The sequence below is a fragment of the Ambystoma mexicanum genome, chromosome 4p, assembly GCF_040938575.1.
Source record: "Ambystoma mexicanum isolate Mex_15411 chromosome 4p, UKY_AmexF1_1, whole genome shotgun sequence".
In the NCBI taxonomy this organism is placed as follows: Eukaryota; Metazoa; Chordata; class Amphibia; order Caudata; family Ambystomatidae; genus Ambystoma; species Ambystoma mexicanum.
In genome coordinates, this window is record NC_090927.1 from 361952672 (window position 1) to 362096850 (window position 144179).

The following is a 144179-nucleotide window of genomic DNA, read 5'->3' on the forward strand; positions in this document are numbered from 1 at the left end:
GCCTTCCGAAATGTAGGCCAGGCATCCTGAGTTTTCTCGGCATCAGCAGTTCTCGTCCTCAGTTGGCATTAGCTTGCACCGATTGCATGTGCACCAGGTGGAGACGCCGTCCATTCGACTAGGCCCAGGCTCTTCATCTGTTGATTCGTCCTGCCAACTGCCGTCCGAATCCCCATCGTTTTCGCGTGCTTCCCTTTCCAGTAGTTCCTCCTCGGTATACTCGGGCTCATACATGTAGGGCATTATTGTAGCCATTGTGTGTTAAACAAACTAAAATAATTTATAGCAGTGGTACTGGTATCTGTTCACACGGGCTACAAGCGGTGAAGGTAGCTGACCAGAGCACTGAAACGAGTCACAGAATACTCAAAGTAGCACAGAGAGAGGAATGGAATCGAAAATCTGCTGCTGTGTGTTGTGAAACGGTCTGTTTATACATATCGAGGACAGAGGCCTCCTGCCATTTCCATGGCGACACGTCATTAGCTGAAGCGCAGAGAATGTTGACACGAGACGTGCTTTGGCATTGGGAAAAAGGCGGTACTAGTCTGCTGATGACAGGATCAGGGGCGGGGGAATTGATTTAGTGCCGCAAAAGCAGGTCAGCCAGGGCGATCGGGGAAAAGATAGGATTATCAGGAAATGGCGGCTCCCTGGTGCTTGTTTTCACGTGCGTTTAGTGGACGAAAACTCAGGTAAGGTCCATAGGAAAGTTTTCTAAAATCGAGCCACTTAGGCTTAAAAAAACATGGCCGACCCGTAGGGACAATAAAAAATGTTACTAGACCATGCCTTTAATTGCTACTTTTTAAATCTGGCATAGCTAAGGGCGCAGCACAGCAGTTTTGTGTGAGAAAGGGTGAGAGTGAATTCCGTATGTGTGCACCTTTAACTGAGAGGTGGTACCACCAGCAGAATGAAATCGTCATGGGATGACAGTGCTCAGAAAAGATGAGCAAAGCAACCGAACTGGTCTGTGAAAATGAATCCTGGAGATCAGAAAGTTTGGTGCCGTTTGGCGCAAAATTAACTTCTATTCTTATGTGGCTTCGACCTAGGGTGACCAGACGTCCCGGTGTTGTTGGGACTGTCCCGGAATTTGGAGCTCTGTCCCACTTGGTCAAGATTATGTTTCCATTGGAAACTGCAGTTGTGCCGGTTTTGGGTAGTTGGTTTTCATAGTTGCAGGCACAGCTCGCACAGAATAAATGCTGAATTGTAATGCCTTAAGCTAGTGTTAGTTTGTGATAAATTAAATATAAATGTGTTTATTTGACCACTTTCTCCCCCGACTGCTATTGACGAGCACTGCCTTGACAGCTACTTTCTTGAGTTAGTCCTAATTTTATGTTAATTTCCTGTCCCGGTTTCTTTCTTTTTAAATCTGGTCACCCTATTTCGACCGAAAACCAGTGTAGCTGGCAATGTATTGGGCAGGGGTCTGCAACCTTTGGCTCTCCAGACGTTTTTGACTACAACTCCCATCATCCCTAAGCAGCATAGTCAATAGCCAGATATCATGGGAATTGTAGTCTGAGGCATCTGGAGAGCAAAAGGTTGCAGATCCCAGGTATTGGGGATACATAATCTCTTTAACTATTTTTGCAACACAATTTTGGAGTTGTAATTTCTGAATGAGCATCTTTGGGGCACCCACATTCGGGCATTTGCATAGGCAAGCTTGGCTCCAACGATTGTTCTAGATGCAATGCCAAGATGATCTTCATTACGTAAGGTTTGACTCATCTCAACAGTCTGATGTAATAAGTCCTACTTCTAACTATTGGATGCAACTGCGAAGGCATGTTTAAATGAGAAACAAACAATACTCCCAAGGCCTGCGAATCAAAGATCATAAAGGAGTTATCAGCATGTTAATCCCTTTCAGGAACGCATGGCTTGTATCAAGGTAAGTTCCACTTAATTGCTGTCCAAACTCGGCCAATTGGGCTGCATTCAGCCTGCAGATGCTCATTGTCATGCTGAATATCACCGGTTAGCTTGAAGAAAAGCCGGGACTCATCGGCCAAACAGGGAAAGCCTGACTTCAGTGTGGCCAGAAGATCGAATAAAGTCTTAGTATAGATATTGCTTAATAAGTGACATACAGCCGAGCCCGGGCGAACCCCAAAATGTGGTGTGGTAGGATCTGTAGTATACCTCTCTCCAGTAACAATTGTTCTGTAAGGAAGAATGTGAAGGATCATAATTATTGCTCACAGGCCCCTGCCACAGAACGCAGTCTAGGCATGAGTGCATTGCCCTCTTGACCCTCTGCACTGTTTGTCAGTGGGAGCTGCCCAGGGAATAGGCAGGGTCATAGTGGTGAATAATAGTAGCTGGATAGTTGTTAGCATCTTTATGGAAATCTCTTTGGTGGGTGGAGGGGGTTATGGGTAATAGTCCCACCGGACATCTGTGCACCCCGGGTGGCAAGGAGTCGATTGGGATTGAAACACATTTTGCGAGTTCTTGAGAGACATGTGCATGCTCACCAGGAAATAGAATGCTAAGAAGGCTGCCAACCCACCCTCACCTCGTCCGGGCCATTTTACCGCATTTGGTGAAACTGCTTTTTTGCTGCATTTTTTAGGGGTGGTCTGGGTAGGGGATAAATACAAAAGATTTGTTACGGTAGGATTGTGGAACGGCGTGGGGTCCTTTCCACGCCTAACACAAGCCACAACAAACACTTGGACACGGCTGTTGTGAGTAGGTGGGGTCATTCTCTTATCAGGGTCCTTTTCTCCTGTTTCCCGCTAGTTCTTTCATATGATGTTCCTAGTGTCAGCTGGTGGAGATGGTCCTGCATTTGCATTGATGAAACCTTCTCTGCCATTCACTCACAGTGACAGGTGACCCACTCCGCTGGCAGTGTTTGCCCTCATAGGAAGCCACCAGAGGTTGCTTCTGTTCTTTCTGTGATGGGTGACATTATTACCCGGTGCTAGCCTCACCTACCACCACTTGTAGGGAATGCCTTTTGCAAAACATGTTTTTTGAGGCGCTTTAAAGCATGAGTGCAGCAACGGCAAAACTCAATTGCTTGCATTGTATTGACCTAGTGATGGTAAAGGCAAAATTGAGTATGTTGCAACAAAGACCACCACACTCAATACCACTATATGGCAGCACTGTGCACCACTATTTGTGGCCAGCCGATGTGCGAGGCCCCTTTTCGTTGTCTCTTCGAGTGACCTCTGATAAATATTTTTCTTCTCATTTCGGATATCCCTCAAGAGAAACCCTCTGAACCTCTCCACTCTCTACGCAGGGTGGGGATGGATGCAAACTGCACTGCCCATGTGCAAGGGTTAGGGTTTGGCTTAGCCGAGGGCCATCTTCGTTTCTATGGTCTTCACGTGTATCAAACAAATGAGGAGCAGCACATGAGGACCGGGTTGTGTTACATTGTTACAACCTCTACTAACAGCTTTCTGAAGTGCTGTTTTTATATAGCATTCATCTCTTGGCTTGAGTTTACATCTTGAAAAATGAAACTGAAACAAGACTGCAGGCAATGTGACCTGTGAGAATGTGATCAATGCCTCTGGCCCCAAATGGGTTTGTGCAGCCCCTCCACCAGTGATTACAAATAAAAGCAACGCCCAAAATTGAGGAAATGAATGTGTTAAAAATCCACATTATGATGCTGCTATAGCTTCTAGCAAACGTCACATGTGCAGATTAATGCGGCATTGCAAAAAACAGTATCATACACATGACTGCCCTCTTCGCCAGCATCATATCCAACACGTCAAGCTACACATCAGCACTGATTGAGAACTCATGAACTTTCATTTAAAATGGCACGCTGACAGCTTATGATAAACATCTTGAAACATCAGGGGCCAGATTACAGAAACTTTGCACTGGTGCAAGTGCAGAGTTTTCACGGTATTAGCACTAGGGCAAAGTTTGCCCTATTTTCAAAAACACTGGCACACATTAAAAAACCACTGCACCTCGACAAGGAACTTGTCATTACTATTAATAGTAGAGGGCATTATGTAGAGGAAGGTCCGAGGCCTGCCTAGATCAACCCTGGTTGTAGCCGTTAGACTTGGGTTAGGCCTGATATCGTTTTCCACTATGATAAAGATTAATCGAGTGAATATATACATTAAAATAATAGGTGCAAAATATGGCCCATTGTTGGGTATCACGAGGACCGCCCTGGTGGACCACAAAAGTGATACACTGTAAACCATCAAAAAGCTAAATGAAGACTTTTTTTCACTGATAGGTTGGAAACCCAAGTGGGACTTTGGTGAAGGTGCACTGTTGAAACTTTTTAGAAAAAGTGCCCAAAAAAGGGACTGGGTATACAGCCATGATCAAGTAGCAAAAATGAAATCACTCACTAATGTTGCTCAAATGTTTTTCCCATTCAAAAAACCTGAGCAGCATATACGTCTTCCACCAACCACAGTCATGGGAAAAGTATTCATGCTGCTTAGTTTCAATATATTAGAGGTTTTGGAAGTCAGTGCGTCATGGCTTGACATCCCAAAAGAGAAAAGTATTTCCCGGCAATGCCTTGATGTTGAATAAATAGAATCAATCTGACATGCGACAACATCCTGCACGGCTATGAATAAAACCTGTATGCAAAATTATAGTGAATAGGAGCAGCTAGAAGTCATTAGAAATGAACAATTCTGGTTGAGATGTTGATCTGGCTGTAGTAAAGGCCTCCTAGATGCCATTGTCTAGGTCAAGAACGTGGTTGCGGGAACATTAGCTGTATTAGACTCAATCATTTGATGTGATCTTGAATGTAGTATATGAACTTATATTTAATAGCTGATGATGGATCTTTTTTAAAGGGGATAGTGTTGGTAAATAAAGCGATTGTTTGAGTATTGTGTAATGAATTGTTTTTTATTATGTTACTGTGATATATGTGTTGTTGAAACTGAATGTTTGTGTAATGTTTGTATAACCAAAATATACACCTTAACCAATGAAAACTTAGACCTATTAGTCATAACCGAAACTTGGCTCCATGATGCAGCTGGCCCCGCCATCATGCTAGCTATACCTGATGGCTACCAACTACTAAGAGTCGATAGACCCAACACTAAAGGAGGCGGCCTAGCCATCATTCACAAAGCTACCTTACCCATCAAACTTGCGTCTACCCTGACATTCTCATCTTGTGAACTCCTTACTGCCAAATTGCACCTCTCTTGTAACCGGACTCTCACCCTGCATGTTATCTACAGACCACCTGGACCACTGGGAACCTTTGAAGACGACATAACCAGCATTATAACCAACAATACTAAAGACCACGCCCAAATACTACTATTGGGAGACTTTAACCTGGGCTTTAATGACAGCAACGACAAACATGCCCTATCTGTCGCCTCACTCCTGAACGACTACGCCCTATCTCAAAAAGTCTCCTCCCCTACCCATATCAAAGGTAGAAACCTAGACTGGGTTGCTGATCGGAACTGTAACATTAATATTACCAACATAATACCACAATCCTGGACTGACCACTACTTAATTGTATTCAATGCCACACTAGACCTTATCCGACCTAAACCTATACTCATGGCCCCGCCACTTCCCACCAGAAGTAAAAAAGATATCACATCAGAACAAATCCTACCCCACCTTCTCCCTACTCTTAATAACTTAGACAACATTACAGACCCTACGTCGCTTGTAGAAGCTTACAACAGCTCCATGATCAAGGTACTAGACTCGATCGCCCCTATCAAGTTGCGCAAAAGCAAACAACTCTGTCACCTTAACAATTGGTTTACGCCACACTTGAAAGACCTTAGAATCCAAAAAAGAAAGTTGCAGTCTATCTGGCAACACTCACCCACCGAGGAGAACAAAACCAAATTAGCCACCCTTGCCAAGCAGTACAAAAAGGAAATTATACACACTAAAAGAAATACCTTCAATGACAGAATCTCTAAAGCTAAATCAGACACCAAGGAGCTATTTTCCATCCTCCGTGAAATGGAATCACCCATAACCTCACCTGATAACACTCCTAAAAACAAGTCCTGGTGCACTAATATACAAAATGCCCTGGCGGACAAAATTAGCTCGCTCCAATCTAAAATTGCTAACAAAAAAGCTTCCTTGCTCCTGCCAACTGAACCCATTTTGCAACCTCAGCTCCTCCCAAACCTATCTAACACCCCCCACCTATTTAGCTTCAGAAAGATATCCATATTGGAGACAGAAAAAATCATACTATCTCTAAAACCCTCCAACTCTAAAGGTGACAACTGCCCGGCCCAAATTATAAAAGATGCAGCTCGAGACCTTGCACCCTTCATTTCAAAAATCATTAATGCATCCTTTAAGTCTAACCTAGTACCGAACAACCTCAAACAATCCTGGGTGCTTCCCTTGCTAAAAAAACAAACACTTGACCCTGCTATACCAACTAACTACAGACCCATCACTACTGTCCCTTTCTTACTTAAAATCATAGACAGAGCAGCATACCTGCAAATCCAGGCCCACTTAGAAACTAACAATTTACTAGGATCACGGCAATCTGGCTTCCGCCCCCTTCACGGCACTGAAACAGCCTTGATTGACCTCAAGACCCAAATTGACGAGCTGAAGGACAATGGTAAAACTGCAATGCTACTCCTCCTTGACCTATCCGCGGCCTTCGACTTGGTAGATCATGCAGTCTTATGCAATCACCTAAATTCGGCCGCTCATTTCTCAAGTGATGCCATAATGTGGATACAATCCTTCCTTGCAAACCGGACAATGAGAGTCTTCTCACCCTTAGCAGCCGCTGACCCCATACAAGTTTCATGCGGTGTTCCCCAAGGATCATGTGTTTCTCCGACGATGTATAACATCTTTACTAAGCCCCTGTTTGACAAGTTGGACAGACTGGGTATTGTCTACACTAATTACGCAGATGACACTCAGATTCTAATCCCCCTTTCGGGTAACTTCTTGGAAGACACGGACTTAGTAAATAAGATATATCTCCTCATTCAGGCTTGGATGGCATCCCATGGCCTCTGCCTGAACGACGACAAGACGGAGCTACTGATCATTGGCTCAGCGTTGGCTATCAAAAAACTTGACCCTAACTATGCCTCATTCAACATTGACAATAACGTCATTAAAGTGATGCCTGCAGTCAAAACCCTCGGGGTCTATCTTGACTCAGCGCTCACCTTCAAAAAGCAAACAAACTCGCTAGCATCCTCCACGGCATATACTTGCAAATTGATCCGAGCATGCAGACCTTTTCTAACTGAGACCAGCTGCATCACATTAGCCAATGCTCTCATCATATCCAAGTTGGATTACTGTAATGCCCTTTATGCAGGTTCCAACAAGTATATCCTTGACAAACTACAAACTCTCCAAAATAACGCTATCAGAGCAGCTTTAAATATTCCTAACAGAGCCCACATCTCCACCTTTAGGAAAAATATCCATTGGCTAAAAATCAAAGACAGGATCACCCTCAAAATACTCTCCCTCACATCCAAATGCCTCAACAACATTGCCCCCCCCTATCTGGCCAACAGAATCCACAAGAGAACCTCTAACCGCCCTACAGCAGGCGGCTCTAGTGTCCCTATCATAGCTGCGCAAACCTGGAACAAACTCCCCTTGGATCTCAGAATGGACCAACCCTACTCTAGCTTTAGACGTAAAGTCCTCACTTGGATCCGTGCCAATGACACTTAACTCGACCTCCCCACATAGACACTAGATGCCTGCAACCAGATGAATGACATCCGACCAACTTGACTGAACCGTAGTTCCGCACCTCTTTATTTTTCTTATTTCCTTTTTCCTCTCTTTCCCTTGCTCTCTCACTTTACCTACCGTTGACCCAACGTGAACTGTATAAACTATACTTTTCTTGATTTAACTGTGAACTGTATAATGTGTTTTCCTCCTGTAACCAAGTTCTTAAGCAATCTTGTACTGTTTGCGCCCAGCTACCCATTCGGGTTTGGTTTCTGCGCTATACCAAATAAACAAACAAACATATATATATATATATATATATTATGGCACATGTTATGTGTGACTGCAAACATGTATGTGGAGCATGGTCAAAGTGTGTCCATATATACACCCCAAAGCTTCCTTGAGGTTTCTTTTCAGGGATCCATTTTTAATTTATTTTTAGATATTACATTGGCAGGCATTGCCAATCCTGATCATTCCATGTCAAGTGGGGAAACTGCAGCAAGCTCATGTTTTGTGATGTTGGTCCTTGGAGGGACATGCTTGTTTTGGGATGTGGCTTTAAACCATACCCTATTGGACCAATGCTGAACCTTGTCCGCCCTCACTGACTAGCTTGTCATTTGGTGGCCATACGTTCTGGCCTTATCCTCATTCCCCGTCTCAACAAGAACCTGAAGCACTTCATCCTTGAATTTAGTTCAGTGCAGTTCAGTGCCCATTCCAGAGCGATGCCTGCCATCTTTAGTGGCAAATGCAAGGTTTGATGGCTGTCAATGGTATTGGATGGCAGTGGATCGGCTGGATCCAAATGGATGTTTTAATGTTGCCAGTCACTCTGGACCAGAAATCCCATAACTCTGCCCTCACCATATCCAGAAATGACATTTAAGGGATTTAATGCACACAGTCTGCAGCACAGGCAATGCTCATTACTTTGTGCTGGTGCCAAGTGGCTCATCCTTTGCATTATACAATCTAAATACCCACAATCACACAAAATGTCTGTGCCACACTTTCGTGGACATATATATCAACTTTGCATATGAATTTGCAAGATCCACAGCAGAATTCTATAGCATAGTCTAGCACGTCCTACAGGTCTGTTTGAGGAATAGTGATAAAGGTCAAGGTCAGAAAATAAGTGGACAAGACATGAGTGAGGGGACCGTGGGCTCAGTGATAAAAGTTACCATCAGTCCTGGAACTCTGTTTGGAGCTCAGTTCACTAAAGCAGATGGAGGAATTTTCTCGCGTCTGTGTTTAAGCCCCAAATTACCAGCCTTGATCCGAGCAAGCTTGTGGTACAGCTTTGACATAGCTAGGAGCTCTAGCCTCACTGTTTGTTGTGTGTAAATACCCTGTTAATAGCAGAACCCAAAACTCAGTAGAACTAAGGTTGAATGCCTGTCACACAGCTCTGGCTGGCAGTTGTAAATGAGCCAAAATGAGGTTTTAAGAAACCCAAACCCTTGAGGGCAACGCAATAAGATGTGATTACTTAGGTTAAGCTTAGACTTTCATGTGCCCCCTGGCCTCATTACAAGTTGGGTGGTATCCTGGCGGTAAATCTGCCGGGATACTGCCCAATGTAAATACTGTTACCGAATCTTGGTCTGGCGCTATTAACGTTGGATCCTGAGTTGCAATAAGGCTGTAAATCCCCATTTTTTTAAATAGTCCATAGGAATCTAGGAGCGCCGCGGTAATAGCACCGCAAATGGGTAGAAAGTGGCAAGATTTACCTCCAGGTCAAAGCAGGAGGTAAATCTGCAACTTTCCGCTCAATCCCAAGTTTGGGTGGAAAATTGCAAATTTAACCTTTAGCCTTGAGCTGGAGCTCCATCTTGCCACTTTCCACCCATTTGCGGTTCTATTACCACGGTGCTTAGTGGTAATGCAGCAGTAATAGCGTTACCAATGCTTTTTTACTGCTCCACCCAACCTGTGATGAAATCTTGTGCATCTATTAATTGACATTTTTTCTTTCGAAATGGATGTTCGGAGTTGAAATCATGCTGCTCTTCGGTAACTTTTGAACACTAGTGCAGAAGCGCTGTCCCTGATGTTGTCAGATACAGCTCAAGCATGCGCACTATGTATCCATTTCACCTATTGCAAGAAGGTCATTTGGAATAAGTGATGTGCTCCTCTGTGTTTGCCAACAGCACCCCACTAATCGGTCGAGTTTGAAAATCCGATGTTTATTTCTTCCCATTGGGTGGATACAAAGGTACATTAACATGTATGCTGAATGCACTTGTCAGTGCAGGTCCAATTCGCAATTAAAAGTGCAAATGCAGTTATCACGACACAGCAAGTGGCACAGCGAGTAGCGCGCTGGCTTTGACATCCGCGGATGCAGGCTCGAATCCCGGCACCTAATCCACTGCCCTCCAATACCAATACCATTGACAGCCAGTGGACCTTGCAAACTCAGCCTTTCATCCTTCGAGGTCGATAAATGAGCACCAGACACAGTGGGTAATATTAAGCAGTGCTCAGATTCCTGAGGGTTCGTAGTGCTATATAAATGCGAAATTATTATTATCACAAAAGGCTCAGAGTAGGGGCAACAATGAAACCAAACAAGTGCAAGGGCACCCTGAGATGCTCAACCAGTAAGGATAACGCTTGATAACTCATTGCACAAAATAACAGGTCTTGTGTTTATCCAGGATCAGTAGCTGCATGTTTTTAATTCTCAAAGTGATAATTCCCTGTCCGTGCCCAATCGCACAGCCCACATTCAAGGGTAGAAATATATGAAGTCCAATCCTTCAAAATGTCTATTTCTAAGTGGTGATAGCAGAAGATATCCGTCTCTACACCACATTCTGTACAAGAAACAATGGCTACTACGCAGGAGCCAGGCCCTTGACCCATTCCTGCACTCTACATGGGCCAACGATCGACACGTGCTGCAAGGTTTCTGGGCTAGAAATATGCAATTGCCTTTAGGTGTTTCTGAAACATTCTGTACCGCTCTATAACACAGTAACGTTTTCAAAGGTTCGAAAAGCCAAAACGAATGTTACTGAAACTGTCCACATTATTTCCTGAATATAAAAAATTCCATCTGATGAAAAATCAAACCTTAATTCACACTACACCACAACTTCAGAAACCTCTCGTTAACTATAGTACTGGTGAAAGGTACCAAGCACTAAGTATTTGAAGGGAGAAATAGGTGATTTGCCATGTGTGTAATAACTTTAACTATGGCATTTCCAACATTTGTAGACTTTACAATGCTTTAGGTAAAAACATTATTTTTTCAACTACTTCCTCTTGTTTTTTTGTTTTTTGTTTTGGTTAAGTGTCTGAATTCTGTGGCTGTTTCCCATGTCTGTAATTTTCCATTAGGTATTTACAAATAACTGGTTTCTGTGTATGTTTGTGGCATGTGTATTTCACACACAGGTCTGAAAGTCAGTTTCCATATTTGTGTTGTGAGAGGGCCCTAATAACATGAAGTGTAAGTTAACTTGTGTGTGTGTGTTCGTGTGCGATTATGGCGTCAAATAGCGTTTGCCTGTCAAAGTGTTTTTGTGTGCGTTTTGCATGCATGGGCATGTCTGAAGCAAGCATGAGGGTGGTGGTAGATGCGTGTTTGCATAAGCATAATACATATCCGTGGACATGTACAAAGAAAACTGCTCAGTGTTCATATGTGTGTGTATTGTCATGGTGCGTGTTTGTGTGTGAGTGGGGAAGAACATGTCTGTGTGTGTCTGTGTCATGTCATGGCTTGCATGGTTTTCACTTATTTTTGATGTGTGTTTTTCATATGTTGTGCGCATGTCCAAATAATAGTAATTGCTGTTATTGTTACTAGTTTTTTATTTGGACGTTTTATTTTTCCAGTACATATTGTATACATGAAGTACATACTACAGACACAGAAATAATGTACTATACAGTACACTTGCCGATAAAAGCCAAATCCACCACTTTGTGAAGCTGCCCCTCCCTTTGCTCACCTACCCACCCTCAGCTGTTCACACTTGACAGGCAGTGTGTCCCATGGAACCTGCAGGGAACAGATGCATGCATAACCAAAAATCTACCGGCCCTTCAAGAACTGCTCAAATTGCTGGGAAAGTTAAGTGGGCCCCGGGCACAGTATTCCAGAACACCACGAAGCCACTCCCATGTGCGGAGAAAGCGCCCCACAAACAATCAACATTCATATAGAAGCAGATGTGTTACTACTTCAGTAGCGGAACACTTGTGTGCAAGATGACAGACCTAGCTTTTAACACCATGGTATTCATACTGATAAAGGAAAACTCTGAGAAAGAAGGCACACGTGAACGAGTTCCATAATTAAAGAAAACCAATCTAAATCCCAACTCATTCAGGGAACACTATTGCAGCCACTTAGTAGAAGCCCAACCTATGGATAGGAACTGAGGGTATTTAAGTTCTGGCCCAGTAAAGGGGATTGTGGGTGTTTGGAGAAGATATTAGTCAGAGTTTGAGGCAAGATGGTGATTCATGAAGGAAGTGGGAGAAGGAGGTTGGACGGTGAGGTCAGGAGGGGGTAGATGGAGAATATCAGGAGGTGGCAGCAGAATGCCAGGAAGTGGCAGGGGGAGAATATCTGGGCAAGAATATCAGGAGATGGCAGGAGGACAAAAACAAAAGTGTGCAGGAGGAGAACAGCAAAAGGTGGTAGGAGGCTGAAAAGCAGGAGGCAATCTAGAGATTTTTTTTTCAGAAAGAACCAAGAAGAATTTGAGTTTGTGGGAGGAACCCAAAATCCTGTGAACGGAGACCCTTTAACTTGTGGAACTATTGTCCATGCTCTGCCCTAATACTTATAAACCCTCGACAGAGAAGCCCCTTTAAGGACAACTTCTTCTTTTCAGTTGGTGGGACAAATCAACTCATAAGCCCCCTGGATACCATGCTTGTGTGCTTGATGACAGCTACACAAACCGAAGATCTTCTATTTTGCCAACTTGTTTGACCCGTCCCCGTGCAGTGCAGGAGTCCCCCGACGTCCTCCCTTTTGTGCCCACACTTGAGGCTCAGGAACAGTGAGATCTGCAGGAACTGCCAGGAACCAACGTCTTCAGCTGCATCTTTTTTTTCATACTGAGGTATTGTGACAAACTGATTGAGAGAACTTACCTCTTGAGTGAAAGTTCGTGAAACTTTCCCAACTTGGAGGCCTAATCAGCTTGTGACCCAAAATATGAATCTTTTTCGTACAAATTACTTCTGAGAACATTGGCAAAGACTTTACCGTTTACTACAAGAACTGCTCTTTCCTATCCAAGACACTAGCCCATTGACTTTGGCCTAGGCCTATTGAACTGAATCGAGTCCTCTAGTGAACTGAAACTAATTGCACTGCCTAAGAAAGTATTTGTGATCTATTCTGTTAACTTGTGCCTTTTTACTCCCATTCAAAGTATCTGAAATGCCATAATTTACTCGGAAACGTATTGGTTTGGTATTGAAGTGTATTTGTGTATGATATTAAGTTGCCTCCTTCTAGTGAATGTTTTCTAAATGACTGTGTAATAAATTAATAAGTGTTTTACCAAGAAACCCTGAATGTAAGTGTGTACTTGAACCATTGTGATTGTAAGACCTCTGTGTAACATCCTTTTACTGCTCACATTCCTTCTTGAGATGAGCCTGGCTGCGCAGCTCGCTACCACAAACCGTGTAGTACAGACTTATACTAAAGGTTGGGTTTGCTTAGATGTGTAGTTCTAATTGTATGTGGTTGTCCCAGAGGGTACTGAATGCAATTCTGCCTTACACTGGTGGCAAGCGGTGAGGATAAAGTATAGCTGTTACATTGAGAGTGCTGCTCTTACTTTTTTCAAATAACCTTCACAAGGCTTAGCACCACTTGAAAAGCAATTGTTTTATAGATGCAAACTATGGATAATTTCAAACAGGAAGTCCTGATCATTCTAACAGTAGATCAACTGAAAGATATGTGTAAGGTCAGGTCCCTCTCTGCTCAAGGCAAGCAAAATGAATTGATTGAGAAATTTTTGAATCATCAAAGACTTGGAGGTAGAGCTATAACCCCTACCCCCTCAGCAAATGTGGATAGTGTTGATGAGGTTGATAATGATTCAACAGTAATGTTATTGATGAGCTAGAAGAGTCAGAGGAGTCTCAGGATATGAGCCCCACTGCAGCTCTACCTGCTTTAGGCCCTCAATCTATAACCACAGGGACCCTACCTGATCCAGTACTGAGTCCAGAATGTGTCTCCTTTGTAAAAATGAGACTTGAGTTAGAGTTCAAAAGGCTCCAAATGCAAACTGAAAGTAAACATCAAGAAATCAAACTCAGAGAAATGGAAATGCATCAGGCTCTTGAAATGAATAAATGGTCTCTTGAAAATGGTTCTATCCCAGATTCTTCTAGGTCTTCCAGTCCTAAGAGGCCTTGCATGCCTAAAGAAGCTGTGATTATGTATGAGGTGAGACTTGATATGTTGGATTGGTTGGCTGCTTTTGAATATAACTTTGGGATTCAGGGTTTCACAGGGAATCGGTTGATTCCTTGGCTTTTGTCTAGGCTCCCCCAGGTGCAACTGATGCTGTAATGGAGGTGGGGGAACTTGAATGATTGGATTATGAAAATGTTAAGCTAGCTTTGATAGCTAGATTTTGGAAAACTCCTTCCCAGTACCTTAAGAGGTTTAGGACCCTCAAAAAGCATGATGGTACCACTTGGGCTACCTGGCTGTGTGCATGTTTGAAGATGGTTGAGTAAAGGGTCACAGAGTTAACACTTTTGAAGGAATGAGGACTCTATTTTTGTTAGAATCTGTTTTTGATGCCTGCTCTCCTGAGCTGAGACAGCACTTGTTTGACTCGAAGGAAATGGTTCCAAAGAAGTTAGCAAAGGCTGCTGACTTGGGTGTTGCCAACAGGGCTACTCACAAGGATTCCGGGGCAACTAAGAAGAAGGATGATGGGAAGCAGCAAAAGAAAGATGGTAAAGAGAATTCTAATACCTCCAATCCAAAAGAGGGCCCCAAACAGAAAAATGATACGTCACAAGGGGAACCGAATCAGGCTAGTGAAACCTCTGGGGCCAAACCAGAGGGAGGTCAGCAGAAACCCCCATTTGTCAAAACATTTGGAAAATGTTATGCTTGTGGGTCTACTGATCATGTGAAAGGGGATCCCAGATGCAAGGGTAAACCTTCAGGGGTCCACACTGTCTCCTGAGCCTTTTCCCCAGAGGGAGAAGTACAAATGGCAAGTGGAAACTTTCAATTACTGGCTGAAGACCCCTTTGGAGTCTCTGCCAGTGTTTCTTTAGTGTCCCTGGGTCTGTGGGAACAGCAGAATTTAGATGCCAATAATTAAATTCCAGATAACACAAAAGAATATTAAAAGGACAGTGTACTCATGAATGGTCTGAAGACCCCTGCCATTATAGACACTGGGGCCAGCATTACAGTGGTGGATGAATCGGTTTTCAAACCTGGGGATGTTGATAAGGCCCCCAAAGGCCTCACTAAGCTTGCTGGAGGCCCTGCCCAAATGCTGCCTAGACTACCAGCTCTCATCCAGTGCAACGGCTTGACTGTCAAGATACCTGTTTGTGTACAAAGTGAGGTGCCTGGGAGAGTCCTGTTGGGGAATCACTTAAAAACTCTTGGAGTTGTATCAAGCACCCACAGGCCTCCCAGTAAAAGGAAATGTGGGCAGACAAGGAAGGCCAGAGAGAGTACCATAAATGACTCTCTGGTGGATCTTACAGAGGAATCTGTAACACCCAGTCCACAGGAATTACTAACTGCTATTTCTAAGACGAATGAGACAAAGGGGAAACCTAAGGTCTCAAAGAAAAAGCACTCCTGTGCTACCAACAAGGGCATCCCCGAGAGGACTGTCCAAAGTCATACCTGTGACTGCTCCACCAGCTGAGGCTGAGTGTGAGGAACAATCAGGCAAGGTTGAATCAGCTGCTGAAGATTCAGAGCTGGAAGAACATCTTACCCCTGTTGGAGATCTGGATCCTAAAGGCCACCCTGAGCAGCAGTCTTTACTGGCAGAAGGTGGACCCTGTAGGGCAGACTTTAGCAGACATCAAAGAGAGTGCCCTACTCTTGAAGGTCTTCGCCAGCAGGCAGCTTCCTAGCTGGATGGACAAGAGCCAGGGAAGCATAGGTTGTACTGGAAAGATGGCCTCTTCTACAGTGAACCAACTGAATCTATCCCAGGGGAGTACAGAAGACGTGTAGTGCCTCTAGAGACAAGACACCAGTTCCTACAGTTAGCCCCCAGATTCCTTTGGCTGGTCACTTGAGCTTCAAGAAGACCAAGGAAAGGCTTTCTCTATATTTCTACTGGCCTTAGTTGGGGTCCGATGTAGATAAATTCTGTAGGAGCTGTCACACTTGTCAAACATCTGACAAGAGTGGAGCCAAGAGTGTGGCACTTTTAGTGCCTCTCCCAGTGGAGTGAAGCCCCTTCAAGGAAAACTTCTTCCTTTGAGTTGGTAGGACCAATCAACTCATAAGCCACATGGATACCATTATCGGAGCTGGTTAGGATTAACCAGGGGGAAGGACACCAGATTGTGTGCTTGATGACAGCTTCTCGAACCGAAGATCTTCCATTTTGCAAGCTTGTTTGACCCATCCCCGTGCAAGTGCAGGAGTCTCCCAATGTTCTCCCTCTTGTCCCCACGACTGAGGCTCAGGAACAGTGAAATCTGCAGGAACTGCCAGGAACCAACATCTTCAGCGCATCTTTTTCTTCATACTAAGGTACTATGCCAACCCGATTGAGAGAACTTACCTCTCGCGGTGAAAGTTCGTGAAACTTTCCCAACTTGCAGGCCTAATCAGCTTGTGACCCAACATATGATTCTTTTTCGTACAAACTACTTCTGAGAACATTAGCAAAGACTTTACCGTTTACTACAAGAACTGCTCTTTCCTATCCAAGACACTAGCCCATTGACTCTGGCCTAGGCCTATTGAACTGAATCGAGTCCTCTAGTGAACTGAAACTATTTGCACTGCCTAAGAAAGTATTTGTGATCTATTCTGTTAACTTGTGCCTTTTTACTCCCATTCAAAGTATCTGAAATGCCATAATTTACTCGGAAACGTATTGGTTTGGTATTGAAGTGTATTTGTGTATAATATTAAGTTGCCTCCTTCTAGTGAATGTTTTCTAAATGACTGTGTAATAAATTAATAAGTGTTTTACCAAGAAACCTTGAGTGTAAGTGTCGACTTGAACCATTGTGATTGTAAGACCTCTGTGTAACATCTTTATACTGCTCACATTGCCTCTTGAGATAAGCCTGGCTGCTCAGCTCGCTATCACAAATTGTGTAGTACAGACTTATACCAAAGATTGGTTTTGCTGACACCTTTAGTCCTAATTGTATGTGTTGGTCCCAGAGGGTACTGCATGCAATTCTGCCTAACAATGGTATAGTATCCCTACACATCCTGGTTTCCTAGCTGTATGATTGTTGTGTGTAAATAGAGTAGCACATGGTACACAAAATCACATGTTGGTAGAGCGTGACATCAGATTGTTGTGAAACATTAACACTCGTATCGTTGCAGATGGATTCAGGTGACCTACTGTGTTCGCATAACAACTAAACTGTTCTCCAGGAAGAGGAGAGACTAAGATATATTTCAAGAAAGCCCACTTGTGTCCTTAAAATTCCCTACCAACCTGAAACAAATGATTGTCAAACCTGTGCACACACATTAGGCTAAAGTGCCATGTTAAGCACACCTGTATCACTGATGTGGCATCCTGGCACTGAAGAGCTGGCTCCAACAATTACATAATTATTTTTTGATAACACATTTTATTGGTTTTTGCAACAAACAAACAACATAAGCACACTGTCGATACAGGTCAATGACTGTTTCCCACCCTCGTTTCTTACAACATTTTGAATCTTAGTTCACTGCCTCTTTGCAGGAGCTACATTCGATTCCCCCGCTTTGAGGGCTCCATGGACATCGGCGGGCACCACATTCTCTCTTCCTGTCCACTTGTGCAAAGTCACCTTTCAATGGGCGTCTTCCCACTTTTGTCATACTTTCTGCGCCTTGGCCGGACATCCTCTGGCCGTGTATACCCTGTGCTCCATTGCAACACAGATGTCTACGTCTGTCAACCATTGTTCATAACTCGGAGTCATCTCCGACCCCCATTTTTGAGCGATGTTTCTTTTGATAAGTGCGGTAGTGGTGAACACAAACAACTTTTCATATCTTGTCAGGTCAACTTCATCATCTATTCCCAGCAGTAGTAACTTAGGTTCTCTAGGAATCTCTTTGCCTATGACTCTAGATAATTTGGTACAACATGCGCCCCAGAATTGTTTAATGTGTGTGCATGTCCACAGTATGTGGAAGAAGGTACCTTCCTCAGTTTTGCATCGCAGATAAGTTGGGTCGTTTATCCTTCCCCATTTATAGAGGGCTACTCTAGGATAGTATACTCTGTGCAGTATCATTAACTGAATCAGCCTAAGCCTTGACGATATGGCTACCTCCCTAGGGAACATCAATGCCATGATCCATTCTTCCGGTAATATTTTACCCACATCAGTCTCCCATTTGGTCTGTAGTGCTAGCAATTCTGTTGTGCCAAAGGAGGTTATGGCAGTATATAGGACCGACGTCACTTCTTGGGTGATTCGCTCTGGGAAAAGGTTCCTTTCTATTGAGGTAAATTGGGGTAAATTGGGGTAAATTGGGGTAAATTCCGGCAATGTGGTCATATCTGGGAGGTTGCCCTGTAGTGCGTGTTGCAATTGAGTGTAATGGAAGCGCTCGGTTTGGGGAAGTGCAAGACGGAGAGCCAGCTCCGTGAATGGGATTACGGTGCCTTCTCTCACGACGTTACCCAATGTAAGTGTTCCATGTTGAGACCAATGCGGCCATTTGGGAAGATTATATACACCCTGGAGGTTTCTGTTATTCCACAATGGCTGGGCTTGTGACAGCTTATTGCCCCATCCCACGAATTTGTGTGTGTCTGTCCAAATTTGGGTTATATGTGTCCGCATATTGGAATTATTTAGTCGGGCCCTTTTCTTATAGAGATATTGCATGACAGGGTTTTCAGGAGTGCCAGCTTCTAATGAACGGTTATGAGGCGCGGGTTTGTCCCCGTGCAACTGGTCATTCACTATTGTCAATTGGCTGGCCCAGTAGTATGTCTGCATTCGGGGAAGCCCTATTCCGCCCACCCATATGGACCTTTGGAGCGTGGCAAGTGCTATGCTGGGGGGGCCATCATTCCACAGCAACTTCCGGAGTGATTGATCTATTTTCTGGAATACGTTTGGGGGGATGTGAAGTGGGGCATTCTGTAATATATATAGGAGTCGGGGCAGGGACATCATTTTAAAGAGCGCTGCTCTGCCTAGCAGCATCAGGGGGAGGGATGACCAGTGTCGGGAGTCTTCCGCGAGTCTTGTCATCACTGGGTGTACATTTCTGGGGACGTAATCATTAAGGTTATTTGTGACAAGTATGCCCAAGTACTTGAAATGCTCCCTCTCCAGCTGGTAAGGGCATTGTGGTGGTATCGCTTGTTCTACCTGCTCCAGCGGAAACAGAATGGACTTAGCCCAGTTAACCTGCAGGCCGCTGAAGGCGCCGTATTTTTGCAGTAATTCAGTCAAAATGGCACAGGATCTTACTGGATCATACAGGTATAGAAGCAAGTCATCCGCATATAAGGACACTTTGTCTTCCCAGTTTTCTGACCAGCGGAAGCCCTTCCATGTCTCATTACTTCTCAGTATTATCGCGAGTGGCTCGATTGCTATCGCAAATATCATGACTGACAGTGGGCATCCTTGTCTGGTCCCTTTCCCTATTTCAAAGGGGTTTGATATGTAACCGTTTACTTTTGTGACTGTTATTGGTGATTTATACCGTAGTTTGACCTAGCTCATGAATTGGGGCCCGAATCCCAGTCTTTGCATTATCTCCCAGATCGCTTCCCAGTTAACCGAATCAAACACTTTTTCAAAGTCTACCGCCAACAGGGCTAATGGGCCCTGAATAGTGGGCACATTCTCTGTCGCTGTATGTAATCGATGTATGCTCATGCGCGTGAATCTTTGTAGCATAAATCCACATTGATCCGGGTGAATTAAGAAGGGTATAATTGGTTGGAGTCGGTTAGTTAGTGTTTTCGCAACAATTACATAATTGACAGGATTATTTTAGGTAAAAACCTGGTTTGAGAGCATTCCTGAATTCTTTTTTTAAAAACTTATTTTATTAAGAGTGTACAAAAACCGATGCGTATACATCTTAGTTAATACAGAAAACAGAAGATGAGACATTGCGCAAACATTGGAAAAACTTAAATAACTTAGGATATTGTATGAATAATTAAAGCATTGGATTAAACATGGCAGTAATTAGGTGCTAGAAGAAATTTTCTAAATATAGAATGGCGAGGGGGAACATATAACAAACAATACAGACAAGAGTATAAGGATATGGGGAGGATAAGAGAGGAGGGATAAAGATAGGACTAGTGTAATATTCAGAACTAAAATAATATCATATTAAAACAGAGAACTCATTTGAGGAGAGGAAATCTAAAAATATGCTCCATTTCAATTCATACTAATGAAATATTATTGTGGTTGAGACTATACATCCCTCCAGTCTATGTATTTGCATATGGAATTCCACCAGATAGCATGGTTAATGGAATCATATGTTTCCAATTGGTTGTATTGACCTGAACTGCAATTAAAATAAACAAATACATAAGAGGTATGGGAGTCTAAATGATGTTGAAAGAGGGCACTTCTCATATATAGGATTTTAAAATGGAAACGTTATTTTAGCTTAAAATATATTTAATGATATGCCACGCATGACTCCAAAATGTACCTATGAGTTTGCATTTAATAAACATATGTTTGAACGATCCTTCTCTGTCATGACAGTTCCATCATGTATTATCCATAGCAAATTTAGACTAAGAAAGCATAACAGGGGTAAACAAAACCTGTGCCTTAAAAAGAAGAGAGTATGCGTTAGGTTAGCTGAGACAGTTACGGTAGAGGTTTTTTTTCTCCAAAAGGACGACCAAGTATAATCTTCCAGGATTAATAAACAGTCATGTTGCCATTCTTGCTGTGTTTTCCGTTCAGAATCTTCCATCAAGTGATTAGTAAGATCTTTGTACAAAAGGGAAGCTGAAAACTGATTGTTGTAGATATGGTTTTGTCTAGCAGTATTAATTTGTCCAGAGCATTCCATTAGAAGCTGCAAGTTATCAACGATTGCATTAATCGATAGCAAATATTGAAGGAAGAAAGACCCTGCAGTAGCACATTTCACTTTAAATTCATTAAAAGTTAGTGATATGCCCTGATTAAAAAGTTGGTGTACATATTGGATTCTCTTTAGTATGCCTTCCTGAATTCTAAATGATTCTCCTTGACTCTTGGTTTGTATGGATAGAGTTCCATAGGGTGGGGGTCTCCTGTTCCCCTCAGTCTGTTTTGCAGGATGACAAGCTAAATGGAGGATCGTGATCACAGCGTGAGGTAGCTGGGGGTGTATTCATCAGTTTTTATTGCAAAAACCAGTGGCCCACTCCATACCAGGCACTCTGAGCCATGCACAAGAAATTGAACGCCACTCTAATTCCTACAGGCAGCCAGTGCAGGGCTTTCAAGGCTGGGGTAATATGTTCATGGTGCCTCACTCTCCTAAGTAGTCTGGTCACTGTTTTCTGTACTCTCTGTGGACACTTGACAAGACATTTACATACCCAAGGCAGATACTGTTTGAGAATTCCGAATGGGACATGACAAAGGTGATCGTTGCAATTAATTTCATTTGGAACATTGGGGAATGTAACATTACAATTCTGGGGATTTGAGGTGACCAAGCTTTTCTTCACAAAGCCCCATTTTATTTCCATAGTGAGAAAATATACATGAAGCAATAAAGAGCTATGGGATGAGAGATATTGTTGCTGACGGAGAGCATGTGTCCAATAGACTTGGATGGCGAGACTGACAGAGTAGGGAAAATGGACTAAGATTTAGAAGATGGACTAGGACAAGCATTGGGTCTAGTATGGGGAACAGAGATCAACACAAGGGATAAGAAGGAAAGTAAGATGGACAAAAATACAGAAGAGGTTACTAAACCATGATGAAGGTCTAGAACCAGGAAAAGGGGCGAGGCTGCGTAATGGGGACTGTGACATAGATGAAGATGAGGGAAGTGGATGGGGGACTAGGATGAGGGACAAGTACTAGGAAGATGAACTAGGACAAGGGAGTATGAGAAGAGTGGGGTAGAGACTTAGATGAATAGGATAAAGTAGGATGCGGAAGAAGGACTTGGTGGGGGATTAGGAAGAGAGACAAGAATTTAGAAGAGAAAGAAGTACTAGGATGAAGAAGAGAACATGGATAACAGATTAGGTTGAGCAAAAAGGACTAAGACAAGGAAGAGGGCCTAATGCGAGGACACATACGATAGACTAAGACGAGGAAGAGGAAGCAAGTCTAGGACAAAGGAGAATCAGAGGGATGACCTGAAGAAGTATAAGGAAGAGGGACTAGGAAGAGAAAGAGGCAGAGTGGCGAAGAAGAGGAAGAGTGACAAGCAGGAAGACGTGGGATTAGCAACAGGAAGGGGAAAGGACTTTAATTAGCAACAGGAAGGGGAAAGGTTTTTGACTCGTACTCCATGAATTTCAAGGCTCTTCAGTTTTCATTTGTCTATTTGTGCCTGCTCTGAGATATTCTGGCAGAAGAAAACATGATGAGTGGCAGGACACAATAACAGTTTCCATGCCAATTAAATGTTCTGCTTTGTAGCACCCTTCACTAAAGCACCACCATATGTGAAAACAGCAAAAATGAAGGTTCCTCTCGTTTCACATCTTTCCTGGACCTGCAGCTCCATTTTAGTCAAAACAAAATGTGAGCAAAATAAATGCAGAACACATTCATACAGCAAAATATGTCTTCATCCACTGCTTTCACACATTATAGTATGCAACTAGACGGGCCTTCCCTAGAAATGATGGCTCTATTTCAGCTATACCCTAACTGCCTGAGGGAGCGATCCATGTGGTTTTGAAAGCTGAGAATGCAAACAAGTAAGCTTCCCACATCAAAGGTTTCATACATATGAGATCACATGTGTCCTTGCTATCTAAAAAAATTTATTATCACTTATTCCACTAGTTATGAATGTCCGCAATTAACAGTAAATGGACCTATTTGGCCCACCAGCAGTGACATTACACTAATGTCATTAGCACTTCTAGTGTTCTGACTTGTTTCTTTTTAGGGCAGCAAGTCTTTCATCAACATTATGTGACCTCTTCAGGTTATAGTTAGGGGGCGTAGCAGGTAAGCATGGATGTATAGAAAATGCATACATGCAAGTCAAGAAAATTACTCAGATTGCGTGATATATTGTCCATAATGCAGCTAATGAATTAAATGTATTTGTGAAAAGGTTCATAATGTCTGCAATGAGTGTCACGATGTATGCAAATCTCTTCTATACATTGGACCATCTTTTGGCACTGACAATACATTCTTGTGGAGGAAGTCAGGAAGTAATATAACGCACTGTAAAGTCGTCATGTATCCAGCACGCATGCCATGTCAGAAGTCTCGTGGTGCATGGCTTTGATCAAAACAGCGGGGGTCCGATAGTTGGATAGCGGGAGAGGAGGTTCCATTTATTGTGGCGTTGATCAGTGCAGGCCGGAAGTACCAAAGCTCTGGGTATCAGTGAGATTCTACTTTAGTGGTGACTCTTGGGTATATGTTTGATCCAAATGTGAAAACCCCAGACATAATAGCTGCCAGTGCTGACGCTTTGAGAGAGCCACTGGTCTGTGGAGAGGGGATACGGGGGAGCGGGGTTGTGATAGGGCTACAGATTTTACATGTCCGATGATGTGGTGGAGGTGGCACTAGCAGGTATAAAGTCTGGAGGTTCGTGTATGCAGTGTGATGGTGCTAGCTGTTTGACAGGTGAGTTGGTTAGCCGAGGGAGTGGTAGTTTGAGGGGTTTTGAAGAGTCCTGTTACTATGATATGATATATTTTATTTATATCACGCTCCTAGCCAAGTGTTTCAGAGCGCGACCAAGCAAAGGGAGGTGAACAGGGGAGAACACACAAAAAGAAAACGATCTTACTAGGCACAGTGACATTAAGAACGCGCAAGTGCATGGAAAAGGGAAAAGGGGGAAAGTGTGTAGAAGGAGGAAAGGTGGAAAGTGCGGAACAGAGGAGAGAAAGGAATAAATAATCAGTCAAAATAAATAAGTGCAGTGAAAAAAAAGGTAGTGCAGTCAGCAAGTGGCAATTGCATGATAGTCAGATAGGGTATATCTGATAAGTGCAGAAGAAGAGTGGGGGAGTTTATGGGTACAGATACAGATCCCAATACCAGGGGTGAGCCGGAGGCAGTGCAGGAGGGAGGCAGTGCAAGCAGGTACCTGGGCCCGAGGGACAGAGGTGGCCAGGTGCGCGGTGCCGCTTGAGAGCAGCAGATCATCAGGGGAGAAGAGGTGCAAAGGCAGAAGCGAAGAGGAAGGTCTTGAGGTGCTTCCGGAACTGGAGATGGCTCTCCTCAATTTCAAGGTGATTGGGAGGCTGTTCCAATGGAAGGCCCCAGTCGAAGACAGAGATCTGCCCCCAGATTGTTTCTTTGAGAAACCACCGACCCTGAGGGAGTTAGAAGTAGAAGAGCAAAGTGCTCGAGAGGGGAGATATTTACAGAGGGATAGTTGAAGGTATTTTGGACCCAGGCGCCAGAAAGTATAGCTGAACAAGCGCAGTTCCAGTTGGCCATCTGACTGCAAGCAGAGGCCCTGTTGTGTTATCCGTCAGCATAAGATGTCCTTGCTAGGTTGGGTTCGATTTTTATAACGATTGTGGAATTGGTGTTGAAGTCGCATGTCTAGAGGGGATAACATGTGGCTTGACTGAGTCACATCTTTTGTGGAGAAAACATGAATATTATTATGTTGCTATATATCGCTTCACGTAGGATTCGTACTGATTCTAAGTGCTGTAAAAATAACTGTTATTACACACTTTATCGGTTTCAAGTGAGGAATGGACGTGTCAGCACTGTCCAAATTTGAACGTGCAAATTGCAGCTTTGGTCCTATGATATAGGTGAGCACTTAACTCACCCGCTATCCTCCAGATGAGGAAATGACCTTGCCGGTCTTGAAAGCTAGAAATTTAAACATACGAGTTAAAGTAGCTTATTAAAAGTTTCAAAGATTCTTTTTTTATTGGCCTCATTATGTGTATGGCAGTATTTTCAGAATCATTTCTGCTAAACGCGAAAACAGTTACCACCAGTAAATCTGCCAAATTGCGAGTGTTAGAGTGGATGTGTTATTCCCCATTATGAGTACCATTAGACTCTATTGAGTGTTTGTAGAAATTACCACCAGTGCTAATTCTGCTGGTGACATTTCCTCCATTTATTGACCGTAAAGTATGATATGATATGGCATTTATAACGCGCCTATACACAAGTCTTTCAAGGCGCGTTGAGGCAAGGGAGGGGAAACAAAAAAGGGACAAAGACAGCGGTGTTACTAGGCCAAGTGACATTGAGATCACGCAAGTGCAGGGGAGAGGGGAGGGGAGAAGGGCTGGGGAAGGGGAGGAAGAGAAAACCCTCTACATCACTTGCAACCAGGGAATATGGCGGGGCGGTAAACGTTGCAATAAATAGATCACCGACACTTTTTCCCCACACCACCATACACATAACGAGGGCCATTATCACTCGTGGCACTCTAGCCCATGCATTGCCTGGGTTTTAGATTTTCTAATATAAATGAAAACATAAATAGTCAATACTGATAATACAATGTTTTCCTTTTTTATTTTCCTTAATGATCTGTCTCAAAATAAGGTACGCAGGTGCTGATTTGGGATATATAGATATTACTGAGTGGGTTATTGTTCAGGATTCTCCTAGCACGTGCACAGTGGTGTAGTTATTTAGGGATTTGAGTCCATTCGTTAGAGCCTGGCGCATTATGTCAGTTCCTATTCAGGAAAGTTGATTAGATGGCCACACCTTTCCACTGCCAGATTCACAAACACTCTCCTTCTAGCATTCTTCAACAGAAGTAATCGTCCATCAGGCATCCAGATTTGAATGAAGTGTATTTGTATTCAAAGATCTCAGCACAGATACCATTGTGTTTATTAGGAAGCGTCTCCCACGTGCAGTGCCTATGTTTAAAGCGCTCGGAAAATATGGTAGGAGCAGAAACCTTCAGATCAAAAACACTTTCACAGGCTGTCCTGATGATGCACACATGTCCACAGTGTCTCGACAGACTCCACCAGAAAGGGGCGCATCCCCAAGGAATTCCGAAATACCTTCTCTTGCACCAACTGCCACAAATTGCGCGGGATGATTAATTTCCCGCCTTTGTGATAGATGGGTAGATCACACGGCATTGCACTGCACCGCTTCACTTGGTGTTTGGTTTCGGCGCTTCGGATAATAAGTCACTCTGTCATGCAGAGGTGGTGACACAAATTCCGTGCATGGGGCACAACGCACCCACAGATTCAGACAGCTCTGCCATAGGGTTTTGCTAAAATACTGGGTAGGTTTCAAATACAGTAACTGCAAAGCCCTAGGGGGAATCTGTAAGCTTATTAACTTTCATCTACCAACTTAAGTACCATTTCCACAGCTAAGACTTTTGGAATGCACCTTTCCACGGGCCCCTCCATACCTCCTGCAATGATGTACTGTGTAACAAGTAGAACATGATAAATACCTACAGGGGTCTCTACGGACAATGGAAAAATGCACGAATGCCCCATATACATTCACCTGAGCCCTCACCCCGAACATTTGTTTCCAGGGGATATGTAACTCTACTGAGAGCAATGAGATGCTGATGGTTCAGGAATGTGAAATACATAAGTACCATGCACGTTGGTAGCGTCTAATGTAGTGCCTGATATTTATGGCCATGAGTTAGGGGATTGGCATTACACGCATGGACCCACCCTCTGGAACTCGATCCCGGTGTTGGCTCAGAATGCCCCCCCAATTCTCCAATTTCTCGAATCTCTCAAAACATGGCTCATTCAACAACATCTGAACAAGGACTAATTCCAACGGATGCACTTACCGAGGCGCGGACCTCACAGTACTGCGCTACTTTTAAAAGATGCCAGCCCAAATGCCGGCTCCCCACACGCTGTTCATCGCTCCACTGCTCTCAAGCTAGGTCTACGCTTTAAACAATAACATTAAAATACAATTAAAATAATGGGAGGGAAGGTTTAGAGCCGGGAAGGGTTTTTTCAGGACACTGATACACTTTTCTCTTTAGTGCAGATAACCAAGGGAATAGAGTGTACATTTTTGGGGGATTTAGATTATTGGTGGTGTTCGTTTACAGAATATGGCTATGATCGCCCCTTAAAAAGTACTGTTTTATTGAAAGGTTTCTATGTAATTGTTGGGCAATAACTTTTTTTAAACTAACAAACACACATTACTTTACATTGTAGCCCCAATAAAAACCGCAATAGAAATATGCCTGTTTTATGTTAAGGTTTGGCGGGCGTGTGTGGCTGGTGCATTTATGTAGTATACAGATATGCTTTTCCCTTTCTCCACTCTATTTACACTCATCATGACATTCATGGGGTTCCCTTATCGTAAGTGTAGGTAAAGGTGCCCCTCACGCTATCTTCCTATTGTTGAGAGGCAGTTGAATACGTCAATCATAGCTACTGCCCCTCCCCTGACCCTGTATCGCATAGGTGAGAACCGTTACTCACTAAGACAGCCGTACCGCCCTTTATCCCAGGCAGGTACAGCAGAATAGAAACACAGTGATGTAAACTAAAGGTGGTGAGAATAAACAAGCTTACAGGGAAACCGCACATATGCATACATTAGACACAAAGCAAATACGCCCTCACCATGAAGAACAAACACTAGGTCAAATATGCACTTATACACAAAGAATATTGATTGCATCCCTTTAGACATGATGATGTAATGTACTTTATTTCGGTTTTCACCATTAACGATAAATAGAATTTCACGCAAAATCGTCATATTTTAGACATGAAGAATACTAACATAAGAAATATATAAGCTGAATGCAACACAAATAATATGCCTATATAGAATACTAACTTAGAAATGCGACAGTACTGAGCATGCATTTAAGTAAATGAAAGGCCTCAAGGTTTCACTAGAACTCCAAATGCTGAATCTACTGAAATACATATTCGTAGTGAGCCCAGACAAGTAGCCATGCAGACCAAGCCAACGTTACTGAGAAAATAGGGAGGGTCCAGACGGTTCAGAGAGAACACGTGGTAATAATTCCTAAGGCATACACTATGTATTCCTAGATTAATAAAAGAACAAACAATCTTTGAAAGCCAGGTGCAGAATCATGATAAGTTAAAGACGTCATAGGGAATGGATCAAGCAAGTCCCCAGTGGTAGTGAAAACCATGGAACTCACATTAAAATGAGCTAAAATCCCCACAAATGCAGGATGAAATAATTCCACACACGGTCTCATCACCCGTGACCCAACTTGAAGGACAATACCTATTAATTAGCAATAGACTCCGACAGGGCACCTGCCTAACTTTTTATGCATACTCCGAGACACGAGGCGCCAAGCAAGGTCAACTACAAAGGAATCACTCTGGCTCATGACCTAGAAATAAGGGATGGTATCTTTTTTAATTGAAAGGAAGACAGTCCATGCAACTCTCTCTCCCCTACTCCCGTTTTGGATCATGTTTTGATGACCTGTCAGTTGTCTGAGGATGGTCAGTAGAATCCCAACCAATCAGGACCCTCAGTGCTAGGCTGCCCAGTACGTGTTGTGCCAACCAATTATATATTTTGGAGATGACAGGTTTCTACTATTTTCAAATTAGAGGAGGTTCCAGGTGGAGCTATTAGATATGCATAACCCAATCAATTGTTTAACAAATATAGAGTCTATGGACCTCATTCATGGAATGTTTTGCATGCAGCAAAGGCACTTTGTGCAGGAAAAGTGCACTTTGCGTTGTGTGCAAAACTAATCTTGCTGATTTATGGATCAGACTTTGCATTACTTTGGGCTGGTACTCACATACTTTGTGGTGCGTCACCTGTTTTGCATGACACACTGCGCAAAGTTTGGGAAGGGCCAGCACAAAGAAACAAATAGGATGTGGAACATGCATATTCCCCATTCCCTGCTCAAAATGAGGAAGAACGAGGAATAACGTGGGTGTGTGCAGGGACACGCCACGTAAATACATTTCATGCCCAGTCAAGCGCAAAAATACCCCAATGCATGGATTACAATGAGCAACTTCACGTTGTGAAAAGGCACGCACAAACCTCGTGATCTTACTGCCACATGATATGAGACGCAACGTACAAAGCGCAAGGGAAGTGTATATAAGCACCAATGAACGGAATTCAAAAGTCCCACTACCAGGATGAATCCAGGAGGATGGTGACGGACATGATTTTCCAACCACACACAATGCTCTTTGGAATGACAAGGTGTATACAAGGTACAGATTCTGTCCCCATGTCGTCCTAGACCTGGTCAGGGAGTGGGAGGAAGACAGTGCATCACCTACCATCTTCTTCCATGCACTCACACACCTGGAGAAGGGGCTGGCTATGGGTTCATATCAGCACGCCTGTGCTTTTTATGGGTTTTATCACAGCCCACGTAATCCCGGTGGCTACACCCAGGCATTGTGCTGCATTGAATCAGATCTGCTTAGGCACATATACATGCCACACACTATAGGCAAGGCAAAGAGTGTGGCAGGAGTTTTATGCCAAGGGTACTGGGAGCCATTGATTGCACGCATGTTGCGCTTTAGCCCCCCGAGCAACAGAGCACATGTACTGCAACCGCTAGCATTGGCATTTAATCAAAGTACAGGTCATCTGGGATGCAAAGGGAGTCATCATGCATGTGAATGCCAATTTCCCCGGAAGCACACATGATAGCTTAATTTACTGCCGGTCACCACTATACCAGGCCCTGGCATCCGAAACCTTTGGCGACACCTGGCACATCTGTGAGTATCCACTATCATGCACATGAAAGCAGTCACATGACACACAGAATAACAGACCATGACAATCACTGCTAAGAACAACCATTTACACCTTTGCAGGCGACAATGCCTACCCGCTCTCACCATTACTGCTCAAGCCAAACCGGAATCCTGCCACCCCAGTGGTTGTAAGGTATAACGCATCACAAATAGCCACTAGGGGCATAGTGGAGCACACATTCATGGTTCTCAAGTCATTCTTCCTCTGCCTTTACCACTCTGGTGGTGTATTGCTATATGCCTCCACCAGTGGTATGCAAGATCATCATGGCATCTTGTGTCCTGCACAATGTTGCCACACTGCTTGGCATATGGCATACCAGTAGAGGTGCAGGAGGGACAGCACCCTCAGCCACAGGCACTACCCATCCCCTTGGCAGGTCAAATGGCACTGGGACAGAATGCATGCAACCAGCTTGTGCAAACATACTTCACATGAATAGCTGTCCCTGTGGATCACACACAGTGAAGCCACATCCCCGGTGCCCTTGGATGATGAATCAGTGCGAATCCACCTTGCCTATGACAACACTTTAAAAATTCGTGTCAGGGAGAGGCAGCTTTGTGTGCGTGCATAGTCATCAAATCCCTGCAAGTGGAAACAGCAGAATCCTTGTCGCTCACACAAAAGCATACAACACAATCAATGAAAACTGCAATCTCTTCCACATGCTCGCCTCCAACAATTGTGCACTCAGACACCCAACAACACACAGGAGAAAACAAGTAGAAATGCACAGCATATAATATAAGCAGGAACATACACTAGTGGGGACTGCACTGGCCGCCCGAGGCGAGTCTCACCCCAATATACAGGTGGAGCGGCTATTCTATTCGATACCAACAATCCAGCCCATAAACTGACACTATACCTAGGGTCCCCCTGAGTGCCATGCAATAACTGCAAGCAATATGCACCAGTGCCCACGAGCAAAGAAAGAAGGCTTATCTCCAGGAGTGCCTGTGTGACCCATCCTAATGCCCAGATGTCACAAGATGGGACATAAGAAGAGCCCTCTGATTGTATGCTCCCCAACCACTGTGTTCCCTCATATTATTAACATTGTCCTAATGCAGTGACTGTCCTACTACCTAGTACTTGGACTCAAGGTTCCTGGACGTGGATCAGATCACAATATACACAGGGTCCAAGCAAATGTCAAAGGGGAACAAAAAAAGGAAAGAATATACAAATGGAATGATGGGTCCCACTAGGGGTACTGGAGTGTCACTTAAGTGCCTGCCTTGCTCATGGTGGCAAGGGTCACCCGTTGTGCATCGAAAATAATGGATAGCTAGGAAATTACACACTTGCAACCTGTGCAATTGCACCACTGGGAAACATTGCGTCTATGATTGTTTTGTACTCTGCTGTCTCTATTTCTGCCCCATCCTAGGACTGCGACAAGTAAGAATGGCTCTACCTACATTGTGCACTTGAACAAATAGCAATGATTGTATCCCTTATTAGTGACGTGAAGAAATTAAGTATCTCCAGTAGATCGTCATTGTTGACCAATTTGGCCCACACATTAGTGCTGTCTGGTACCAGCATGTGCCCCATGTGGGGAGAAAGGCTCCATGGGAGTGCTTCCAGGGGTGCTCTCCTGCTTCCCAGGCAATGAGCAACTACACGACCTCTATGGCGGTTCCAGAGAAAGCAGGCTACACTACGATGAATGACACAGAAGATATTGCCCCACAAGGACAGTTACATGAAAACATGGACAATGATAGAGGATTGCTCGAAGGCAGATGACCTGATACAATACGTCCTGAAAGGCCCAGATGAAAAGATTGTAACACAAAGGGAGTTGTAGTGCCTCAAGAGTGGAAGAAGAGAGGTGGGAGGACTTCCTGAATGATGCAAGAAACATCAGCTACCTGTATGTGGACAAGAGCTTGCAAGAGAAGAATGGGTCGAAGGCTGCAGGGATGCATAGCACAAATGCTTCTGGCACTTCCAGTGGAGATGGTGCAGAGTAAGAAGGATAAATACATCAAGCGTAAGCGGTTAAAGCTGCTTACATGGGTAGAAAACAAGGCAGGCCTCTTTCCAGAATGCCCTCAAGAACAATGCCACCACATTGCCGGGATGAAGGTTCAGTAAAGATTGGTGAGATAGAAGGTTGCAGACACATCTCAAGGGTACATGGCATGAGAGGAGGCAACAATATTCGCAGACCAAACAGGGCCTGAAGCTCACATGCAGGTGCCACCCAAATGGAGGAGAAAATGTACCATGGTGCCAGTGAGCACACCAGACTTGATGGTGCCCCAGAAAGATACAGAAGTGGATCGATTCTCCAAACTGGACGCACAGTGGGAGAAAAAGAGTTTGGAGGGAGAAGAGGTTGCTGAAGCTGAACAGGGTGAAGAGGAGAAGATGACCCGGAATGTGAACCAACCCAGAAGGAACTCAAGCAACCTGAGGAGATTGGCGAAGGTGTGGAACCACACGACACACATCAGTGGGGAGGGGTTTTGAGGGGCTTTGAGTATTTGTGGTCCAGACTGTCTGGACCAGAGGGGGACTGTTGAGGGGTCCTTAAACCCCCTCCTCCCAGCATGCCCCCAAGATGAGAGATGCCACTCACTGAAACAGTCCCACAGACCACAACTGTATGACATAGCCACACACATAGAGGCATTAGCCAGGTGCAAAAGAACACACATGAACTGCTTGCAGAAACTTAAAAGCAACTATCATGAACAGCCATGAAAATAAAATGGAAGCCACAGCTGCATTGAAATGAATGGAAGACATTGGGAAGGCTTAAAACACACAGAGAGGCCTGACACACTGATTTCCCTGAGAAACACAGTGCAGTCACTGTGACCAATGTTGCCAAGGATGCTGGGAGAGAGTGTTCGAGTTAGCAGAAGAGATAAAACACCAGCGAGGGCTGGGAGCTGAAACTCTTCATCAATGCAAGCAGAGAATATCCATTTTACACTCCTCAGGCATGTAATCTGAACCTGGGAAACAAGGCCCTTTCATTTGAGGCAGGCAGAAACTGGTGTGTCCATCAGACTGAAGACAGAAGATGCAGAAATGTAGCACAGCATGAAGTTGTCATGGGCCTGAGGAGACAGAGGAGACAGAGAAGTGGTAACAATAGTGGGAAACAGGCAGTGTTCTGAGGTCACTCCCCCCACCCATCATTTTGATGGCATGCTGGTCAATTGCGCAAGTTGAGAAGGCTCACACTGGCCTCCTGTGAGTGGTGTTAGGCGGAGTTATCCAATATGGCCAGATCATCTGTCCCCTATAGGATGTAAATGTGTATATATTGCTCACCCAATACCATCTTGCCTAGAGTCCAGGAATTTAACTTTTGGTTGTGATGCCACAGCAACATAAAACTTCACTACCAGCCTGTAATGAGTTCAGAATGCATTGAAACTGCAGTATTCCGTGTGCCTATCCCTGCTTTTGGATATGGCACACAGAATATCAGTAAAAGCAGTAATTTGTCACATTTCTAGATTCCTGCGGTTATTGGAACAGGGATTTCCCTCAAGCCAGACTCTGGTTTCTAAATTCCACTTTAACAGCATCACCACCCACAACACCGCTGTGTGCCCCCCTGAGCGCAATGGAACAACTGGGAGCAAAGACTCACCAGCCCTATATCTACATTTCTCCCCCGCACCCAATGCAGCTGGACCTGCTCACCTCATGCCAATGCACATAAATACTCCTCACAGAGTAAACACATCCCTGCCAACAATGTCACCATCCCCTGTGCTCCCCTGAGTGCCATGAACAAACCAACACAAAGTACACACCTGGCTCCCATCCACAGAATTTCACACTAAACACCTCAGCTTGCAGACATGCAGTGTGTGAAAGTAAACTTACGTGATAGCCTTGAGGTGTATAATATGGAACAAGGTAACCTGACAGCTATGGAATACCAAGTGGCAACAAAGGGTGGGTTATCACCTACATCATTCCAGGGTCCTGCCCTTGATGCATTTGAGCTTTGACCTCAAGAGTGGGCTGTGTCCCCTGTGAGGAAGTCTGCAGAGTAACTTTGATGGCACACTGCATTAGAGGCAGGTGCAAAATGTCTGGGTTAGCAACCCTGGATGGCCAGGACACTGACTGGGATACCTCTGAGCCATGCCATATGGATAAGCTTGGCATTGCCTGTCAAACCTCCTTGCCTACTTGCCTAGGCATGCATTACAGAATAACATTTTGACTTTGTAAATTATCCTTCGTGGAACTGTGAAACCTGACAACCCTGGTGTACCAAGCACTTCCCGCTGCGTACTTGGGGTGTACCCCTGGCCCTGCAAATCTCTAATGTGGTTAGCAGCTGCCGGCCCTGTCAAGGTACCAGCAGACACACCCCTGCACCATACAACCATCTGGAATGTGGGATGTTTTTACCCATGCATCCAAGCCCTACAATAAAACTGTGCAGTACTGGCATGGAAAACATCATGATGGCCAGAACTCCCCAGAGAGTGCACAGGGAAAACATGAAGAATAGGCTGCCACCCATGTTTGCCTATGTTGTGAGCACAGGAGGGCACTGCCTAAAACCACCATTGGGCTACACACACAGTAGCCTGAAACCATTGGGAATGGCAATGCTGATTGCCAAAAGCAACCCAGAACTGTGGGGAATTAATTTTCTTAATCCCAAAAATGGTTGCATTACCAGTACTCACCACTATCAGAAAGCTGGTGTTTTAAAACCACCAGACCTTTGTGTAAAACTGAACAAATGAAACAAAACCAGACCAAGGAAAGACTTGCTAAGAGGTGGAAGAATGTAAAACTATATTCTGAAATGACTTGAAGGAAGTAATTATTTAATGTATAGGTACAAATTGTCAGTTTGATTTGAATGTAGAAAACTGGGAACAAAAAGTGACATTTAGCTGAAACCTGGCTTAGTGAAACTGGATTCTGCCTGACAACTACCACCGACAGGAGAAACCTGTTCAGCCACTCTTCCCAGGCCTAGCTGCATCCTGCTGCCCCTGGCCAAAAGGAGTTGTCACCTCTCTGATTAGATTAGGGGTGGAGCAGCTGGGGACTACAGGGAGTTGAACAATGGCCTGTCCTGGACTCAGGCAAATGTTATATTGGGGGCGTCGTAAAAGTGGCTTCCTCTTAGGGGAAACTGGGAGGGGCAGTGCCTCTGCTAGCAGCTGAGCTTGGGGGAAGTGGATAAACCAGTTATTCCACCCTGTGATGTGGGAAGCCACACCCCTTTTTTGACCAGAGCATAATTTTAAAAAGATAGATAACTCATAGTGCGGACTCGTCAGAATTATATAAGTAATATCATTATTTTTGTGATTTTTCTGTGAACATTTTAAGAGGCGTCTAGGACCCTGTGGTGTATTCTGGGGGGTTGCTAGCGGAAAATAGGCTCTCACTCCAAATGTATGCATGTTAAAAATCTGACACTTTATCATCTGTAACCCATATCCCTGGTGCACATTTGTGTAAAATCTGGAAAGGTTTAGAGGTCGTTATCTGGATGAAAAGGGGAGAATTCTGTCATCAGTGGACACGACATCGTACAAAGACAGGGATCGGATGGTTTGGTGCTACAGAAAATATGTTAATTGGACCTATAATATTAGAAAAATGGTGCATAGATAAATATGTATTTGGGTCAGAAATAGATTTGTGTGCAATCTGACAAGGGGAGGTTCCTTTGACCATAAAACCTACAGCATCACTCTGAATCACATTTCCTTCCCCCAATCATGGGAGAGGGGAGAATTGGGCCAATGACAAGTGAGAGGGGCAGGTTTAGTTATGACCAACGCACACACCCACTTTCCAAAACACATAAAAAGAGACTGCTGGGACAAGTAGAGACATTCAATTCCATTTGCTGTGGAGCATGCTGACCGACGACTTCACATCCAGAGATCCAGACTTCAAATCCATCAATCTCCAAAGACCAGAACTTTACTTCAGAACTTAGAGCAAGGGCCTAAACCCACAAACTGAGAACTCTTCTCAGCAGGCCTCAGCAACCTTAAAATCATTTGCAACTATTCCACAGCCGGGCGAGCTGTCTGAACTCTTTTGCCAAGAACTCTTGCCAGTACCCAGAAAGCAGTGTTACATCCAGAATCCACTTGATCCGGACCGGAAAGCAGAGCAGTATCCAGAACCAGAGGCCGCTGAATCCAGAAAGGCTAGAACAGCAGAGCAGAGCTGACCCAGACCGCTGTGAGCAGAACCACTGACCCAGATCGCTGTGAAGTGCCGAGGCCAGAACCAGAGTCCAGTCCAAATCCTGACCAGATCCGTGGCACGGCCCATTCCTGCGCAAAATATCTTGTGAGTACCTAGCAGAACTGTGCAGAACCAATCTCTTAGTTAAAATAATCTAATCCAAACTATTTTAACCTAAGTAGAACTGCCTCCTAGAAATCGTGTCATCTGTCATTTTTAGAACCGACTCCTTATACTTTTGCCGTAATCATGATTCACACACTCGTGAATTTTGCCGCGATTTGCGATTTGGCCTGATTTCTTTACCTGTAAAAAGATAGCAGCTTTTTGCTTTCCTCTGCTAAAAATGTGTTTGCCTCTTAATAACCATCCCTGAATCATTGCTAAAGTGAGCCTGAGCTCATCCCAAGTATCTCTCACTCACCCTGAACCTCCTAAAGGGAATTAAAAGCATTTTCAGCATATTTCTCACTTCATTGCCACCACATTCAAAGCACTTGGGCCTGTGTTTTAAAACTCATACCGGTTTTCTCTAAGCTTGCTGGGGTGGGAATTGAATTTCGTATTGTATTTGATTGCATTCCTGAGAACTGTGTGCTCCTCTTTCCATCTACTTCCATGTCTTACATTGCATAGGGGAGGGGGGTGAATTGCCAGAGAAAAAGTGATTATATTATCTTTTGCTAAAATCATATCAAGTATTTCTGAACTGCATTTTATTCCTCATTGCTTTTCCCTTGAAATCATAAAAGTATTTTTGCTACTTTATCCATCCTATACTAACCCCTCATTGATTATAAAGAAGTTTGCTAGTGTCAGATTACCCATTGTTGATTAACATTATATTTATAAGGGCGATATCGATTATTAATTTATTATAAAAGCGTGGTATCTATATTTTGTTTTATTTCTCAAATAGACCTTTTAAACTTGCAAAACAGAACTTCTTCTTGGCTCAGTGGGGTCAGGGGGATTATCAATAAGGGTTTCCATTCCGTATCCCAGACTAGGCATTGACTTAGCTGTAGTATTGAATTGAATCCTCTTACAGGACATGCCCTCCTGAGTCCACGCAGAGGGGTTTGTTAGGTACCAGGAGGCCAGGGCATGAGCCTGCTTATCCAGCTCATTGGTAGAGCCTTAGCTTGAGCTCCATGATGGCTGGGTGTGCTGCCCCTCCCATGAGAACCTCCCTTGAACATGGGTCAACCTCCCTGGACAGAAATGAACAAATGCACCCTGGCCAAAGCACCATTGCTGCACCTCCTCACCCCTGACCCTTGGGCACCTGGATCACATACGGGTCCACTGTGGCCTCTGCCCAGCGGGTCCGGCTGTCCCTTGGCCAGGGCGCCACATGGACCTTACTGCCAAGGACCATTGGAAGGCATTGCATTACCAGACGGCTGGCCTCCTCTGGAGTCCACATGGTTGACAATTTAAAAATCAAATTTCAATGTGTGTCCAGAAGGAAGCAGGATGCTCATGGCCAGAACTCCCCCTCTGTCACACAGGGTACACATGATACAAGAAAGATCATTCAGCTTCTGCTGGATTACTGTACACATTATTCAAGGGACCTGTCTCTGCTATACTTGGTTCTTGCTGACCCACCTGTTCTTTGTATGGAAAACACTGTGCCGGTGGACGCTACCTGCCTAAAACCATCCATGTGGCAGAACAGATGTGAGAGGACATGCCGAGATGGGCCCATACCCTTTTCAGCATCCACACTTGGGAGTCCAATAAGAACATTGTGCAACACAACACATGTGTTCCCGGTGCACTGACCTCTAAGTCTGCTTGCTGGTCTCTGTGGCAGCATGACAGCCATTCAAATGGTGACGGTGGCCAGGGCTGGGCCAGGCATATGTATGCCTTGTGCAACACCACCAGCCCCATCAAAAGATACAACTATGGTAATCTACAAGTGCAGCAACTGAAGCATATGTACATGGACCTGGACTCACCATGACTGCTGCCACCAGACTCACCTCCCAAGGATTCCCTTTTAAGGTATGTGAATTGAATACATTCCATCCCCAGGGAATTCAAATAATCCTGTGACATTGATTTAAGTCACTACCTACTCAAATTGGGATTGGCCAATTTGCATGCATGCTGCCTTCCCTGTGTGTTGGCTGTTTGTCAGGATCACTCCCTTGAACTGAAACATGATTCATCCTTACCCGTGAGCACCATGGTAGGCACAGGAAGTTGACTTGCCAGACATCACTATGCATGTTTGCTGTTACATGGCGGTGCAAACTGACCAAGTTTAGCTTCAGTCACTGAAGCGGCCATGATATGCCATATTGTTCTAGGTTTGATCAATGCACACCTCCCAGGAGGTCAGCGGCTGCTGGTAAGTATTATCTGTACATCCAGCATGGAAATCAACATAACTGAGTCAGCCATCATAGGGGACATCACTATCTTACTGAGCCATTTGCACTGTCACCGTACTAGCCGTGTGTACAGACCTGTGTATGGCTCACTCATTGAGACAAGCAAACGCCACTCACTGTATGCCCACAGTATCTGCACCTGGAAAGCCCCAACACTTGGGGGGTGGACAGGTCAACCACAAGTGCATCAGCAGGCAAGCCTGCACCAGGGTGGCAATAGAAGGGGAGAGACTGGCCTCAGGCACAGTGGGATGGGTCATGCCACATGCCAACATGAGGGTGGTGACAAGGTGGGTTGGCACCCCACAGAAAGGTTATTCTGAACTGCTGCACATACGTGCTGAGTGGCAAAGGCTGAACCTCAAAGCTGAGAGCACCCACACTGGTGAAAACAACACCCAATCATCTCCACTAAGTTCAGGCCAGAAGCAAGCGTCCGGGATGCTCAGCCTATGCCCTGCCTGTAGGGGGAAGACACCCATGTAAGGGGACCAACCCAAAATGGCATACCCTTGACACAGTTCCAAGGTAGGTGGAATCCATTTCCTAAAACTGCGGCCATGAATGTGTGAGGCATGCCAGAATGGGGAAGGCTGTGCGTGTGCCCCCAGGCTCAGCCACAGTTCTGGACCAGAGATCAACCAACACAACGAGGGTGTGTTGCATGCACAGGTGGACGGGGTACCCCCCTATGGCAACAACCAGAAGGTCACGGCAAAGAGTGTGAGCACCAATTAATACACCAAAATGTGAACTCAGGAACAGAGTAACCACTGGCAGTGAAGAAAACAAATTTCCATCATGCACTCTGGTCACAGGAGTCAGTCTGCCCTGGGATACAAGCACCAGGCAGTGCATCAATGGCAGGCAAACAAGTCGGGCATTCACACTTTCAGGTTGCCCAGGGGGATGTAGGGTACCCTTCGATGCAGGGGAGGGAGAGTGATACCAAGGGAGGAGTGGAAGGGCTGGTGAGTGAAAGTACAAGTGGGGGAGCTGATGGGAATGATGAAAGGGGGCGAGAGGGACTGGAGATAGAGGAGACAGGGTGACAAATGTGCAACTGTGGAGCAGAGAGAGAGAGTGGGAGTTGGGAGCCAGGAGGAGTTCTGCTGGTGGGGAGTTGAGGGGAGAGAAGGAGGCTGTTAGAATGGCTGAGGACTGGAAGAACGGGGTAAGAAAGGGAGTCAAAGACAAAAGGAGAGGAAATGAAGGATGCAGGGGTAGAGAGGCTGGGAGACACACTGATAGAAAAGTAACACAGGCTGGGAGTGAAGGAGGATGATAGGGGGGAGGGTGAAGGGCAGACTGGCAAAGAAAGGCCACCTGCTAAAGGGTACTCCTCAGCTTCACATCCCCCAACCACATGGGCCACAAGACCCTAAAGTATTTCTTTAAGAGGTACACATATTATTAGCATGGCTTCTGAGAATACAGAGCAGACTGTTATGACTACCTACAGAATTTGTGTTCAGACCAGGTGTACCCATGGATGAGGAGGAAGAGCAGGTGATTGCAATATAGTTCTAGAGGCAGCAATAGTAAGAGAAGACTGAGTAATATTACATGGAGTTGATGAGGAAGGGATAAACTGGAGAACAGTGATGGCACTGGATGAAGGATCTAGACTGACTAATTTATCAGATGAAGACTTGTTTACAGACGATGACATAGATGATGAAGTGATGTTTCACATAAGTCTTACATATCAGCTAACATTTAAAACAGAGAAATACCTCAGAGAATATCACTAGTAAAAAAGACACTGGGCCTCATTATGAGGAAGGCAGCCACGGAATGAACGGTGCCGGTAAGGGACTGGCACCATTCATTCCAGGCTGCCCTATTACGAGGTCTGCAGCGGGTCCCACTCTGGAACACCTGGTCAGACCAGGTATCCTTAGAGGGACCCGCTAGCAGACCAGGATGCTAACAACGGGCCCAAATGGGAATGGGGATGTACCGGGTCCGGGTCCCAAGAATGGGATTTACCGGGCCCGCCAACGTCGACATGGCCCGGTAATTCCCTATTCCTGGAACCCGGACCCGGTACCCGGTATGGGGGTAGCCATGCCGCTAAAAGTGGCATGGCTACCTCCATACTCGTAATGAGACCCACTGACTTTTCTCCAGGAAGATTTGGCACAGGTACCAAGTACACTGTGGACCAAACAGCCATGTGATGTAGGTTTACTGAAAGGAGTGGGTGCAGTAAAGATAAAATTGAAGCAAGGAGACATTTTACCACAGGTGAGCTAGTACCCAATATCAAAACAAGCAGATGAAGGCATTTATGATACCATCGCTGTCCTAATTCGACAAGGAATACTGGTGACATCAGAATCCCCATGTAACACAGCTGTGTACTCAGTGAAAAAAGCGACAGGAGGGTCATGGAGGTTAATTCAGGATGTACGCCCCTGAAAAAATATTGTTGAAGCCAAGTTCCCATTGGTCCCGAACCCTGCCACGATATTGTGTAATATTCCGTACAAAGCTAAATACTTTACAGTGATTGATTTAAAGAATGCTTTCTTTTCAATTCCACCCCTTGAAGAGTCTCAAGATCTGACCTTGTTTACCTATCGTGGGGTCAAGCTAAAATATGCTATTTTGCACCAGTGGTACTGTGAGTCTCCTTCTGTCTTCAACCAAGTACTCCAGATGGATTTGGGGAACGTAGACTGACTGCACAATACTACAATAAGTAGAGGAAATGTTATTGTGCAGCAAAATGGAGGAACAGTGCAGAAACGACTCAGTACAACTGATGACAGTGTCAACGGAGAAAGGTTACAAGGCTGACAAAGAGAAGATGCAATATTGTCAGGAAGAAGACCTTTACATAGGCCAGTTAAAATCACAGGAGGAAAAAAGGTAACCCCTGAAAGAGCATAAGCAATTATGAAGACACCTAGGCCAATACAAAGTAATATAGCAATTCTTAGGAATGTGTAATTACTGCATGGGATGGGACTTGATTATAGCACATATGTGAGGCCACTTTTAAAGAAGCACATAATGAAAACAGTGACAGTGCCTGGGCCGGCGAAATGAAAGATGCCTTCGATTAATTGAAATCAGCACAGCACCCGTATTAGGGATCCATGATTACAATGCCGTATTATTTCTATTATTCCATTCAAACGGGGTAGTAATGACAGCTGTCCTCACACAAAAAACGAACCTCGGACACACACAATTAGCATTTTACAGTGGGATCTTAGATCCAATAATGGGAGGACGTTACACATGTGAACAAGCACTAGCGGCAGCAGCCTTTGCAATTGAGAAATCCACTAGCATAACCATGGGATGCACAAGATTTATAATATGCGCAACCCAGCTAGCAGAAGGTGTTGGATGTTGCAAAAAAGGACATCCTGGGACAGGGTTAGCTGGGGCATTAGTTAGTGTGAGCTTGGTTATAATCCTTTTGATAACTGAAGCATGAACCATACGAACAATAAAACAGGGGCCACTCTCTGCTAGGGAAAGAGAGCAATGGTTGAGTATTGACATACTTTCCCCAATCTTTTCCTGGAAGAAGTTATTAAGGGAACAACAAAGATGAGAGGAAGGAGGACTTATGGGGCATATGCCAGAGATTTGCCAGTTCACCTACCAGTTAAAAAATGTGTGACAGTGATTTTCAGCAGACTGCATTTTATAGTTTCAGTACTGTAGGTGATTGTTGCTTCTAGAATAGATTATTTTGTAGTCTTTCACAGTAATGGACTTTGGGCCTCTGTATAAGTTCATCAGTGTAATAAAAATGTTATGGTCATTACTTTACCACACATTTCTTTGGAAGTAGTGGAATGACTGCCTCTCCTACCCTTCTGCCTAATTATAGGTTTTGCCATGAAGTGTACAAATATGCTGGAGGTAAATCATCCACTACAAGGCAACACATTTTTGGATTTACCATGGCATAATTACTGCTCATTATTTCCCCATGGAACCTAATGGGGAACCTCATGGACTTCAAAAATGGAAATTAAACGGTCATACCACCACTTGTTTTCCCACAGCAGATTTGTGGGAGCAAGTGTCAGTAACTGTAATGGAGTTTGGTGGTGATTCCTACAAGATTTGCACCAAACTTGTGATGATAGCCTTTTTCTTTTGGGAGGCCTATCAGTGCTCAGCTCTCCTCTTGAATTATTTCATACTTTATAAGGTTGAGTTGAAAAGGGGGGCTGAGTGTGTTGGCTCCCTAGTGGTAATTCTTTGCATACTCTCATAAAGATCACCACTTGCACCATTGGAATAAGGGTGGAATAACAAATACAGGGATTTTAGGTCTTCTCAGATTCTTATTTTTGGCCTTCAGAATGACTGCATGAGTCAAGAATTGGAAAAATAATCCAAACAAGGAAATGCTCAGACAAGATGACTGTTATAGGCCTACTGATGCCAGCAAGACTGCTTATAGACTGCAACACCTTTCGGGTGTGCCCTTTGATGACAGAGTACACCCATTGAGGGACAGGTAGTCTGAAGCAATATCCATCCAGAGAATAAGACCTCCTCTGATGGTAAAAGGAGAGAACTGTAGTAGAATTTCAGCAATACGACCTTAAAACATCTAGATGTGACATGTATTGCATCCAGAAGATCTGGAACAAAATATTCACCCACCATTGATCAAATTATTCAGAGTGATGGATTTAGAGGTGTCAAACTCCAGCCCTCTAAGAGCCACACATACATTGGGTTTTCCGCATATCCCCCATTAGTATTCCCAACCTAAATGTACATATAAATATTCTAAATGCATTCACATTTATCTTATGAATATTCCTAAAGGATATGTTAGAAATTTGACATGTTTGAGAATCTCATCCCCAGCCCCTAATTCCAGATTGATAGCAAAACATGTTGGCAATTATTATTAATATTATTAGGGTATTTATAGAGCAGGGACCTGGCTTTGGGAAGCAACAGATCTCTTTATAATCATACAGTGAAGAACCTGGTGAGGGAGCAGATAAACATGTGAAAGGGGTCTTGATCTCCTGCCTGAACTGCAGAAGAAATGGGGCAAGTCTAAGGGTAACTGGGAGGATGTTCCAGAGTCTTGGGGCATAGGCATAGAAGGCCTGTCTTCTGTTTTGTTTCCTCCCTGCACCAGTGGAGTTCAAGTCTGCACATGTCCTTATTTCTGGTGGATCATAGACCACCGTAGATGCTGTCTTTCTCAGTGAGGTAGCTTGGGATGTTCAGGGTTAGAGATTTGTACATGATGCAGCAGGATTTGACGATGATACGGGCATGCAGCGGGAACAAGTGCAGCTCGATGAGGGTTGGGGTGATGTGATCGAATTTGCAGAGTCCTTTGATTACTTGTGATGCAGCATGCAGGATACATCTCAGGGGTGCCAGGTTAGGCACCAGAAGGTCTTCCAAAGATGCAATGCCACCATTCATGTGGTAGAGGACGAAGGCTTGGACAGCAGATCTGAAGTTTATTTTGGGATGAAGGGCTTGATTTTCTGAAGGAGAGACAGTTAGTACCTAGCTGTTTTTACCTTCCTTGCTATGTGCTGTTTGAAGGAGATGTGCCTGTCGATGTCAAAACCAAGGGACTTAGTGCAGATGGACAGCTGGGGTGTGAAGCCCTTGAGGACGATAGCTGAGAGCCATGTATGGATGCCATGGTGTTCAGTGCTGTTGGTCAGCAGTAGGAATTCAGTCTTGAAGGGGTTGAGCTTCAGGTAAGCACTGGACATCCACGACCAGATCATTGTGTGGCTCGAGCCTGTGGATGTTTTCAATGGAGGCTATCTTGAGGCAGAGCTGCCTGTCATCTGCATATTGAAGGATGTGGTTGTGGAAGGTGTGCGGAGCTAGAAGGGTTCAGAATGGTTGTATTGAACATTGAAGATGATGAAGAGGGTGATGGGTAGAGTTGATGATCTGGAGGAATCCATTTGCACAAACTGATGGCGATTAGCAAGGTAGCATGGTAGGGTTTCAACAAGCTGAAGAAGATCTCATTGATCCCCATGCAGTGACCTAGATTGTCAGAGAGTGTCTAGTGGTCTACTGTGCCAAATGCTGCCTAGAGGACAATGGCAACCAGGTGGCAAGGAAGCCCATCAACGACAATTTAAGAGCATCATCGATCACCTTGATGGTAGCCATGTCTGTGCTGCATCTGGGTCTGAAGACAGGTTGGTAGGAAAGAAGGAGGTTGTTGGCTTCAATGTGTTAGTGGAGTTGTGTGGATGCTGATTTCCCAATGATTTTGCCTAGGAATGGAAGATTGGTGATTGGGAGGTAATTGCAGAGGTTGTCAGATACAAGTGGTGGTTTCCTGAGAAGCAGTTGTATTTGTCCAGTCTTGAGTGTTATGGGGAAGGTACCTTGGGTTAGGGAGCTGTTGATGATTGTCAGGAGTGCTTTAGTCAGGAGCGTTTGAGTACAGAGACAGGGAGAATGTCATCCACATCGGATGTGGCCTTAGGGGATGTTAAGGTGGAAGTAAGGTCTTCCATAGTAAATGTCTTGAAGGTTGTCCAGGTAGTGTGCTGTCAGTTGTAGCATTGGTGACTATGCGCTGGGGGATCATGCTGATCTTGTACTGGTGGATCAGGTCGATGGTTGATGCAGTGCTTGAAAGTTTTGAAGATGGCTCTGCTTTCATTGTTGTCCTTCACTATGGGGTTTCGGAAGAAGTTGGCCATGGCAATGGTGATCAGTCATCTGCATGTAGCATAGAGTTCAATGAGCAGGGTGAGGTGGGATGCGCTGCAGGATTTTCGCCAAGCTGTTTCTTGTTTTCTGATGGTTTGTTGAAGTTAAGTTCTTTAGTGTAGCAGAGTGCGGAAGGTTTTGGCTTGAGGGTGTGCTGTTTATAGGAAAGGTTTTGAAGCCTGGGGCATTTTGCTAGCAATAGCTGGATTGAAGGTTACAGTGAGCCAGGTTTCAGTTCTCAAAAAAAGGTCTAAGCAATCCTGAGCCAAAAAAATTGTGAATTCAAATGCAGTGCTTTATCACTAACAGTAAAATAAATGTAATACACAATTAATCAGTCTACACTTCCTCGCATAATGCAGAATATCCTGCAACTCATCAGTGAATGCTAATGATGGAAGGCAGTTAAAATTTAACTGAATTATAAATCATTGCAGATCTTTATTCCATACTACTTTTACTTTGTTTTGTAACGATAAAAACTTTAAAGATTGCCTTGCATATTAAGATTTTTTTTTATCATGGCTTAATGGCTAATATTTTGTGACCAATCCCATATGCCAGCTTTTTTACAAAGCTAATTTTAGGTTAACCAATAAATATTTTCCAATTTGGGAGACCACTTTATTTGTTCCTGAAATTCATCATAGGGTTATTAAAGTTGGGGACTGCTGATGAAAACTTAATTATGGGTGAGTGTGCATATTATTGAATAATGCTTCTTTTAAGACATCAAAAGCCTTGAAAGACCCAGTTTATTCCATAATATGCACACTCACCCATAATTAAGTTTTCATCAGCAGTCCCCAACTTTAATAGCCATAGGCTTTGTTTATTTTTGTAATTGATATGTAATAAGTGCAATCCCAACTCCAATCGTATTGCCTCCTGTGGGATGTCCTTACTAAAACTAGTTCCATACTTGGGTTTAATTCCAATGCATAAATGACACTGGGTAGAATATAAGTCGTATACAGCTTTTTTAAGCCCTCTAGCAAATTCCCACCTCCTGTCTGAATAAAACTGTTAGTCAATAATAGTTTATTATTTAGCTTCTTCATAACAAAATCTCTGAAAGGTTTAATATAATGTTGAGAGCACAACAAAGTCCTGTAGACATGGCCTGAACCCCTTCCCCTCATTTCGAGGTACCAGGAGCGTACTCGCCAAGGTATGAAGAGCAAATGAACCTACAAAGAGCTGCACTGGGACTCTGCCCAGTATACAACAGAAGATCCATACCGGTTGAAGCACCCATAACCAGTCAACCCTGGGCAGCACGGTACCCTATCAGACAGCCATACCAGCCGCTGATACGAAATGAGGAGTACCTACACACGGTCCACGAAGAGATCCCAAAAGCCTTAATGGAAGGCCAGTGGAAATGATACAAGGGTCAGAAGAGATCCGTGAATGAACAAAAGCAGCTATCGAAGATAACACGCCAGTGTGAGTAACTATGAAATTGAATGGAATAGGCACAGAGAGGAGACAATGTTACAACGTGAGGAAACAGTGCCACGAGACAAGATGGAAGCAACCGTCCTGTTAAACGTGTGTAAATAGGCTTGAAACGCAAGATGCTAAGAAATTGATATAGTAGAAGATAGAGCGGCAAGCGGCAACCATATATCTACCTCAATAAGGCACATTATACAAGTGCGACTCCATTTTGTAAAAGCAGAAAGGTACCCAGGCGGCCAGAGGCCTGACAGGCCAAGTTTCAAAACCCAGCCAAAGGTAAGAAAAGGAGCAGAATCGAAACTCAACAAAGAGAGGCTCATGCCTAGGAAATCGAGGTCAACCAGAGAAGGGGAGGAGAGCGTCAGCTCACAAGACTCCAACTTCCGAGAATACTAGCCTGCCTCATGAAGGTCAAGATAAGGGGGGCCCATGCAGGTGGCTAGGCCGACACAGAATTAAATGCACTAAAAGCTGGAAAGTGAAGCAGATTCATGGTGAACTAACATGTGACCAGCCAGGCGCGAAGAAGTACCATCGCCTGATGTCATCCAGGACCCGAGGATGCCATAACTTTTTCTGATAAGAGACCACAGTTTCGAGGCCATCCTTAGCCAACTAATTGACACGTCGCCATAAAACACTGATTGATGGAAGGGAGGCAGGGTGAAACTTGGGACACCAGGCACAGGGGTGTCCATTCTGCATGCTGCTAATTAAAAGTGGAAATGTATGTCTTGGGGTGTAACCTGCCCAATCACAATGGACCAAGTTATCTGGAGTCCTATAGATATTGTAACCAATAGGACGACGTAGTTATAGTGACGTCTATCACGGTTGATGTAGAGGGATGAGCGTAGATGCTCACCCGATAAGAGTTATCCTATCCGCATGCCCTATTATCATATACAGATATAACAGCTATACTTAAGTTACCTTTCCTAACCAATTATATTGCATTGTGATTTTTGTAAAGTTAGACGTCAATGATGACGAGTTTTGTGCATAAAAGTGACTGTTCAACTGAAGTTCGAGGAAGTCGGAGTGAGACAGGTGATCGCACTACAGCTGATTCCCATTTGTTTGCCTGTTTGATGTACTTGTCATTAAACAGACTTCCCTTTGCCATACTATTGTGTCCTCGTTATTTGAGTCGTGTCGGAGTAAGTGAATCCTGCACCCCCGTACTTACAAGGTACGGCTATCTTGTCTTACACGTTCTAGAGGGTGAGTGCTTACCAATAGGCCCGTCAGCGAATTCCTCTCCTTGAGAACAGTCCCCAAATAAGTTAAACAAGTAACCTGCTGTAAGGAATAAACATTGATTTTCCATTTAAAACAATTAGATTTTAAGTTTTTCCCACTGACACGCATGATGTATATCTTAGCCCAATGTATTGTTAGGCAGTTTACTTTGGAGTAATTGACCAATACATCCAGGGACCTTTGCAAATCTATAGGGGTCTCATCCAGGATCATGATATCGTCGGCATATGCCAACCATAATGCTGACTTATCATTTATTTTAGACAGATAGCTTTCAACCCCTTTGACAAGGTTATGTAAATCTGAGACACTTACTGAGATATTAATTCTGCATGATAGGGAACTCTTCACTCTTTAAAAACAATATATGGAATGTATACAACACACTAGATAAACCTTTTAATAGTTTTAAAGTTTGTTCATGAGCTTTTTTAAAAAAAAGTCAATTTAACTTGCTTAAAATGTATAAATACTTGTTAACATTTTGCAAACTTTATATATAGTGGTTTGGCAAACAATCCTAATTATTTTGAAAGAAAAAGGTCAATTATTGATGTAGACATTTGGAAAACGTTTGGATTGTTTGAAAAAATGTAATGAAATGGTCCTACTTTCTAATTATTTACTCAAATTGGATAGCTTACTTATAATATTTTAGTAACAAAACCCAATTGTCAGTGAGGGTATACAAATCGATCATATCTTTGTAATAAACAATATACACATTTGAAAAGTTATTTAAGATTTTAAGACATCTTAAAAGGTTTATATTGTTTGCTTAATATGCATATCCCTGTTTGCACAGTTTTGTTTTTAAAGACCTTGTTAAAATGTTTTAAAACATATTTATAGCATTTTAATAAACCATCTCAAATATCTGTTAGTGAGAATTTTCAGAAATATGCTAATTCCCTTCTACCTTAGAGACCCCCAGCTCTTTTTGCTGGACTTTAGGACTTTTAATTTCTAACCTGGAGAGAGTGAGACCTTTTTCCTACTCTCATGTATTTTTCTTCAATCTGAACACTGTGTTACTTTTGGTTTTGGCGTCTGACAAACTCCATAAGCATCATCGTTTTACATTGTGTCACACAGTTCCTTTAGTGCAGTGACACAGGGAAGTCGCTCAGATTTCCTAAAGGTTTTAATACCTTCTATTGGTTAAAATACTGTTTCCAAGGGCAGTGAAGTGAAATTGACTTTACTTACATTTGTAACTTTCTAGACCCAGCACACACTATATTACAATAGGGGGCTGAAGGGGTTACTTAGTATCCCCTTTGTCTAGTTTCTCATGTAACATTTTTATGTTAACCTTTCTACAATTAATGGCTGGTGGCAGAGGTTTATTTTTTCCTACCATTGTGCGTTTTTACCACGGGCTGCAATTGCAGCTGCAGTAAAGCACCCATGGGTGCCCATTTTGTCAAAATGGCCCTCGTTTTCTTTTATCCCTATTTCTTGTTGGAAAGGTCCTTCTTGAGATTTACTCTGTGTGCCAAGCCAGGTCTGGTCCCTTTGTTCATTTTGTCTTTGGCGGGATTCACTGGTGAAGCCCGCCTCTGGCTCCAGCATGTCTGGCAGGCAGGAAGTGAGGGAGGTGTCTGAAACACCCTGTGCTTAATCCCCTTGGTTACAGGGATGCACCCCAAGGTGATTGGCCACCTGGCTGTCCTGGTAGGACAGCCACCCTGCTGTGCGAGTGACAGTTTAGCTGCGAATGAATGGGAGAAACCTGCATAAAAGGCAAGGTTTTTTTGCTTGGAAGACAGAGTCGACCACTGAACGAAGAAATCAGAAGACAAACTTGGAAGAGACGCCTGCTGCAACCCCTGGACTATTGGTTTACCTGGTGAAGCCCTGCTGCAGTGCTGCAGCTCCAAATTCATCTCGACTAGAGAAGCCCTCCAAAAAACGACTTCTTCCGTTGGGTTGGTGGGACCAATCGACCCCAAAGCAAACTCGTCTAGACATCCTCCCAGAGCTGGCTGTACTTCCATTGCTGCTGCAGGAACCGATTGCCAGGGAGAGGAACACCAGATTGAGTGCATCATTTTTAAGTCGGACCCGCAATCCAGAAAGATCCTCAGGACACCCATGAAGCAGGAATGACCAATCCTGAGTCACCTCAACAGAGTGCTGGACCCCAGATGCGAAGAAAGGCCATAAAAGTATCCAAGAACCATGGTGGTGCTGTTTGCGAGAGCCGTGAAGAGCTAAAACCGCAAAGTGCCGCTGATCTGAAGTTTTCCCTTTGCTGCCGCCGACCTTCAATCCATAGTGCAGGAGTCCCCAGAAGACCTCCCTCTTGTCCCCACGACTAAGGCCTAGGAACACAGGATCTGCAGACTTACAACTGCAATAGAAGCCAGCTGGCACCAATTTCTTCAGACCTAAGGCACTGTAAACCAAGGGGTAATTACCTCTTGTTTTGTAGCCTTGCTAGCTCTCATTTGAGACTTTTCTTGGTTGCTTTTGCAGAGTTGCTTGCAGCTTTGCCCCTCACAAGCCTCCCAGCTTGTGGTCCTACAGTGATTTAATTTTCTACAATCATTGTGCAATACTTTTTACCTACCTGCAAGAAGTGCTTTAGTTCACCTAGACTTTTGCTCCACTAGCATTGGCTGTCCTGGTGCCCTGAAAGACTTGTCTTACCTCTGTTGTTATGCTTTAACTATCCCTCAACAAAAGTCACACATCAGATAACTTGTGTAGCTGGGAAAGGGTTAATTTACTTTGCATTGGAGGGTTCATAAACCACTTACATGCTTAAGAATATTTGTTAACCACTGTTTTCTCCCCTCATCTTCCTCTTTTGACGCTAACCTCAGTATTGCTCTAAACATGCCACTGATATATCAATGTCCACAGTGTACTAGTTATTTAAGTCACCTCTGTGTGCCATCCCGAATGGGTGTCTACTGATTTAAAGAAACTGAAAGTGTGTATTTTGAAGTATATTTTTGTGTTACATACATTTGCTGTCTTCTAAAGAAGGCTTATACAACTGACTGTTAAATTAATAGATAATTGTTTAATCACGAAACCTTGACTGTGTTATTTGGATACATGTCACTGTGAATCTACATTACAACCCTACAGCTCACATTGACCCCTCTTGGGATAAGCCTGGCTGCTCAGTCACTCTACCAACTTTTGCGTACATGCTTATACCAAAGGTTGGGTTAACTATTGCCAAGAGGACAAGGCTGGTGCAGTCTCCCACAGGGTACTGCATACAATCTTGCCTAACAATATCCATATCGCACACGATTGCAAACCTGAATCGGATCCCCTTCTACAGAAGCTCAGTAAAGGAACAGAGCGGAGTGGGAATAGGGGCGTAGCAATGGCGCTGACCATTTATGTGATGCGTTGTTAATGTTGGTGTTTCTTGTAAAGTGCAATGCCATTAGTGAAGAACCTTTGTAGCATTGGTTAACGTGTAACTGTTATTCATCTCCTACATGTTCCAGACAGTTTAGGTTAGAAAAGAGAAGATGTTTAGTGTTATTAAGAACTTAAGATGGCCTTCGTTACACCTAGTTTTGGGTGGAAGCGAATTTCACAGAGTGGTGGCACATATGGGAAAAGGTGCAATCGCCCATTCGTTTCAGTCTTGTTTTAAGGGTTACAAAAAGAGACTGAACATTTTAAGTGGAGAAAGGAACACACATTTTGTATGGGTTTTTTCTGAAGAAAAGAGGTATAATTCCATATAGCGATGTCTGTGCATGATTTCTATTTGACACAGCTTTTGACAGGTAATGGATGTAACTGTTTAACGCTGAAGTGGCATTGTTAAATCTGTGTCACCCAAGCAGAAAGCAGACAGCAGCTTTCTCTAGACTCTGCAATTGGTTCATTGGATATATTTGTACGTATAAGTAGGCCTAAATTCTGTAGTCCAATGACAATAAAACGAATAACTGGTGACTTGGAATCTTCAATGGAATTTACGAAAGAAACATTTTTCTTAGGAGTTTCAAAGTGTCTAAACCTCTTTTTAACAACTGCGCCAACCAGCAAGGTCCAAATTGAGTTATGCGATCAGTGGGACGCCCAGGTACTACACCATGTGTGTTGGTTGAGGGTCCATTTCTAGTTGGCCAGGCAAGGATTGAAAGCCCTTAAGCCTGCATGCTTAACAGAGAACATAATCTCTGGCAGGGTAGAGTCCAGGGTAGAGTCCATTTTAAACTGTAGACAATATCCCTCTATCAGTAATAGGCAATGTGCAAAGAGAGTATGGTTATTGGTCTCATCTATGCTGAGTTTAAGTTCCTGTGTCATAAACGCAAATGTATGCTGTGACACCAAATGAATTGTTAAGTTTAAGTAATGTGCTAATATAAATATGAAATAGGATCAGGGACAATGCCAATTGCTATGGGAACCTGCACTGTAATGGCCAACCTAGAGTTGAAAAGTGATGCTGTGACAATCTGTTGCTGGTCCCTATTGAAGGAGTCAATACATGTTAGTGCTGTGCCTGTGCAGCTCACCGTGATGAGTCTTGAGAGAAAGGTTTCCTAACACACAGTTTTAAAGGAGGTAGACAGATATTTTAAGACCAGCTGCACCTTGGTCTGCCCGCCATCTCAACTCCCAAGCTAAAGAATTTTACATCGGTTGAAAAACTTGCTTTGGAAAGTTTGTAGATTGGTTGACTAGTTTTGATTGACCTGAAATTGACTTTTTTGTGTGTGGGGGTCCCCTCAGACTTCCCTTCCTTAGCCCACACGTCCTCGCCTGCCGACACTCACATTGAAGCATCAATCTGTTCTCAAAGCTCCTGACACTGTAATCCCTACAGAGATAGCAAAGTAGAGTGAGGTGGGCTGCAGTCGGAGACCTGATATTTGGAGGCAGGAGAGTGGACATGTATGAAGACGTAGAATCAAAAGGCAAAGTGTGGGTTTTGGGAGGATAGCTCTGGGGCAATGTGCTCGCCTTGGAAGCAAGACGACACGGAGCAACACAGGCTCGATCCCCAGGTCTGCGCTTAGAAACCTCTGGGTATTAAGCGCGCTATAAATAACCTATCATGTCATATCAAGAAAAAGAAAATTGTGTGCTGAGGCGCATTAGTGGGCAACCTATGTGAGCGTGCTGAATGGCATGTGGTGGTTTGCAATCTAGTTTAATCCTGAATATACTCTTTATGCAAAACTCCAATTTGGGACTACAACTTCACTTTCAAATTACACAAAAGCTATTTATTGCATTGAAACTAACATGTGCGTATTTTCTCTTGCAATGTTCGCCTTTAGTAGTTGTGCACCTCCATGGTTCCATGTAATTGAAAGTTTGTATTGTTCCTGGACTTTGATCTTTTTCTTTGAATTTTCAACTGTAGTGTGTTTTTTAAAAGAAAGCAGAACTGGAACGCAGAGCAGTCATTGCTAAAAATCTGTTTTTATTAAACGAAGGACGCTCTCACCTTCTGCTACACACTTCGAGCTACATTCTGCTTTTCTCCACACCCAGGATAAGAAGTATCAGAGCGTAGCAGCAATGGGAGTAACAGGAAGATCAGAAAAGGACTGGAGAGCGGCCCGGATGGCCAACCCCGGAAGGAAAAACTCTTCGCTTCATGCAGAGTCCTACCTCTAAAAAATACTCTATGATTATGGATGTGTCTGTGTTTTCAAGCATAGAAGCAAAACTGCAACATAGTAGAACACATATTGATATTTCCAGATGTCTGCTGGCATTGACTTAAACCTACTAGATGTCTAATCCATGGTTACCTTACTCTATGAACCAAAGAAAGCTGTAGACAGGAACTGTCCACAATTACAATGATATCCCGGAGCATACAATGATTCCTTTACCATAGGTGTAATAATACAATCAGAACTACCGCTACCTGCCGACTGGTTTTGACTGGGCATTACTGGTTAGGGATAAATCCAGGTCACACACAACTGTGTTTCCTCTTGTACACTTTGAGAAAGACCACTGGATACCACTGCAAAACCTAACGAGAAACACAAAAGGGTCCATGTAGTGGGACGGAAGGTCACACTATCCCTTGTGTTTTATTCAAGAGGTCAACTAATAATCCAAGCTATTTAATGTGTGTACTCATTTAGGTCCAGGTTGAATATCAAGTTACCAAGGTTCCTCCTAGTTTATCGAATAGCCAATAATGAGATACATTCAATCATTCCCCAAATAGTATGTCAACGTTTACAGGATTCCATTGTCATTACTAAAAAAAGAACACAGCAAAGGGAAGGGAAAGAGAACAACACAAGCATTATTAATCTATAAGGGTAATGTCTGCAAGCCTGTCCACGCTCTGTGAGATTCATGCCCAACTTATGGCCTCTTCAAACGAGGCGCCGCTGTCCAATTCTGGCATAGCACAAACTTGGATAGCTATGTCCTCATCTGTGCTGTGTAGCCGCCTTGGCCCTCTTGTGTTATGATTCCATGATAGTTTGGTTACTCGAGCATGGGCCTGTGTACCAGTCCCGGGGCATAGGGTCATAGTACTAAAGTGTATTGGACAGGGTCCGAATAGGCGTTTAGCTGAAACGAATCCATGCCTATGAATTCCAAGTGCTGGTTTCAGAGCATTACTCCATGCATACCCTAATCGTGCAAAACAATCCAGATTGCTCTTGTTCACAATTTAAGTTGTGGCTGTCCTCCAAATAGCAGCTCTTCCAGGTGTATGGATGCACTGGGAACAAAAAATGATCACCATTTTGATGGTGATACTTTGATGTAAAATGACAAACATTGAACGCATGTGTGCGTATAACATTTAACATAGAGACCTGCATGCATGTTCTTATTTATGTATGTGCCAATTAATTTCAATGACTCTGAATGTTCCACAAGCAACCAAAGGGAGACCCGGGTCTGTTGTGCCAGTGGTGACCCAGTCTGTGAAGGAATTCTGGGTGTACAACTTCATAATGCGAGGCAGTACCCTAAGAATGCATGCCACATCCCAATGAAGCTCCAGCTTACTCTTACTCTACTCTACGAAATCTGTGTCTGTTGCTCTGGGTTTGTGAAAACTGACCACACCGTGCTTTTTCTTTAAGAGGCTGGATTGATAACTGGCATAAAACTATGGTAGCAAGTTGTTGTTCTTGTACCTAGATTTCTAAGTCAAGAACATATAGTTTTGCCTTAGCATAAGTGTGGGTGAAATAAAATAAATCGGTTTTGTTCGGTAATCCCTGCCCGCGTGTCCCGTTCAATGAATGAAAATGGCGTGGCCGTTCTTCCACTACCATAGCGGCTGCAAAAGAAAGAGGCAGGGGAGCTTTTGCGGCCGCCGACGCCAGCGCCACAATCAGGTAAGTGGGCTTTTGAGTAAAAAGAAAATGTTTAAAATGGGAACGGAAGGTGGGGGGAAGATGGCAGGCTGCAAAGCTGGCCATCAGCCGGCTTGGAACGCGGGCTATATAGGGAGTATCAGCCTGCGTTTCCAGCCTCCTTATTGGCCTGCTCCCACTGGCAGGGTGCTAATGATTGTTGTTTATCATAGGCCATAATGCTTTTATACAGTGTGTGCAGTGTCTGGCTCATCATCATTAAAGTCGATCTATACCTTTCCCCATTCAGGCCCAGAGTAATGCCTTCTCCTCCTTGGCCGTAATACCTGAGGTTGTACTACTATCTCTTGTACAGTAGGTGCTGCTGAATGTGCCATTGATGACTTCAATTTGACACTTACAATTCTAGCCTCCCAGGTGCAGAGAGCTGCTGCAGCACTGATGTAAAACACCCCCTAGCCATATGGCTCCACACCTTACACAGGTAGGTGCTTCAGAAATGTTGGCTCTCCAGGTGGCTGTAATATAATTTCCTCCTGCATTCAAACTATTCAAAAACTTTTCCGTGGACTGGCCAGGAAAAGACAATGTTCTGCTACAGTCACTGAATACACTCTCTTGCCTATAAAGACGTGTTAGACTTGTCATTGGCAAAACGATTTCCAAGACCTTATGGACAGGCCAGGCAGCCAGGCAAAGACACTACACATGTATAGACACACAGTTTTAGACAGAGAATGCAATCTCTTCCCTGTCGCTGCCTCTAGACTATTCCACTCAACTTGACAAGTAGTGCCACATGCGTTTATGTCATGCAAGGTAAGTAGTAGTTAAACATTTTTGCATCCTAATTACATTTCTAGCTTTAAGCCAAGTAAGTACTTTTTTTTATTTTCAAAGACCTGCTGCCTTTGGATAAACGCATGCTTTATATGAACCCTTAAATAAATACAGTGAAAAAACTCCCTTTCAACTAAAGACTATTTTCCCCAATCATGGAAATGTACACAGAAATCCTGCAAGGGCCTCGCGGTGAGAAGGACACTGTGCACAGAATAAAAAATGCACGCCCCACGAATTCATGGAATTCGCTGTGCAAAGTAACCGTATTTGCAAAGCAAAAACAGCCAGAACAGCTACCTTTGCGTGCACCCCCAGACACGAATACATGCATGCTTCAACCAGTGCGTGGGGGCCCCCCGCAAGTAGGCCTGCATTTTGGTGGCCCTGTGCAGGGTCCCCCTTAACTGTTGCTGGCACCCCGACAACATGCGTATGAAAAATCATAACTCGGTAGATACTTGCAAAATCTGCATGCTAACCCCGTAAACCATCCCTGCACCCCGCTAAGCTGCATATGCGCACCCATACTTTAGATAGGGACCCCGGTTGTGTACATGCAGCTCTATATCCAACATACAAACCCTCCTCCGTGCTGTGATTCCTATGAGAAGTCTACTTACGCTTGCCATCGGGTGGCGTAGAGATCGAGTGATTTGTGTGGCCATTATTATGCCAAGGGGCTGCGCAGGTGGTTCCATGAATACATCTCGTTCAGCACAATTGTGGGCGTGCGAGGGATTCTATGCAGGACGTCCCTCAGAAACGCCCTCTTTTTTGCATTTTCATCCGCATTTCCTGTGTTCCGCCACCTTCCCAGCTCTCTGTGCAAGCCACACCCACGATCTGCGTGGTGTATTGTGCAAGGTGCTGATCGGCTCGCATAGACGTGCCGAGCCTGTGCGAACTCCATGCAAGTCCAGAAAAAGTCCTACACAGTCCATTCCAAGAATCGACGAATGCGTATTTGCGCGCAGAATGGCTGGCAAATCCCTGATTTTACATGCAATTATTTCCAAGAATCTCTCCCACACTACATCCTCTCATTTTTTCACCGGCAACTAAATCCCATCAATGAAATCCCTATCACTCAACTAAAGCCTCTTCGCTCAACTGCTGTGCAACCTCTTGCCTTTGCCTAGACAACATTGGTTCTGGATTTGAACCACACAGCCCTAATTATAATATTTACCCTGAACCAAGCAATTCCATCTGCCTGAAATACCCACTCATTTCAGAAAAGTCTGCTTCAGGAAACATGGACCACCTTTGGGGGGTTGGTTTAGAGCCATGCTTACCTGTTAGTATATCCTGCGGCAGTCTGGACCTGTGCATCTAGGAGGTGCACACAATGTGTGCAGTAGAGATATTTATGTGACTTGTGCCCAAACAGTTTGTACGGCCACACCCATCAATATTTGTCAAATAACGTTTTTGGTGGTAAATAGGGAGAAAGAGACAGAAACAAATAAAGAAGGGGGCATGAAACAACTGTAGGGGCAAAGAGAAAGGGATGCTCCTAAAATTCCACGCAGAACTAGGCACAGAAATTCTAAAGCGGAACATTACTTCCATAGTGGCAACACCAAACAATTACAATCATGGACACTTACTTTTCCACACTACAAAGTAAACATTTGTGATATTATTTGTGATATTATCTTGTTCAAATGTTCTGCTTAATTTGGCATGTTTGAGCCTAATACACTGGGCATTTCCAATGGGTTTTGCCAATATAAAACACTTCTGTGAATTAGGCCAGGGGGCCTGATTCATTGAATTTTGTGCATGGTACAAAGAGTCTTTTCAAAGTCTACACTTTGCACCACTCTGTGAATCAGGGTGTTTGTTGGCAGTGCAAAGTGACTTTGCACCACGCTAAACGTTCCATGAATCGGTCCCTTAGTGTTTTAACAAATAACAGATACACAACTGTGTCAAATAACCCAACCCCAAATCAGAAAATGCTGGTGGCATGTATATTTCGATTGAAATGCCTTTCATACGAGTTAGACTATGTACCGCCTTTCTATTTATATGATGTTAACTTACCTGTCCGTCAAAGCCAGAAAAATAGATGATTCATAAAGTACAAAGGTGAGAAAATGTGTGTTTTGCTTTTGCGTGTTTCTGGCTGGGGAGGGATAGAACGGGGCCTCCGATCACCGCAGTTCTCCCACACGGCGGTTAGACTCCAACACATGAAGCTTGAAGGGTCTTATTGTCCAGGGTGACATCGTTTTCCCCTTTGCTGGCAGCCAGCCCTCCCTACCTGGGGAGTCGTTATCCTTTCGTCTAGATCCGGTGAGAGGGCAAGCAAGAAAACGTCTAAGTGATACATTCTCACCAAAAATTTTATTACACTCCTGGCTCAGTCCCAAAACACCTCTGGGCATTTCAGTTAACATGCTCGCTCTGCCTTTATTAATTTTTGCGGATGGAAGACAAGACGCAGCTAGCGGGACGAAAACACGATGAAGACATTTGCAGGTGAGGAGCCTACATAGAAGTCAGGATCTTTTTGGCCATGGCACTAAAAACCCATATGGAACTTGTTAATGACCATCCCTCGGACTTCATGCAAATGACTGGGCAATCTGTCTATTGGCCGTCATTGTTCACTTTTGCCCTGGTGAGAGATAACTGCTGGGCTATTATGCATGTCTGTGTAAAAAGGACAAGCATGCTCGTCCGCAGCACTTAACAGGTTAATGTTTGACTGACAGATGTGGCAATCAAATGAGGTAGGGTTGTGCTGATATGTTTAGAGATTGAGGCATGTTACAGTGAAAGCACACCACTCTAGGTATCAAAACGAAGGCAGAAAAATTATTTATTACTGCCATGTGGTGTCAACACGATCCGTGCGCAGATCCAGTTGAAAGATGGCGCATTTTCATTTCTAGTGATTGCTTGTGCGAGTGGGCGCTCGATCTTGATCAATGTGGGTCCATTTCACCAAGCATGTTTACGGACAAATGTGCAAACTGCGGCGGATGTAAATATCGCTGGATTAACAAACAGTAAATCACAGCATCTACGACGCACTTAGAAATATCTGTTGGTGCAAATTGCGCCATGTGTGAAAAATGTATACAGATAAGACCAAAAGGGGTGTTTATGAAGGCGCGGTAATGGCCACGGAATTCAATTGAGGGGCACACCTATAAACTAAATGGGTTCACCCCGAATCACTAAAAATAGTCAGACATTTGCTCTTGTAGTAATATGCCCCTGTTACAAGCTGGAGTGAGACAGGTTTGACGTGGGAAAATCTGAAGGAAGAAATGTTATGTTCTTTAAAGATGTTTCAGCAAATTTGGTTCACTTCCTCCAGAGTTTGATAACACTTTCCAGCACAAATGTCGTAACTGATAGCTTTTTATTTTTTGTCTTCTATGTTACGCTAACTTCCAGGGACTTGCGTTGTCGCTGGTGTTAATAGGCATGTGTGTTTGTCCAGGCGTATGTTGGTGGGGGATAGGGGGAGAAGTTATGAGATGTGGTAAAAGCAGGCAGCAAGGGCATAGGGCAGGGAGAAACAGTTAGACAACGAGAAATGCCAGCATGGGAAGAGATTTGGAAAAGAAGAACAGAAACGTTGTGAACAATGGGTAAATGAAAACATAACTGCAGAAAAAGGAGAGGGAGATAAAGGTTGAAAAATTGGAAAGAATAAGAAAAATATTTATTTAAGAAAGAATTGCAGGAATAGAAGCGAGAATGAGAAATAATAATTGGGAAAATTGTGACATGCCAGAAAAAGAGAGACAGAAAAGGTGGAGATGGAATAAAAAAGAAAACAAGCCAATTGCATAAAATTAGAGAGTGCATAAGAATAGCATGATGGATGTTTCGGAATCCGTACCGAAAAAAAGAACAAAAGAACGAATGGGAGACTTGACCGAATTTTAGCAACATGACAATTTCAAACAAGTCCCGCATTTGGTGACATTATAGTGAACAAGGGCAGCGGGGCTGCATTGGTGTCCCCCGCACCCTTGCTCACTGTAATGTCAGCGGGGGCTGCAGGGGTATCCCCCACACCCATTGGAATAAAGTTTAGAAAAAAAAAGAGAAAAGAGGACCCTGCAGAGCCATTTCCCATCCCAACACGTGAAGGGAACCGGCGTCGCAAATGGATGCAGGCGACGGCGGTACACAAGGAGGTGGAGGTGGGGGTAAGGGAATTGTCTGAAAAACGATAGTGCACATTTGTTCTCTTGACTGGGTCCTGTGCACTGACACATCAGCAGGTGTCATGATGTTTGACAGCATGGCAGCCATAGCGTAACATGTACCTTCCTGATGCATAGACTGCTGTAACCTAAATTAATTCCAGCCAATGGCTGACCTTTACAGTGGACAACCATTATACAAATTATATGTCTTTGCCTCCCCATGGACTGGTGGCAGATTGATAAATAAATATGAATGTAGTCCGTGATAGTGTGACGTTTGGGAGTTTACAGGTACACATGGCCAAAACCAATTTGATGTTTTTTTATGCAAGTGACTTTTCAGTCACCCCTGCAACTAGCAGTGTTTTGTGTGTCATTGTCTAGGGCTTGGTTCCCATCACACGATAATGTTAGGTCCAGCCCCATGGCTCCTGTTGTTCTTTGATGTGAAGGCTTTACACCTTTCTAGAGGAACATGCTCCTACCACCAGGTGTGTGTGGGAATCACTGCTCCGCCAACACAACGGGAACATCACACCAGAGGGCTAACGACTGAATTATTTTTGATTTAGGGCAGGCAGGAACGAGGGAAGTTTAGGTACGTGAGAACGGGGATCTTCTACCATGTTGTAATGTCCTAAGCCATACACACTTCCTGTGCCCCCTCCCAACTTTTGGCAGCTAAAGTACCCTGGGACTGATAACACTAGGCAACGACTTTTGAAACAGCATCCCAGATATTTCCAATACAGAGGGCTTGAAATGAAATAATCTGCTGTGGCAAAATGGCCAAGTGGGTCACAGGAAGAAGGGTATACCTGGAATTATATTGGGGTACAGTCTGCCAAAATCCTCTGCCACAGAAATGAAGATAAAGGGCCTTATTACTCTACGATTTGCCGGTAACCTGCTGGTACTACAGGCAGGTTACCAGCAAAATCGCCTTACCGTTACCAGCACCCGATATCCCGATGTTACTGGCATTTTACAGGTGTCGGCAACTGTGGTAAGTTCCCATTCCATGGAGTCCCACAGGACTCCATGAGATGGTAACTACTGAATCTACGGTACTGTGGTGAACAGTGCCGGTGATTCAGTCATTCCTCTGCCGGTAGTGGCCTGATCTCCTGGCAGGTAAGACCTGCCGGTACGTCGCTGCACCTACCAGTAGACTTGGAGTGACGTGGTCCGATAAACATGCCGGAGCCAAAGTACCGGCAAGTTTTCTGGCATTTTTACCGGACTGGCTCACCCGTAATGAGGCCCAAAGACTTCCAAGGAGGGAGCAAGACCCTAGCGTTTCCCACTTCAGAGTTCATTTACATTTCCCTGCTGTTTGGACCTGTCCTGTCTGCTGCCTGGACACTGGTAATCAAGACTCTGCCCCTAGTGTTGCTCGATGCAACCTTTCTGCTTGCGAAGGAAAGACATAGGACTGACCTTATTGTCTGGGACCTTGGACAGCATCCCACAGCAACCAAAAAACATTGCTATGCTCTGTTTCTCACTTCAAACTGCTTACAAGCGGACTTGACCACATTCATTTGTTAGCTGCTACAAGAGTCGCAGAGCTGTCTTTAGCATTCTCTGCTTTACAAGGGTTGTAGGAGACGGACACAATGGGGGGGCACAAAACACCTTGGGGACTCTGCTACAGACACAACCCAATCCAAGCTGTCACAGGGTTTATATACTAATTGACCTTTTCACAATTGACCCCCTCAGCCACCCACCCAAATCGAAAACCCTCTGCAACCCCCCACTCAATCCCCTTATATTATTTATAATCCAAAACCAACCCAATACATATATAAAATAACTAAAATAATATAAAAGTCAATTGTTAAGAAGGTCAATTGTAAAAGGTCAATTTGGGTAATACTGCCATAGGGCAGAGTGCCAAGGGTTAAAACTGCTATAAACATATAGAGATTGATTTTTTTTTAATTTTATTTTGATTTTTTATTTACTTGTCTTTAATCAAAACAAAATTTGATTTTTACAAGAAATCACGTCTCACATCTCACAAGTGAAAAAGAACAATGTTGCACATGGAAAAATAGAATCGAAATGAGGAAGACACAATAAAACATAAAGAAAAACCAGACAGAATGGTAGAGCTTTGTTAATTGATACTGAGTAAACTATCACTTTCTGTTGCTAGTTTAAGTGCAGCCTCCAGCATCTTTACTGCCGAAGTAGACCATTTAGTCTTTTCACCTGCTACCAGGCGACACCACCATGTGTCTTCCTCTCGAAGTGTCACATCGTACATTAAAGGTAATAGAAATGCTTCTCGCAGATGTGCTGTTTTTACACAATTCAGAAGTAAGTGTTTTACAGTTTCCACCTCTTGCGTTTCTGGGCATAATCAGCATCTTTTGGATAATGATTTTGTCCGAATGGCTTTGATTTCTTGAGTTAGCATTAAGTTAAATCTCATTTTCATGAATGTTTTCTGTAGTCTTTTGTCAGGGAACTTTATACAATAGTTCAGAGGTATCGTGAGCTTATTTGTTGTCGGTGGTAGTTGAGCAAGTAGCTTGTTTGCCATCGTTGCCTCACATGTTTGTATCCAGTCCTCTTGAGCTATTTTTCTCTTTATCTTGTCAGGATTTTGCATTAAGTCCTGTGGAGTACAGGCTACGTCTGCCAGGTTGTTTTGTAGTTCTTGTTCCCATTTGTTCAGGGCGATGCAATGTCCTTGAATAAGTTCCTTCTGAATTGCTTTAAATAATAGAAAAGAATCTGGTGAGATGATTTTCCGCAGTAGTCTTAACTGACTTTGTTTAACAGACGCTTTCAGCGATAGTAGGCCCAGGTCGCGTCTGATGGCTGAAATTGATGTTGATTTTGGGAGGCCCAATACTGCCTACCACAAGAAACCTTCCAGTTTTGACCATATCTTGTCTTGAATGTTCAGGGCTGCGTCCATTGCATAAATTATCGAAGGTACCACCTTTTGCTTGTAGAATTGTATCGCTGGTAGTAAGGAAACTTTTCCATATTTCCGGTCTACAAATTTAGTCTGGGTGGTTAGTGCTTTTATTTTTAACCACAAGGCCAGATGGATAGCTTTTTCTGAGCTAGTAGCATCGAACATTATTCCCAAGTATTTTATGCTGGTGACAGTTTCAATCGCTTGTTGTTCAGAAACCAGCATCCATTGTTGTTTGCGGTCAATCGATTTTTCCCCATGATTAGTATTTTGGATTTGGTGGTATTTATTTCCAGATCATTTTCATCGATGTACTTGGCCAGGTTGTTGAGTTGGCGCTGGAGCCCTATTTGGGTCTGATCCATAAGGATCAGGTCGTCCGCATAGAGTAGTCTGGATATTAGAGTATTTCCTACTTTTGGTGGGAAAGCTCTTACCGCCGGTTGGGTATATTGAAAGTCGCCCAGAAATGCAATGAAGAGGGCCGGGGAAAGCGGACACCCCTGCTTCACACCACGTTCAGATGGAAATTGTTCTGACATCATGACTTGTCTATTGAGACAAACCCTCAGCTTTGTGTCCATATGGAGAGCAATTACCAGATCTAGGATTTCTCCCGGGCAATTCTATTTTGATAGTTTTTACCATAGCTTCCGTCGACTGATTTTATCAAACGCTTGCGTCAAGTCTATGGATGCTATGAATACACTTGGTGCACCATTCTTCACATTTTCTTTTATGATGTTTAGTATCATGATGTTGATACTTGTGCTTGCGTTTTAACAAAGCCCGTTTGTAATTCATCCAGACATGGAGCTGTTCTTGCCCATCTTTGAAATCTGGTGAGAAGAGGAGTTGCAAATCTCTTGCCCATGAGGTCTAAAAGGGCAATACGATGGTAGTTCGCTGGATTGTCTCTATTTCCCTTTTTAGAGATAGGCACTATTAGTGCTTCCATCCATGTTTTGGGGATTTGTTTCTTTGCTGGCATTGGTTGAAAATTTTGGTTATTAAAACGGACCATTCCTGAGGATGTTACTTTAGGTCCATGTTAGTTAGGCCGGTGGTCAGTCATTTTTAAAAAAAAAAAATGTCGAATGACAATTTTTTTGAAAAAATAATGTCGAAAAAAAAGTCGAATTCCGTTTTTTTAAATTATATATTTATTTTGGGGTCCGGGAGTAAAAAAAATAAGTAAAACAAAAAAACAATTTTAAAAAGGGGGTTTGGGGGGGAACCCCCCATTTCGAATAAAAAACGTATTAAAAGGAATGCGACTTTTTTTTTTCGACATTATTTTTTCGAAACAATGACTCGACATTTTTGCATTCGAAAAAATGACTATAAACCAGTTAGGCCATCCGGTCACGGTGCCCTAGATGTTTTCAGTTTCAATATTGTGGGCAAAATCTCTTCTTGATCTGCGAGATCAGCCCATGTTGTCGCCATGGGAGATGTATAGTTTCCAGTAGTTTCAGGCAAGGATGCGAATTGGGCTGCGAAGAAGGTTATCCAAGTCGATTCCGATACTACATTTGATAGTTGATTGGTTGTCTCGTTGCTTTTGTTTTTAATCAGCGCCCAGAAATCTCTCGAGTTTTTTGATGTCAAGGTTTTCAGCATTTGTTCAGCATCATTCTGATACATGGCCCCTTTATGATGTTTCAGCCATGCTCTGTATGATTTAGCAGCAGCTATGGCAATTTCTTTTTGTTCAATATTGTCAGAGACTCTGGCCAAACGCCTCAGTTTGCGGACTTCTCGTCTTCTCAAAACCAGTTGAGCATCGTATTCGTGGGTCTTATTTTCATTAGATGGAATTTGGTTTCTCTGCTTTTTCCTGTACTTCACGAAGAATGGGAGATAGTTTGGTCTGATTTGCGAGGGCATAGTGGATTCGTGTTCCTCAGCAAATTTCTGGGAGATCTCCTTGATGATTATTGCAGTGAGCTGGATTCACGAAGACTTCCGTGATACCTCCACGTCAAATGGATAGGTTTCTTTTGGAATGCTCACTGACTCGAAAGTCATTGACAGCAGATTATGGTCGCTGGCTTTAGTTCTGAAGACTTCATAGAGATCTACAGACAAGAGAAGAGAATGTGAAATGAATATGTAGTCCAGCGTTGCTGAGGTGTCAAGTCGTTCCCAAGTTGGAATCATTGGAAGGTGGCCTCGAAGTGTTGCCACGTTACGAAAATTTCTGGAGCCCATAAACTCTAACCATAGTACACCTCGTTCTAGAGACGGTGAAGAATGGGTGCTAGCCAGGGGTTGCACACACCTAGCATTTAAATATCCGCAGATGACAATGTGGTCAGTGGCCAATTCAGTGGTAAATTTGTCTAGGGTGTCCGCGACGGCACTACAAAAGTCGGTATTGTTTGTTCTTTGCGGATTCCAATAGACGTTTATGATGGCTAGATTGGATTTTGTTTTCCCTCGTGATGACTTTTCTGGGTGAAGCCACTCTGTTTGTAGAGCCAAAATGCCATAGGTTTCTGTCACTTTCTTTTTGATAGAAATGCCTGATCCAAGTTTGACTGTGGTTAAGAGGCCTGATGATGGTCTGCCAAACATGCCCTTACTCGCTGTAGAAACACAAGTTTCGTATCCGTCGATCATTGGTTATTCTATCAACCAGGTCTCCTGGAGGCAAATAATGTCAAACTGTGCCAGGTCAAATGCGTCTAATTTGGTCAAATGTTCGTGGCCTCTCGTGTTCCATGAACACATAGATGTTTCCTTAGATTGAGGCTCTTGGAGAGGTTCAGAAAGTATGTGACAGGTCGACGTCGCTGAGATATTTCGTTGTTATTTTTGAGGATTTGGATTCAGCACCTTTTTCAACCATCTCCATGGACCTGAAGGTTCACATTTTTTGTTGTGGAACCACTCAGAGCTTTGATCCCTCGAAGAGCCATTTCTTCGATTTTTCTCCCATCTGTCGTTCTTTCTTTTATTTTCTGTATATTTTGGTTTCTTGTAATTTGCGTTTTCATTCGTCGCATAGTATTTTGATTGGAATCTCCCTCGCCGGCTATCTCGTCCTCCTTATACATCTCGCCTCTTTTCTTTATGATCTGGACTTCTGTGTTCGTTCGATGGTCAGTCTGTTTTTCTGTCGATCTACTCGAGGGATGTGTGCTTTTGTCCGCTAACACTGGTGGTGTTATTTCCGCAAGGGCAAAACCCATTTTGTTCAAGGCGAGAATAACGTCTTGTTTTAGCTCAGTGCTTGCAGCCTTTGTAACATGGAGGTACGCTTTAGCCTTCTTGTGTCTGTGATATGGTTCGATCAACACCAAATCTGCCGTATCTAAAGATTTCAGCTTTGGTATTTTGGCTAAGATTTTGAGGATTGTCTTTCTATTTAGTATTAGAAAGTTTTACCCGGCCGTCAATTGCTCCATCTTGAAAATTCGTGTTTGGGAAAGTCTCGTAGCCGTTAATAATTCAGTCCGCGGCTTGGCCATATTTTGTTCCTTAATTGTCTTCTGCCTTTGTCCCTGGATTTCAATTTTTTCTGGAGTTTGGTTTTCATTTTGTTGTGTTTTCTTTAATGGGTCCAATGGAGGTCTTTCCACTTCTTCACAAACATTGTCTTTGGGGCTCTGAGTTCCCGGTGTGATCAAAGTTGTAGATGGTTTTTCTGTTTCTCCTGGGTAGCTGTGTTTTCTGCTGTAATTGCCGTCGGCTCTCGGTTTTGGTCAATGTCATCCTGGGCCAACATTGGTTGAGCCTGCACTGGTTGCACTGCACTGGTTGAAGTGTGTGGTTGAAGTGTGTTTCCTTGATCCAGCCCACTGATTACCGTGGAGTTGACTGACGGTATTAGTAGATCATTTCCTAATCCAGACCTCTCAACACGATGAGGTGGGACATCGTCGTCAAGCAAGTTGATTTGAGCCGTGGATACGCCTCTAGGCGGTAAATTGTGGACTTTGTCCCTCTCATTTAGATCGATAGAGTTTTCTGGGCCTGGGACAATGTCCTGCACACAGGAGGCCTCTTCTTAGACGATTTGGGATTGAACTGGTGTGGTTTTTCTTTGTTTAGGGACTGGAAGAACTGGGGGAGCTTCTGAGACTGCGTCTAACATTTCGGCATCTGAAAGTTCTACCTCATATTCTGATTTCCTTTTAGTTTGTTTGAAAAAGAAGTCTTCTAGGGAGTGAGACCTCAGAGGATTTTGCAAAAATAACTTTCCTGCTTCTCCCTTTTGGCCTGTAGCTCTAGGGCCTTTTCTTTGCTGTTGGCGATCTTGATACAAAAGTTCCCCCTGCTCCTTGAGGATCTTTTTTGTTAAAGCTCTTTTTTTTAGCACTGCCATTGCTATGTCCCTTTTTTGACTAATGAAGTCGTTTGTTGAAACGTTCGATGGACTCTGGATAGATTCACAATCTAAGTCCGAGTCCATCAGGTCGTTCCCCTCTAGATTGTGAGGGGTATTTTGGAAGTTTTCTCTTTTTGTTTTGGTGGGTGAGTCGCAGGGCGGCCGCCGAGGCAGCAGAGGGCGCCTCTGGAACCGCGCTGTGTCCATTTGATGTTTTGCCAGTCTGGCTGGCGTCGGATTCCACCAGTGTACTGAGGTGTGGAGCCTCTCCCTCAGCTACTTTCGGCGAGCCAACCTCCACAGCCTGGGCCAAAGACACACCGTCCCCAGCCGTATTCTGCGCATGGTCGAACGAGGTGCCATCCGACTATCCCCCGCTAGCGTCTCCGCGGTCCGCGAGCTGAGGTCGGCCTCGCGGCATCCTTCAACACTGCTCAGGTCCACCCCACCCCACTCGCTGCAGCGGCGGCCCACTGACCACGAGCAGTCAATGGCAGGGGAGATCGGGCCTCCGGGAGCGCATCCACCGGCAGCAGAGGCGGCAGCCGTGGAAACGGTGTAATCTCTCCAGGCCGGACCTCCACGTCCCGAGGTAAGAACTGGGCTGGCGGCAGTGAAAGCAACGTTGAGGAAGGGGGTGAGAGAGACGGAGTGTCAGGAGGGGGGAAAGTTGTTGCAGTGGCAGGTGTATCGTCCCCGCTACTTTCCTCAACGGTCTCCTCTGACTCTCTGATCAATGCTCCCTCCTCCTCAAAGTCGGTGGTTGTTCCTCCATGTGGCAGGAGGCCATTTCGCTAGGAATTGGGGACAGTTGTGCAAGTATAAGAAATGCTTTTTTCTGCGCTGCCATGCTAGAGTTGGAATTGTTGCCACCATTTATCCCCGCACTCAAACTTTTGCGGATTTCTTTCTGATTTTGTAATCGGGCGTGTTTGCTCCTCAGCATCCTGGCTGAAGGATTTTTTGCTGAGGCTGGGGCTGGGAAGTAGGATTGTCCGTGCTGAGTGGGTTATCACTGTGTAAGTTTGTCGCTCTGAGGAGCAAAGGCAGAGTTTTAGGGTCAACTTGCAAGACCATATGTCCTCATCTCCGAGCCTCTGTAGACTGCTGTTGACTGCTCGCACCTCAGCGAGCCAACTCCGCGTGGATGCTGGGGGTTTTAACCTCTGATGCAGACACTGCAGGCACTGTAGAAAGACTCCCAACAGGAAAGCAAGGAGGGCAGGGACTGCTGTTGACTGCTCGCACCTCAGCGATCCAACTCTGGAAGGGAAGTTTTAAAAACACAGTAACGCTTCACATAAGTTGTAGATTTCTCATCTATGGCACAATTTTTAAAGATGATGCTAAAAACATTTCATCAAAATAGTTTGAAATAAAGTATTTGTGCACTGCTAAAACAAACTTTCAAACATTTGAAATTTTATAACAGGGATTTTAAGAAAACAAAGTTCTCTTAATCTCTTGAAGATCTCAATGTAATTGTATTGAGTGGGCTTTGATATTGTTAAAGTGTTCAAATTACATGTTGGACTTAAAGAATATTTCATAGAGGGTCAAACTAATTGGTTGTCTTTTATGCAAAAAAGGCAACAGTCAATATGTGAATGAGGTCTCTCCAAAAGAGGAGCAAAAGTTCAGAGATGTGCGTCTGCACTACAGGGCTTCTGTAACAATGGGAGCAGGAGGGAGAAGCATACAGTTGTCTTCAAAATCTATTTTGGGTTCAAAAATTAAATAATCAAAAATGTGTTTAAAATGTACCTTCTGGCACTACAGCTACACAAATATCTTTGGAGGTGTATAACACTGAAAATACATTGGCGGAGACAGCACTCGGCCAGTGTCCTACATCAATAAGGTGGCATCATTGGGAGGAACTCACACTGGCCCTCATTACGACCCTGGCGGATTTTTTCCGCCAGCGACGGACTTTCCGGCCATGGCGCAAAGTCCCTTTACGCCATGGCGGATGGCGGACTTACCGCCCCATTCCGAGGTCGGCGGGGCGGTAAGTCCCCATTGACCCATTTACCCTTCCCCATTCCCATTTCGGCCCCATAGGGCTCAATGGGAGTGGGGAAGGAGTTAATTACGCCACCGTAAAATACGGTGGCGTAATTAACACCAAGGTCCCAGAGCGCCATGGATTTTTCCGCCCGCAAAAAGCGGGCGGAAAAATGACCATGGCGCTCCAGGAACTCGTAGTTGGCGGTAAGGGGTCCGCGCAGCTAACGCTGGCGCAGACCCCTTAGCGCCAGGGTCGTAATGAGGCCCCCTGTGTGATTTCATTTGCATTGGCATTCCACTGCTGGGGGAAGTTTAGAGTCCTACAGCCCCAGAGCACTGACAGGACACACCTGGTGGAAGCTCACTCAAAATGTTGGAGCTAATACATGGCGAGTGAGAGAAGATCAAGGCAGACCCATTCTTACACCAGTCACATGCATACAGAATTGACATTGTTACAAAACATTCATAGGCAACATTAAATGTGTGGTGTGTGCTGATGTGGTTATTGGAGAAAGAAAATCTCACATATCCATTAGCCATAACCTGAACCACAAAATATTTTGTGTTTCAGAATATGCATTTTGTTTTCATACATATTTACTACATAACACACACACTGGTCATTTACACAGGTATGAGCAAACTTAAGTCAGAAATAAAACTATATAACATATATACAAAATGACAAATAGGATAAACATGAAATGCAATCCAGACCAATCAGCCCCCTCTCCCTTCCTTAATGACTACACTGCTGTTTCCCTTCCTTCACAACCTGTCTTTGGAGAAACATCCACAGAGTCAAAATAACCAATTATTTCATAGTCAGTGATGATCAGGAAAATGTGCTAACTTCTCTGGTACTCGCACCATGTACCATATCTTGCTACCCTATACCAGGTAATTACATCAATAGCATATACAAGGTAATAACACCATTTCAAGGCTTTCTTAGTACATTCCAAGATACTCATACAATTATCAGCAATTGCCATCAATGCACCAGGTTTTTGCACCATTACCATTCAATGCCTAGGACCTCACTCCATTGCCAAGACTATGCACAATTTTTATTTTTTTTATTTTTTTTATTTATTGGGTATTTACAATGCCCCTATGCAGCCAAAAGGTGTTTCAAGGCACATAATAACTATAGCAGTGCCCGTCTCTGTGATGCTCAATTAGGAGGCAGCACCAGATTCCATGATGTCATTAGCAGAGCTGTGCAATATTCCATTTTGCCCAATTTGGACATTAATGGCAAGTTCCATTAGGCCCACTTAGCTCAGAGAGGCTAGATAACCATACGTTATCATAAGCAATGGTTGATTCAAATATGCCAAGCTAGAAAAGTATGGCCACATTCCAACATTTGTAGTTGTCACAGTAAAGCAAGATACTATTATGATCACCAGCATTGTAAGCACAGACTTCAGTATGTCCAGTTAGCACTGTACAGACATATTCTGTCAGCAGCTATATGTGTTTGTGTGTGGTGCAGTGGGACGTGTATGTGTGATGGTTGGTGCAGTGTGAGTGTGCAGTGCAGTGGCATCTTGTGAACTGTGGTGTAATATGTGATCAGTGCAGTGCTTGAATGGTGGGTGGGTGTGTGTGCAGTGCAGTTCTGAGGGTGGTGTGTTTACATTGCCTCAGGGTGGCGATTGAGTAGTGCTGTGTATGGTGTCTGTACAGTACTGGAGAAGTGTATCTGTGTGTGTAAATGCAGTGCTTGGGTGGTGTGTGTGCTTGCAGGTTAGTGCTGAGGCCATGTTGGAACAGTGCTAGAGTGGTGTGTGTATATTGCTGGGGTAGTTTGTGTTTGTAGTGTTGGGGCATTATGTGTGGATAGTGCTGGGGCAGTATGTGTGTGCGTTTCTGGTGACAATATGTGTGGTGGTGAGGGTGATTTTCGTGAATAGCACAATACTGCGGGCAGTGTGTGAGCATGTGTGAAGTGCAAGATCCTGTGTGTGTCGGGCTGTAGGTCTGGAGGCAGTGTGTGTGGAGCAGTTCTTTGACTGTGAGCCTGCATGCAGAGTGGCAATGGTGAGTACAGGGTGGAAGGAAGTATGTGAAGAGCAGGGTTGGTGTTGTGTCCATTCATGCACTGTGGGGACAGTGCGAGTGAAGAGAATTGTAGGGCTTGTGTACACATCTGCAATGTGTGGATTGTTGGTGTGCAGTGCAAAGGGGTGGGGTGTATGCGCTGTGCTGGGCAGTGTGGGTGTGCAGTGGAGATGGGAGGTGTGTATGCACAGTGCTGGGCAATGCAGATGTGCCATGCATTAGGGTGTATTTGCAGTGTTTGGTGTCTGGGAGTGTGGTGCAGTGAGTTGGTGTATACATATAGTTTTGGGGTAGTTTGTGTGTGAATGTAGCTAGGGGCGTGTGTTAGCTGCTGTTGGGGCATGTACAGTGCTTTGACCTCCCTGTGCAGTTCTGGCATATTTTTTGCCAAAGCACACTTGGGCAAATTTTAAAGGAGGTCCTTAATGGCGAACACATATAAGAACACATTTCCCTTCAATTTAGCTACTAAATGAACAATAAATGACTTTCTCGTACTTTTTAAAGAATGTCCGCTTTGTCACCTTTCAGACAAAAATTTCAAATAAAATTGTGTACGTTGAAAAATTACATTGTTTTTGGCTCCTCCAGTCACTGTTGTAATCAACAAATGTTTTTAAGACCCACTCAGTGGCACTCATTTGATTACTTTTAGTAGAAAAAGTTGACACCGATGGCATGGGGCTGCAGATGATGCATCAACTCCTCAGCTATTTTACCACCTACATTATTTCAATATAACAAATGTTCAGCATAATTGTACACACATATCCATTTAATGAATGTATTTAAATGTGTTGACAATAGAGCAGCAAAGTTGGGTTATGTACAATGTGGTTCAGTCTGGCAGGTGGCTCTGGGGCTGGGCCATCAGAAGATGTGTCAGGGATAGTGGGGATTTTTGGTATGATGTTTAGGAGCCCCCTCTCCTCCCTTGCCTAAAAGCTGGGAAAAACAGTCAGATATGCAAGTGCATTGTTTAAATTATAATAAAGTCAATACAACAAGGTGGGTAATAGCTTCATATTATCATGGGTAAGACAGCCAGCAGGAGGCTGAAACACCCAATGTCCCCCGAAAAGCTATTAATTGCTCAACAGCATGTTAATGTCCAATAAACATAAATCAAAAGGCAATGAGGTACTACAAATGTTGCCAGTGACTGCCAGAAGGAGGCGATGGTTGCAACGCAGGCATAGTGCACGTTTAATGCTCCAAATTAAAGGATATTGCTTCTGTCTCATAGTACTGAAACACGGGGCAGCTGCTTGGGGTCCCCCAAGCTCCAGGCCCATTTCAACTGAAAAACGTCAATGGCCCTGATATCGCTTCAGCTCTGCGGGGAGTGGCTAAGTCAGCAGGTAGCAACTCCCCTCCAGGCAAAGCAAGTAGGTCCAGTTGGATATGGGACCAGCTTCTCCAGAGTAGGGGACTGGAAAGCTCCTTCATTTAAAAGGCAGATGAGGGATGGGGAACAGCAGATCTGCTAAGAGCCCTTTAGTTCAGGTGGCGAATGAGAAGTTTTTCTCAAATATCTGTGTTTTATCTGGTCTTTCATTCTGTACATGGGCTTTAGCTGTGCTGTGATTTGCAAAAGAAAGATTGCACCGTTGACTTAGCCGTCCCATGGTTAGGAAAAGTCACTCATTTTCTTAACAATGTGTCTTCCAAGAATAGTTCTCTCAAAGGCAAACTGTAAAATATCAGTTTGGAATAGACGACTGTCCAAGACCTCAGCATGAACTGCTGTTAAGCAGCCTCTTTGTCAAACTGTGACAGGTTTGTATCCTGCTGGTACAAAAGCACATGTCTTCTCCCCAACCCATCACATGCAAAAAACAAGCACTGACAATGCCAACAGTTTGGGATTTTGTGTAGTCACGTGAAAGGCATTTGCCGAGCACTGCCATAGTCGTATTAACTGGCCATCAGTGTTAGTAGCTGCAAAATGGCGTAAGTACCTAGGCCTGCCAAATGCCAAATACTTATAAACTTGCCAAAGCTGTTGGATTTTCCAGTGCTTGTTTTTAACAGGACTTCAGTGAAGGACATGCTTATAAAGTAGTCATTTCACCAGTAGCATGTTTACAGCTCCAATGAAGTATTTAACTCTCAGAAAAGTGCTTTGAGAAAACACTGGCAAGCACTTCAAGCACAAGGTTTCATGGTAAGGCTTCGAAAAAAGAGATCCCAGGCGGACGCATTTTGGGTAGAGGTGGCAGGAAGTGAGTGGAAAAGGCCATAGGGGTTAGCAAGGCCATGGGCAGTCAATGGGTGGGTAAATAACTAAACAATACCTACAATATGTGTGTCCCTCCACATATGCCATAACTCCTTTGCTGTACTCTAATGCAATAGTTCCAGCTTACAGCCAAAACAGCCAAAACTATTAACCAGTATGGAGGTCATTTGACAATGGGGCGTAATGGAACTGAAAGGCATAACAAAATTTAAGTAGGCTTTTACGCTTGTCATTCACATCACACCCCATTTGGATGCATCTGAATGGCGGAAAGAAGGGGCAGATTGTAAATTACGATTCCGGCTCCCCTTTTCTCTCCCCCATACAAATACTGCTTTAAAATCCATGCCGGGGCAAATGCTGTACATTCCTATGGTGTCCCCCGGTTTTCTTCTCCAGCAAAAAGCAGGCAGACGCCATAGAAATCGATGTAAATACTACCTGCCATGCTTATATGGCTGGCAGTGTTTTTACTCAGTTTGCATGGTGGAGTGCAAAAGGGCGGCAGACAAGTGTGTATGCTGCCCTGTTACCATCCCCTTTTGCACTACACTGTGCAAATGAGGAAAATAAGGCAGCAGGACCTGTTTTCATGAAAGTGTAAATGTAACCCTTCCCTGCCTGCATTTTATGGGGAACTCGAGAATTAGCCCCTATGTATTTAACAGAAGAGCAATGTTCACCTGGCAAAGTATGAATAAAGTCATCTAAAGGTAAGTGGTGCGCAGGTCGATCTGAAATCAATTGGCCCTCCAAAGATGCCCACGCCTTTGACTTTGTCACGGGTAAGTTGGTGTGGGGGCAAGGAGGAACTGAAAGATTTGATTTGCTTTTATTGCAATGCAAAATTAAAGCAACGCATTTGTATTTTGATATCCTTTAACTCTGAATCATACACAAGCATATTACCTAGTGACTTTGTGGGCTTAAAGTTCAAACATTTTCACTATGTTTGAAACAATGCTCTGCAGATTGTCTTAGATTTTTCTGATTTGCCCTCCAGCCTCTGGCAGGAAGTTGGGAGGTGTGTGATGGCATTCAGCAGCGCACCCAGTCACCCCATACTCTACCATGACAATGACCTTAATGGGCCATTCAAAGGAAGATAAGGTTGGACTGTTTACATTTCGAGCACTTGGACAAAGAAATGCAAGTTTCTAAAAAGACAGCCATGCTTCCCAATTGGAAAAATAAACAGGCTTTCTTTTCACTTGCTCCAGATAGTGGGGTTGGGGGAGGGATAACCCGGTTCCTACACCCATGCTCAACACCGACCTGATCTATATTGGAATAAACGACTCAAACTCTCTTGACATGGACACATTGGGAGCACCTACCCAACCTGTGCGGGAGCAATCACTTAAACAGTCTCCACCCTGACATAATCCACTGGGGGCAAGGAATCAGCCTGTCTCGACATTACTCAACCTATTTGGGGGCAACCGACTCAAAGCATCTCAATGCTGTCTCAACCCTTTGGGAGTATCAACTTGATCCATCTCAATACCGTCTCCATGGTGGGAGCGCCAGCACAAACCATCTCGCCGCTGACTTGCCCAATGGAAAGCTGGACCCAACCCATCTCAACAATGCCACAAGCTGCTGCAAAGCCCCTAGAAGCCTTTCTCAAAGCTGCCAAGACCAAGACTGAAAGGTACCTGTAGTGGATCTGTCTCCTTGTGATTGTTTCCAGGGCTATAGAGAGTAACATTCTAGACCCAACTCTTTACCTTTGTACAGACATATTCATAAACCTGAACATTGCTGCAGGGAAAATAGCCTGTCTAACCCTGTCTTTAGACTCAGAGTGCCCCAATTCTTCAAAGGTCTGCCTATTATGTGGCTGCCATTACAGGGATGGGTTATTTGTGCTTTTATTAGTGTGTTTGTATTTTTAGTTGAGTTAAATAGCCCTATTTGTATATAACATTGATTGGATATTTCTTTTATTTTGATACCTCATTAGTGATAATTACCAGGTTTGGGGTGGGTGGGCTTTGCCAGTAACGTCAACCTAGACCTAGCCATGGTGGGCCTGAACAAAGTGATGGCCCCAGTGTGGGCTTAGGATTTACAAAGAAAAAACAAGACAGCGGCCACAAAACATAGAAAAAGGTGCAAGTGCCTTTTGTATGTTGTTGCTGGCCATCACATGAGGTTAGAGCAGGCAGCGGGGGACTGAGCAAAGGAGGGCAACAGGTAAGTAGGATTATGGGGGGATGGGAGAAGAGGGTTTTGGGACCACATCAGTGGGAGGGAGCGTGGTACTGCAGGCAAGGTGGTGGTGGAGGGCAGGCAAGGGAAAAAAGAGTGGAGTTGGGAAAGGCTCCAGCAGTACATGGTGGAACGTGGCATTATACCAGCTAAGGAAGCCTGCTTTCCAACAAGTCGGTATGTGTGGAGCCTCTCCATTGACACTCTTTACCCTGTTGTTCGAGACAAGATTTAGGAATTCTACAATTACTTAGCTGTGAAAAGGTATATTGTCAAAACACTTCAGCCCCCCCTTTCCTCTCCACTTGCGCCATTGCCCACCTTGTTCCTATTCCCCCACATCTTGAAACCCTGAATGACATTGCATATGCTGCTTTTTAGGCGGTGTTTCTGATTTCCACTGGTGTGGTGCTCAGAGAGACCAAATGTTAATGTGTGTGCTGTATCTCCATCAAGTTAGTCCACATTTTCACAGGTCATTGTGACTGAGCAGCAGGCTTCACTGGAGGAAAAGGAGCATTTGTAAGGTATTGATCACAGATACATAAAGTAAAAGATTATCCAGACAGTATGTATCAAACATATATATATATATATATATATATATATATATATATATATATACATATATATATATATATATATATATATGGGGTAACACAAGGGAGACACGGGGCATGAGCCAGGGGTGGGGGGTAACACGAGGGAGACACGGGGCATGAGCGGGGGTGGGGGGAACAGGGCAGACACGGGCCATGAGCGGGGGCTGGGGGTACAGGAGGGAGAAACGGGGCATGAGCGGGGGGTGGGGGGAACAAGAGAGAGATACATGGCATGAGCGGGGGGGTGGGGGGAACAGGAGGGAGACACGGGACTGGGCATGTGCGGGGGATGGGGGGTAACACGAGGAAGACACGGGGCATGAGCGGGGAGTGGGGGGAACACGAGGGAGACACTGGGCATGAGCGGGGGTGGGAGGCAACAGGAGAGAGAAACGGGGCATGAGGGGTACACGAGGTAGACATGGGGCATGAGCGGAGGGTGGGGGGTACACGAGGTAGACACGGGGCAAGAGCGGGGGGTGGGGTGAACACAAGGGAGACACGGGGCATGAGTGGGGGGTGGGGGAAAAACGAGGGAGACACGGGGCATGAGCGAAGGGTGGGGGTAACACGAGGGAGACACGGGGCATGAGCGGGGGGTGGGGGGAACAGGAGGGAGACACAGGGCATGCACTGGGGGTGGGGGGTAACACAAGGGAGGCACGGGGCATAAGCGGGGTGGGGGGTAACACGAGGCAGACACCGGGCATGAGCGGGGGGTGGTGGGAACAGGAGAAAGACACGGGCATGAGCAGAAGTGGGCGGAAAGGAGGGAGGCACGGGGCATGAGTGGGGGGTTGGGTGGAACAGGGGAGACACGGGGCATGAGCGGCGGGTATGGGGGGGGAAAGGAGGGGGACACGGGGCATGAGCGGGGGTGGGGGGAACAGGGGAGACACAGGGCATGAGCAGGGGTGGGGGGGAACAGGGGAGACACGGGGCATGAGCGGGGGGTGGGGGGTACAGGAGGGAGACACGGGGCATTAGCGGGGGTGGGGGGCAACACGAGGGAGACACGGGGCATGAGCGGGGGGGTGGGGGGTACAGGAGGGAGACACGGGGCATGAGCGGCGGATGGGGGTAACACGAGGGAGATACGGGGCATGAGCGGGGGGTAGGGGGAACACGAGGGAGACACGGGGCATTAGCGGGGGGTGGGGGAACAGGAGGGAGACACAGGGCATTAGCGGGGGGTGGGTGGCAACACGAGGGAGACACGGGGCATGAGCGGGGGGTGGGGTGGAACAGGGGAGACACAGGGCATGAGCGGCGGGTGGGGGGGAAAGGAGGGGGACACGGGGCATGAGCAGGGGGTGGGGGGAAAAGGAGGGAGACATGGGGCATGAGCGGGGGTGGGGGAACAGGGGAGACACAGGGCATGAGCAGGGGTGGGGGGAACAGGGGAGACACGGGGCATGAGCGGGGGGTGGGGGGAACAGGAGGGAGACACGGGGCATTAGCGGGGGGTGGGGGGCAACACGAGGGAGACACGGGGCATGAGCGGGGGGTGGGTACAGGAGGGAGACACGGGGCTTGAGCGGCGGATGGGGGGTAACACGAGGGAGACACGGGGCATGATCGGGGGGCAGGGGGAACACGAGGGAGACATGGGGCATGAGTAGGGAGTGGGGGGCAACAGGAGAGAGACACGGGGCATGAGCGGGGGTTGGGGGGTACACGAGGTAGACACGGGGCATGAGCGGGGAGTGGGGGAACAGAGGAAACACAGGGCATGAGCGGGGGGTGGGGGGAACGGGAGGGAGACACGGGGCATGAGCGGTGGGTGGGGGGAACAGGACACACACGGGGCATGAGCGGGGGATGGGGGGAACAGGGGAGACACGGGGCACTTATGGACGAATTTACACCAAATAAAAAAAGCACGCTTTTGGGACCAAGCCGGCGCTCCCGCCGCAAATTTGGTGTAAATCCGTAGAGCGGTTTGGGCTGTAGGCCTGAGCAAAGTTTTTTTCCATTATGTCTATGGGAAAAAAAGAAGTTTTGGGACCCCCTCTATAACTTTGCTCCCCCTGGACCAAACCTCACCAAACTTTGCAAAAAATTCAGAGTGGGCCATATACTTATTTTGGAAAGTTTGGTGAGGATTCGTCCAGGGGAGCAAAGTTATAAGCCGCCCAAAAAGTGCTCTTCCTATGGAAACAGCAACTTAACCATAACTACATGGCCACGGTATATATATATATATATATTCAGTGAAAAAACTTTGTTAAAGGGACGTTATGGTTAAGTTGCACTACTAAAAACCTATGAAATTCAGTGAAAAAACATTATTAAAGGAACGTTATGGTTCCAAGTAAAACCGAAAAACCCCTGAAATTCGCCAGTTATGGTAAGCTAAGCAAGCATAACTCGCGCCACCACCGTGCACTGCTAAGACTAACACCCACGACATCAAAGATGACATCACAAATGTCATTGATGACATCACTGATGAGGACGCTATGTTTGTCTGTATTGTTCGCAAGGAAGTTAAACTGTTCTAAGAACAAACGGTTGTCCGTAACTGTTCGTTTGACGTGTGATGTACTTTTAATTACTTCAGGACCCGAACAGTGTCCATAGAACATCAACGCGCATGCGCAAACCAATGTCCGTGCATTTGGTGTGCTGCGGACAGCCGCTTCCTTCACAAACGTTTTCGCGAATCGATCATGTGACCGCGCCCATGCTGATCGCGTGTTCTGAATACGGACACTGTTCGTGTCCCCGAACAATTTAAAAGTTCATTTTCAAGTAATCCACAATATTTCTCAATAAAAATTCACCAGTTTCTACATACTTTTTGAAAGTTTTTGAACCTTTGTTTGTGTTCGATCTGTCCGCGGACAGCGCGCATGTCTGCGAACCGTGTACAAGCACCCCTATAAAAGACCACACCCTAGAGCTTATTCTCATTGTGTTTCTGGCTATTCTTCAGAGCACAGCTATTTTTCCTGCAACTTGCAGATTACACCATCATCGAGATGGCATCCATGGCTGCACTACTGCCACCTGGTGCTGCACCTGCTTCAGCACCACCCCCACCCCTTCCACCACCACCACCTCTCCAAGGGCCTGAAGAGGGGAACAGGAGTGAGGATGCAGAGGAGGAAGAAGAGGATATGACGAGAATGAGGTAGTGGAAATCCCTACTACCCGCACTCGGCCTGAGTCTTGAGTGTGGCGGTTATTTACCATTCATGGGGATGGTCCTAAGGCTTGTGCGAAACGAGTCACCTGCAATGAGTGCAAAATGGTACTCAGTCGCGGGAGGCATGGTTCGTACAGCTTTGGGACCACTACCATGAAGCGACACCTAAGGTCCTTTCACTCTGGGGCCATTTGCAAGGTTGTACCTTGCGAGGAGCGTAGTAGGTTGATTTCCTCTACTTCATCCTCCGTTTCTGATCCTGTCACCACAAGGAACACCTCTGTGGGACAGCGTCTTCCTCAAGCTGCCTCACAGGCCATACATAATGCTGATGACCCTTACCTTTCGAGGGTCACAGTTGTGTGTATGTACTGCGACACACTACTCTGCAGGGGGGAGCAACTTTGTAGTGCTTTTGAGACTATCGTCTCAGAGCACGAGAAGAACTACCCAAATAAAACCCACTCTACATCTTCCTCTCTCAGCTCGCCCTTTCTTATCCCTGTGGTTGTTGTCCCCCCCTTTACCCTCCTTTCCCCTCCTCTCCTAGTGTGTCATGTATAAAAAACCAAACAAAATATAAAATAACAAAAAAAAAAAATAAGGCTCTCTTCAGAGCCGCCTTTCACAGTTAAAAAATAGAAGTGAAAATAAATGAAGCATGGCCCTTTGTATTTTTTAGAAGTCCGCGGACATCCAAAGTTTTGGGGTGCTACTCATAACCATTGCAATTTTCTCTGGGAGGAAGTGGTTGCTCTGAAAAGAGCCTTTGGGAGGTGCTGTAATTCTAAAAAAGGTTGCAATGCATTTTGCATGTTTCTTATAAAAATCTGATTGCCAGCATAAGTTAGATGTACTCCATCTCTGCGAAAAATGTATGTACTACGAAACATAATATTTTAATTATGAAAAGAGGACATGCCAAATTTTCTTAGAAAGGCACAAACAGCCTTATTGACATTGCGCCTTGCTTTCTCTATTTGTGGAAAAAAGAAGAAGAACAAAGCCACATTTGTCTCTGCGCAATCCGTGAAAAAATTACTTGAGAATTTGGAAACATGTCCATGACCTTCCCAAGTCCTTCTTTCATTGCAAATTGCAAAGAAATTCCAGACACATGTCCTAAGCTGTTCCCTCCACAATGAATTATAATTATATCTGGATGTTGCTCTGTCTCCAAAGTAGCACAGAGAGGTAACAAGTCCAACCACTTCATTCCACGTACTACATGCCAGTGTACTTCCAAATGTGGGAATCCAAGATCTACAGCTACTCCACAGGTTTCTGCATGCCCCTTCAACCAATGTATCCACGAGTCTCCCAAAATCCAAACAATCTGTTTTCTGAAACACACAGCCATAGCTATCTGTTCTTCTCTCAGCAAAAAGAGTATCTGAGAAACTCTCTCATGGCACAACACACCCACTAAACTTTCCTGACCAATCTCTTTCAGTGCTCATTCTCATTTGGATGACTTCTGAACCCAAAAATCCCCGGATGTAACACCCGATGTCCGCGAACTACCGCCATGTCCGCGGACATATCGTAACATGAACAGCCCTTGTACCATTTCCAGTTCACTCTCTCTGTGCCATTCCCTCATTGGATGTAGCTAAGAAGTCACAAGACCTCTACATCTAACTGCATCATCATAGATCAGCACTGCAAATGTACTGTTAATCTCTCTGAGTACAAGTGTCATATCATTGGCAAGCACCATCTACAAGAAATACTGTACAAGTCTCCAAGATTTCTACTTGCAGCTCCATGCATATCCATATGCATGAACACAAACTACAAGTATGCATATTTTCTGTACAGTACATGAACACATTTTCTAACTGACTTTTAGCTTGTATATTCTGTAAAATGAATGTAGTCTTTTTTTCAATCTCCTAAAATCAACTCTCACTTACAAATCTTTATACTATTTAATTTCTTTATACACACACACACTCAAATCATGTTAAACTAACATTTTTGAAATTAAATATATAGACTACATATAGTCAAACAAAATTGCATGCACACTCTATGTTCAAATCTCAAACAATAATACTTGTACAATTACATAATTTTTGTTTTAATTTCTTTATTTATTTAATTACTTAAATTTATATAGGACAAGCAGCCCATGACATTGAGGCACTATTACTTGGAAGAGCTTAGTTAAGGAATAATGGTATTCAGTGGTACATTATGAATTTCACAAGACATAGTAAAGATATTTTGTTTGCTACAGTTAGTTATTGCAATACAATTTGTTCATTAAGAACATATCATATGTATTCAACTGGTGTGGCATATCTTATGTAAATAAGATAGTTTTAAGGTTTTGAGGAAGGCGCTGAGCATTTCAATTAAAAAAATCAATGTCTAAAATAAAAACAGTGCTATATACAAACAAAATTACTAATTTGTTCCTTTTACAATTGCAGTGAAGACCATTCTCCTGAAAAGAAGCAACCGAATTTGAAGTACAAAAAACAACTAAGAAGTAACCTGTTCATTTTAGAAAAAAATTAAGTAGACTATCACCATAATATTTGTATTATTACTCAAACACACTGTACGGTTAATTCATGCAATTTCTGTGCCTAAAAATATAGATTCTGCACCATTCTGTCCAAAAATCCCCATTTCTTAAACAGCGATTTACAGCCGGAATGGCCCACAAATTCCTATTTTTTGACACACAAATTACCCAACTCAAACGCTAGAATTTAGATGTTATAGAACAAACAACTGTTTGAATTGTATAACATTAGATATACTATGCATACTTCTCCACACCACTAGCTTACTTTTTTCTGTCATCTGAACCCCACTTTAGTAACACATTAATTCAAGAATACCCATCCCTACTAGTTGTAGTTCCCAATGCACAATCACACACCATTACATACATCTTTATCATCTTACTCAAACACTCATGCACACAGCACACATACATTGCAGAACACCCCAGCCCATACCTTCTTTATTTTTTTCAACAGACCCTAAAGAATGCCTACCAAAAATCAAGTCCGTAGAATGCAACACAGAAGTAGAGCAAATGAAAATAAAAGTGTCCAACATAAGCATCCATCTCTAGCACAATTTGTAAAAAAAAGTTGAAACAAAACAGCTAATACCGTCATTTAGTGAAACAAAAGAAGTTTCAAGTACAAAAACTTTGCCTCCTCTATCAAAATGTAAACCAAACCAAAAAACAATTAGCAGAAAATCAGCTATCACTACAGATTAAACTGCTTCTTTACATCTTGATATAGTTCAAAGTAAGCATACCAATAAAGTATTTTATCCGAAATGTTCCCTCACAAAGTCCTTCAAAATCTTATAAAAACTGGAGAGAAACCAGGTTCAACGCTTAAAACCTATCGTAGGAAATTAATCTTAGAAGCATTGATAGACAGAGCAATTCTTCTCAAAAGAAAGTTATTTATTTTAGTGTTAAACAGACTGAAACCACTAACAAAATTAATAACCTACTAGAAGGAATCGACTATATCCAGAAAAAATATTTTGGAAGTGAAACCCAGTTACAGCATGAAATAGCTGTAAACCAAATTAGTAACAATTCTACCCATGGCAACCTTTTACTACACACATACAGAAAAGAAATACTAAAATTTAAAAGTACATCAGCTGAAGTACCAAACCATGTGTGTGTATGATGCTGCAGAACTTTTTATAAAAGTAACACAAAAACTGTAGACCTATCATACAAAATAGAAGACAATGAAGATTCTAAATGGTTTGAATTAGCTCTCTACCTTATAGCGGAAAACAAATACGAAATAACTGACCCCGTAATACTTTGTAGTTACTGCACTACAAAACTTGACAACAACCAAACTCCTTCACGTGCTATCACAAATAATTTGGAATTATATCCACTACCAAAAGCCCTTCAACAACTTAATTTATATGAGAGCATCATAATTCCAACAGTGCACCCATTTTAAGCAATAATACGCCTTCAACCAAAAACTGCAAAATTACCCTGTCTTTAGACTCAGAGTGCCCCTATTCTTCAAAGGTCTGCCTATTATGTGGCTGCCATTACAGGGATGGGTTATTTGTGCTTTTATTAGTGTGTTTGTATTTTTAGTTGAGTTAAATAGCCCTATTTGTATATAACATTGATTGGATATTTCTTTTATTTTGATACCTCATTAGTGATAATTACCAGGTTTGGGGTGGGTGGGCTTTGCCAGTAACGTCAACCTAGACCTAGCCATGGTGGGCCTGAACACAGTGATGGCCCCAGTGTGGGTTTAGGATTTACAAAGAAAAAACAAGACAGCGGCCACAAAACATAGAAAAAGGTGCAAGTGCCTTTTGTATGTTGTTGCTGGCCATCACATGAGGTTAGAGCAGGCAGCGGGGGACTGAGCAAAGGAGGGCAACAGGTAAGTAGGATTATGGGGGGATGGGAGAAGAGGGTTTTGGGACCACATCAGTGGGAGGGAGCGTGGTACTGCAGGCAAGGTGGTGGTGGAGGGCAGGCAAGGGAAAAAAGAGTGGAGTTGGGAAAGGCTCCAGCAGTACATGGTGGAACGTGGCATTATACCAGCTAAGGAAGCCTGCTTTCCAACAAGTCGGTATGTGTGGAGCCTCTCCATTGACACTCTTTACCCTGTTGTTCGAGACAAGATTTAGGAATTCTAGAATTACTTAGCTGTGAAAAGGTATATTGTCAAAACACTTCAGCCCCCCCTTTCCTCTCCACTTGCGCCATTGCCCACCTTGTTCCTATTCCCCCACATCTTGAAACCCTGAATGACATTGCATATGCTTTTTTTTAGGCGGTGTTTCTGATTTCCACTGGTGTGGTGCTCAGAGAGACCAAATGTTAATGTGTGTGCTGTATCTCCATCAAGTTAGTCCACATTTTCACAGGTCATTGTGACTGAGCAGCAGGCTTCACTGGAGGAAAAGGAGCATTTGTAAGGTATTGATCACAGATACATAAAGTAAAAGATTATCCAGACAGTATGTATCAAACATATATATATATATATATATAAATATATATATATATATATATATATATATATATATATATATATATATATATATATATATATATATAGGGGTAACACAAGGGAGACACGGGGCATGAGCCAGGGGTGGGGGGTAACACGAGGGAGACACGGGCCATGAGCGGGGGCTGGGGGTACAGGAGGGAGAAACGGGGCATGAGCGGGGGTGGGGGGAACAAGAGAGAGATACAGGGCATGAGCGGGGGGGTGGGGGGAACAGGAGGGAGACACGGGACTGGGCATGTGCGGGGGATGGGGGGTAACACGAGGAAGACACGGGGCATGAGCGGGGGGTGGGGGGAACACGAGAGAGAAACGGGGCATGAGCGGGGGGTGGAGGGGTACACGAGGTAGACATGGGGCATGAGCGGAGGGTGGGGGGTACACGAGGGAGACACGGGGCATGAGCGAAGGGTGGGGGTAACACGAGGGAGACACGGGGCATGAGCGGGGGGTGGGGGGAACAGGAGGGAGACACAGGGCATGCACTGGGGGTGGGGGGTAACACAAGGGAGGCACGGGGCATAAGCGGGGTAGGGGGTAACAGGAGAAAGACACGGGCATTAGCAGAAGTGGGTGGAAAGGAGGGAGGCACGGGGCATGAGTGGGGGGTAGGGTGGAACAGGGGAGACACGGGGCATGAGCGGCGGGTATGGGGGGGAAAGGAGGGGGACACGGGGCATGAGCGGGGGTGGGGGGAACAGGGGAGACACAGGGCATGAGCGGGGGTGGGGGGGAACAGGGGAGACACGGGCATGAGCGGGGGTGGGGGAACAGGAGGGAGACACGGGGCATTAGCGGGGGGTGGGGGGCAACACGAGGGAGACACGGGGCATGAGCGGGGGGTGGGGGGTACAGGAGGGAGACACGGGGCATGAGCGGCGGATGGGGGTAACACGAGGGAGACACGGGGCATGAGCGGGGGGTAGGGGGAACACGAGGGAGACACGGGGCATTAGCGGGGGGTGGGGGAACAGGAGGGAGACACAGGGCATTAGCGGGGGGTGGGGGGCAACACGAGGGAGACACGGGGCATGAGCGGGGGGTGGGGTGGAACAGGGGAGACACAGGGCATGAGCGGCGGGTGGGGGAAAAGGAGGGAGACATGGGGCATGAGCGGGGGTGGGGGAACAGGGGAGACACAGGGCATGAGCAGGGGTGGGGGGGAACAGGGGAGACACGGGGCATGAGCGGGGGTGGGGGTAACAGGAGGGAGACACGGGGCATTAGCGGGGGGTGGGGGGCAACACGAGGGAGACACGGGGCATGAGCGGGGGGTGGGGGTACAGGAGGGAGACACGGGGCTTGAGCGGCAGATGGGGGTAACACGAGGGAGACACGGGGCATGAGCGGGGGGCAGGGGGAACACGAGGGAGACATGGGGCATGAGTAGGGAGTGGGGGGGCAACAGGAGAGAGACACGGGGCATGAGCGGGGGTTGGGGGGTACACGAGGTAGACACGGGGCATGAGCGGGGAGTGGGGGGAACAGAGGAAACACAGGGCATGAGCGGGGGGTGGGGGGAACGGGAGGGAGACACGGGGCATGAGCGGTGGGTGGGGGGAACAGGACACACATGGGGCATGAGCGGGGGATGGGGGGAACAGGGGAGACACGGGGCACTTATGGACGAATTTACACCAAATAAAAAAGCATGCTTTTGGGACCAAGGCGGCACTCCCGCCGCAAATTTGGTGTAAATCCGTAGAGCGGTTTGGGCTGTAGGCCTGAGCAAAGTTTTTTTCCATTATGTCTATGGGAAAAAAAGAAGTTTTGGGACCCCCTCTATAACTTTGCTCCCCCTGGACCAAACCTCACCAAACTTTGCAAAAAATTCAGAGTGGGCCATATACTTATTTGGCAAAGTTTGGTGAGGATTCGTCCAGGGGAGCAAAGTTATAAGCCGCCCAAAAAGTGCTCTTCCTATGGAAACAGCAACTTAACCATAACTACATGGCCACGGTATATGTATATATATATTCAGTGAAAAAACTTTATTAAAGGGACGTTATGGTTAAGTTGCACTACTAAAAACCTATGAAATTCAGTGAAAAAACATTATTAAAGGAACGTTATGGTTCCAAGTAAAACCGAAAAACCCCTGAAATTCGCCAGTTATGGTAAGCTAAGCAAGCATAACTCGCGCCACCACCGTGCACTGCTAAGACTAACACCCACGACATCAAAGATGACATCACAAATGTCATTGATGACATCACTGATGAGGACGCTATGTTTGTCTGTATTGTTCGCAAGGAAGTTAAACTGTTCTAAGAACAAACGGTTGTCCGTAACTGTTCGTTTGACGTGTGATGTACTTTTAATTACTTCAGGACCCGAACAGTGTCCATAGAACATCAACGCGCATGCGCAAACCAATGTCCGTGCATTTGGTGTGCTGCGGACAGCCGCTTCCTTCACAAACACTTTCGCGAATCGATCATGTGACCGTGCCCATGCTGATCGCGTGTTCTGAATACGGACACTGTTCGTGTCCCCGAACAATTTAAAAGTTCATTTTCAAGTAATCCACAATATTTCTCAATAAAAATTCACCATAGCACAAGTCCCACATACTAATCCTGAGTTTCTACATACTTTTTGAAAGTTTTTGAACCTTTGTTTGTGTTCGATCTGTCCGCGGACAGCGCGCATGTCCGCGAACCGTGTACAAGCACCCCTATAAAAGACCACACCCTAGAGCTTATTCTCATTGTGTTTCTGGCTATTCTTCAGAGCACAGCTATTTTTCCTGCAACTTGCAGATTACACCATCATCGAGATGGCATCCATGGCTGCACTACTGCCACCTGGTGCTGCACCTGCTTCAGCACCACCCCCACCCCTTCCACCACCACCACCTCTCCAAGGGCCTGAAGAGGGGAACAGGAGTGAGGATGCAGAGGAGGAAGAAGAGGATATGACGAGAATGAGGTAGTGGAAATCCCTACTACCCGCACTCGGCGTGAGTCTTGAGTGTGGCGGTTATTTACCATTCATGGGGATGGTCCTAAGGCTTGTGCGAAACGAGTCACCTGCAATGAGTGCAAAATGGTACTCAGTCGCGGGAGGCATGGTTCGTACAGCTTTGGGACCACTACCATTAAGCGACACCTAAGGTCCTTTCACTCTGGGGCCATTTGCAAGGTTGTACCTTGCAAGGAGCGTAGTAGGTTGATTTCCTCTACTTCATCCTCCGTTTATGATCCTGTCACCACAAGGAACACCTCTGTGGGACAGCGTCTTCCTCAAGCTGCCTCACAGGCCATACATAATGCTGATGACCCTTACCTTTCGAGGGTCACAGTTGTGTGTATGTACTGCGACACACTACTCTGCAGGGGGGAGCAACTTTGTAGTGCTTTCGAGACTATCGTCTCAGAGCACGAGAAGAACTACCCAAATAAAACCCACTCTACATCTTCCTCTCTCAGCTCGCCCTTTCTTATCCCTGTGGTTGTTGTCCCCCCCTTTACCCTCCTTTCCCCTCCTCTCCTAGTGTGTCATGTATAAAAAACCAAACAAAATATAAAATAACAAAAAAAAAAAATAAGGCTCTTTTCAGAGCTGCCTTTCACAGTTAAAAAATAGAAGTGAAAATAAATGAAGCAGGGCCCTTTGTATTTTTTAGAGGTCCGCGGACAGTCCGCGGACATCCAAAGTTTTGGGGTGCTACTCTATCATAACCATTGCAATTTTCTCTGGGAGGAAGTGGTTGCTCTGAAAAGAGCCTTTGGGAGGTGCTGTAATTCTAAAAAAGGTTGCAATGCATTTTGCATGTTTCTTATAAAAATCTGATTGCCAGCATAAGTTAGATGTACTCCATCTCTGCGAAAAATGTATGTACTACGAAACATAATATTTTAATTATGAAAAGAGGACATGCCAAATTTTCTTAGAAAGGCACAAACAGCCTTATTGACATTGCGCCTTGCTTTCTCTATTTGTGGAAAAAAGAAGAAGAACAAAGCCACATTTGTCTCTGCGCAATCCGTGAAAAAATTACTTGAGAATTTGGAAACATGTCCATGACCTTCCCAAGTCCTTCTTTCATTGCAAATTGCAAAGAAATTCCAGACACATGTCCTAAGCTGTTCCCTCCACAATGAATTATAATTATATCTGGATGTTGCTCTGTCTCCAAAGTAGCACAGAGAGGTAACAAGTCCAACCACTTCATTCCACGTACTACATGCCAGTGTACTTCCAAATGTGGGAATCCAAGATCTACAGCTACTCCACAGGTTTCTGCATGCCCCTTCAACCAATGTATCCACGAGTCTCCCAAAATCCAAACAATCTGTTTTCTGAAACACACAGCCATAGCTATCTGTTCTTCTCTCAGCAAAAAGAGTATCTGAGAAACTCTCTCCTGGCACAACACACCCACTAAACTTTCCTGACCAATCTCTTTCAGTGCTCATTCTCATTTGGATGACTTCTGAACCCAAAAATCCCCGGATGTAACACCCGATGTCCGCGAACTACCGCCATGTCCGCGGACATATCGTAACATGAACAGCCCTTGTACCATTTCCAGTTCACTCTCTCTGTGCCATTCCCTCATTGGATGTAGCTAAGAAGTCACAAGACCTCTACATCTAACTGCATCATCATAGATCAGCACTGCAAATGTACTGTTAATCTCTCTGAGTACAAGTGTCATATCATTGGCAAGCACCATCTACAAGAAATACTGTACAAGTCTCCAAGATTTCTACTTGCAGCTCCATGCATATCCATATGCATGAACACAAACTACAAGTATGCATATTTTCTGTACAGTACATGAACACATTTTCTAACTGACTTTTAGCTTGTATATTCTGTAAAATGAATGTAGTCTTTTTTTCAATCTCCTAAAATCAACTCTCACTCACAAATCTTTATACTATTTAATTTCTTTATACACACACACACACTCAAATCATGTTAAACTAACATTTTTGAAATTAAATATATAGACTACATATAGTCAAACAAAATTGCATGCACACTCTATGTTCAAATCTCAAACAATAATACTTGTACAATTACATAATTTTTGTTTTAATTTCTTTATTTATTTAATTACTTAAATTTATATAGGACAAGCAGCCCATGACATTGAGGCACTATTACTTGGAAGAGCTTAGTTACAGGAATAATGGTATTCAGTGGTACATTATGAATTTCACAAGACATAGTAAAGATATTTTGTTTGCTACAGTTAGTTATTGCAATACAATTTGTTCATTAAGAACATATCATATGTATTCAACTGGTGTGACATATCTTATGTAAATAAGATAGTTTTAAGGTTTTGAGGAAGGCGCTGAGGATTTCAATTAAAAAAATCAATGTCTAAATTAAAAACAGTGCTATATACAAACAAAATTACTAATTTGTTCCTTTTACAATTGCAGTGAAGACCATTCTCCTGAAAAGAAGCAACCGAATTTGAAGTATAAAGAACAACTAAGAAGTAACCTGTTCATTTTAGAAAAAGAGTAAGTAGACTATCACCATAATATTTGTATTATTACTCAAACACACTGTACGGTTAATTCATGCAATTTCTGTGCCTAAAAATATAGATTCTGCACCATTCTGTCCAAAAATCCCCATTTCTTAAACAGCGATTTACAGCCGGAATGGCCCACAAATTCCTATTTTTTGACACACAAATTACCCAACTCAAACGCTAGAATTTAGATGTTATAGAACAAACAACTGTTTGAATTGTATAACATTAGATATACTATGCATACTTCTCCACACCACTAGCTTACTTTTTTCTGTCATCTGAACCCCACTTTAGTAACACATTAATTCAAGAATACCCATCCCTACTAGTTGTAGTTCCCAATGCACAATCACACACCATTACATACATCTTTATCATCTTACTCAAACACTCATGCACACAGCACACATACATTGCAGAACACCCCAGCCCATACCTTCTTTATTTTTTTCAACAGACCCTAAAGAATGCCTACCAAAAATCAAGTCCGTAGAATGCAACACAGAAGTAGAGCAAATGAAAATAAAAGTGTCCAACATAAGCATCCATCTCTAGCACAATTTGTAAAAAAAAGTTGAAACAAAACAGCTAATACAGTCATTTAGTGAAACAAAAGAAGTTTCAAGTACAAAAACTTTGCCTCCTCTATCAAAATGTAAACCAAACCAAAAAACAATTAGCAGAAAATCAGCTATCACTACAGATTAAACTGCTTCTTTACATCTTGATATAGTTCAAAGTAAGCATACCAATAAAGTATTTTATCCGAAATGTTCCCTCACAAAGTCCTTCAAAATCTTATAAAAACTGGAGAGAAACCAGGTTCAACGCTTAAAACCTATCGTAGGAAATTAATCTTAGAAGCGTTGATAGACAGAGCAATTCTTCTCAAAAGAAAGTTATTTATTTATTTTAGTGTTAAACAGACTGAAACCACTAACAAAATTAATAACCTACTGAAGGAATCGACTATATCCAGAAAAAATATTTTGGAAGTTACACCCAGTTACAGCATGAAATAGCTGTAAACCAAATTAGTAACAATTCTACCCATGGCAACCTTTTACTACACACATACAGAAAAGAAATACTAAAATTTAAAAGTACATCAGCTGAAGTACCAAACCATGTGTGTGTATGATGCTGCAGAACTTTTTATAAAAGTAACACAAAAACTGTAGACCTATCATACAAAATAGAAGACAATGAAGATTCTAAATGGTTTGAATTAGCTCTCTACCTTATAGCGGAAAACAAATACGAAATAACTGACCCCGTAATACTTTGTAGTTACTGCACTACAAAACTTGACAACAACCAAACTCCTTCACGTGCTATCACAAATAATTTGGAATTATATCCACTACCAAAAGCCCTTCAACAACTTAATTTATATGAGAGCATCATAATTCCAACAGTGCACCCATTTTAAGCAATAATACGCCTTCAACCAAAAACTGCAAAATTACCTCCCTCTGAATTAGTGAAAGGTATTCGTGGAAAAGTAGTGTATTTACCATTAGATCTAAAAGAAAATGTGCACACTCTAGGAGTGCAACGTCCAATGCAACAATGTTTAATTATCTTGGTAAATGGAGTACCTACAAAAGACAAAAAAATTTGGCAACAGCTGGTAGATATACAAAAAGTTAGAGAAGCCTTGCAATATCTTAAAGAGAATAATTAATATTACAAAGGAATTAATATTGAAGAAAACTTGAAGGATACAACTGAAATAATTCAAGAGACACAAGAAGCTGGTCAATTTGAGCTCCTAGATCCTGCTACCATATCAAACACTTTAGACCATTATACAATTCATCCATTGCACTCTAATGACACCATAGAAGATGCACATACCAAATGTGTCAAACAAAAGGATCACCAATCAGCATATGGGAAAAAAGTATAGAAGCATGTGCTTTGCCTCTACTTTTTTCTACTGGCAAAGGAGGAAGGTACAATGATAGACCTATTCAAATATCAGCATCAGAATACCGCTCATTACGGATGCATTCTGAAGATCCCAGATTTAGACAAAATGTGGAATACATGTTCCACTTACTCTTTGAAAGTGAACTAATAACTTTATGTTACGGAGTTGCACACAGATTAAAATCAGGATCACACTTTCAAAATATGACAGCTACACAATTATTACAAAAAGTGCAACAAAAAGATAAGGTTTTACAATCAAATATTACAAATCTATTAGCAAATATGCGTGGTACTAAAGAGTACTGGTTTTGACGTCATGGAGATGTACGTTGTATGATCAGAAACCTTTGCCCACCCACCTGGTTTGTTACATTAAGTTGTGCAGAATATGCATGGGAATATTTACATGATTTCCTATGCACATCAAACAAAAACAAAACAAATATAGATATACTAACACCTGGAGAACTTTCTTCTCTGTATCCTGTTTATGTTTCAAGATATTTTCACCATCGCTTCATTGCTATGCTACATTTTACTTGTAATAAAACGGTTCCTCCCCTTGGAGAAGTGCAACACTTCTTTTGGAGAAAAGAATGCCAAGCCAGAGGAGCACCACATATCCACATGCTTTTATGGATTAAAGATGCTCCTAAAGTTGGTCAAGACAGTGATGCCACTGTTTTACAGTTTATTGAAAAATATGTCACTAGTGAAATTCCATCGGACTCCAAAAATAGTGATCTTCATGCACACATTTTACAATTTCAAAGGCACAAATGTGGCAAATATTGTCGTCGCAAATACAAAAACAAAGGGAAATACTACACCAAATGTCGATTTGGTTTCCCTAGACCAGTTACAAATACAGGTCAAGTTAACAACCTCATGTCTTCAGTTAGACATAGTGTTAAAGGTAAGTCACCTAAAAATACATATTACATAAAAAGAAAAGAAGAAGAAAAATGTATCAATGATTACAATGCAATCATTGCCCACTTATGGAATGCAAACATAGATGTGCAGTACATTGCAGACAATTCTACTGCAGTTGTAAGATATGTCACAGCATACTTAACCAAAGCAGAAAAGACAGAGCTGCAAGACCTCTGGAATGACCTGTCATCAGATAAAACAGTGTCTCAAAAATTATACAGCTTGGGCATAAAAATGATGTCCCATAGAGAATGTGGATCCTATGAAGCAGCTGATCATTTAACTGGTACTGCACTGTATGGTAAATCTGAAAATATAGTATGGCCAAGTCTTGGTCCAGCTAAATCTAGAAAAAGAGTTCTAAAATCATACGAAGATATAGAAACAATGGCCAAACATTTTAAAAAACAATTTATTGGGCACATACTACCCAAACAGAAGTAATACTTTGGAAAACGTGTGTCTATACCACATAGCCCAAAACTACACATACAAAAATAATATAAAACCTGATGAAAAAAACGGTAAATACAGAGCGACAAACTGTGGAGGCAGCTTAGTAAAACTCACCAAACCAAACCAAATTTAATTAATCATATCAAATTGTCATTAAAGACTCCTCAACATAAAGAAGCATATTAAATGTCCCTGCTACAACTCTTTAAACCATGGAGAAAAGAAGAAGAAATACTAAATAACTATGACTCATATGAAGACGCTTTCAAAGCAAATGAAAACACTATAACACTAAAACACTATAACTGATGTAAACTTTACACAGTACAAAACATTGTTGCACAATGAACAGTAACACGAAGAAGAACTCCAGGCCCAACTAGATAAGGACACTCCTGACAGTAGTCAACCTTCTGTAACAGGAAGCCAAGAACCACTGGGAACCACTGGGAGAGCCACAAATGAGGCAAAATTAGCTATGATAGAAGTAGAAAATACCATGTGTCAGTATGAAGTTAACGAAAACGTAACTATACTACAATCAAAACTAAACAATGAGCAATGTAGCATTTTTCAAGAAGTTACAAATGAAATTGCACATGGTGTACAACATGAAAATAAAGAATGCACCTGCCAAAATTACAAACCTATACTATTGTACGTCAGTGGTGAAGCTGGTTCTGGCAAAACATTCCTAATCAAAATCATCAGTAAGTTCCTTCAACAATTGACAAACAACAAACTGTCAGCTGTTGTTACTGCCCCCACAGGTTTAGCTGCCTACAACATAGGTGGTGTCACTTTACACCGATTACTACTCCTGCCAGTAGAACACCAAAACAAATTAGACTATTACAAACTGTCTACAGAAGCTGCAATGGAACTATGCAGAGTATTGAAACAAATGAAAATGCTTCTAATAGATGAAGTGAGCAGGGTGTCCAACCTAATGTTGGCTTTGATTCCCCTCAGATTACAAGAAGTACTCAAAACAAACTATGAAGAGCTCTTTGCAGGAAAACACATTATTGTTTTCGGAGATCTTCTTCGATTGACACCAGTAAAAGGTGAGCCTATTTTTAAAACATTATGACACAAACTCTGCCGTAAAACTGTTGGCAGCATTGGAAATGTCAACCTTTGGCAACATTTCCAATACAGAGAATTAACAGAAAACATGCGGCAATCTGCAGATCTCACTTATGCCAACATCTTAAAAAGTATCAAAGTTGGTATACTTTCTAAATAAGCAGAAGCAATATTGAAAACCCGGCACATTCATGCACTTTATGGTGATAATGCATGTGCTACAGATGTTATAGAACAATTAGCCCTCAAAAACTGTCAATTATATGGCCTTAACGCCAACTCTTGCAAGCTGTTTCAAATTCAATGAAATAATGTTAAGTAAAGAAATGCAACCAATAATGGCAATTAGCACCACAGACAAACTAGATGTACATGGTATGACACTACCCATGTGTGACCAAGCCACAACAAGACTAAATAGTTTCGAAAAATCAATCTCAAACACAGCAGGCTTGGAAAAGATATTAAAATTATACTCAAATTGCAGAGTAATGCTTAAACGTAACCTTGACATGGACCAAGGACTAGTTAATGGAGCACTGGCTACAGTTGTTGGCTTTCAAACATACCCACGTGACAACAAAATTCAGTTAGTCAATATTCTCTTTGACAAACTTTCAGAAGTAAAAAGGATAGGACGCTCAACAGCTCGATTCCTTCTCTTCAAAGACATGTATGTACACAGAGAACAATTTTCTCTAACTCTTGCATACGCAGTCACCATTCATAAATCACAAGGTCTTACCCTAGACAAAGCAATGATAGACATTGGTAACACAGTCTTTAAAGAAGGCATGAGCTACGTAGCACTATCACGCTTACGTACACTTGACGGTCTATTTCTAATCAACTTTGATGCAAGTAAAGTAAACGCTGATATTCCTTGCATTTTAGAATACACTAGACTTCGCTCACTATACACCCCCCATCTAAACACATATTCTGTACCACAAAAAGTAAAACGTTGTTAAAGAAAACTAAATCAAACAGAAATGCAACAGGATGTCACTGAAAATCCTTCAAAGAGAGTAAAAGAAACTAAAACTTCATCAAGTACCACAAACATAAAAGAACACATTAGGGAAAGTAAACCAGGTACTTCATCAAAGAAGGAAGACAAACTAAAAAAAAATCAATCAGATACAGAACTACGTGGTCCATTTAAACTCTCAAGTATAGTTGGAGTAAGTGGCCATGCAAATGTAGCAATGAATATTCTATTTCAATTGCCACCAATTGTTGACAACATTTACTTACACAGTACAGACCAATTGTGTTTGCAAATGTTAGTACTTCACAGAAATGCAACAAACAATCCTGATAACACGTATAGTGTTTATGGAATAAGTCAACAATTGGACTACTGTGCTGGAATGGTTAAATTCACTATAAACTCACAGGAAGATTCACAAGAATTTCTAATGTACTTACTACAAGTACTGGAAAATAAAAAACATACCTATAAATGAAATCTTCCAGATTTCATACATGTGGAAACATACATGCACTCTCTGCAACAATGTGACACAAGAAGAAATCCCCAATGAACGTTTCATATATATATCAATACCTAATTGGGAATCCATTCCATTTCAGCAACTTGTACAAAATGCAAACCATAACAATACAGACAGCGTCTTCAGGACACCCCCTACAAACATTTCAGGACACCGCAACAGTTCTTAGAACACTTTCAACTTGACAACAAACAATACGGACGGCGTCCTCAGAACACCCCCATTTCCTTTATTTTGGAACATTTCAGACCACCGAAAGTGTTCTGAGAACACATTCAACTTGCAAGAGAACAATACGGACAGCATCCTCAGGACACCCCCATTTTGTTCATTTACGAACATTTCAGGACACCACGAGTGTTCTTAGAACACATTCAACTTGCCAGAGAACAATACGGACAGCATCTTCAGGACACCCCGTACGAACATTTCAGGACACTGCGAGTGTTCTTAGAACACTTTAAACTTGACAACGAACAATTCGGACAGCGTCCTCACGACACCACCATTTTGTTTATTTACGAACATTTCAGAACACCGCGAGTGTTCTTAGAACACATTCAACTTCCCAATCGAACAATATGGACAGCGTCCTCAGGACACCCCCATTTTGATTATTTAAGAACATTTCATGACACCACGATTGTTCTTAGAGCACATTCAACTTGCCAGAGAACAATACGGACAGCGTCCTCAGGACACCCCCATTTTGTTTATTTACGAACATTTCAGAACACCGCGAGTGTTCTTAGAACACATTCAACTTCCCAATCGAACAATATGGACAGCGTCCTCAGGACACCCCCATTTTGATTATTTAAGAACATTTCAGCACACCACGAGTGTTCTTAGAACACATTCAACTTGCCAGAGAACAATATGGACAGCGTCTTCAGGACACCCCCTATGAACATTTCAGGACACCGCGAGTGTTCTTAGAACACTTTAAACTTGACAACGAACAATACGCACAGCGTCCTCAGAACACCCCCATTTTGTTTATTTATGAACATTTCAGGACACCACAATTTTTCTTAGAACACATTCAATTTACCAGAGAACAATACGGACAGCGTCCTCAGGACACCCCCATTTTGTTTTTGTTTATTTACAAACATTTCAGGACACCGCAAGTGTTTTTAGAACAATTTCAGCTTGCTTGCGAACAAAACGGGCACATATTGCGTCCTCAGAACACCCCCCCATTTAGTTTATTTCGAACATTTCAGCATAGCCGTGTTGTCCGCAGACAAATCGAACACAACAAGAGCATCTACCACATAAAAAAAACACAACATTTAACCTATCTCATACTCTCTCACCCTCCCCAAACACTCTTACACACCAACACACTCTACTAAATACACATTTGAAACCAAGTTTCACTGCGCTGTCCGCGGACGTCTGCGAATCCAAGATGGCGGGCGCTACCGAAAATCTGACGCGCTTTACGCAACACGCCGTCCAATCAGCGAACACGTTGCATGTCCGCGGACATCACGCAAGCCGATTGGCCAATCAGGACACAGTCCGCGGAGCGAACAGAGAAGTATGTCCGCGGACCGAACACAGATATCACCAATTTTTTATGACCTACTTTTTGGTCATTTTAAAAAAAACTACTGGACGGATTTTCACCAAATCTCCAAGCCGCTACTCCTGGTCCAAATTTGGTGAAAATCCGTCCAGCGGTTTGGGCAGTAGGCGCGAGCAAATTCTTTTCCCCAATTCAGTCTATGGGAAAAAAAAAAGTTTTGCCCCCCCATAACTTTGCCCCCCCTGGCCGAATCCTCACCAACCGTTGCAAAAATATTCAGAGTGGGCCATATACGTTTTTTGCAAAGTTTGGGGCAGATTCCTCCAGGGGGAACGAAGTTATAAGCCGCCCAAAAAGTGCTCTTCCTATGGAAACAGCAATTTAACCATAACTACATACATTGTAATATATATATATATATATATATATATATATATATATATATATATCTACATATATATATATATATATATGGGTGGCGATAGCCTCCCTATAGTTAAGGTGAGTCGTACTCATTAGGAACCCCTCAAAATTCTATCATTAATAACTTTTTATTCAAGTAACAGATTTGACCGAAATTTCGTAACTGATTAAGGACTCCCCCCTTCCCAGACTGCAAAGTTTTTTAAAGATTTGTTAATAAAATGAAAAAGTTAAGTTATTAAGAAGACAAAAACATTTTTTTTCTCCAAATGTTCGGCCTACTTCATTTTCTCATAGACTAACAAGGTCAATTTTTCCCAAAGGGCAGAGCACAAACCGCTGGACAGATTTGAACCAGGTTTGAAACAACTTGGGCACAAAGCATTAACTCGCGATCCATGCTTGGTTTGGGGATATTCCGTGCAGTAGTTTGTAAAATATTTGATGGAGAAGGGGGTTCCCCTTCTCAAAAATAGATAGATATATCTCTGGGATTTACCCAAAACCGGGGTGTTTTAGAAATGAAACGCCATCTTGTTTTTCTCTCATTGCGGGAGATATTTGCGCCTATAGCCGAGGATAACAGGAAATGAAAAGTAGTTAAAAAGCTACTTGCATGTTAAAATAATTGAAAATGACTTTAGCCTAGAGGTGGGGAGGTTGCTGGAGGACACCAAGTGAAATTTGGTAGTAATAGGATTTTATAACACAAAGCTTTCTGTAGCTGCGGGTATAGCCTCGAATACCCGACATCTCAAAGAAACTGTGTCACATAAACAATGTGTGTTGTGGGGGGAAGGGAGACTTAAGGTAGACTTAAATTGCAATAGAAAACACACATTTTGAAAATGTCTAAAACAGTAAAAACACAAAGAGAAGAATTGTCACTCTTGATCATGATCCACTATCATCATGTCAGCATGCATGGTGATGGGTGAAAGGTGTGCTGACCTGAATTATTTATACAGGACGTGCAGGGATGTGTTCATTCAAAAAATGAAGATCGTCATTATTCTAGAGGAATGCTGGAACAACTTCACTCTCCAAGCGTGACAGAACAGTATTTAGGGGCCGATTCATAGAATCCTGCACAGAAAAGGTGCAAGCACTGCACGCGAGAAGGAGAGTGCTTCCAGCTGTGGCGCAGAGAAACAATTGCACAGCACGCGTGTTCATGGATTTTCGGAGGCATCAGTAGCCGTGGTGCAAGCAACATCAAGCTGCATCAGTAAAGCCCCCAACACGCCCCCAAGCGCAGTAAAAAGCAAGCAAAATGCCTAACACGGTGCAAGACCCCATGCCAACCCTGGTACAGCATTTAGGCCACCTAGTGAAATCGCATGAAAACCATGGGTGAACCACGCCCACACACCAGAGTAATCGGGCGAAAACACTGTGCAATCCCTGGCCGCACCCCAGCCAAATCATGTGAAAACTCATCACGTACCACGGTCGCACCCCAGCGTAATCGTGTGAAAACTTAGCCTGTACCCCGGTTGCACCCAGCTTAATCGCGTGAAAACTATGCACGTACCTCAGTTGCACCCCAGCGTAATCGCGTGAAAACCCCACACATACCCGGGCTGTACCCCAGCCAAATCGCATGAAAACTCTGCGCGTACCCCAGTCCCACCCCAGCGTAATCGCATGAAAACTCTGCACATACCCCGGTCGTACCCCAGCGTAATCACATGAAAACTCAGTGTGTACCCCAGTCAGACTGCAGCCAAATCATGTGAAAACTCAGCGCGTACCCTGGTCGCACCCCAGCATAATCGCATGAAAACTCTGCGTGTACTCCGGTCGCACCCCAGCGTAATCGCATCAAAACCATGTGCATTCCCCAGCCGCACCCCAGCAAAATCGCGTGAAAACATTCTCTTGTCGCACCCCAGCTTAATCTGTGAAAACTCAATGCGTACCTCGGCCGCACCCCAGCCAAATCGCCGGAAAACTCAGCACGCCAGCATCATCGCTGCAAAACACCCTGCGATCCCTGGCAGCACCACAACCAAATAGTGTGTCTGTACCTGGCAATCCTCTGTAAGCAGACCCCTCCTCCCAGGACACCCACACACCAGCCCCCATCACCCAGGATACCATCCTGCAGGCAGCCCCCTCCAGACCGGACACCCCCAGCCCCATCACCCATGATGCCACCCAACAGGCAGCCCCCACCAGACTAGGCACCCCCAGCCCACTTCACCCATGACGCTGCCCTGCAAGCAGCCCCCTCCAGACTAGACACCCCCAGCCCCCATCACCCATGATACCACCCTCCAGGCAGACCCCAATACATGGGACACCCCAGCCCCAATCACCCATGAAACCACCCTGCAGGCAGCCCTTTCCACATGGGACACCCCAGCCCCATCACACATGATGCCACCACGCGGACAGCCCCCAACACATGGGACACCCCAGCCCCCATCACTCATGATGACACCCTGCAACCAGTCCTCTCCACAGGGGACACCCCAGCCCCCATCACCCATGACGCCACCCTGCAGGCAGCCCCCACCACATGGGACAACCCATCAACCATGACACCACCCTGCAGGCAGCCCCCACCACACTGGCCACTCCCAGCCCCCTCACCCATAACACCACCCTACAGGCAGCCCCAACACATGGGACACCCCAGCCCCCATCACTCCTGACGCCACCCTGCAGGCAGCCCCACCACATGGGACACCCCATCACCCATGACGCCACCCTGCAGGCAGCCCCCTGCAGACCGGACACCCCCAACCCCCTCACCCATGATGCCACCCTGCAGGCAGCCCCCTGCAGACCAGACACCCCCAGCCCCCATCACCCGTGATGCCACCCTGTAGACAACCCCAACACATGGGACACCTCAGCCCCCATCACTCATGATGCCACCCTGCAGGCAGGCCCCTGCAGAACGGACACCCCCATCACTTGTGACACCACCCTGCAGGTAGCCCCCACCACATGGGACATCCCAGCCCCCATCACTCATGATGCCACCCTGCAGGCAGCACCCTGCAGACCAGACACCCCCAGAACCCTCACCCGTGACGCCACCCTGCAGGCAGCCCCCAACACATGGGACACCCCAGCTCCCATGATGCCACCCTGCAGTCAGCCCCCACCACATGGGACACCCCCAGCCCACCTCACCCATAACACCACCCTACAGAGAGCCCCCAACATATGGGACACCCCAGTCCCCATCACCCATGATGCCACCCTGCAGGCAGCCCCCTGCAGACCGGACACTCCTAACCCCCTCACCCATGATGCCACCCTGCAGGCAGCCCCCTGCAGACCAGACACCCCCAGCCCCCATCACCCGTGATGCCACCCTGAAGACAGCCCCCAACACATGGGACACCTAAGCCCCCATCACCCATGATGCCACCCTGCAGGCAGGCCCCTGCAGAACGGACACCCCATCACACGTGACACCACCCTGCAGGTAGCCCCCACCACATGGGACATCCCAGCCCCCATCACCCGTGATGCCACCCTGCAGGCAGCACCCTGCAGACCAGACACCCCCAGACCCCCGCACCCGTGACACCACCCTGCAGGCACCCCCCAACACATGGGACACCCCAACACCCATGACGCCACCCTGCAGACAGCCCCCACCACATGGGACACCCCAGCCCCCATCACCCAAGATGCCACCCTGCAAGCAGCCCCCACCACATGGGACACCTCAGACCCCATGACCCTTGACGCCACCCTGCAGGCAGTCCCTGCAGACCGGACACCCCCAGACCCCCTCACCCATGACACCACCCTGCAGGCAGCCCCCAACACATGGGACACCTCAGCCTCCATCACCCATGACGCCACCCTGCAGGCAGCCCCCACCACACGGGACATCACAGCCCCCATCACCCATGAGGCCACCCTGCAAGCAGTCCCCTGCAGCCAGACACCCTCAGGCCCTTCACCCATGACGCCAACCTGCAGGCAGCCCCAAACACATGGGTCTCCCCAGCCCGCATCACCTGTGATGCCACCCTACAGGTAGCCCTCTCCACATGGGACACCCCAAACCCCATCACCTGTGAACCCAGCCTGCAGACAGTCCTCTCCAAACAGGACTTCACCTGCATGCAGCCTGCTGACATAGTGACACATCATCAGTCCATCAATGGTGTGTTCTGCACCTTGACTGCCGTGTTCTGTCACCACCTTGAATGTACACTGGTACATGCATCCTGCAAACCAAAATAAATGCATACACCACGGCCACATCCATGAGTGTGGCAGCTGCCCAAACTGAATTGCTGTCCGCAGCCATCTCATAACATACACATGTAACAAGTCAATGTCAAAAGGAGGTCCTGCTGTCCACTTGACGATGTCATGTTAAGAATCACACGAGACAAATATTCCTACAATGACAGCATGAAAAGCAGCCTCAAGGTGTGCCACATGAACATACATTAGCCAGGTGTCCCACAGCCTGAGCCTGAATGAGGTGCTATTACTAGAATAGATAACCAAAGAAACACATCACTGTTTCTCCCATGTGTGAAGGACATGGTAATCAGACAGTGCACCACACACCGAGACAGCTGCATAGGTCAGCCAATGTGTAAATACAAAGAAATGGCAATAGTGTATGCCAGTTCAAGAGCTCGACCAACACCAGAGCCAGTGTTAACAGCAGAAACCCATGCTGGTAAAGGGGTACGCAGTAGGTGTGTGTTACACAGCATCAAGGAAACCAAGTACCAATAATGTGAAAATGCAACACTCCCACAGTCCCCCCACCCACGCACTCACCACCACAGTGAGGGCCAACACACAGTGATACTGCACATGACAAACGAAATGCCCTTTGACTGTGCACACCCAAACTCACATTACATACATCACCACCGGTCTGCCACATGGGTAAACTCACCCTGCAAAATCACAACAAACATCACACATGTATTTAAGGAACCACACACATGACTAACAATGGTCAGAATCAGGGCCACTAAAAGGACCACCAAACTGGCACACAGCTAAAATAACTGTGACAAACAATGAGTATGAGAGAAAAATAAAAATATATTTAACAGTAGTATTAGCTGCATACATACTGCAAATTAAATTTCAAAACCTGTACATGTACAAAAATAATAAATATGAAAATGTCCATGTGTAAGAAAACATGCACAATACAATAAGAAAAATAAATAAAATTACATGTACACATGGAAAACGGGATATGCAACACACACACCAAAAAACAATGTACAAAAAATAGAGTAATGTCCACAAACTCCAAAGAATAACAAATATCAACAGAAAAGAATTTTAAAAAAAATACTGTGTACAAAAGCAGCATTTTCAGTGTCCGTCCCTTAGGCCATCCAGGGCTCACTCACAATCCTCCTCTTCCTCTTGGAGGCGGGCCATTGCCTGGTCCTGGATGACTTGCAGGCTGTCTCTCATACTCCTCTCCAGCACCCCAGCATCCCTCCATGCCTCTTCCAGGATCTGAACTCGCCTCTCTGCCCTCCTCTCCCCCACCTCGGCCCTGGACCTGGCAACCTGTGCCTCCCAAGCCTGCTCCCTCTCCGCAACCAGCAGCATGGACATATCCACCTGGACACACACCATGTCCCTTGAGCAGCGGTGCTCCCCCTACCTAGTCACCGTTGCCCTGTGTGTAGGTTTCCTCCTTGATGGATAATGGCCCTGGGAACAGTGGGCCTGACCGCTGCCATACTGCATATGCCTGTCCCAGCGTGCCCTGCGCATGCACCGGTACCATCTTGACGTTGGTCAATGGGGGTGTACGGTGCTAGCACTGTCCTGCTGTGTCAGTTGCCCCACTGATGCCTGGTCGTGTGTAGAGGCCTGGTGTGGCACAGCAACCACCTCCACTGTACTCCCTTGGACCTCCACCTCAGACACGGACATTGTAACCACCTGACATGGTGGAGTGTGCATGACAAGAGTAGAGTGGGCCATGATTGGAACCTGCAAGTAAGGCCCACCGGAGGATGGCTAGTGCACAGAGGTGGCAGTGGAGGAGCGGGCAGCTGAATGTGTCAGTGCATACAGACCACTGAGAGCAGTTCACATGCCAGCTGTGACAAGGAGTTGCTAATTGATCCGTGATGATGTGAGAGTGACTCACAAATTGCCCTCACATCATCACGGCAGCGTGTCACAGATAGAATCAAAGCCTTGGGCAATGAGAGGCGCACCACTCCTGAGGTAGTGAAGCATTGGAATGACCTCCGGCACCGAGCCAAAGACAATATGGGTGCCAACTTTGCCTCTACTCTGGTGACTGGAGGTGGGTCACAATGAGAGGATGATGAACTCACTCCACATGAGGAGGCCATCAGTGATATGATTGATGTGGAGCAGATCTAAGGTGTGGGAGACATGGGTGACGTGCCAATTTATAGGAAATGTCCGGTGAGTGGTGAAGCCTGTGCATCCAGGACTTGTGTGCTTTGAGTGAATGAAGTGTTACGAATGTCTGGCACTTATGCCTGCATTTGCATGACTGACATGAGTGAACCATGTCATGGAGGACTGACTAGTGCTTGTTGTCCTGCAGACTGCATACAAACAATGTGCTACACACTGTGACAATCCTCATCACCACATCTGCTCCCTCCTTTCCTGTCACTCTCTGTCCAGCCTCTCATGGCCCTCTTCCGGCTCCAACCTGTGATGGCAGTTAGCCTGGGATAATCTTCCACTCCACACTCGCCTTCTCTCCTCACATCTCTGATGTCTCTGAGAGGTCACCCTACCAGCTGCATCTCCTCAGAGGTATTCTTCCTTTCTTCTCCTTACTCCAGCAGCTCACGGTCTCCAGAGTACTGGTCATTCATATGCCGGCCTACTGCAACAGCACATACCGAGATTTCTACTCTCTTCCCTCTGGAACTCATCCAGTACAGGCCTGTGAGAATTGTCCTTTTGTCTTGGGGCCATACATTGTATCTCCCCAAGACTTTGATAATGGCACTGGCTCCCAGCAGCTCAGTGGCTATGACTGTTTCGTTCCAAACACTGTGCATTGTCAACAAGGCCTTGTGGGTCCTGGGGCTGCAATTCCTTCTACTACATCTTCCATATTCACTTCCTTCTCATGTTCTTAAATCATCCTTCTCCTACTCCCCCATGGTCAGTAGCTTCTCCTCGCTATGAGTTGGTGGTTAATGTCTATCTTTGGCTTTGGCCTTCCTCTGGTACAGCCTCCCTGCCTCAATGGACTGGAGGTGAACGTTGTCCGGGTCTGTAGGCACATCTGATGCTTCCTCATGTGCTGTGCTTTCTCTCCTCCTCTCCCCTGCTGGAGTCCTGGATGACTGAGAGAATGCACTAGTCACCTGGCCACACTCTGATCTATGACATGGTCCTCTGAGCCACCAGTTAAACCCATGAACTGCCACCCGGGCATCCCCACACTTGTGGTCTGTTTACTGTATCCCCACAACCCACTACCAGCACTTGCCACCTGATGTCTGCAATTACCCTTCCACTGCCACCAGCCCGCAACATTTACATTACTGGTTACGTAGGTTTATTTTAATGTGAGGCCGTTCCCATGTACTGCACTGCCCCCTCACACTTCCAACCCCAGGTCTCCCCTTCAAAGTGCCTATTCACTTGAATGATGTCAATGGGACCTGGCATCATGGAATCGGTGTGTCTGGCTCCACTCTATTCCACCACCCTAGCATTGTTGCACCTTGTGACACTTGTGTGTTTTGAATTTGTGAATTCCATGTAATTTCATGTCACAACCATTGTACATGGCTCTTTGACAGTAGTCATGAAGTTCCATCTCATGCTGTTTGACAGTTCACGCATGGCTATGCTACGTGGCATCTGTGTATTTACATCAGTGATGTTGGTGACTGAACTATGCCAGTCAGGTGCTTGTTTGTGAAGCAGGTGCTTTGCACCATGCACTACATGTGTTGTTGAGCCCTTGAACACACATCAGTGGCTGATTTCATGCTACCCATCCCTTCCCTTGACACTGCGTATGTGCAGGAGTTTGTGCCATGAGTGGCATGACATGTTAATGTGTTGCAGGACAACATTGTCATAACTATGTGTGTGAGCTATGCTATTTAAATGTGTCTTCATGTTTCATTCTGTCCGTGTGCAGATGATGAGGCACTGGATGCAGAGGAGGAGGTGGAGGAGGAACAAGATATTGAGCCGCCACCTAGCATCAGTGGAGGACGTTGTGTGGCAGCCCATGAAGATCCACTGGTGCTACAATCTGATGAAACCTGTGGCTCCGATGGGGTACCGGAATTTGATTCCTCTGTGCTGTTGCAGGTGAGTGGATCAACTGTGGGTGCTGTTGTATCCTAAATGTCTGCAGGGGAGAAGACCCCTCACAGAGCCAGTCAGTGTTGGCACGTCCATCTGTGGTAGTTACGGGTGCAGGGTCACACTCCACTGTATTGGCTCCTGGTCCTGGGACAGCTGATCAAGGGAGGGATGCAGTCCTGCAGCCACAGACAGTGGCCGCACATCAAGGGCCAGGTTTCCTTGGGGCAGGTAGGCGTGGGGTCATCCAAGAAGGTGGCCATGTGGCAGCTGGAGATACTGTGTTGGAGAAGTACATGTATACTGTTGCACAACAACAAGGGGCTTCATATGAGATGTTGGCTCAGGGCATGGATAGGGTGGCCAATGCCATGATCCCCCCAGAAAGACAGGTGGAGCTCCAGCATCAGGCATTATAGTCCACATGCTGCTCACACAGGCTGTATATGAAAGCCAGCAACAGGAGCCGACAGGCAGAAGTGAGGGCTCTACGTGCATCCATGGTTGCAGAGGGTTGGGCCCACAGGGACACCCTGACGGAAGAGTATAGGTCCCTCAGAACTGCACTGGCTGCACTCGAGGCAGCCCACAGTAGATGGTCAGAACAGCAGATTCAACAGTTGACACATACCATCACGGAGGAACTGCGTGCATCCCGTGAGGTGTTGCATGCTGGCCTCATAGCCGTCATGTTGGCAATGCATTCATCTCAGTCCTGCATGGCCGCTGCCATGGAGTACCAGGACAGGGCTATGCGTGATGAACCGCTCTTTACACTACCACCTTCTACTGCTACACCAGAAGATGGCTACAGCAGTGACAGCTCTCCCAATCCATGCTAGCCGTGCGGCCCATGAATCCATGGAGGGGTTTTCTTTTTTCTTCTCTACATCCACATATGTGACTGTTGACATGCACCCTGCCGCTCCACCCACCCTCCTGAGTGGGTTCCCCTTTGCTCCCAGTCCACCATGGCCATTTTTAATTTTTGTTTTCTTTTTTTCACCTTGTGAACCTTAGTGACTTTACTGCCTATTTTACCCTGTTAATTTTGGTTGCCATTCTTGTGTCCTCACTTGTGTATATGTTAGTCCTTTGTTCCGAGTAAGACTGCTGGGGTTCCCAGCAGGCGAGCTCTGCACCTTCCCTTCCCTTGTCTTACTTGTGGTCTATTGGGAATTTATGTGACAGTGTGGGCCTTGTGTGGCATCCAAGGGAATCCACTTTGGCTTCCAGACACATTTGCCACCCCCGCTTCCCCTTTCCATGGGCTTGCAAGGAGTGCAGCATATAAAAGTAACTTACACAGGAGCTTCTTCTCTACATCCACATATGTGGGTGTTGACATGCACCCTACCCCTCCACCCACCCTCCTGAGTGGGTCCCCCCTTCCCCCTGGTCCACCATGGCCATTTTTGATTTTTGTTTCCTTTTTTCACCTTGTGAACCTTGGTGACTTTACTGCCTATTTTACCCTGTTAATTTTGGTTGCCATTCTTGTGTCCTCACTTGTGCATATGTTAGTCCTTTGTTCCGAGTTAGACTGCTGGGGTTCCCAGCAGGCGAGCTCTGCACCTTCCATTCCCTTGTCTTACTTGTGGTCTATTGTGAATTTATGTGATAGTGTGGGCCTTGTGTGACATCCGAGGGCATCCATTTTGGCTTCCAGACACATTTGCCACTCCTGCTTCCCCTTTCCATGGGCTTGCAAGGAGTGCAGCATGTAAAAGTAACTTACACAGGAGCATTGTGCTTCCATTATATCTGTGGGCAGTCTCATCCATTTTTGGTTGGACATTGAGATCCATCCTTGTTCATATCGCATCTTCATTAATTACCATGGCTTTGTCCGGTATTGTTTGCCTTCCTGATGTATACGCTTACCTGACCCCTTTAGTCAGCAGAGCCACACAAATACTGCAAGGATGCCCTGTGCAAGTTACAACACATTGAGGCACTTGTACTAATATAATGAGTCACTGTCAGACAAATTACCTGTTGGGATACTGTGTTTGTGTTATGTTGTACTGGTGAATTGATGTTCCTGTGTACATTATTATTTTGATGTGTGAGAGTATGTTCTTTCTGAACTAGTTCCATTGATTGTTCAGTGTTCTGGGATAGTAGTGCTATGTGTTGGCCATTTATTTGTCTCTTTTGACATTGCATGCCATGCCATGGTGTGGCAACTGGGTTCAATGAAGAGTGGGAGTGTTTAGGTGACATACCAGCATTTAGATGTGTACTTTGGTATGTGCTTAGTGGCATACTCCATCTTCCATGTGTTCATTTTGTGCACACCAGATTGAGTTACTTTAAATTCTAAGGGATGCACACAATCTAGCACTTCCAAGGACACATTCTCAGGGTGGTAAGGTTGGGAAATATGATTGTTCCTTTGTCATCATTGATTGTCAACTGGAATGTGCCGGGGCTGTGTGCACTCCGCAGGGGTTGGATTTTAGGTGACAAACTATGCCATAAGCTGGGTACGGGCAACCTCGCCACGTGCCCTTTCCCTTCCTATGTGCAGCCACCGTGCATGTGGTTGGGGATGTGAGGGCACCACCATGTCCACCAGTACGCCACAACGTGTTACAACGTTGTGCAGGACACATGCTGCCACAATGATCCTGCACACTACTGGTGGTGCATATAGTAGCTCACCACCAGTGGTCAAGGGAGCAAAAGTGCAACTTTAGCACTCCGAATGTGCGCTCTACTATGGTTGCATGGGCTGAGTTGTATCTTACCTGGGGTGGTGTGGTGGGGTTCCGTATTGGCGTCATCATGTAGGTGCTCAGAGGGTATGCAATGTCCCCTGTGGAAGTTACATGGTTTGTCAGTGGTGTGGTTTTGTCTGTGTGAGACATGTATGCATTTGCAGGGCCATTTGTACTCACCAATGAGCCATGTGTTGCCATGCCTCCCAGCTTCCAGGGCTCGGTGTAGTGGTGACATTCTGAATATGCATCACACACAACCTGCACGTTGATGTCATGCCAGTGCTTGCGATTGTGATAGATGTGCTCTGTGGCCCTAAGTGGACGTAGGGCCACATGGGTGCAATCAATGGCACCAAGCACTTTAGGGAAGTGCGCCACCCTGTAAAAATCCCACGACCACGGCTTGCCTTTCTTCGTGTGTTCTGGACATGCATATGTGCCTGTGGACTGAGGGCGTGCAGTCATGATTGCCAACACCTGGTGTAGGCATCGTGACTGTGTGGGCTTTGAAATGTCCCCAACTATGGCACTTGTCCGCTGAAATGACCCAGTGGCCAAAATAAAAGTACATTGAACACCTTTTGCAAGGGTCTCAGTGCTAGGGAGCACAGGGTGGGTGATGTGAGGTCACCTTCCCACTCCCTGACCAGGTCTAATATGATATGAGGTGGAAACCTATATCTGCCATAGACCTGGTCATCAGGCATTCCAAAAAGGCTGGTCCTACAGTAAAAAAATACGGGTCCTGGCTATCCTTCTCCTCCTGCGGTGTCCCACGATCACTGCTGCGAAAAATTGCACTTTCATCGTAGCTGTATACACAAGTTAATTTTTTGCGCAGCCTTTTTATGCATTGTTTTTTGTGCGCTGTGGCGCTTATGCCTGCTTTCGCATGGTGGATGTCTTTCTGTATTTGTGTGTCTTTCTCTGCACTTCCATGAATATGTGTTGTTAGCGTGCATGTGGCCATTGCGAGCATTGTACTGTGGTACTTCCCACATTACGCCTACATTTTTGCTTGTTGTTCCCCATTCCACGTGTTCTGCCCACTTTTTCAATAACTGTGCAAGACGGTATGCCCCTTCACTGGGAGTCTTGCGCAAGGCATTCGTAGTGTCGCAGTGATGTGTTGGAATCGTGGGGTTCAGCGCAAGTCTCGGGTAAGCCCTGCGCATTGTATTCCATGAATCCACAAACAGGTGCTTGGGCGAATTTTTGAGCGCAAGTCCACATTTTTCAACGCAATTAATTCCATGAATCGGGCCCTGTGTTGGGTTTTATAATCAAACAAGTATTCCTGCAAGAAGTATCATGAACGACATGGTAGTGCCTGATATCCCTGTTGTGCTTCAAGAATTTAACATATTTGAAGTGATTACATTGCAAACCTTTATTGTTAGATTGCAAACAAAGATGTGAAACTTTCCTAAAAAATCATTAGTGCAAGGTGTGTGAGGCAAAGTTGGGAATTTACCTTTCAATTTGGAAGAAAATGTCAACACTCTAGGAGTGAAGTGTGATATTGCAGATTCTTTGCTTGTTTTAGTAAATTGTGTTGCCATAAAAGATACGAACATTTGGCAACAGCATATAGATATTGGAAAGGTGAAAAATGCATTGGCATAAAGATGTATGCAAAGTCAGTGCGACTCTACCAGACTTTTCTATGGTTGATGTTGAGTTAAAAAACAAAAGCAGTGGAGGTCAGTGCCAATGTTTATGTGTTGCAGAAGGGAATAGTTTGTATGAACAATACACTATTCATCCTCTACACTCAGGTGAAGTCATGGGTGATAGTTTAAAATTGTATCAAATGAAATCAATGAAAGGTGCACCAATCAGTGTCTGACAAAAGACGTTAGAAGCTTGTTGTTTCCCTATGCTTTTTTTTTTATTTTTTTTTTTTTATTACTTGTTGTTTTTCGATATCAAAATCTTTACAACAACGGTTTAAAATCTTGTTCTATCATATAAAAATCAAGTTCAAACATATCAAGCAAAGAATAACAAGCAAAAAGTAAGAAAAAGAAAAAAAAAAGAAATATAATGCAAAATACAAGACAATAAAGATAGAGCATCCCAAGAACTTGAATCCACTAAAAAAATATAATAGACAATACAAGACAATATAAATAGCAGCATACTAAGAACTTTATAAAAATAAATTTGATTCAGCCATTCAAGCATATAGCTGAAATATATCGGATCAGCCCTGAGCCTTCCAGAGTGATATTACTATTAGCAATTTGTATCAGCAATTTGTTATTAAAACTTAGATCTTCATTCATACGTAACTTTGATATTTGCCAGCTTCTGCTCTATCACAGACAAAAAAAAATATAGATCGATAATCAATGACTGCCTATACCCCCACATACATTGTAACCACAGTAGTTCAGATTTATGATTTGATGATGTATCCACATAATTACCTAAGTATCTTAGGCGCTCCTTTGCGAAATATGAGCAATAAATCACAAGATGCTTCAAAGTTTCAATCGATTGAGCCTTACAGAATCTACAAGGATCTACATGTGATGATTCAATATTCCGCCAGCATTTTGTTCGTTCTTTTGTTAGGAACAGATTAAATCTGAAACGCATGTATGTTGTTCGTATCTTATGGCATGGAGCCTGCCTGATATAAGGGATTAAAGGTTTCTGCTTATGGCGAAAGTTCGCATATTCCTTGTATGCTGGATAATTGCCGATTTTATCGGCTATCATTGCCCAATAATGCTGAAATAGTTTACTCTTCACAATTTGGGGCCGTTTAATTAGATCTTCTGTATCCATTGCTAACGCTATCAGATTTTTTTGACAGTATTGACCAGCAGCATAAACAGATTTCGGGATGCCATGCTTGAGCATTTTTCCTAAGTCTTCATATAAAGAGTTTGACACAGGGTCCAACATTTTAGCATAGCTGTCAAGTTTTCGCCATAGGTACCTATATGCAAGAGACTTAAGTCCAAGTTCATGGATAATTATTACATTTGGAATAGATGAGGGTAGATGCAAGACTTCTTTCCAAATTTTACCTTGGATTTTATTCAGGATATTCCCAATTTCTAATGAACATAGGTCTAAGCCATAGATGATTATTGCTTCAACTTTAAGTGTATAGAACTCAATCAATGGAAGTAGAGAAAATTGACAGATCTTTAAGTATATTAATTTCATCTGTGCGATTAGTGGGGCTGTTTTAATGACAATTTCGACCTGCCATTTAGAAATTGAATCTGAGTTATTTAAGTTGTAACCTAAATATATCATACCCAAAGCACAGGGTATGATCAACCCTTTAATGCTCCATTTATACCTAATGATCTTTCTCTTGTTTGTAAAGATCAAAATATTAGATTTCTTTGAATTTAAGATCAAATTATGGGTATCACAGAATTTGACTAGAGATTCCAGTTTATTTTGGAGACCAAAAGGGGTTAAGTCGAACAAAATCAGATCATCCACAAAAGCCAGCCAATCAAGACGTAAATCACCCAGTTTAACCGCAAATGAATTACAAGTAGCCCATATATTATTAATCTCTGTAAGATATAAGTTAAAGAGCGTGGCAGCAAGGTTACATCCTTGTTTCACTCCTATGTGTGTGGCTATCGGAGGAGTCAATAGACCGGTATTATCGATCTTTATCCTATAGGAGGTGTTAGTATGTAAAAGTGCTATCATGGCTATAAGTTCAGATGGTATATGTAACTCTCCCATTTTTTGCCACAGTATTTCTCTTATTACCGAGTCAAAAGCCCCAGATATATCAAGCAGAGCCATATAAATCGGGCCTTGGTTTTTCTGCCTAGAGAGCTTCAGTAAATGCGTCATCATGGTAGCATTGAGGTGAGTGCCCATTCCCTTCCGGAAACCTGTTTGGTATCGAGACAGGATCTTATGTTTTTCAATGAATGCATTTAAATCCTTCAGAATTAAGGCAGCAAAGATCTTCGCTGTGACATCTATGAGTGCTATCGGCCTAAAATTGTTGGGATCATTCAACACTCCTTTTTTATGTAAGGGTATCACAATTGCCGATAGCCATGATTCTGGTACAGTTTTAGTTCGAAATACCCATTCCAGTCGCCTTAATATGATTTCTGACCAAAGCCTCGGGTCATCTTTTATAACGCAGGGAGGGATCCCATCCGGACCAGCAGCTTTGGAAGATTTCAGCTTCCCTATTGCCTGTTCGATCTCACCTATGCTCCAGGGGCAAAGGCAGGGTAGATCTATCATGAAGTCTAGACATTGAATTTTGCTAAATTTTTGGGGCATGGCATATTTCTTCCGATATATTTCAATCCAGACCTCTCCACTCACCGCTGAACATAACGATGTGGTACCCTTCAACAATGGATCATTTAGTGCCCTCCATACTTCCCTTGAATTTTTCTTAATCAAATCTTGGATCATTTTCTGATTTGATTTGATATATTTCTTAAACTTAAGTTGTTTAAGATCGTTTTTATAACTGATCAAAATTGCCTTTTTTTCATTAGCATAGGACTTTATAGATTTATAGTTTTCAGATAATTTACGTATGTCAAAGTTTTTCTGTTTTTTCCTTGCTGCAATTTCAACATTGTAAGCACTCGCAGAGTTTATATGTTTTTCGCTTTTTCTTTGGGCTGCTAATGATTCCATGTGATTGTGTATCATGAGTTCGTTCTTCTTTTCGCATAAGTTCAATTCTTTTTTGGACATCGTTTGGGTATTTGTTTTAACTATGTCCCTATTTACCAAGTAGTTTAAGTGCCTATATAATCCTGGGTTCCATCTAATAGAGATGGCTTTGCGATCTAATTCCAATAATGACAATGCAGGTACAGAATTGTAAACAGGGAGGTTACAATCCAGCCTACACTGCAAGATGCAGTGATCGCTTAGGTGGGTAGGTATGATATTACACATTGATGATGTGTTTGCTAAGGCCCCTGAGATTACAATATAATCAATAGTCGAAGTCTTTGTGCCACGGGCCCAAGTATATAATGGAACTTGTTCTATAAAAGGCATAACTTGCATATCCCATAGTTCGAAATAAGTTGTCCACAATTGTCCCCTTTCATATGATGATATCGCGTATTGATTAACTGTGCTCTCAGAGGACACACTCGTTACACAAAGGTTAGAATTAAAATCACCACCTATAATGATTTGCATATTAGTGGTGACTGCGACGAAATCAGACATCACCTGATTCAACTTTTCGATTATGTTATCAACAGACATTAAAGTAGGATTCCAATACAGTGCAATCAACAGAATATCTGAAAATGTTTGCGTACTTGATGACAACTTAATAGCTAGAATATCTGTGGATGTAAAAACTTGACAAGTTGCAACGCAATATGCGTGTTTTATAAATATCGCAAGGCCGCCAGATGGACGTCCAAATTGGCCTCTCACAGCATGTGAGCAATAAGCAATATAGCCTTCTAAATAGATATCATTTAGAGCCATAGTTTCTTGAACTATTATTATCGCGGGTAGATTCCCCTGAGGACAATTTTGGAACCATGCAACTAAGTTTCCAAATCCACAGCAATTCCAGGAATTTATTACTAATACATTGTCTTATAGATTCACTTTATCTTGCGACCCCCCTGTTAGTGTTTTCATTAGTGGCTCTAGCCGCGCAAGGCTTGTAGCAATTTGTGCCACTGCTTCAGATTGAACTCTGATCTTTTCATGCAGACTAGCCAACTGATTATCGCGTGCCTCAGGGCTAGATACAGTTTGAGTCAGTGATGGTGGATGTTCAACAAAGCAAGAAGCATCTTCCATCGAGGAATACACAGACAAACCATAGCCCAGTGTTAGGAGATCTTTTTCATGTTTCCATATCAAGGAGGCAATTATTACGGATTGACATTTGCAAAGCATCCTGCAATTTGGCACATAAGGGAGTCTAATCCAGTCAATGTCGTTCGATACTAGATTTCGTAAAGCAGGAATTTGGTGAAACACTTTCATTAGAGAAGAATGATTTAGGTTGGGTTTATCGACCTTTGTCGAATCTACCGTCCATCCCATTATCAATTTCATTTCTTGGGATATTTCTTTATCATTTAAAATTCTCCCCTCTCCACGTTTTTCTATGATTTTACTATCACTAAGCAGATGTGCTTTTGCATATGCCTCTGAAATACCGGGCGTGGCCTGTAAGTTAGCATCCCCGGGAACCTGAAAGAGGACCTGAAAGGGGACATTATCTTTATCCACGCTACTTACTTCGCATTGCTCACTGACACGCAGAGTATTATTAACACGATCAGAACCATCAATGTTATGCCCCGAGCCCTGAGGAAATTGCGATAATGATGTTATTTTCTTATCCATTTTTTCAAAGAACCGTTGTAACTGTGTCTGAATAAGCAGCGGAGTTGATAATGCCTCAACTTCTTTAAGGTGTACATCTGGTACGCCACTCACCTGAGCTTGTATCTTGTCTGGAGATTTCTGTAACACTGTATCAAATGAAATCAATGAAAGGTGCACCAATCAGTGTCTGACAAAAGACGTTAGAAGCTTGTTGTTTCCCTATGCTTTTTCATACTGGTACAGGAGCCAGATTGGATGATAAGAAGGTTCCAATTTTTTCTTCAGATATCTTTATACAAGAATGTATTCTGAAGAATCCCGATTCCACACCAATGTTGAATATATGTTTCACTTATTGTATGAAAGTGAATTTTCAACATTATGTTATGCTGTTGCTCATCCACTTCAGACTAAAATTAGATTTCAAAATCTTTCTGCATGTGAGATGCTGCAACAGGTGAAAGAAAAAAAATGAAATTTTAGTGGGTACACTTCAATATTCTTGCTACAATGAGAGGAACCAAGCAATATTCGTATATGAGACACTCTGAGGTTAGATGCATGATCAGGAACTTGGGCTCTCCAACTTGGTTTGTGACTTTAAGTATAGTTGGGATGATCATGAAACTAATCCACAGAAAGAAGATATAGAACACATGGCACCAGGAGAATTGTGTTCCATGGACCCTGTAAGGGTATCGTGGTTCTTTAATCACAGAATCTTAGCCATGTTACACTTTATATCTAATAATGAAAATGGTCCACTAGGCACTGAGGAACATTTCTTTTGGAGGAAAGAGTACCAGACATGCGGGGCTCACACATACACATATGCTGTTGGGAATTAAAGATGCTCCTAATTTTGGGAAAGAAATTGAAGGCTGCGTGATGGAGTTCATATAAAATTTGTTACTTGTTCCATTCCTGATCAGCATGTGAATGCTGATCTAAGGAACAAGGTGGAAAGATTACAAAAGTAAAGACAAGTACCACACTCAGTGCAGATTTGACTTTCCAAGGCTTGTGACACCAGTTGTTTGAGTGAATAGTTTGATGTCATCTGTTCGACACCATGTTACTGGTAAGTCATCAAGAAATACCTATTATTCAAAAAGAAATAAAGAATGCCAATTCATTAATTATTACAATCCTATCATTGCTCATCCATGGAATGCAAATACTGATGTATAGTATATTGCTGTTGATACAACAGCTGTTGCTTGTTATGTTACAGCATACATGACAAAAGCTGAAAAGTGCAATGCAGCTGAGCTATGGGCAGATTTATCAGTAGATAAAAGTCTTAGGGGATCATTACGAGTATGGAGGTAGCCATGGTGCTATTAGCGCCATGGCTACCCCCATACCACATACCGGGTCTGGGTTCCCTGAATGGGGAAATACCGGGCCATTCCAAACTTGGAGGACCCGGTATTACCCCAATCAGGGAACCCATCCCAATTCCCATTCGAGCCCCCATGGGGCTCAATGGGAACGGGGAGGGGGAGCTAAAAACAGGCCTGTTAATAACGGGCCTGATGTTAGCTCCCTGGTCCTCTAGCGGCTCCCACTAAGGACGCCTGACAAAACCAGATGCCCTTAGAGGGACCAGCTTAAGGACCTCGTAATGCACAGGAAGGGGTTAACAGCACCAGCACCCTTACCAGCGCCGTTAACCCCTTACCGCCAACCTCTCAATGAGGCCCTTAGTCAGAAACATTTAAGCTTTGGACTGAAAATGCTCTCACATAGAGAGTGTGGTAGCTACAAATCTGCAGATTGGCTATCTAGTTGGCCCAGATAGTAGTAGAAATCTGGTAGTGAAGCCTTTGAGTAAAATTCAGCAGCTAGCTGAAACAGTACCAGTCAGTACAGAGATTCTGAAAACCAACTTGATTAATACATATTATCCAAATCGAGTTGGAGGATCTTTGTTTATATCAAGCAGCAGAACGTTACTCATATTGAAATATTTAAGTAAATAGTGACAGAGGACGGGTTGTTTAAAGTACATGAATGTACTGGTTGTCAAGTGAGACATGAGAAGGGAAGTCTCATTAACCATATGAAACTGCCTTGCCAAACTGCAGAGAAAAAGGAATTATTTCATTTTTCTGTTTTGCTGTTGTTCTTAACATGGCGCACAGAGAGTGATTTGCTTGCAAGATTTTAAACCTTTGAAGAATCAGTTTTTGCAAAAAATAAAAGCTTAATTACATATCCAATTTTAGGAAAGATTCCCATTTATGTGAAGATTTCCCTCCAGTTGTGTACTGGAGGGAAACATTTTGCTGCTGTTTAAACACCCTAGTCTGATTTTGCCAGTGGAGCACAGCCTTCAGCTGCACTCCCCTGGGCCTTTCACTCACTTTATTATTGGGAAACTGACATGCCCTTAAAGACAGTCAATCCTGGGAGACTTTGTTTCCTTTAATCCTTTCCAATGTTGCAACATGTTACAAGTGCACAATGTACCTTACAGTACAATGCACTTGGGTCTCCGGTCATTTCCAAAGACCCTAGACACCCTCAAAGGATATTTTAGGAGAAGTGCTTATGTTCCTTGGACAGGGCTGGTGGCAGCTTATCTTTTCATGTATTTTTAACCCTTTCTTGCTGCGGTTAGCACAGAAATGTGGCCTAGCTCCAAAATGGCCATGCCACAATGTTCTTTGTTATGTCCTTTGGCCATCTTGCACCTTCACCTTCTCCAGGTCGAGCAACCGGGGTCAGTCCTTATTTGGGCATGCATTCACCCACAAAACGCCATCCTCTAGCAGGCTTCTGCATGCTTTGTGTGTGTGCTTCCAGAATGTGGGTGGACTGTCTGGTTCCAATACACATCCTGGGTGCCAGAGAGTCTGGTGTACTGTGAATGACTGGGACCATGGTGGTCCATGATTGGTCCACGTCTGGTATGCCTTTATGTGAGCAGATATCCCATTGGGTACTCTTTGTTTTGGTGCGAAGGAGATTCTGGATAAGAGAGGGCTCTGCAAACCCATACCAGGTTGATCTCTCGAATTCTCACTGAACCTAGGATAGGATCCAAGCATCCTGAAACCAAGAAGCTGAGTCACGGAACCGCTGGTGACCCACTGGAAGGTTTGGCACCCTGAGCCCACTGTTGTCCTGCTGGATTACTCTGCATCTGATGGAACAAGAAGGTCTGCAAAGACGCTTTGACCCATTACAATAGTGGGAACAACAAAACTATTCTCAGCACCTTCATCAAACCCTGCAAGTAAGCCTTCTTGAAAGTGTCCCTGGACCTACCAGTGGGCTGACCAGCTTGCGCAGGACCTTTGCTCTGACACCACTGCCATTTCGAGGAGACCCTAGAAACGTGGGACTTCGTGAGCTCTGTGTTCACGGCATTCTCCCAACGAATTTCAAACACTTTGAGAGCGCCCGAACTGGAGTACATGTGGTTACTGTGTCACCCAGCCATGGTGACGAACTTTGCAGGTGCCATGCTGCTATGACCCTCTGTTCCTTGAAACCTGCTACAGTGAAACTGGCCTGATCCATCTACCAGGAGCAGACAAATCGTCACTGTCCCATTTTGAAATCAACGCTGTAACTTCGCAGCTGAAAGCTGCAGATCCGCACAACTGCCACATTTGAACCTGCATCTCAAGTGGACTCGACTGCCGAAGTTTGGTCTGGAGTGCGTCAGTGGTCGGTGAGTGCTTGCAACCCTTACAGGTGGCCCCTAGCACATCCACACATTTTTACACACGATGAAGGGGCCCCGAAGGTACCCTCAAATGTGGAAACAAGGCACAATCACCACACACAAACTGATACACCAGACACAAGGTTGTATTCCCAAAATCTAGGCTTTATTGCGAGGTAAATAGTCCCAGCTGGCCAAATGGTCCCACGTCCGGTGACGTGTGTCTAACAGACCTCGGGGGGCGCAAGAGAGCGAGAGTCGTACATCAGTTACATATATACAAAATGAGCATCTTACAATCAGCAATGACACATTCGATGCCGCCCCTAATTCATTCCCTTTGAATTGGAGGCGATGATTGACCATAGTGACGAATATGAAACCTTAGACCATTATATTTAGCAACAGTTTATAATCTCAGAACTACAGACACAACGCTTCTGTTTTTGTCGACAAGCTGTGCGTATGGGGGTGGCACATTCCTGGCCTTGCTATCTCCTGGTTTCTATTCACGGTCTAGAGGTCAGCTTACTCTCTTGAGCCTCACAGTGCTCAAGCAGGGGGGCCTCAAAGAAGAACATAATTTAAACCTTTTAATATTAGTTTCGTGCATTGCTATTCTTCTAGGGAGACCCGCTGGCATCTTTGTACTGATTAGAATGCCTTGCTCCTCGTCTCCAATGATACGTGAGGGAGGGAACCGGGCATTTCTGTCTGGCTTACGGCGTTATGTTTCAACATGCCTTTTAACAATCTTGGATCATTGAAGCAGAGTAATATCTCAGCAAAGCAGTTTTACATGAGGCAAAGAGGCAGCGTTCGAGAAAACGAAGAGAAAACCAAATGGTGATTTTGGTCATCTTAAAATGGCTCCACTCTAGTTAAGCTAATGACTATATAATGACTAATAACTATATATTAACACTGAAAATGAGGCGGTTGGTCTTTGGCCAACCAAGTATCCTACATTGCCTTCCGTTCGAGGGGCATCTCATTTTTGTAGACTGACAACGAGTGTCCCCTCAGGGCCGCTCTCCTTTCCACAGATAGTCTGAGCTATTGAACCATTATTTATTTTATTGTGCTATACAGTACAAATTGTACTCTTAAAAAAACATACATCAGCAGTAAAATGTTTGCATTTCATAAACACCAGAATTACAACAACAACAAAAAATCACACCCTACACAAATCATCCTCAGCGTTCTAAAACCAGTCTACTAAGAAACCACTGCACAGGCCTTTAAAAATGCCAATATGCATATAGACAGAGACAGTTAATTACAGTTTATAATTCTCCACCACAGATCTTGTACTGTGGGCAAGAAATTCAGCAAGAGGACACGAGTCTGAAAAAGTCCACAGACTAGGGCACTGCACACAAAGGTGCTTTAAAGTCTCTATTTGTCCAAGGCAGTGGCGACAGAGTCTATGCTCCTGTGGGACATTGTTTTGGCACACTAGTAATTCCTGTGTCGGCACCAAATTCAATCTGAATCTTAGGATTTGCAGCCTAAAATGTCTAGATGGATATTTTGTTAGGTAGGCTGAAACCATGTTAAAACATTTGAATATATACACAAAATAATCACCAAAAAATTGATACGGCAATAGAGCTTCCCACAAATTAGCCCATTCATGTCTAAAAAGTTTTAGCTTTCTGGATTTCAGTGTAATACCAGTTCTTCCTTAGATGCATCAATCAATTGTAGTGTTTTTAAACACTCCATAGACCATTCAACCAATACCTGGCATGACCCCTTTTCCCATACCGCATTGAAACCTTCATAAATTGACTCTGGTGGTGATGCCAAGATACCAGCATACATCTGCAGTTTTCCCCACTCGATGATAGTTTCAATAGGCAACTGACCCAGTTCAAACAATATCCCTACTAGTGGGACCGACTGTGGTAAATGCAGCAGCCCTCTCAACAGCAGGCCTTCCAATTGAGACCATTCAACTCGTGAGGTCTGTGATTGAGCCCCATATATTAACTTCGGGACCATTTGCTGTTTATACAAATTTAGGGCTGGCAAGATCCAATACCTTCCAAATTTCGCATCAAAAAGTCGTAACTTAACAAGTGCTCCCAAAAAATCTGCTTTCAGGTCTACCATGAGGTCAGAGCCACATAAGCTACCATACACAGGTGTCCCTAGATATGTAAATTTGTTAACTACCTCAAGCCTGCCGGATTGTAGATTCCATGGAAACATTTAACATATTTATTTGTTTACCACCTTTTAGGACCAAGATCTTTGATTTCCCTGTATTTACGGAACTGATTGAGAGTATCCAAAAATCCTTCAACTGCAATCAGAGCTCTTTGAAGCCCTATGGCGGTTAAGTCACAAATTACAATGTTGTCTGCATATAATAGATGTTGAATAACCAGTTCACCCAGCCTCGGAGGATTTGTTCTGACTTTCTTCAATGGGCCAATATGCCCCATATATAAAAGCAAAATAGGAATGGGGCCAACACGCATCCTTGACATAGACCCCTATTAGTCTCAATCCATTGTGTAAAGCCCTGTGCGCATCAAGCCTCACCCTGATTCTAGTGCCAGTGTGTATTGCCTCTAGTATACCCAACAATGGCAGGGGGCTGCCTTGATCATGCATTTTTCTCCACAGCAAGGCCCTATTTACATGATCAAAGGCCTTGCTAATGTCCAAGAAAGCCAAGAACACTGGTCTGGTTTGTGCTTGCACTTGACGGGCAAGCAAATCTATCACAAAACTATTAACCGCTGTCCCCATACCCTGCCGAAAACCTGCCTGGTAAATATCCAAGGACGTAGATTGATGAGTCCATTTTTGGAGCTCCTTCAACAACATTTTAGCAAAAATTGTATTCGAAGCATCCAGCTGTGATATTGCCCTATAAAACCGTGGGCAAGACCTATCACCTCCCTTGAAGATTAATATTATAGTAGCAGCAGACCAAGTTTCGGGGAATACTTTTTTTCCAGGATATTTGAGAACAAATCAGATAACAATTTGAACCAGTAATTTGGATTTTTCATTAAATGTTAAATTTGAAAGGCCATCAATGCCTGGAGTATTTGACTGCTTGCTCCTTTTAATCAAAAGATGAATGTCCTCAAGATCCCATTTAAGTATCCCCTTCAACTCACCCTGTGACCAAACCGGAGAACTGCATTTCCCCAATTTCATATATAGCTCCGTAAAATATTTAACCCAGGTTTCCTCCAATATCGCATGGGACTGCACGAAAGGCTCTATCCCTTGTGGCTTAATTAGTTGCCAGAATTGGCCTGAATTATTACCTAGCATGCACGCCAGCATCTTTTCCGAGTCATTAATATAGAGCACATATTTCCGCCTCTTTACCCAGATTCTGTAGGCTTGTCTAATTCTGCGTACCTCATCTTTGTACCTTATTACAGCAGACTTTTTTAACCCCTTAATATCTTTATGCATTTATTTTTTGCAGGATTGTATTTCTAACTCAAACACATGATTCCCATCTATTTTATGAAGCCCCTTCTTCAATTGTACATTAGTAGTTAGGCTACCCAGCACCTTCCGTATAGATGAGGAAAAACCTTCTGGGGAACATAAAAACACCAACTTAACCAGTGACATATTAGTGATCACCTCTTCAAATGCCTTTGCAATTTTAGGGGCTCATCTCACCTCACAGTTTCTTGGATTTATTTCCACTATCATGTGCATATCGCTCTCTTCCTTTTTTATAGGAAAAGTAGTCCTATACACCAACATCATTATTATCAGTGAGACACCCCTTATGGCTAAATCAGAGGAGACGAATACGTAGTCTAGTGTGGTTTTGTCATCCATGAAAACCTCAGCGGTATGTCACCTTCCACGTTCCCATTCACAATTGACAAATCCCAGACTTTCAAAGCATTATTAACTCTTTTACCCCTTAATAGGGAACCCTTGGCCGTACCACTTCTATTCGGTGCCAAATACCAGATATGGTCCAGGCATTCCGCATTAAAATCACCTAGGACTATAAGTGATGCACCTTCTTCTGGGAATTCCCCTAATAACGTAAACAAAAGTGCCGTCAAGGCCGTCAAGGCCCCCTCCAGTTGTTCTTTGTCTAGACTAAGGAGCCTCCTGCCAGGTCAACATTGCCACCAGCATGTCCACTCTATCAACTTCAATTCTTTGAATGGACACCCCCTGTGATCGCTTGATGGCAGTCAACAGGCCACCAAACGGCCTTCCCTTGATGCCTCGTAATGGCTTAGTATAGATCACTTCAAATCCTCAATAATAGGGTATCCCCGAGCAGTGTCTCTTGTAAGCACACTGTATCAAATGTCACAAAGAGGTCTTTATTATTTAGAATGTTTCTGAAGCCTCTAGAATTCCATGAGGCAATTGACTACACAGAATTTCATTTATAGTGCGCTAGCTTACTATCTTGTGTCCATCTTGTGTCCATCTATTACTTCCCCCTTGGGACCAAGGTCCTGTAACCCCCCTGTAGGATGGGTCCTGTGTGTAACCCCTTGAAATATACATATCTGAGACTTGGGCACCAGACGACTCACATATCCTCCTGCCCCTGTGTGGGTATACTGGAGCCAGTCTCGAGAGTATGGACGGGCCAGCATTAGAGACTTCAAATCCCAATGCTAGAAAATGCTCTTTTTTCTGCCATGATGACTTCCTTCGTTATAAATGACCTCAAATGAAGTTTTACCTTATCACAGCAAATCTCTTCTATGAATTCCACAGTCATAATATCACCTGTGGTCAAAAGTCGCAAATTAGGAATTTCATGCATCAAATACAGCGTTTAATGTCTTTTTAAGGGATATCTGTTTGAAATCTCAAAGAGTCAAGATAGGTAAATACACAATTGGTCGTTTGCCGACGTGGGTTTTTTTGATGGCCATTTATGCTGCTTTGGATCAGGAATGTTAAATCTAATCCCGGAAGGGCCAGCTCTTTTTTCACAGCCCATGTCAGACATTAATTGTTGACTCTTTTCTTGACCAGAGCCTATTTCTTCAATTGTTTTGGGCCACAAAACTGGCATATCTAACTGAATTTTACCCCCATGGGCATGAGCCCCCCTCAGGCCCTTTACATTTACTGGGTTTGAGAATATAGCAAACAGTTTTTCTGTAGGGGATTGCCCCACAGGCCCCTTACTAAGGGAGGTCTTAACCATTGCTTTTACTTTTTCAGCCCCACCAACAGGGCCATATCCCACTCTCCCAATACACAGCATTTCCCAGCCCCTTTACCCATACAATTGTTTGTAGTTGAGAGCCCCTCTACTTCTTCCAGAATCACCTCAGCCTCAGTCACCTTGTCTACTGGGTAGACCAAGATATTACTGAAGTCGAAGGAGGGACTATCCTCCTCTTCTTCAATTGACCCGGGCACTCTAGGTGTGGCTTGATTTGTCGTCACATTGTTGTTGATTTTACCCAAGTTAGATTTAAAGAAGTCTTGTTTTTTTTTTATCCTTGGCCGACTTGTCAGCGTGTACTTGCTTGTCAACTTCTAATCTCAAATTTCTCAGAAACTTCCTTGATCCTTTGTTATATTGTTTCTGAAGCATTTACAATGTTATCCCCAGAGGTTGGAATTTGCCTTTTATTACATGGTCTTTATCCCCCTTTTGAATCTGCTTGGGGCTACTACTTATAACAGTGAGCCCCAAGCCCCTGGACATACTTAAGAATTATGCTGGTGGTGAAGTATCTAGTGGAGCTTCCGGCTTTTCCCTGATGTTAACGGGTTCCACCACCACCTGTGCCGTTGTAGTGCATTCTCCCTGTATTTGCGTACTCCCCTGTTCAGGGTAAAATACCTTGCAGGGGAGATATCCCTCTTACTCAGTAACGTATTGTAAATAGATACTGCCATTATGTAGCCCTCCAAAAGATGGACTTTATTCAACAATTCCTTGATGGATTGTCTCAAGTCCCGAATTTCAAAATTAAGTGTCTCATAGCCTCTGTCCATAGAGTCTAAAATTCGAGCCAATATAGGGAAGGATAACTCATCCACAACTGGGCCTTGAATCTCCTGCTCCCCCACCCAGCCCCCTCCCTCACATCCCTAGGGGGACCTTCCACCACCCCCGCACCATTTTTACTCTGACACTTCCAATCATAACCCTGTAGGTCAGATCTTATAGATGATCTTCCTTATTTGACTACCATAGACATCCCCAGGCATTGACACAGCTTTGCTTCCTTTTGTCCGGACTCCTGAGCCAGAACATCCGGACCAGTCAAATCATTACTTTTAATATCCCATATCCTCTTTATCAAGTCATAGGAAAATGCTGGAGCCAATATTGACATATCAGATGCCAAATCTCCCTCCACCTTCTTTGCCCCTTTAACCATTGTCTTAAGATTTTCCTCAATATTGAATAGGGACTTACTTATATTGGCTAATGCCCCTGTTTCCGTCATTTCTTGTTTATCTAACTCAAGGGAGGCCTGGTCCAATACCTCCTTATCAGACAGGGAAATTCGAGGTGTTGGGCTTGGGAGAAACCACTATAGGTCTTTCATTTAGGGTAGATGATGCCCTTACCCTAGGTAACAGAGTTCTCGGCTGAATAGCCGTCAAGACCGGTGTAAGTACCAGGCTTTTTGGCTGGGACAACGTCTCCCCTCTACCCCGTGCCCAGAGACTCATTACACCCTGGTTCCTTGCGGGGGCTGAGCAAGTGGGGGGGGACCCTTACTTCTTAGTGTGACTCCCATTGTGTCCAATTAGGTGGCCAAAGCCAACTAAGCCTCAATCACCAGTAAACCCGATAGCTCCGGACCCGATTACCAGGTAGTACTCCAAGTCCTTATTACCACTCTCCGTCCCCGTGTCCTCGGTCTCTACTTTTTTACAAATTCAAATTGCACACCACGAGTCCCGGATTACACTAAAATCCCCAGAGCACATCTTCAGCCGTACTATGCAGACTAGAAAAGCAATTCAGAATAATGTGTAACAAACTGTTTTAATTTTTTTTAAAAAAATACGTCCCTTAAAATGCTAGTGCAGTGGTTAAAAGAGAAACAACAAGAGATAATTAAAAAGTGAAAACGGAATTGCAAACCTTCTAAAATGTACACATTATCCAGTCCAAAACCTCAATCTTTGGTATCACAAACTTTTTTTTTTTTTTTTTAAATAGCTGTTGAGCATATATGTTGTGGTATCAGCCCCTTATATCGAACTCCAAAATCAAGGCTCAGTAACCTCTGGTAACTTCAGCCACGATACCACATGGCTTATTCAAACACAGTGTATAATACAATCTTAACAGTGCTCTTACACAAGGTAACGGGACCTTGCAACCTCCTAGAGTTTCTATGTTCTCCGGAGGAAAGGACCCCCAGGCACCCAGTACCGACAAGGTAAGAACTAGCAAGTTATTAAAAAACACTTAGACTGGTTCACCCGATCATACACAAAGGGAGCTTCAAGGCCAATGCCCACAGTCACTCCCTAATACTATGCAAGGCAAACTGCACTGATTCTCACACACTGCGGTGTAGCCAAAGCAAAAGGCAAGCACAGGTAGCAGTGTAAAAATCCAACGTTTCCAAGAGGAGATCGAAGGCCAGTCCACAGTCACTCCCCAGTGTCTCTGACAGTGGTCCCACAAAAGCACAGTCCAAGGCGGCCAAGCAAAGTTCACAACGTTGTACAATGTTAAGCCTTCAGCTATATGTAAGGCAAGAATGCAGAGAGTTTATGTGCCACTACGCAGCTGGCAGGTACTAACTCCCTTGATGTGAAGACTGAATATGAATTGCTTACTTGTGCTTGGAATGCCGCTTTACAAGTGACTCCTGAAGCAATATCCAGTTAATGGCAACGCATGCAGTGAGCAGCGGGCACCAGACACCAGACACACTGCTTCACACACCGCGCTGCGCTCCGGGCCAGTGTTGTGAATATATGCTGCTCCCTGTGTCAGGTTTCCTCACAGTTAATGGACAATAAAAGAGGACTTCCACTGGAAAAGACACTCGCCGTTGTCTAGATGCAATTTTCACTTGTAGCCAATACAAACAGTGCTTCAGCAATATATCTGGGAAGAGCCTTCCACCAGTGACACCAGGCACACTGCTTCACACACCGCACTGCACTGCACGCCAGTGTTGTGAATATATGCTATTCCTGTGTCAGGTTTGCTCCCAGTTAATGGACAATAAAAGAGGACTTCCACTGGAAAAGACACTCACCATTGTCTAGATGCAATTTTCACTTGTAGTCAATACAAACAGTGCTGCAGCAGTATATCTGGGAAGAGCCTTCCACCAGTGACACCAGGCACACTGCTTCACACACCGCACTGCGCTGAACGCCGGTGTTGTGAATATATGGTGCTTCTTGTGTCAGGTTTCCTCCCAGTTAATGGACAGTAAAAGAGGACTTCCACTGGAAGACACTCGCTGTTGTCTAGATGCAATTTTCTCTTGTAGCCTATAAAAACAGTGCTGCAGCAGTATATCAGGAAGAGCCTTTCACCAGTGACACCAGAGACACTGCTTCACACACTATTCAACCATTACCAACCCCTAGAACCTGTTCTGTCCTGTTGGGGAGACCCTCTACGAATAGTGGGAACTTATTCTGCATCACCTCACCCACTTTCCTGAGCAGTTACAGACCCTATAAGAGACCCCACGTGCACCAGCACCTGGAAGTACATTTGAGCACTAGACTCCGCTCAAGGTAGGGACTGGACTGCCTTTCAGTTAGGTATTGAACTTTGCAGAACTGCCTAAAGATAATTTGCACTGCTTTCTTTCTTCCCTTGCAGGTTGCGGGTCCATTCTCTGCGTTTAACCTTTTAGGCCACTTGGAATTGTAGTAGGATCGTATTGGTTTAAAAGTATTACTGTTGATAATTACTGTGTGTTGAAACTCGAAGGCCTTGAATAAATATATATATATACACACCTGACTGGGAGGGATTTGTAAGTGTCCTTTACTCTGTCTGCTCATTGAGGTCTTTCAGTCACCCTCACCCCTAATGAGACCTAGACCGCCACCAATGCTACCTTGATTGGTCTGGCTTGTCTAGAAGGTTACTCTGTTCCAAGAAACCAGGTCAGAGTCCAGAAATCCATCTTAACATCCAACATTTGAGCAGTACTTGGAGTTACTGGAGAAAGAACTATGTCAAGAAGAACTTTTGGCAGCTAAATTGGCAAAAGAGACTCCTGAGGGAAGTCAGGATTCTGCAGCAGGAAGTCAAAACGTGCTTGGTGAGCCAATTATTCAAACTGAAGTTGAGCTTGCCATGGAAGAAGTGTAAAGTGCAATGCAACAAACTAAAGTTGCAGATGCAAATCATGATGAAATAGTAAACTTATATTATAAAATCAGAGATAAGTTCTTACATGGTTCAAAGCATGACAAGCATGCATGATATGATATGATGCGTTACTTATAACATGCTTAATACCTAGAAGTTTCTAAGCACGGACCCCGTGATCGAACCTGTTGTGCTCCATGCCGTCTTGCTTCCAAGGCGAGCACGTTGCCCCTGAGCTATCCTCCCGAGACTTGTTCTTGTGTCCAATATAGACTTGTATTGTTGCATGTTAGTGGACAAGCAGGAACAGGTCAATCTTTTTTAATTCATGCAATAAGAGCTATGATCCAAAATGTAACAGATTTTTCTTTATCATGTATTCTAACTGCTCCAAAAGATTCAGCTGCATTCAATGTAGGAGGTATTACTTTACATCAACTGTTGATGCTATCAGTGGAGCATGAAAACAAACTAGAGTATTGAAAACTTGTATCAAGTACAGCACAAGAAGTAGGAAAAGTTTTATTGTAGATGACGTAAGTATGGTGTCCAACTTGATTCCAGCTTTCATTCACTTGCAAATGCAAGAGTTTTTGAAGACTGACTACAACATTTTGTTTGGAGGTAAACATGTACTTGTTTTTGGAGACTTGTTACAATGAACTACTGTGAAAGAGCAACTAGTTTTCAAAATGCTGCAAACTAAGGATAGTAACAACAATGACAAGACTAGGAAAAATACCATTAGTGTAAAAGTGGCTGATAAGGATGCACAATTAAAGGGTTGAAGTGCCAAAAGTTCTTGTAGTTGGTAAACCTTTCACTAACAAGCACTAGTAGCAATGATCAATATAAACCTTTTATTGTGGGTGGGGTGTTTATTTGCACACTCTGATTGGTCACTTTTGCACGCACAGATTTCATCATACACCGCATGGTATGATTGGACTGTTTGTTGACTTGGATAGGAATCATGTGTAGAGGCGCAGTTGCAGCATGTGATATTTTTGGCTGATGCATAAGGTGCAAAGATGCATAGCTGCATTGAAGAAGCTTGACGTCCCAGTGGGTGATTTCACACGTGCAGATTTTGTCACATGGCATGGGCGTAGCCGCGTCACTACATCGCAACGGGTGATTGGTTCATTTGTTGATGCAGCCAGGACTCATGTGTAGATGCGAAGCCACAGTGAGTGATATGATTGGCTGGCGCTACAGGCGTGAAGAGAGATAGCCGCATCGATAAAGCTTGATGTCCCATTGGGTGAGTTTGCATGCATTGATTTTATTCTATGGCATGGGTGCGGCTGTGTCAATATATTGCAGTGTGTGATTGAGCCGTTTGTTGATGCGTCTAAACGGGGGAGCCAGCCTGTCATCCGATTGTCTATGAAAAAATGGCATGATGCCACGTAGCTGCATGAGCACAGCTTTCAAAGTTATTGGGCCTTCGCTCAATACTACTACGGCCCCATGCAGGTGTGTCTTCTCATTGATTTAGGTGATTGGTCAATAATTTAGGCTTGAACACGTGTTTGAGCTTGGGTGTACCCGCATGCATGGAAGTCACGTTCTGGTTCGCTATATCATGTAACTGCAGTTATATCCCTCTCCCAAGCACCTTTTTCCTGTTTTGTGTCATTGATTTTTGTCTCTTGGTGGGTGAACTTCTTTGTAAGCCTTCAGGAACTTTTAAAAGCAGTACCTTGATTTATCCATTCCTTTTTTACCTTTCTTCATCCTATACCTTTGTCCTTTGTCTTGTGCTTTGTAGTTTGTCATTTTTTCTTATTTTAGCTTGTTATTTAAAAGAAAAGTGTTTATATATTAAATGACAGTTTCCTTTTTGTGTTGTGTATTTTTACAGTTTTTATTTTTCCTCCACTGACCTGTATTTCAGAATGTCTAGGACCGGCAGTGATGATGAGGTGGTGTTGGTGGGTTCAGCTTTACCGCCATGGAAGAAGCATTTTGCACAAAAAACCATTGGAAATATTTCTGTGTAAAGGACCAACACATGAAAAAGGAGATTAAGGAGGTCATGTGAAATTTCTGTGTTAAGGTTTTGCGGAGGAGACCTTCACACAAGCCATCGCAAAACTTGGGGACATCCACGTTAATTCAGCCTTTTGGCCGCATTAATTAGGATGAAGTGGATCAATCAAATAGGAAGGCTCATGTGAAACATAAGGTCAAAGAACATGGAGCAAGATCAGCACAGCAGTATTTATCATCTGCACCACAGACCTCTAATACAATTACCAGCTATTTTCCACCAACTAACAGTCCATCCAACCTGCAACAATTATTTTACCCCATTCTTATGAAAAAAAGAGAAATGTACAAAATATAAAATGCAAAAAATAAAATCTTTTTTAACCTTTTGTTATATGTATGAATCCTAATGTTTGTACGTCTCAATTTCTACATCTTTTGTCCATACTTCCCAAAACGGTCCCTTTTAGGTCCATCTTTTCAGTTATAAAAAAAGACAATAAATACACATACTGTATATATGGATCAAAGACCCTTAATGGATCCTTTCAATACAGTGTGGCACTACATGGCAGTCTGTATGGGTAGAATGAAATTCTCCAGCACTAACTTTACATCATGACAATCAATTACCAAGACTGCCCACCTTCCGTGCTCATCCACTGCAGGTTGCTCAGCTGTTCAGCACACGTTTTTGTGCACCAAGATGTGACTCCCCTGGAGCTGAGACAGCTGTGCAATTCTAGCTCAGCCCATTCACTCCTCAATTTGCATTCCTTCTTATCAGTCAAACAGGATTCCTGGCTGAATGTTGTATCCACCTTTGCACCATTAATGTGATGTAGCACCTTCTACTCCTTTATTGGTTTGCTAAACCCATTCAGATTCTAGGACTTGAACTTTTTCTTCTTCGTTTTCTTCATTGCTCTCTAGCCAGGAGCTCTGTTAAAGCTCGGAAAGTGTACACTCCAATTGAAAAGATGAGAAAAAGAAGAATGCACATTTTCATAAACAAGAATAAACCATACGGCTACATGGGCCAGGTAATTTGAATTCTTTAATCTGAAGCACCTCATAATTGAATTCACTATTCAAACCGCAAAGTGGAGTAAAAAGTCAGAGGTCTGTGAAGACTGGACAGTACATTCCAGAAACGAAACATGCATCACAAAGATCAGTGTGCTATGCTGTTTGTCTCTAGAACAAATCAGTGTGGTACAGACACATCCCAGAGTTCTAGTGCATTAGTCTTTGGGCCTCATTACGAGCATGCCGGTTTGGAAAAAGGTGCCGGTAACAGCAGTTACCGGAACCTTTTCCGGACCGGCATACTCTGAGTCTGCCGGTAGGGGTAGTGAACTACTGGAAGACCTGACCTGCCATAAGTTCTGGCCTCTACTGGCAGATTATTTACGGAAGCACTGGCACTTTTAACAATGGTGCCAGTGCTTCAGTGGTTCCCATCCCATGGAGCCCTATGGGACTCCATGGTAATGGGAATTTACCGTTCTGCCGCCATCCGTATTATTGTAATATTAATTGTAATTGATTATTTGTAAAGCACTTATACACAAGTGAAGTGCTTCAAAGTGCTTCAAGGCGGGAAGGGAACAAGGGAATACAGTTGTCATTCTTAGACCTTTAAGATTGGGAATGATCTAACAACAATAGCAAGCATACTTGGCCAGAGGCAAATCTACTAGTAGGTGCTTGACAAAAAAGTAGAAAAGGGGGGTTTGGGTGGAGCTTACCGATCATTGCCTGGCAACATTTCAGACTGCTTGGTAGTTGGTCATCCAATGTGCTTTTGCCTGAGAATTTGAAGCACGGCCAAGATAGGGAGGGGAGATAGAGGAAGGACCGGACAGACAGTCTTGCAAGGCCTAGAACATTCAAGGTCAAGGTTGTGCAAGTGTGCAGAACAGGAAGTGCGAAGGAGGGGAGGGGGACAAGTGTGCCCTGTCCTGCAGAGTGGTTGCTCCTCTCATGGAGCATAATGCAGTAGTGGCAAGCAGAGTGCAGAGGGTCGGAGGCAAGTGCAGGATTGGCGGAGGAGCCTGGGGCCTGTGGGGTTCTGGAGGCTCTGAAGGTGCACCAGGCGACCAGTCTGCTAGCTGTGCAGGTTGGGGAAGAGAAGGAAGGTGGGAAAGAAGCAAAGAGAAAAGAGGCTTGCAGGGCAGAAGGAGAGACAAAGAGGAAGAGAAGAGGTAGGTCTTGAGAAGTCACGGACCTTAAGGAGGCCTGGCCCAAGACAGAGAGAGGCAAGAAGGCTGTTGCACAGGAAGGCACCTGCAGAGGATAAGGATCTACCCTCAAATCTCTGTTTGGAGAAACGGCTCACCCGCAGAGAGTTGGAGGAGGGCAAATGGAGGGCCCTGGAATGAGAGAATTTGGGAAGAAAGCGTTGTAGATAGTAAGAGTCCCGGCCCCAGAAAGCCTTGTGGACTATGCATAGGGACTTGAACCTGATCCTTGCAATCACGGAGAGCATGTGGAGTGATTTCAGTGCCCGAGAGATGCAGTTCCCGGTCTTGAGGCCAAGGATAAATCTCACGGTTCTGTTCTGGATAAATTGAAGAGGTTGGAGAGTAGAAATAGGAAGATTGAGAAAGAGACTGTTCCAATAATCCAGAGGCTCTGGAGACAGTGAGCCTCTGAGGGTAGGTGAGAAAATTTAGAATACCTCTGAGGAGATGCAGCTGGTAGTGAGACTTTTTGGACATGTCCAAGATGTTAGACGAGAAGAAAAGAGTAGAGTTGGATGACCCCAGATTATTTGCCTCACTGGTGGGTGGGGGACACATGAACAAGGGAGGCCGGCCAGAGTGAGAATGGGAAAGTGGGAGCAGGGGTCCCAATGAGGATGATCTCTGTCTTGCTGGCATTAAGGTAGAGATTGTTTGCAGCACACCAGGACTGAATTGAGGACAGACAATCAGGAATGAGCGAGGAAGAGGAAGCGCACAAGGGTAGCCTGAAAGAGAGCTGTGTGTCATCTGCATAACACTGAAAGTTGGAGGTGAAGGCAGAGATCGTGTGGGCCAAACTGGCCATATCGACATTGAAAAACCAGGGGAATAGATTAGATCCATGGAGGACACCACAAGTAGAGAGAGTGATAGTGGAGAGAAAGAACCCAAGTTCCACCTATGAAGGACGGTCAGAGAGAAAGGATGCAAGCCACGCCAGGGCCTGATCTGTGATGCCCAGAGTATCACAGAGAGGGATGATATGATCAGGATGTTGTGGTTTACTCTATCAAAAGCAGAGGAGAGGCCAAGGAGAATGAGGATAGAGGGAGAGTTAGAGTCAAGGTTTGAGAGCAGGTCTTCACGGGCGGTCAGAAGAGCAGTTTTTGTGCCTCTGGATGCCCCAAAGCCAGACTGATGTTCATGGAGACAACCATCAGATTCAGTCTGGAGGGTAAACTGAGAGATAGCCAACTTCTCCAGGAGTTTGCCCAAGAAAGGAATGATGGAGATCGGGCGATAGCTAGCCGGAATAGAAGGGTCGGCAGATGGTTTTTTGAGCAGAGGGTGCACAAAATAATGCTTGAGCGATTTGGGGAAAACTCCAGTGGTGAAGTAGAAGTTGCAGATGTCTGCCAAGGCGGAGCTAGAGAGTCAATGTTGTCCTTGATGGTTATGGAGGGGCACGGGTACACCTGTTTGTAAGAGGCTTTCATAGACTGGACTTGTCTAGAAACCTCCTCCGGTGTGACAGGGGAGAGGGAGGAGTGAAGAGGGGGGGAGTGGTGAGGGCAGCCGAGGTAGGCCCAAGAGATGATGGTTCAGAATGGGTGCGGAGGAGAGAGAGGACAGGATTCCCTGTGTTTTGGTTGTTAAGTGTGCAGCCAGGGCCCCACGGAGAGCCTGGGTGGGTGCAATAGAGAATGAGGTTGCAGTAGGGTTGGCCAGTTCCTTACAGACTTTAAAAAGTTTGGCTGTGTTGTTGGATGCCCTGGAAATGCAGACTTGAACATGGACTATTTTCTTGCACCAGATGCAGTGTCTATATTGCCTTTGCAGAAGGTGACAGGCCACTTTGTCAGAGGGTGCACCTGAAGATCCCCATTTCCCTTCCGCTCCCCTGCAATTGTGTTTAAGGTCAGCAGATCAGAGTGGTACCAAGAGTTGGGGAGTAAGTGGAGGCAAAGGCAGCCACTGAAACTTTTTCCATGGGTCGGAAGACCTAGTAGGTGGGAGGCGGTGTATGGTGTGCCAGTGCTAAAGGAGAAGAGAGCTTCAAGTGAGAGGAGAGAAGAGAGTGATCAGTCCACCAGAGTGAGGTAGTGAGGGAGATAGAGAGAGGGATGTCTGAGGAGATGAGAGCATCCAAGGTATGGCCAGTCGTGTGTGTCGGACCAGAGGGTAGAATGGAGAGGGAGAGTGAGTCAATTAGGTTGTGGAAAGCTCCTGAAGAGTCAGGAGAGTCAAGATGTATGTTGAGATCCCCCAGTAGGAGGAGTTGGGAGGCAGAAGAAAGTAGAGAAGAGGCAAGGTCAGCCCATTCTGAGAGGAAGAGGATGGACTGGCCTGTCAAAGAGATAGGGTCAAGAGAAGGCAGAGGGGCTGTAGGGAGTGTAGGCAAGGGACCCTGGACAGTAGTATATGGTAAGGGAGCCAGTGAAGGAGGGTCCACAGAGGGCAAGGGAGCCCTAGATGCATTGGCCGTGGGTGGCAAGGGCACCAGCATGGGAGAAGCTGACAAGGATACCTCCAAAACAATTCAAGAGATACAAACCAATTGGAAAGCTCAGATCCATGAATAAAGGACTTTTACAGGCCAAGCCAACTTAAAATAAACTAACAGCTTAGGTAGGGCATTCTCAACCAAAGCAATAGCAAAATGGAACACAGTACCCGAGACCTTAAGAACCGAAATAAATTTGCTATGCTTTAAAAAGAAACTGAAAACCTTTTTATTCAAATATCCCCCACTAAAATGAGCACCACTTAACTGATCCAAACACACCTATTTGTTGTCCTGTCACTATGTCCCTGTCTATATGGCACGCACCCCGATGCCTGCGGGCTGCAGCGCTATACAAATAAATAAATAAATACACAAAGGATGTTTGTGCCGAGTGTGTGAGTAAGGGTGCCAGGGTAGTAGAGGACGACAAAGGAGCCATAGTGAGAAGGGTGGTGCGGCCAGGTGGAGGCAAGAAAGCCAAGGAGGCCATAGGTGTGGTTGGCAAGGGAGCTTGTGATGAGCAAGGTGGAAAGTTGATAAGGCGAGGGAGGAGCCTATCAAAATGAAGGTGGTTGGAGTGAGGTACTTGTACCAATACGGTACCATTTCAATAGACATTAATGATGACCCTGGAGGACGAGGAGGAGGCAAAGAGGACCTCCCAGCGGGTGCCACCATTGATGTGTGAGGAAGAGTAGGGAGAAAGAAGAGCAACCATATGAAGAGTCCATAGGCTGGGGGAAGGAACGACAAAAAGGATCTCGGTGAGAGTCTCTCTGGCGGAAGCACTGATGTAGGTGTCAGCGATAGGAGGGCCAGGGCACTGTATCCTTCTGAAGTTTCTTCCTGTCAGACCTGGTGAGGTGTGAAGGGTAGGAGATAGAGAAACAGTTGGAGAAGATAGGAGAGATAAAGTGTGCCATGAGGGGGCCGAGGGTGTGCTACACTTAACCAGGCTGAGCAGCTGAGGCACACAGGAGGGAGTTGACACGAGGGTGCAAGCGAACAGGGAAACACAGAAGGAATGGGAGTAAAGAGTGGGCACCAAGGTGAGAGGGGTACCGGGGAGCAAGGGACAGAAACAAATCAGAGAGCAAGGGAACAAGTTGGATTTTTACTAGCAGAACAAACAAATGCAGGATGGGAACACACATCATTTCAATTTTTAAACAAACAGTAACAGTCAATGCAAGTGGAAAGTGCACCTAAATTATACGGGGTATCGGGCTGTGGAAATGGTAAACCGAGGTTGCGGGTAATCCGCCAGTACCACCGGCAGCTTACCGGCAACCTCGTAATGACCCCCTTTATGTGTATACTTGTGTCTGCTCATTTTGGTGATTACCATCTACTCAGTGTACTGAAAGGCTCTCACGCTGTCGCACACTGTCATGCACATGTGTACTCATTTAAACTGATCTAGTAACTTCCCCACTGGTAGGTAACAGAAGGCACTCTCCTGGTCAAGTTAAGGCACTTTACTCTAATCATTGTGAGCAGTCAGCGAGGCTCGCAAATGATGGGTGGTACAGAAAGGAGTGATATCGACCCTCACCTCTGCAGCAATATGGAGGCAGGGAACCCCACTGCCACACGGGCCTCTCATGCCATGCATTTGGCAGGTACCTGTCTTGGTGGTTTTTGAGGATGTGATCGCATTTTCTCAATCCTGCAGCAGGCTTCTTGCTCAAGATCATTATGACAGCTATGTCCCAGCCTCCCAGGGCATATTCAGGATCAAGGAACCCGGAATGTGTGGCTCCATAGTTTTGGGATCTTAAGGAAGATTTAACATCCCCGATCTCTTCCATCAATTGATGCTGCATTTCAAATATTTCGTTCAGGTGTTATGATGTAGAAGACTTTTAGAATGTTTTGAGAAGTTACACTACAATATCAGGCTGCTGAAAGAGTGCAAAACCCACTTGCTAGGGCGGGCTCTAGTGTCCATAGCAGAAACGGGTTGCCTTTTCCTATCACTTTAGTTTGGGAGTAGGTGGGGGTCATTGTTTTTGGAAGTTGCCATGCTTCTGAAATAGTGCTCAAGCCCAACTGCAGGGAGCCCTGATCTGGAGCTCAGTGGTCCAACAGCCATTCTCGTCACAGTGAGATTCCAAAATCTCAGCAGCACACTTGCTAGAAGAGCCGCCCATTGCCCTCAACCCCCACCCCCAGCAAAAGAAGTCTAAGACAAATAATGCTGTTGATTGACAACTCCCAATCAGGCTGTTTGTAAAGATGAGCACGCTGCGTCAGTTGCATTTTCAAAGAGGGACAGCTGATCAGTCCACAAAAGCTATACATTGGGAAATGGACAGGTACTATGCATGGGTTCCCCTTCGCTGTGCAAACCTTGAACATATTTCACTTAAGTGCTTGATCAATATGCGCTGCTAACCTACACATTAATATTCACTTAATCAACAATGGAAGATGCTCCCCTGAATCATCTGTTGCCAATGCACCCTCTAAATGCACTGTTATCTTCTCATGCCCTCGCCCCACGCTTAAGAGGCCCACAAATTCCTTAACACATGGTGGCCATGCATGTTCTATCCCGTTCACGTTTAATTACTCTTTAAATATAAACCACATACCATGTAATACGACTTCTCTTAAGAGCATAACTGCGTGAGGGGGTGCGAGAGTGAAGACTGCAGAGGTAAAGTCACCCCTGAAGATAAGAGTGATGGGTAAGGGTAGGGTGGGGCGCCACCAAAAATATATGGCATATTGCTTTTCATCAGGGTCAGAGGTCAGAGCGTGGGGTGTCAGTGTGACCCTTCTCCTGAGTATGAAATTACATTGGTGCTGCAGCTGCCTGAGTGAAAGGGATTGAGGAAGGGAGCAGGGCCTGCAGTGCCTGTTACCCATCGCAGCATTAGAAACTCCTTTAGTGTTCCTGCTGTGTATGCTGTGTGTGCATGGTCCATGGGTGGGTTTCATCAGATGTGCTGGTTGACAGTGCTGTGGGCATCCACTCATTGCAGCTCATCATTTCAATGAAAGCCATTTCAATGCAAGTTTATCTCATCAACAATGCAGCAACGCACCTACTTTTGAAACAAACAAAATAAAAAAAAGGAACAGAAATCTAAAAATAAAATGTAAAATGTAGCTTAAATAATATACAGTAAGAGGAATTAGGGCATACCATGCAGGAAAATAAGAACATCAGAGATGAGTGAAGTAGAGAGAAGAGTTAGGAAGTGCTGGAATAAGGACTTTTTGAAAATCAAATGAGTTTGGACCCTTTGATGTACTGTAATTGGTCATTTTGTCATCATGCCATTTTGTCATTTTGTTACACGAACCCATCTTTAATGTATGTATATGAAAATGTGTCTAATATGTTTGTACCATGTGTAATACATGTTCATTGAGTTTTATATAAAAAAGTAAAAGAAATGGTTTTGTGAAAAACAGGTACTCAAGATGAGTAAAGAATAAAATATGGTTTCCTTTTTAAAACCGTTTTAAAAATTGAGGTTTGGTCAATAAGAAGCTTATATGTTTTATAACTTCAGGGTGTTAACTGGGTTCAGAAAATTGGAAATCAGCCGAAATGCATGTGCAGGAAGAAGTCTGTGTTTCTCTTGTTGCATAAGAGAGAAGAGTTAGGTCAGGAGGGGCAAAACCAGGGACACATCAGGGTTTCCCTCACTTTTGAAATAAAGAAAACATATGTAGGAAAAGAAAGGAAATACCCCCAAAATATGCTGATATGGATTGAGGTAAAAAAGCCCCAAAACACTTTATTGAGATGTCTTGCATTGGCAAGGCTGTGTCAAGGTGGGATAGTGGTGAGATGGCATTCTTTGAAATGTAATATGCGTATGTGACCTGCGACACACTGGAAGCTAGGAAAGTGTGCATGGATAGATGTTTATGCACACAAGTACCCACCGTATGTAAACCCTTTTCACATCTCAATGTCTGAGATTGGCCTCTATATCACTACCGGTTTTCCATAAAGCAAAGGCTGGAGTGGCTGTCATAAAACAGCTATATCAGAGCAGTGCCATTCAAGCTTGAGGCTGGCAGTAGTAGGACAGATTACTATTAAGCGCAGACCTTCAAGAGCAGCAGTGGGTGCTGTTTGTGGAGGGCATCACAATTAAGGCTGGCCTACCCCATGTGTCACATGCTTGTGATGCAGACAACATACTGGAATTAATTGTAGGTAAGTGTGTTTGAAATGTGTAAGGCTGAAAGTACCGTCAGTACCCCGACTGATCAACGCAATCGAAATACTGACCTCTTTATCACCTACTGTTTCCCAAGCGGGTTATTTCAGGGCCATATTGCATAAAGCTTCTTTATCAGAACAATTATATTGAAGCTTAATACAAAAAGGTGTATTTGAGATTTACAGTGAGAATCCCAATTTCAGTCAGAGTACAGAGGCGTCCATTCTCACTGTAGGGGCATGAAAGGGCTATTTGGGGAACCAATAAGAAAACAAGAAATATCCCTGCAGCACTTACTGTAGGGACTAGGTCAGACACACACATGTGAAGGTCTAGTTTTGATTACTTGTGTTTAGTTCTTTCTTGATTTAGGTTTACAGGGGTGCAAAGTAATTGAAGGGTATTCCTGAAGCTATGACAACATATAAACATTATAAAGCAGAGAGTGTGAAATGGCAGGCAGTGACAGTACAGCCAGTCAGCGCAAGGAAAGCTGGGGACACGTGATACTCACTCCTTAAGAGTACTTTGTTAGGCATGTAGGGCTGGGGCAGAGTCAGTCCCTTGTTGGGGATGTGACTGATTCTATCCAAGCACCACCACCACCTTCGCATTGGGAAGGCTTAATATCTGTTTATCCCGCAAACCCTAGAGAAAAACACAGAGCCAGAGAGGCAGGAGAGGGAGAAGAGGGGGTGAGAAAAAGAGAGCAAGAGAGAAAAGATGAGGGATAGAGGAAGAGAGAATGGGAGAAAGAGAAGATAGAGCGCGAGGGACTTAAGGGCATGGGTTGCAAACTTAAACGATACAATCCATGCGATGCAAGGTTAAGGGCTGCTGCAGGTGTTGCAGAATCATCAGACAGTGGGTAATGCAGGATGATCATGAGCAGTTATCAAAATAAGAATTAGCTCTAGTGCAGTCTTCAACCTTAACTTTTACTTCATATGATAAAAGCATTGTGTGGGCGCCAAAGGAGCCAGAGTAATAATCCCAGCAGTGCCCTGAGAGAGCCTCCCGAATGGAATAAGCAAGGGCAAAGTGGGAAAAGCTGGGGGAGAAGCGGAGGGGAGGTACGGAAAGGGATGTTCGTGGAAGGATAGGAACATCTCACATGTCAATATCTGTACAACCTATATAACAGTAACACTGAGATCCCTCATATGATATATGTTTATTTATATAGCGCCTATACACATATGTTTCAAAGTGCTTCTTACAGGCCATGAACTGTAAGGATGTGAAATTAACTATCGTACTCGGCCTGACGACATTTCAGATAGTGCAAGAGCTAAGACATATTGATATTGATATTTGATTTCTATTGCGCTCGTACACAAGTGTTTCAGAGCGCAACAAGGCAAGGGAGGGGAACAGGGGAGAAAAAAACAGCGATCTTACTAGGCCCAGTGACATTGTGAACACGCAAGTGCATGGGAGAGGGGGAGGGGAAAAGTGCATGGAAGGGGGGAGAAGTGGAAAGTGCGAAGCAGAGGAGAAACAGATAAATAACAATAAATAAATAATAAAGGCAACAAACAGTGTATTTATATTTGTATTTATTTTATTTATAGAGCGCACCAGGCCCGAGGGCATTCGGGCGCGTCACTTAGTTACAACATGATAACGGCATACAGAACATTACAATTACAATTTAAGTTACAGTTATATACATAAGGCAGTTACAGAATGAACATAGAAGCCATAACCTATATACATGAGGTGAGGCAGGTAGTGTCATGATGCCTACCCCCGGGCAGCTGGACCAAGCCCATCCGCCCCGGAAGCAGCCATCCGGGCATCTGTTTAAACCTGAGAAGCCCCGGCTAGGGGCTATCTGGGTTCAGTCCTGGCGCCTTAGGCGCCAGGCTCATAGTAGAAATCAGTCCTGGCGCCTAAGGCGCCAGGCTCATAGTCATTACTTACCTCAGGCAGACCATGCTGCACATGCATCCAGGCCAACGTGAGACCTGGAGGGACTATTTTTCCACAAGGACTACTTTTCACTCGGGTGTGGTTCTTGGGACTTCTTACCTGGGACTACTTTCAAAGCTATTTAAACCACGTCCGATCTTCAACACACGCTTCGCGTTATTCTGCATTTAGCAGCGTAACGTTCACCGTGTTTGCAAACCTGTATCCAGCCTTCTGCCACGCCCGCCTCGATCACGGAGCCCCTAGGAAAGGAAAATAGAAGAAGAGGTTAGATTACAGACTTTAATCTGATTCCTCACCTGATTTCGGATCCTGCATCACTCCGAGTCTGAAGGGACATTCTTCCGGCATGCGTCGCATCCCATCTGCAGCACCGCTCCATTTTCACCAGCCCACAGCATCTCCGACTCGGCGCTGCCTCTGTCACTTTTCCGGTGATTTTCAACACCTGGGGAAAAGACAAAAAAGCAAGGTGAGCCTAAAGAGACTAAAAAGACAATCACTTATATTACAAGACTTACCTGGCTATCACCGGAAGCTTCATCCTTCAATACGCCACATCTAGGAAAAAAGGAAAAGACAGTGAGCTAATCTCACACACCTTTACAGGATAGTTTGGGTAATACAGACTCTTACCTGAACACCACTAGCAACCTCCAGACAGGATTTTGCTGCCACAAATCAACAGGGGAGTGCAAGAGTGAACTTTGGACATTTTGAACTCTTCAAAAAAAACTTGCCAAACTCCGGACTCAATAACCGTCCAGAACCCCAACACCTAAAACCAGTGAGGTAACTGGTATCTACGCGCCCCTGCATGCCACGAAGGATGGAGAGCTCACCAATCAAAAACATAAGGTGAGGACACTAACCGGGAATATCGGAGGTGGCAAGTGGGAAGAACGGGAGCAGGGAGGAGGGTCTGCATTCACATCCACGGGGCTAAATACCTTTCTCCATCTACAGGAGAATACTTCTATGAGTCAAGCTTACAAGACTGAGGGGGTCCGTCCAGATGGTCATCTTTGCCCTACGCTTCACGCTGTTGGAGTCCGCAGCTGTCCGGGTTCGATCTACGCTCCTGTGGGAACCAGGTGAGCATAACATGTAGCTAATGCTTGGGAGGAGGTTGGCAAGTAGAAGGGGGGGTCTTGGGCGGCCAGCCAAGCTTTGGCAATGTTTTTGAATCTATGGAAGGAGGGTTCCACTCTTAGCAAGTTAGGGAGTGAATTCAAAAGTTATAATTTGTAATTTATTTAGGTTACAACGGTTGGTGCCCAAATAGAGGGCATTACAATAATCAATTTTTGACAGCACGAGAGTCCTGGCAAGTGTGACACAGTTAGCTGGTGATAGGAAGGGGCGACTAGCTGTGATAAGCTTACAGGTGTATGCCACTGCAGAGGAGACTGCATTAGTTTGTCTAACCAAAGATAGAGTAGAGTCGATGTAGATCCCAAGTGTTTTTGTGTCCTTGGAAGCCTTAATGGTATTACCATCAATGGTGAAGGATTTGAACGCAGGGTCAAGTTTGGTTAGTTTTTGGGGAGAGCCGAGAATAAGGAGCTCTGTCTTTTTGTCATTCAGACAACGTCCATGCTGTGCCATCCAAGATTGGATGACTTGGTAGATGGCATTCACAGGGAGGGAGAGTCATAAGAATAGTCTCCTGAGATCGGGATGAGTATCTGGGTGTCTTCAGCATAATTGGTTTATGTGACACCCATATAATCCAAAATATCAAATAGAGGTTTTGTGAACACGTTGTACAATGGGGAGAGACACAGGATCCTTGTGGAACCCCACAGGTGACAGGTGAGGGTGAAGCTGCTGCTAAGGGGGAAAAGACATGCATCAATCTGTTGTCCGGTTGTGGCTTTATCAGAAAAGTGTGCAGCAAGTTTAAGGTGTCGACACAGTATTTGGTGATTGATGAGATCAAAAGCCACAGAGAGGTCGAGAAGGAGTAGTAAAGCAAGTTTACCCTTGTCTCTTAGATCTTCGATCTGAGTTTTGAGATCGATAAGGGCCGTTTCGGTGTTCTGTCGCGGTTGAAACCCAGATTGCCTTAGTCCCAGGAGTTTATTGGATTCGAGGTAGTCTTGAATCTGTAAGTAGGCAGCTCGGTCAAGGATTTTTAGTAGAAATGGCACCGTAGTGATGGGCCTGTAGTTAGTGGGTATATTAGCGTCCAATGTTGTTTTTTTTTGGAGCGGGATAACCCAGGCATCCTTCAAGTTGTCCAGTACAATCCCGGTGCTGAAGGAGGAGTTAATGAATGTGGTAATGAAGGGAGCTAGCTCGTGGGCTGCTTCCTTAATGATGGGCGCAGGGCAGAGGTCCCCTTGGCAGTTGGAAGGTTTAAGGCTATTGATAATGTTTTCCACTTAAGTAATTGATAGAGGTGAGAAGCTGAACGGAATCAATGAATCAGGGATAGATTTGTTTACAATCGGAAGAGTGTTAGGTTGCAAGTTGGATTGTAGACTGGATTGTGTATCATTAATTTTGACTTGGAGGGAGGCAATCTTGCCAAGGAGTGCATTTAGGATATTAGTGCACCACGTGCTATCTTTGATGCAGGTGTCAGGTGCAGTGACAGGGGTTTCAAGTTCTTTTAAGATTCTGAAAAGTTCTTTAGTATTGGATTTGGCTTGCTCAATGCATTTGTTGTAAGTGTCTTTTTTTGCCTGGATTATAGCTTCCTTATAGTTTAACATTGCTAGAATGATGCTAGATTTATTAGCTTC